Source organism: Anser brachyrhynchus (genome assembly GCF_964034855.1).
Source record: "Anser brachyrhynchus genome assembly, chromosome: 5".
NCBI classification, from domain to species: domain Eukaryota; kingdom Metazoa; phylum Chordata; class Aves; order Anseriformes; family Anatidae; genus Anser; species Anser brachyrhynchus.
Window position 1 is genome coordinate 46,267,042 of NC_137699.1, and position 144,179 is coordinate 46,411,220.

General features: G+C 36.0%; 1 protein-coding gene and 4 long non-coding RNA genes across 7 annotated transcripts in view; 3 read left to right on the top strand and 2 right to left on the bottom strand.

The window, feature by feature from the left end:
* LOC308195746 (uncharacterized protein) overlaps positions 1-23,240 on the top strand; it is a 262,179-nt gene extending 238,939 nt beyond the window's left edge. Inside the window, exons 4-5 of the transcript XR_013951823.1 lie at positions 18,931-18,978; positions 21,456-23,240. The gene's annotated coding sequence lies outside the window, so the exon portion shown is untranslated. The remainder of the gene's footprint in view (positions 1-18,930; positions 18,979-21,455) is intronic.
* A 243-nt stretch (positions 23,241-23,483) lies between these two features.
* Positions 23,484-29,027, bottom strand: LOC308195751. Its single transcript, XR_013951832.1, has 3 exons — positions 28,849-29,027; positions 24,468-28,124; positions 23,484-23,943 (listed from the first exon to the last, which is right to left on the bottom strand). It is a non-coding gene; the product is annotated as an uncharacterized lncRNA (long non-coding RNA).
* A 14,335-nt stretch (positions 29,028-43,362) lies between these two features.
* On the top strand, positions 43,363-52,393 carry LOC308195752. 2 transcript variants are annotated; one of them, XR_013951833.1, is made up of 3 exons: positions 43,363-43,487; positions 49,134-49,423; positions 52,279-52,393. It is a non-coding gene; the product is annotated as an uncharacterized lncRNA (long non-coding RNA). The 2 variants fall into 2 exon arrangements; XR_013951834.1 differs by having other exon boundaries at positions 43,374-43,487; positions 49,308-49,423.
* Positions 52,394-69,247: 16,854 nt separating this feature from the next.
* Positions 69,248-79,128, bottom strand: LOC308195750. Of its 2 annotated transcripts, none has more exons than XR_013951830.1 (3): positions 78,348-79,128; positions 71,647-71,772; positions 69,248-71,130 (listed from the first exon to the last, which is right to left on the bottom strand). It is a non-coding gene; the product is annotated as an uncharacterized lncRNA (long non-coding RNA). The 2 variants fall into 2 exon arrangements; XR_013951831.1 differs by having other exon boundaries at positions 78,343-79,128.
* On the top strand, positions 74,204-100,302 carry LOC308195749. The gene is made up of 3 exons (XR_013951829.1): positions 74,204-74,480; positions 82,613-83,079; positions 99,248-100,302. It is a non-coding gene; the product is annotated as an uncharacterized lncRNA (long non-coding RNA).
* Positions 100,303-144,179: the final 43,877 nt, after the last annotated feature.

The window sequence follows — 144,179 nt, forward strand, 5'->3', positions numbered from 1 at the left end:
TTGCCCAAACTGATCCAGTATTTACCACCAGTATTTAATAAGATTTATAAATAAATGAATAAACAAATAAATAATCTTAGCGAGCTGTTCACCACTTCATATAAAGTCCAAGATAAGCATCTCAGGATCCTGAGGGAACTAGCTGATGTAGTTGTCAAGCCACTACTCTCCATCATATTTGAAAAGTCATCATAGTCAGACCAAGTGGCCAGCAGGACAGGGGAGGTGAGTGTCCCCTTCTACTCTGCTCTTGTGATGCCCCACTTGGAGTATTGCATCCAGCTCTGGGGTCCTCAGCATAAGAAAGATATGAACTTGTTAGAGTGGGTCCATAAGAGGGCCACAAAGATGATTAGAGGACTAGAGCACCTCTCCTATGAAGACAGGCTGAGAGAGCTGTGAATGTTCAGCATGAAGAAGAGAAGGCTCTGAGGAGACCTCATTGTGGTCTTTCAATACTTAAAGGGGTCTTATAAAAAAGATGGAGAACAACTTTTTACACGGGCAGGTAGTCATATTACATTAGGGAACGGTTTTAAACTAAAAGAGAGGAGATTTAGATTAGATGTTAGGAGGAAATTCTTTACTCAGAGGGAGGTAAGGCACAGGAACATGTTTCCCAGAGATGTTGTGGATGCCCCATCCCTGGAATTGTTCAAGAATAGATTGGATGAGGCCCTAGGCAAGCTGATCTAGTGGGTAGCATCCTTGCCCATCACAGGGGGGTTGGAACTAGATGGTCTTTAAGATCCCTTCCAACACAAGCCATTCTATGATTTTATGAAAAGATCTGTACCTTCAACCTTGCAAGCATAAAGTGAGAATGAGAAGGACCATAAAACATTTAAGTATTTGATTTATGGAAGCATTTAGAGGACTAGAAAGCTCATGGACAGTCATGACTATCCTGTTGAAAACTCCAAACATGAGTAGATCACATGCTTGTGTCCCATATGCAGGGAAATGTTAGGGGGATTGGAAATTGAGCCCTATGTAGCATAACTTGTAACTATACATAAAAGAAAACAAACAAACAAGCACACAAACAAAAAAAATGAAAGTGTGTTCAAAAACCTACTTTCCATGTTTTTAATTTATCCAGCTAAGGAGGTATATAGCAACATTACACTTCCATTGCTTTATCTTCATCCCCAACTAGTCAACATAACTTAACCTGGACAGAGGTAGATTCACCAAAGTCTGTTATTTCATCAGAACTATCAGATTTCATTGAAACTCATGGTTTTCACGTAAATTTTCAGTTGGAAATAGTATGAAATTTATTATGTCACACTGAATGGAATAATTTTTGAACGGAAGCAGTGAAAAAAGAGAATAAATGTAAATTTAAGGTGCAATCATTATTTTATTTGCTGCTGAAGTAAGTGAGAATCTTTCTCTTGGCCACAGTAGATTTAGGATTAGGAACTATGAGTGTGACAGACACAGGTACCTCAGTGAATGACCTTATAGTACCCATGATGCATTTCACAGCAAAGAACCAAGTAAGGAAAATTACAGTTTTTGGCAGTCTCTGTTTCATTCTTCCTTGACTTATAGGTGTTCCCTTGCTTTCAGATTCTTGTGGTCTGGGCATAGTTTCAGGGTGGATGAAATTAAGGTTTTTCTGCTATTGAGACAAATAAATAATAATAGTGAAAGTAATTAACATTCCTTTTTTTTTTTTTTTTTTTTTTTACAACGCAATGGATAAGAAAAAGTGTATGCTATTGTTAGGATTTTCTCTCTTTTTAAAGGTGTGAAATTTTAAATCTGAATTGTTTTAAAATTAAATGCTGATAGGTTTTTTCATCTTTTGATAGTGCTAAACAATATATATATTCTTAATATTTTTAAGGTTACATTTTTTTTTCCACTTTTATGCAGTTATTCTTACATTTTTGTTTTTTAAGATCTTAAGAACACTGTTTAAAAAGTAAAAGCCAGAATAGTTGTATTTCTTTAGGACAAATAGGGGGAAAATCCATTTGCTTCTACGCATTCCTCGCATGTTTGATTGTGCATGGTACTGGAAAGCACGTATATACAACATTGCCTCTAGAGTACTCATATCTTTTCTTCAGTGTGCTGTCAAAAATTTATGCCAGTTCTACTGACATTAATCCGAAAAGGTCAAGCTCAAACATAGAAATAGTATATCTCTTTAGCTCTATCTGAGAACAGATGGCAAATCATACTTAGAAAAAAGCATTTATTTATCTATTTATTTATTTTCAGAGAGACATTCCTAAAAGTTTCTTCAAGTCTGACTGGAAGAAAGTGATATATAAACTACTGTTGTGGTATTCCTAGACCATGAGAAGATACTTGTCTTGTTAAGTGTCACTACATAAAGGGTCATCAGTTATAACAACCTAAGACTAGATTTGAAAAAAAAATTAAGAGATGCAAATAATTAATTTATATATTTCCTTTCTTTTTTTTTTTCTGCTTAAATATTGTCTTGTAACAAGTTGGATTTTAAAAACTTATTAGAAGTCATTCCATCAATGTTTCATCTGAACTTAAGACTCAAAGAAAGAAGTCTATTAATACATATGTAGCTCACATAACACATTTATGAAATCTGTGTGTGTAAGTTGTAAATGAAGAATTAAAATTATTTTCCCATAGATATTATATTCCCTACTGTTTATTTCAATTTTTTGTCGATTTACTTCTTCTGTATGTACCTATATTTTTCCTATATAATGTTCTTTATTTACGAGCTTAACTCCCCCACCCTTCTTTCTTTTTAAGATTTGGTAAAGCTTTTTATCTTTTCGAGACACCAAAAGAGGGAGATTATGGTTTAGGGATAAATGAACATTGCAATCTTATGGAAGTTAATATTCCTTAAGTAAATGTTTTTATTAGCAAAAATATGAAAACAACAGAAGTGATCCATAGTGTCTCTATTCTCAGAAACTTCTGTTTATAATTGAGTGTTTTTCCTTTACTTATTCTGTATGCCTACAAAAAGTCTTAAGGAAAGTATGTATGCTTTTGAAATTTTGAGTCCTTAAACAGGGTGGTATAATTTAACAAGTTGCTACATCTACCTACATTTCTGATTTAGGTATGGAAATGTTTTAGGCTCATCTGTTGTCCCCATGTCACCAAAAAAAAAAAAATACTTCCCACTTATAGAGCAGTTTTTTATCCATTTCTCACAGACCACATAAGCAGAAAGAGCTAAAGGAGAGCAAATGACAATGCCATGCTCAGGTGATCATGCAGTGGCAGAGCCATATTTGTAATTCTGGTCTTAAGACAAAATGGGAACAGCTATAAGAGAAATAAAGGCCTGGAAAAAGGTCTTGCTTAAAACTGTAATCATAAATGGTGTGTGATAGGCATTAGCTATTGTCTGATAAGACAGTGGCAAGGATGGACGTCAATAATAGAAAGGGAAGGCATCAGCAGTGTGTTATTACAACCTTTGTACTGAAGCTGATTTTATAGTTTTTCTATGACTCTCACTAGTTGTCCGTATTTGCTGTCTCTTCAGTTCATCTTCCAGAACGTAAAGGATGGACTGTGTTCTCCAAAGCAGTTGTCATCAGTCATCAGTCTAAAGCACAAAATCTCAACTGTCGAGATTCAATATAAGAATGACAGGAATGACAGAAAAAGCAACAACCATGAAAGAGGAGGCAGTGTTTATAGGGCACCATAGATTATAAAATCTTTGAAAACAAACAAACAAAACATCAACAACAAAAAATAAAAAATAAAAAACACATAAAACCACCAGGTTTTAAATAATTATATTCTTTGGGATTTAGTATACACTTATTTTACAGTGTAAAGAAAGGATGGTTTTGTAGGTAGATTGTCTAGGTCATAGGAAGCCAAGTTACAAATGCAAGTCCTCTCTGATTAATGAAGGTATACCAGTTGTTACAACAGAATTTGAGAATGGCATTTACTATTTTAGATATCTAGAAGAAGATAAACCTGGACCTATGTCACAAAACTTTCAGTTGACATTAGGATAGGAACTGAATGGCCTAGATTTGGTAATATAAGTTTCAAATTTGTGAGAAAAGTTGGTAAACCCAAATATGGGAAAAAGAATATTCTATACTTAACAGCTGTAGAAACACTCTAGAAACAGGTAGTTCTGCTGTTCTGTGTCTCTGAATTCCAAGACATGTTAGAGCAAAGAGGAGTGAAGGATATACCTATCCAAACCCTTCTCCCATATTCCCTATTTGCTGGTTTGCATTTGTCATCTTTTAGCACTCTGACTTCTACATTTCCACCACTTTGTCTATCCACTTAATGTATAGAGAAATGTACTGATTAATTGATGACTGTGTATTATATTCATAGATAACTGTAAAGAAAGTGGGCATTGATATTGCAAAATTGGCATACTTAAATCCTTTGTGGTCCTAACTTTCTCTTGCCTTAGTTCCTTTTGTCTAAAATGTATGCAATAATACTTTCCTACATAATGAGAATAATGGAAAGGAAAAGACATTAAATACTTGGGACTTAGCTAAACCATGTTAAAAAAGAACACTTAAGTACCTAAATCAAACATGGTAAACATTACACCAGACTTCAAGCTGCCAAAAGAGCATCTCCACGACTTTTAATGTTTTGCCAAAGAAAAGTCATCATGCTAAATGAAAGCATACTTTGGTTTTTTAATATGACTTGAGTGAATATAAAGTTTCTTCAATGTATTTCATCTTCCTTTTCCTGCCAGGTGTCAATATCGGTGCTACAGAGTGTTGGTGATAGAATTAGCAAGTTAGGATAACAAAAGAAATCTCTGGGAAAAGGCTCAGGTATTTCCTTGTAAAATAAGGATGTAATGTTCAAAGGAAGTGATCAAAGTGGTGGTATTACATGGTTGAACTTTCACTTAGATGGTAGCATTACATGTCCCTTGTCAGATGTGCTGCCTCAGCATTTCAAACTACAAAGGGAATGTTACAACTCCAATGCAAGTTACTGTGAAATACTTTGGTTTATATAGTGAGCCATCTGATATACTGCATTAACAATATATAAGAACTAAGAATAAAACAAGAAACAAACTAAGAATAAAACACAAATTCAGATGTGAAGATTAGGGTTTTATTTATTTGTTTATTTTTAATTCACTAATCCATTTTTCATTAAATTTTAAAATATATACTATGTTAATAGAGTTAATATTTTTAGTACTGAAAAGGAGGAAATAACTGTTTTCCCAGGATTTATTTGTGTGTTATATTCTAAAGGTTAAAAAGAATAAAAAAGTTATTTTTATTTTATTTTTTTTCCTTAAGGAATATACAAATGACTCTATTCTGAAAATTTCTATATATACTTATTTAATGTGGTTATTAAAGATCCTGTAGCAATTTTCTCCAGAGTCATGGCTGATAATCCTATTTTCCTGACCCAGTTTCAATTTCCATAGTTACTATATCAAAACCCCTTTGTTCAGATTCCCCAAAGTTGTGTGAAGGGGCTGGTTTTCATCAAACGATGTCCTAAGAGGCATTTTTAATATGTGTGAGGGAAACATGGGACGTGTGAAAAAGGTTATAACCCTTTAGTTTGGATGTTCTCTGTCCTCAAGAGTTAAGGGAAGCAAAAATCAAGATGCCCTCAAACTATGATTTTGTTATGATTGTTCCGTCTTAAATGCAGGAATGGAACAACTCTGAAAAGAGCCTGAAATTTTTGCATACTGATGTAACTTTACTTAAGAACTGATAAGTTGTAGTATTAAATATATTTTGCAGCTGAGATGGTGGCACTGAAGTGATAATAAAGAAGGTGAACCAAATCAGTAATAAGACAGCTACATAACGCTGTGTAATAATGTGTGGGAAACCTGCAAAGAGACTACAGATCTTTCTAACTGACATATCTTGTCCAAATATACATTCATTATCTTTATTGCTCTGCCTTGTATTTTAGATGATGAACAATGACAGTGTCTAGGGTCCTCCTGTAAGATTATTCTTCAAAGGTGGTATAACAAAGATGAGGGAAGGGAGAGGCTGATGCGGTTTTTGGTCATTTACTCAGAAATACTGACACTGCATGTTAAAGTCAATGACAGCGTATTCTCCTGAGAACTGACTAAATACAATAGTGATAAACATAATTACTGAAAACTTTATTCTTAGACTATGTTCAAAAGTCACTAAAAAATAAATAAATAAATCTGCTGTTCTTTTAGTATGTATGTTGTTTGTTTAAAGCCAGGGTATTTAATAAAATAATGAACACATGTAGATCAGAGAACATTACAGATCCAGCTGGTCAATCACTTTGAATCATAAGAAATAATAAATATATTTTTAAACTGCAAATATAAATAATATATATCTATGCAACATTCTCATCATTGAACAGGTACTTTGGTTCAGATTCCTGCACTGTATGGCTTAGGGAGAACTTTTCCTTTGAGTACCTCCTTTACGCACTTTCTTTTCTCTCACTCCTTTATTTTGTTGTTTTGTTTTGTTGATTTTTTGCCCTTCTTGCTGTCCACCTCAGACTTTTTGTCACCTTACTTCTCACTTATCTTTCATGATCCTCTCTTTCAGTGTTCCATCTCTTTCAATAGATGTAACCATCTGTTTGAATCACAATTTGAGAGACATACAGTGTGTCTGTATTAATATCATCAGGAGTGCACTTGCAAAGTGAATCTCAGCTGTCCCCACTTGTCTTTGGTTCACATAGTGGAGTGATCCCAGAGTGAAAGAACTGGGTTCCTGGCAGATGTGATCTCAAGATTCTCCTATTTCATTCCTGCTTCAAAGGTGGATTTGGTTTATGGGACCAAACAAAAACAAATCTGAAGTAATCTGATTCACACCAAAAAAATGGTTTAAAAGATGTGAGCTTGTCAACACTGTCTTTGAAGTCTGTGCTCTTTCTTAATTGTGCTGCTTGCTAAGGTGCACATATACATAATTTTATTCAGTCACAGTCTGATATATTTTTTTTTTCCTTTAAATTGTACATTTGAGAAAAGAATTTCAGAGACATGCTCAGACTCCATTGTTTACAGTATTATCTATTTTCCTTAGTATAGAAAATGTTTTTTGTAGAAAAGGTGTGTGTGTGTGTGTGTGTGTGTTTTTTTTTTTGTTGTTGTTGTTGTTTTTCCATGGATTGTCAGCGCTCCTAGCACCAGGCTTTTATGTAATTCTTTGGGTATTTCTGATTCTTCTTCAACAAATATAAATCACATAAATATACTTTAAGAAATCTGATTAAAGGAAAATATATAGAAGCTTGGTTCCTCCAATAAATGATCAATGGTGGGGTTTCTTGTTTTGTCATCTGAAAAAAATTATAGATAGTGCTTTTCTGTTTTTGTTACTAGTTCTAATGTGTGACCTCTCGAGCCTTCAGGCTCTTCAGGGAACAGCATAAGACTTAAAATGACTGAGAAACCTCTTTCACTTCTGCTCTCAGGACATACAGATTTTTTGACTGTATGGTAAAGTTTTCTTGAAATGAGATACCTTAGCGATGAAAGTTTCTGCTCTGTTTCTGTCCATAGATTGTAAATCTGTGAACACCAAGAAGTCTTAGCTGCACAGAGAATTTTGAAAAGTCCAGTTTTACTAATCATCATTATTCCATAAAAATGTCAACTTCTCCTCCAGCTCCAATCCCATATGCTCTTGATCACGATCTTCTGCCTTTCATCAAATGAGGCCCTAAATGAACTCAGTTCAGTCTTTTTACCCTAGAGCAGTTCACCTAAGTTCAAGGGTAAGTCATAAGTGGTCAAGGAAGGAAATCTGCATTTTATCTTTATCTTTCCAAAACTTAAAATGGCATCCAGGTTGATGGATTAAAAATTGTTCACGATTTTGTAATATATATATATTTAGAAATAGAAATGTGCCTTAATTTTGTGTTCAGGTTTTCTTCTCACTATTCATTTTCAAGAAAACAAATTTATTTACATTTTACACTGAACACATTTTGTCTTACTAGACTCTAGGGTAGTTCTTTGGAATTCTGCATCTGAAAGAGGATCATCATACCCTCAGAACATCTGGTTACTCAGTTATTAAAAGCAGTTCAAAACCAATATGGTGAAGGAAATAAATTAAGTGTTATTATTGCTAAGAGAAAAGTAAAATTCTGTCCTGAAATCTGAAAGAACTTCAGTTGTGGGTCTTAACCTTCTCATCCTGTTGTCAGTGGCTAAACATGACATTGTGTGTGTCTGATATTAAGAAAGAATTTTTTTCTCATGCAAAAATTCAGAAGTCTCTTCTGGGGGGTTTCATTGGACAAAGTGATTTGTGTATTGTGATTCTTCCCAGAGAAGCTTAAAAATTCGTAAACTAATGTGAAAAATGTTGAAGGACAGCCACAACTGTTGTAAAAGGGATCCAAATAATATATGAATATGTGTGATCCTTGGTGTGTGATTTTCCCATAAACCTATGCAAACTTAACAGTCATTTTGTCAATGCTACCAGTATGATCTGGCAAAAACAAATTCATTTTATATTGGTTAGCAACTGATATGCAACAAAAGCAGAGTTAGCTGCCAATAACAGACAATGTTTATCTTGACGTTGTAACTAAATGTCGTATCCAAATCAACTTTCAAATATGTCTCTTTCTTGGAAGCTTTCCATGAACTTTTCCTTTAAAATCTCCAATTGTATATTATTTGTTTAGTTACGTTTACATCATGTTAGGTCATCTGGAGATCACATCTATCTTATATTTTGCTCCCCAAATTATATGACAAAATTAGCGTATTGGTTAATAAAATTTGCAATTGAGGCTACTCATTAAAAACACTTTGTAGGAAAGGGAAATACTTTCCCTCTCCACTTCTGTCTACATTTCAGAATTGCTCATGAAACTTATTTCCACGTTCTGTTTATTCCATATCAATAAAATCCCTAGAAAAAAAAAACACTATTTATTTATTTATTTATGACCTTACCCACTCACAGTTTTGTGACACTGCATGAATCTTAATAATGACTATGTAGTTATGATTTCGTTCTATGTTCTTAATTTGGGAAAACAGTCATTCATCTACATGTCCTGAATTACGTAACAGCATTTGCAAATTATTTGTATCTGAATATATTGCATAGGATGTTGGGTAAAAGGCAAACTCATTGATGTGCTCGAAGAAGGTCAAATGTAGTTGAGAGAGTGGACACTAAAGTGGCCCTGGTTATAAAAACAGAATTGCTGGGGAGGAGGGAAGAACAAAGAAAAAGTTGTGTTTATCCATATTGCATTTGACAGTCATTGTTTTGGATCTTTACACTGTGATAATTACTGAAGTATGCCATATATCATTTCCAAATTCTCCTTGGTTCCAGCATGCATTTGGCATAAACTCATTTCAACTGGCTCATTACACTGCTTTTGGACCCAGAAAACCTTGCCAGGCTGGTAATGTCAGGATGGAGCAAAGTCCTCTATTGAATCATTCTGAAATCGCAAAATGACCTTCAAATGATCTTAGATCTAGCTTTTAGTGTAACATATATTCCCGTAGTAGTTCAATTTTAACTATATACATTTATATTTGTCATTATTTTATAGAAAACTGAAAAGATAGATATAGCTAACGGAGTTTATTAAGTCTATGTATTGGGCCACTGTGCTTTTATCCTTGCCAGATATTACAAATTTCTTCACCAGATTTGCTTATTTATGGCTCTTGTTAGCTATGCTAAACTGTATGTAAGTTTTATAAAATTATGATCAATAATTTGGCTTTTCAAGTCTTACTTATATTTGGGGATTCCATTTTGTTTTTTATTTATTTATTTATTTATTTTTATTTTTTGTGGTGTAAATCATAATAGCAACACTGGTTTATACCAGCTGATATCTACTGCACAGTAATTTTACTCTCTTTCTTTCATATGCTGTCTGTATATCTTCTGTGCTGGTGAGTTAGTTTAACTAACATCTATGGGGACTTTCTATTTTTTCAATTATGAGAGAGGTCATTAAGGGTACAGTTTTGAGAAAATACAGAAAGCAGTGTAGGAAAAGGTCTTAAGCTCATAAATGTTCTTAATTATATATTGTGTCCTTAGTGTAAAGAATTACTTTCAGGTCATTCTGTCTCTTTTATCAGAATAAATCACCATCATCATCTGTTCTTTTGTGCATTCAATTCATGACATAATAGTGTCAGAGGTGGCACAGAATATATACATATATGCTCAAATTCCAACACAGTGACCCAAATTGTGTCTACAGCTGCCAAGCAGACTGCCACAGACATTTAACAGAAAGGGCTTGTTTTAGAGAAGTATTTGGTTCTACTGAAGGGAGGTAAATGGAGCGATGACTTAGTGAATCAGACGAAGGAACTAGATTCAAAGCCCATTTACCACATGACTGAAAATGAGTTTGACTACCTGATCCTAATCCCTGGTTCATATTTGAAAAAAAAAAAACAAAAACTACAGCGTCTGTAATAATTGGCAATTTTTGCTTCAAATAGAAGGAGGACCAGAAAAGAAAGGTGTGCTAAATTTCAGAACTGAAGTGCATCAGAAAGATTGCACCAGTATACTTTCATGGTGGAAAACAGCACATTAAAAAAATTACATGGTATAAGCTTACCTGACATTTTTTCATACTGTAAGGAAAAAAATAATAATTCTCCAAACACTGAAGTTTAAGCTCAATTTTTCTCTATATGCAGCACTTCTAAGAAAAAATAATTCAGTTCTGTTCTTAGCAGAAGACTAGTTCCTGAGATTATAGACTGAAGTGATAGTCAGGAGATTAAGTTCAACTCCTGGATTTTAAGAAGAATTTCTGAAGAATTTCTATGTAGTCGCAAGTCCATGCCATATCACAAAACAGAGGGATTCTGCATTTGCACAGTGCAGGTTTACCGTTATCCTGGGAACAACTCTGGTATATCTGATTTCACAGTACATGTAACATAAAGTCATTCTACAGGTGCAGAATATATTTCAGGTGTCGGATTTGCCATATACCTGCAAATATATGTACATCCAGCACATACTTAGTGATACTTAACTCAGCAGTCATCTCTGGATATAAAGTGAAAAATGTAAGGTGTTCTTGAGAAAATATATCTGCTATCACACTGATGTCAATATCACTTTGAGCTTTATTCTCCACTTATACTTTATATGAATATATAAGGATGTAGTGCCTCCAGACCCAGGACTTGGGAAACACAGGTCGTAAGATGTATTCCCAGAAAAAGACACCTTTAGGAACAAGCTGGTAATAGACCATGCATATTTACTGGAATAAACTTTTTTTTTTTTAAGAAATTTTGTTTATTTATTTATTTATTTATTTTCCAGACCTGATCCATAAGATCAGGAAGGAAAGAAAGAGTCCAACATCATTGTTTAATATTTTTTTTATTTGATATTGCTTGTGTAGCTCAGACCATTCTTTATTTTGCTGAATTCCAGCCTAATAGTGACCTTATATTGTTGATTATTTATTACAAATATAACTAAGGCATCACAATAAAGAATAGTAAGGAATAATTGCCAGTGTGGAAAATCTCACAACCTGAATAGCTGTCAGACTTCTAAACTTTCTTTAGCTTAATATAAAATAAGTAAATAAAATATTAGGAAAAATCACGTGCAGAACTCCCTACATTGCCAAACAAGTTTTATGCTGAAGGTCTTAACTAGATAAAATTCCGCTGCATAAAAATATATTTCATAGCACTGATTGTGTTGATTGGACAAAGTAAAAATATAGTGAAAGCACTTTTCTCTTTAATCTATTACAAGACTTAGAGTAGTAGATATCTCACAATTAAGCAGAAATGCAGATGGACATATAATGTAGATAAGTATACAGTGTTTAAGGTGTAAGTCTAAGCTTTTCTGAAATTGACCTACTGCTAATAATTAAATTATGAGTGAAATATTAAATGTAACAAGCAAACTGATACCTGACCTTTGTTTCTGAGTAACTACCCAGCCTGATAATTAATTCTGTTTACATTCATAGAGATGTAAAAAAAAGCTATTAATTTGTGAAAGAGAAAAATAATTCCTCCTAATTAGAAATAATTTGACTCAGAATTGACTAATCAAAATTAAGTTTATATATATATTTTAGATTCATTTTAAATAAGTCTTACTGCAAGACAGAAATTTACATTGGGCTTCTTTTCTTAGTAAATGATACAAAACCTAACAATATCAACAGGAGTTTTTGCATTTGCTTCTTGCATTAGGATATCATCTGCCCAGAAGCAATGAGCCATGGCAACACCTGATACCTGCACTTTCAACTCACTTTGAAGTTTCCTAAATTTCTGTCAATGTCATGAATCTGAACTGTAACCTCAATACAACTGAGTGAGCTTGTGTAAGAGAGTATTGTAATAGATGTTTCTTATTTCTAACTGTTTCTTCTCGATAATAGGAATGTAAAGAAAATTAAGGCGTTTTAGCTCTTCTTACTTTGACATTCTATTGCTTGTTTTATAGGATTTGTTCTTTGAGAAGTGGTGTTTCAATCTTGGACACTGCAGAAAGGAAGTCTTATTTTATTAAAGCTTGTACATAAAAGTAACACAGTAACATGTTATATTACTCCTTGCTTCACAGAATGTCTTACTAGTGCATTATTGGCACATGCAGAAACTTATGATGATTACGTACTTCAGAGTTCCTGAAGCAGTAGCTAAGTATGGATTCTTATGCAGCATGTTGCTAATACAACTGAGTCTGGATCCAAAATGTAATGAAAACTCAGTTTTAGTAGGATGTTCAGTGATGCACTATTCTAAAATAAAGGCCATAACACCTACCAACACACCATTTTCCTAAATCTCAACATCCTTCATATGTTTGGAAGGCTAGCATCAGATCCATGAATGCCAGATACTATCTATAACCTGATATGAGACATGGTAGAATTAACAACTCCCTTGATCAGGCATAAGGTATAAGAATATAAATCTAGGAAACAATATACTGAACACTAAATATGACTATAAAACATTCCTTCTGAAAAGAAAAAGAATCACATATAGAATGTCAACCAAGATGCCAATTTACAGTCTAAAGAAATTCAAAGTACCGAAGACATAAACCTGTGTTCCATTAAATGTTGTTTTTAATGCTCAGGAAGTATGTGACTAGGATAAGACTTTAGCTAAAATTGTTCAGTTTTATAAAACGCTTGTATAAAGCTCTTAAAATCCTTTGGTACATTCGGCAAAGCTACGATTGGAAATATTACAACCTTAGAAATATTATCTGATGCCCTTGTGATTTTTGACATCAGACTTCTCTAGGGCTAGTACATTTTGAAACATAATCAAACTCTGATTCCAAAGGCTTGATAGGCTGTGGAGAGGCTATATTGTCCTAGAGTTTTTGTGAGTTATTATTAACTTTGTGTGTTGATGTCATATCTTCAGTGGACACTGCAACTCACATCATGAGATTTGGTTGATGGGCACAAAAGGGAAGCTTCATCTTCTACGTATTCTGATTCACGTGTTCCCTTGAGGTGTTCCCAAAATCACTGATTCATGTATTATCTACATGCTGAAATGTAATCAAAAGTTTTTCAGACTTTCCAGATCCAGTTCACTGCTACAGCCCAGTCCTTTTTCACTAATCACACCAACCACACACTAGAAATCACCCCAGTAAGGAACAAGATGCATTTTTTTTTTTTTTAAATTTTCTGAAGGAGAGAACAACATACAAGACTACTTCTTGAAAGAAGTAAATGTAAATCATGGATTGGAGCTGGCGTTACTTTGCCTGTGTTTGTTGCTCTTGTGTGGGAAGAAATAATTGTTTTGGTTTTCTTAAGAATAGTTTACTGGTTTTGCACTATTTCCTTCATATTATTGCCATCATCATCATCATCTGGTTCTTGTAATGAGAAAGTGCCTATGAGCCACAGAGACTGGAGACTGTTGTGCAACTCACCCAAATCACTGAAGATAGATGTTTTCTGTCTTGAATGGCTTACTGTCTTTAAAAATTGCTATGAATCCATGATCAGTTCTGCCACAGTGTCAAATGGAAGGATTGTATCTGAAAGCCTTTTCCCACACTGCTTGTCACTTGACTTGAGCACATGCAGTACCAAGTGGTGCCAGTTCAGTTCTGCTGGCATCCTGTTAACCCATCCCTTTTCACATGTATGTGCACGAAGTACACCTAGTTTTCTGATAAAGGTAAATACAATTCTGTTCTTGACCAGTTATATTCCTTAATCTGTCAGATACGTTGTGGTAAAGTAGTTTATATTTAGAAAAAGAAATGTATGTTCTTACACTACTATAATTCATATCACAGATGTAATTCGTGTTATACAAGGTACTAGCTAGTATTCCTGGGTCTGGGAATAAATACTAGCATAAGCAAAATTCCATTTGACTTATATTTTGGTAGAAAGTGTAAATTCATACCACTTGTTCTGCCATCCAAGTAGTCACAGTATAAGGCACTGTGTCTCATAATACTGTGGATACAAAGTGTGTAGGTGTAACCCACTGCCAGCAACAGCAGAACTTTAATCTCTGAAGAAGTTTTCATGATCATATAATATCCCACTATGTTCAGAAGACATAGTGGATTGCACCTTTTTCAGTCTAGGGGTTCATTTACTACTTTAAAACTGTAGCGATATTTTAGGTAAGCCAAAATATTTAGATATCCCACCATACCAAGGCTAATACATTGAGATGACAGTTTGAAATAAATAAAGGCAGAAAAAGAAGTCTTGAACTTTCATGTGAAATTCTATTTCTAGTTTTGCTTCATTCTGTTTATTTTACAAGAGCTACAGTAGTACAAAGATTTTTTACTATGCTACTGATGTACTGTGAAGTCTTGGGTAAGTAACTTAATTTTACAGATTTTTAGTTTGTCCATTATAAAGTAAAATAATATCTTAATAGAAAACATACTAGTGTTTTTAATGCTCTGTGAAATCTCAGAAGAAAATATCACGTAACTGCAATTATATGATTTTATTATTGCTTTAACACCTTGTGTGTTCTATTCAGCAGCAAAATTTCTGTAATCTTTATTTTTCAAACTAACAAGCCATCTATGACATAATGACAGACACTGTCAGAGAAATCCAAGGTAGATAAACGGACACAAGAGACAGTTTAAAAGCACCATCAATGCTGTACAATGCTTTTGCTGAGGATTTCAATTCTGTGTGGGACCTTACATGAGAAACAACAATAAGAACAATAACAAGAACAAAAAGAAAATAAAGCCTGCTTAAAAAGTGAGATACTGATTCACAGAACCTTTGGCTCTACAATTTTAAGTATCCAAACATGTCTAAACCAAAACTAACACAAGTTAGTTTTAGGATTACATAGCACATAATGATAAAATCCGTCTTAACGTTGCAAGTGAAAACCATACCTAGTATAAAAATCATTGTCTTCAACAGAGCCTATAACAGATGTGAATGTGGCCCTGGATGTTAAAAACTGGTGCAGTAGAAAATGAAAGTCTTTCTAAAAGAAAGCAATTTTATTTGTGTGCAGAAGGATGGGTAACAGACATCTGGTTTAACAGGAGTGAGCAGAAGCAGTGGCAGCATGAGAAGCAAATGTTTTTATTATTAGCAATTCAAATGCAGGTGTTGTATTGGAATCATTCATCAGGGTTTGCTCCAAAGCTAAAACTTTATTTCTGAAAGTTCTATAATTTTTCAGTCAAAACACTTTTCCTTTTCCCCATAGGGTGAAATAGAGATGAAAAACAAAAACAACACCACCACCACCAACAACAAAAAACATATACACACACAAAGGAAAAAAGAAAAAAGAAAAAAAGAAAGAAAAACAAACCAAAGGAGATTTTCCAAGAGTATTAAGATTTTTTGATGTTTAAACCATAATTGAAGCTTCATTTACAATCTAAAAATTCAGTGCACATACAAGCCTAATAGAAATATGTTTATCTCAGACATTTCTCTGATTTCTATGCACATATGAAACTTACAACAATTTGCATGCTTGGAAGAATCACCATCTTTTCATCTCTGTTATTAACACTCCAGCCACACTCCCATTAGAAACACTTATTCTGTGATTACAGTCCTCAGACTTACTCCAAATGCCTCTTTCTGGTTATGTAATGATCTTTCAATACTGAATCCTACTAAGACAGTCAATTATTAGCCATTCTCCCCCGAAAGAGCAATAAAACATTTATGTACTTGAGATACTCATGTCTGGAGCTTTAGTTTTAAATCTAAGAGCTCCTCTCACCTTCTGAAATTCCTTGCTTTATCAAGAGATTTTGTTATATAAAGCCATTAGTGAAGGAAAGACTCTTTCATTATTCAACACTTGCTAACACCAAAACTCTTGAAAGTATAGTAGAAAACAGTCTCTGTTTCAGCTTTCAACAAGGTACATAAACCATTATCTCAGTACATAGGGAGAGATGTAGCCAGAATTTATCCCATTTTCAGCATCCATGAATGCCTGCATGTGTGAGAGAAATTTGGGGCCAGATGTGGGTAGGTAGCCAAATAAACTGTCTCTCTGAAAACACGGTATGGCATGCAGTTGAAATGGCTAGGAAGCTTGTTAAATTTTGGTACCACATTTCCAACACATCAGTTCCTTTAACTTAGGTGGCATAAAAGGAGTAAGTCATATGCCCGCCTGAATCTGTAATAGTTTACTTCACTTCAGCTGAACAAATTGGGAAATACAAATATTCGATCTGTTTTTCAGTATTTTGATAACATGAAACACCTTTTTTATGTCTCTCCCCGCCCCCCCCCCCCCCCCAAGGTTCTTTCAAAAGTATCTACAGAGACCAAAACCTATGCCCACCGACTTCAATAGTTGAGGGTTATGACCAGAGTTAATTACTACAAATTGTGACACAAGATGAAAGAAAAATGCCAATATTTGTCCCCATTTTAAGTTTCTGATCTTTATTGAATTTCTGGAATTGAAAATAAATGCCATAAGGTAATTAGAGATCTAAATAATTGGTTTATATTTGATTTACATTTATAGTTCTATGATTTTTGTTAACTAAGGAATGAGAAATTGAATTGGGAAAAGGAGAGGAAGAAAAGAGGAGGAGAAACCTCTGATCTTGGGGAAAAAAAAAAAAAAAGAAAAAGAAAAAAAAAGCAGGAAACCAAAACTGAAATTTTAAAATAATCTACTTCTTTCTTATTTTTTTTATATTTTTTTTGATTGCATGACTCTATAGGCATATTTTATGTAGACTCTGTCTTTAACAGAGAAATAAAACAGAACCTGAGCTATTTATTTACTGACAGTTACATCTGTTCCCAATCTAAACCAAAATATTCTTGATTTAATTCAGCTTCCTGCATCTCAGCTGCTTTTGCATTCTACTCCACCTCCAGGTACCAATACTTATTATGAGGCTTTTCATACGTCAGCTCCATTCATGCATAACATAGTGTTACAACGAACAAGAAATATCTGCTTTGTAGTCACTGTATATTTACCATGTGTGGGCTATTCAATACACTTTCATTGTGACACAATTTACTAAATTGTTGAATTTCACTTATCTGTAGAAAATACTTGAGTAACTCACATATCTGTGATCCTCTCAGTGCTATCGTGTCAGAAAACTGCATTTTGCCATCTGTCAGGCTTGCTTATTGGTGATTACTGGTTTTTGTTGTTGTTTCACATAAACTATTTCCATATTTTAAAAGATAAATGTGTAGTGTCCTCAAGTTCAGAAAATATCTAGACATACTTTACACAATTGTGTTCTGTGAGGGGTTCATACAGAAAACAAATATATGCTGAAAAAAAAAGTTATTATAGTGATTTTATCTTTAGAATGATATATTTGGTCAAGAAGCAAATGAATATGGGTCTGGAAGCTTGGATCCTCACTCTGCTTGCCTCATGTCTTCCTCAAGGAAGAACTGCCTAAACTAAATATGTTCAAAAAGATTAACAGTCTCTGCTCAAAAGAGGCTATGAATACTGAGATAACACAGGGGTGTTGCAGCTCAGGAATGAGGCAAATTGACAGCTAGCAAATAAATTCATATTGCTATACAGGTTGGCATATATTCAAAAAATGAATTTGATCACCTTTTTTGTAGTGCATCATGTAGTACAATAAAATGAGAATGGAGATAAGCAGAGAATCCACTTGGGATTTGTAGCTCTTTAGTTGCTTATTCAGCATATCAACTGCTATTGCCATATTTTTTGATTGTCGTTTTTATTCTATTTTTAAATGGAAGAAATCAAAGTGCTCTTTTGATTTATCTCCCTTCCAACAAGAGCTTTAGTTTCATTTCTAATCTCCCGACACTCATTTTTCTTAAGTTGCAGTTTCTTATTTGTACTCCATAGGCTGCACACAATAAGTACCTGTATGGAATGGGCTCTGGGAATTTTGCCATAACCAAATGAGTGAGGACAGAGCTGCTATCTCATCCTTACAGTCACCATATTCAATTTCTTCTTTAAAATGTGTTACTAATACCTCATAGTTCATAAAAAAGAATCAGTTCTAGAAAGTGGTTTACTTTGAAATGACTGAAAATAAAATTAAAAAAAAAAAAGGAATAAAAATATTACATTTTCTTTAACTGTGGGCTTCCAAGCTACTTCTTGAAAGGCATATGACGGTATCTCTATGGAGCATGCAGTAATTAGATTAATTGCCAAGTCATTTGGTCATTTCCTTTCAGAAGTGAGAAACTCTAATTTTTTACCCAAATCTCAAGTTACGAATAACCTGAATCTTTGAAACAGTAGATTCAAAAATGTTGATTAACTAAAAAAATGACTGTGAAATTATCATCATATGATTCATTCTAACAGGGAGCAAATAACGACAATCAGGACTTCTAGGAGAAATATAGATATGTCAGCAGGATTGCACTGCACTTAAAAAATGTCTGTGCTTATGTTACTAGTCCCATGCCAACAGAAGGAAATGGCAACACAAATGGTTTTAGAAACCGGTAAGAAAAAAAAAAAAAGAGAGGGGAGGGGAGGGGAGGGGAGGGGAGGGGAGGGGGAGGGGAGGGGAGAGGAGAGGAGAGGAGAGGAGAGGAGAGGAGAGGAGAGGAGAGGAGAGGAGAGGAGAGGAGAGGAGAGGAGAGGAGAGGAGAGGAGAGGAGAGGAGAGGAGAGGAGAGGAGAGGAGAGGAGAGGAGAGGAGAGGAGAGGAGAGGAGAGGAGAGGAGAGGAGAGGAGAGGAGAGGAGAGGAGAGAGGAGAAGAGAAGAGAAGAGAAGAGAAGAGAAGAGAAGAGAAGAGAAGAGAAGAGAAGAGAAGAGAAGAGAAGAGAAGAGAAGAGAAGAGAAGAGAAGAGAAGAGAAGAGAAGAGAAGAGAAGAGAGAAGAGAGAAGAGAAAGAGAAGAGAAGAGAAGAGAAGAGAAGAGAAGAGAAGAGAAGAGAAGAGAAGAGAAGAGAAGAGAAGAGAAGAGAAGAGAAGAGAAGAGAAGAGAAGAGAAGAGAAGAGAAGAGAAGAGAGAAGAACAAAGAAAAGAACAAAGAAAAGAAAAGAAATGAATGTAGGAATTAGCAAAGATTTTAACAGTTGGGGGAATTTCCCACCCCTTTCAATATCATCCATGGTATGGGAAAATTGCAGTTTCTGTGCCCTTCAGTCTGACAAGCACAAAAAGTGTTGGTTTTAAACTACTGCTTGGAAAATTTGCATGACTGAGATTATAACTGCCTCTGAAACACAGTGAAGTACTTCAAAAATTGCTTTAGGAGTAGGCACAAGAGAAAACTGCAGGTTAAAAAAAAAAAAAAAAGAAAAAGAAAAAGAAAAAAAGGAGAGACAATGTGTTCCAGGCTCCTCTTTCTACACTTTTTTCTCTGCTCAAAAATTTGTTCTTTCATTATCAAATATATAACATTTCTGACTTGTTAGGTTTCACAAATACAGCCAACCAAATAGGCAGTTTACACAGAATTACAGAAACTGCATTTACCAAACAATCATAACACAGAGGGCAGGAAGAAATCTTTGGCATTTTCCTAAGGTAAATGCTGCTTAATTGAAAACATTTTAGTGTTAAAAAATATAAAGACTCTCACTCTTATCTCTTGTGTTGATTGTAATCTCTTGTCTTAATCTTTGTGTTGATTACAGTAAGCAGAAGTTTAGGTCAGATTTAGCTAACATGAATTAACTGAAAGGAAAGGAAACTAATTTTCCTAAATGACTAGAGAATAATACCTTTTACAGGTCAGATTTCTAGGAAAGAGGAGCACCAGTCACTACAATGCTTCCCGCATGTGGCTTCTGAACAATTTCAAAGTGATGCTGATGCTGGGATGCAGCAGATTTTTCAGAAATGGGAACAGCAGTGGTTTGAAATCTGGCTTGTGTGCTGTTCTACACCAGGGATGGCCTTAGGCACAGCAAGAACTTGCCTAGGGCAGCATTGTGATGGAATTTTGATTTGAAAATTTGAAGAAATGGCAGAGGAACTTCCACAGACAGCAGCCTCTCAGGAACTGCAGTGTTCTCAGGCCACGGAAACTCAGCCTCAGCAGTCCTTCACCATGGCTCCTATTTCTGCACATTCAACCTTTTTCTGCTAAAGCACACTTGCTAGGAAGAAAATCTATTCAAACTACAGGCTATCCCTGAAGGGGGATACAGGACAGGAGTGAGGCACAGGGTTTAGAGTATGGCTCCCTATCATACTCCGTATCTTCTTCCTCGAAAACAGAGGCTCTATTGTACCTCAGTAAAGTGTAAAAGCTCGGGATGCTGGTAGGGAGTCTGTGGTTGTTCACTGCAGGGACTACAGAACGTAACTGCCTAAGTGTCATGGTTTTGGCTGGGACAGAGATTTTCTTCACTGAGGCTCACACAATGCTGTGTTTTGTATTTTTGATGAAAGCAGTGGTGATAACACACTAATGTTTTAGTTGTGGCAGAGCAGTTCTTACACAGAGCCAAGGACATTTCTGCTTTTCATGCTGCCCTGCCAGCGAGGAGGCTGGGGGGTGCACCAGGAGCAGGGAGGGGATGCAGCCAGGACAGCTGACCCAGACTGACCAGAGGGATAATCCATACCATATGGCCCCATGATCAGCAACAAAAGCTGAGATAAAGAAGGAGGAAAGGGGATATGTTGGGAGTGATGGCATTTGTCTTCCCAATAAACCATTCTGTGTGATAAGCCTTGCTTTCCTGGGAGTGGTTGAACATCGGCCTGCCAAGGGGAAGTAGAGAATGAATTATTTGGTTAGCTTTGTTTGCATGTGTTTTTTGCTTTAGCTAGTAAGCTGTCTTTATCTCAAGTATTCTTGTACTTCTGCCTTTTCAATTCTCTCTCCCATCCCATCTGGGGAGAGTGAGTTAGCTTCTGTGTGGGGCTGAGCTACCTGCTGGGGTTAAACCATAGCACTATGGACACTGAATTGTTTGGGGAAAATGGTTCCTAAACCAACTATTTTGCTTTCACTGTGCAGTTTTCCACATCCAGTGGGGATGGAATTGTCTTGTCATCACCTTTGTGGTAGCAGACTTCAAGTCACCAGTCTGATGGGGATCTCCATTGGCTGAAGAGGTGGAAACAGAAGATTGTGATGTCAGTGAGGTGTGGCTATGGCTTGAAAAATGAATATGTCCACCACAGGGGCAGATGAACCTGGCCCTCCTGTTCGCTGCACAAGCTATTTGAGCTGTCACACAAAGGGGTCTCATTCACTCAATTCAAAATGTTTGGACATCGAAGAGAGGGCTTCAAGCTGTAGATTCCAATTGAGATGGAAGCTAATTATCAGAGGAGGTCTTAGGCACTTAAATCCTTTATTAGATAGTGTAAAAAAAATGAAATAAAATGAAATAAAATTAAATTAAAATTAAAAAATAAAGTACTTTTGACATGATTACAGAGTGTTAGCCCCAGATCCTTCATTAAAATAATTCATTGAAAAACATAGAGTATACTTTCAACTCTGAAAAAAAATAGGCATCAGCACCTCCAAACATGTCCAGATCTGCCACTAAAGATATTTGTCCAAAACTACTGTCTTGAAAATGATTTCAGTAATGTCTTATTTCCTCACTGTATTGCTGGGAAGTTATGGTTCAAATGTTTAGTTAATTTAACCTATTAAGTAAATTTTACCAAGCTGTAGTTCCAAACTATTACCAATAGATGGCAATAGTAGTTTATGGATGTCTTTTTTATAATGCCTAGCTCTACCTATTTTTTCTTTAATTTTGTGGTTTGAAAAAAAAATTATAATTGGTATACATATCTGTGCTTTTTAAGTTAACCAAAATGGGGATGGAAAAATTCAAATTTTTGCATTTATTTTGAGAAAATAACCAGTTGTTGCCAATGAAGAATGCATCAAAATTTCTGAGCTGCACCTGGCCTCACATGCATTTTAGACCTGTTTCAGTTCTACAGTAAGATTGTGCAAGAATGGTATAATACAATGGGTTTTACATAGGCTGATTGAAGAGAACTTAATTTGTTTATGAGTGATCTAGAACATTAAAATCCATGTTTGCATGGAAGTCATATCTTATTTTGAATTGGGAAGTTCTCTGTAAAAGTAAATCTATAACAGGCATAAAGCTCATGTTTCAACAAAAAGAAAAACTTTGTGAACGTTGGTTTGAATCTTCTCAGCATTGCGCCCTTTTCTAACCAATGTTACCTATATAGATTGAGTTCTAAGCCTATATATTTTCCACGGTTGGAATTTGGGTTTATATGGCAATAATGTTGCTCTCCATTGCCTCTCTGTTTACAAAAGGACAAGCAATCTCGTCCTATGTGGTGGTGGATTTTTGGTAACTAGAAGACACATTTTCATCGACTTAGGTGTAGGTTTATTTTGGTGCAAGTATTCATTCTCTCCTTATCACTACAAATGTTCTTTCTTGTAATTATTGTTGTCTAAAACTTCAGGATCCATTACATCAGGACTTTGTGAGAGTCCTATGATCTATTTTTTACAGATTACAGATTACTGTAAATCCTAGTGTCCTAATTAAGTGCTCTGTTAAATAAAGGAATAGAATAGAATAGAATAGAATAGAATAGAATAGAATAGAATAGAATAGAATAGAATAGAATAGAATAGAATAGAATAGAATAGAATAGAATAGAATAGAATAGAATAGAATAGAATAGAATAGAATAGAATAGAATAGAATAGAATAGAATAGAATAGAATTAGAACAGAAAGAATAATTTTCTCACACTTTACATGAAACCTCACATTTTGATAATATTTTCCTAGGCTGCTTTTTGCATATGATGTAAAATATAAGAAAAAAATGTGGATAGATGTAATTTAAATGAATTTAATTGTGGTTTTAATCTCCAGACTGTGGGCAGCAATTGAGCTTTTAGGTTAGCTATATGGAGTTCAACAGGAAGCTTTGATGGAGATACTTTGAACTTTATGAAGCTCAGGCACTCTTTTGTGTTTATAAATCTTTCACTACAGCATTTATTTTGTTGTTAAATCCCAGGAGTTTTCATTTCCATCAGTGCTTTTACATGTGACACGTGGTGTTTGAGTTAACAATTAGGAAGTGCTGTGCTGGAAATCTGGTAAATGGTGGACAAACAAAGAAGAAAGAATGGAATTTTAGGACATTTTTAGCCAGTCTTTCTATACTGATTGTAGACTTGATTACAGAATATGGCAAACAGACAAAATCCAAGTTAAAAGATGTACATTTAAAAATACGCATAAAATTAAACAACCTTAGCTTGAAGCATGTTTTCCAGTATCAAATTCCTATGCTTTCATTGAGTTTGATAGTTTATAAGTGTCCATTTCTATTAGGATATAGGTAAAAACTTAATTCACTAATGATTCAGGGTGTAGTCTTGCAAGATGCAGAGGTCTGCAGCATAATGACCAGGTTTCTGTACTCAGAAAAAGCAGTTCACTTTCTTGTCCTGTTAAGTTGTTCTTGTATGCTCTCCTAGTGTGAGGAACATTAAATACTTCAAAGTTAACAAAAACCAACAACAACAACAACAAAAAAAGTGTTTATATAGTCAAAATTTACTTTTGATTTTAATTTTCTTTTGGATAATACATAGCAGTTTTGTATTGATACTAATTAAAAGATAAATTTTGGCATTTTAAATCATACATATTATAAAACCATGAAATAGGTATCTGAAAACCAGACCACTTAAAGATCATGCCTTTTTCAAAATAAACTTCCAGCTCTTTGTTTTATGAAACAATGAGATCTATATAATTATTTTATAATTGAGGTACAATGTGTTTGGCTGAAATCTAACCACTTTGCTGACAGCAGAATTTTTACACTGAAGGTTGTTCAGTTCCTTCTACTGGTGTCAACAAACTCACCTTCTTGGGGGAGTACAGCTTATATTTTCTGTGTTTTGGTGAGATTCAGAAAGCGTACTTTGTCAGTACTGAGTCTGATGATACAAACACAGTAAATTCCAATACCCTCACAAATTCTGGTCTTACCTGGGAGAGGAAAGGGAAACTTATTTGACCACTTTCCTTCCTCTTCCCTTCCATTTGCCTTCCTCTGGGAAAGAAACACTAAATCAGTTCTGCCATAGGAAAGCTGTTCTGTATTTTAATCTGTTTTTTCCATTACTTATTCCTCCTCAGCGCAGTACCTCCTCATGAAGAGGTAGGAGGACCCTGCAGCTTCACTCCCCAGGCATTAAGAAAATGCTGAAGCATACCAGAAGGAGAAGAACAGGAAAGTAAAATTAAATGAGGAGGAGGATCTGCTTTGTGAATTTGATGTGAAAGTAGAGGGCTGGGACAGAACTGCATCATCTGGCAGGATATGATTGATTTGAATTTTGGGTGGGTAGAAGTAATCTCTGAGTAAGAAATCGGCATTTCTGTGAGCGAGAACTATGACAGAGCCAGAGTTATCTTAATCAAATGAGCCCGGGAAAATGGCAACATCAGTTTTCACACCAACACGTTGGGCATGACTGGGGGACATTCAAAAATCTAGAATATAATCATTGGAGGAAAAACAAAACAAAACAAAACACAACAACCAGCTAAGCTCTCATTATTTATGCTATTTTTTACTTTTGGGGTAAAAAAATAACAAATATATATGCACTTATTGTTGACTGGAGCATTTCTGGAAAAAGTTCTTTTATTAAAGGATCAGTTCATTTTTATGTGTGTGAGCTCTTTCATGAGGTAATCTGGAATCTTGTATAGGAGTCAGTGATTATATAATTAAATAGATTGTTCATCTATAAAATTATTTCTTCTTAGCTATTTTTAGTTGTTGTGATTGAGTATGTGATCTAACTTTCAGGAAACAAGATGAAATAAATCTAAAGCTGTAGAACCAATCTTTCTGAACCACTTTGATACCCAATTGCTGTGGTTTATCATATAAAACTTCTATGTGTTCAATGCATTATTCTGCAGAGACTGATGACTAGTAAAACATGTTGTCCCCTTTGCAGAAAGGAGGTGATAACAAAAGGGAAATAGAATAAGAAAAGAACATCAATCAGTAAAAGTTCATTAACCTAAAGTTTTTCATCAATCATGATTTCCCTAAAGGACAGTAAGAAAATTGTTCAAGTAATTTTTCTGGTATGAGAGAATCAGTTTCATTTAGGCTAAATAACATCATTTTAAAAATTTCTTTTATAATCTGAAAATGTATATATATATATATATATTAAATAACATGAAAGAGATAATCTTTCAGGTAATACAACTTTTGCCATTTGATTTATTTGCCTAAATAGTTTTGTAGGTTAGATCTCACACTGCCGGTAACTGATCATAATTAAAAAAATATGATTTACCAGTCAGCAGTGAAATAAAGTGAATTAATTGTTCTGTGACCTATGTAAAGGGCAACATATCACAGGAGGGGCTACACAAAAGAATTATAACTACAGGGAGAGGAAGTGCCGTACTATACATATACCAATATCACCTTGGGTCCATCTTGATGTGTCCATGCATGCCCATGCACTTTTCTCTGCTTATCTTGCGAAAATAGAAATAGGGAAATTAACTGTACCTCTGTCAAGACAAAGAGCTAATTTCATGACTAACCCTGTGACTGTTCATGTATTGTTCTTTTTCATAATCTTACCAAAAGGCAGCAACCTTGAATGGATGTCTTATAGTGCACAGTGGCCAACAAATTCAAACCTGTGGGTAATATGTCCAGCGAAAAAGATATATTTATGCAACCAGAAGATGAATGATGCACTGATATCCAGTTTTCTATGGACTGGTAAAGTACATGGACCCTCTAAAAAGTCAGGAAAATGGCTAGATAAAATATGCTGTAAATGTATCGTTATACAGAAAACATTAAAAGAACATTACAGCTGTTTCAGGAAATTCACAGTTCAGGGTGAAATGCACCATATGGCCTTCAATACCTAGACACAACAGGGTGCATTAAAAAAGCTATTTAGGTGGTTCCCCATTGTGCCAAGGCTCTTGAGGACATATGGCACCTTTCACCCTTGACTAACCTTTTCTTTCATTCATTGTTTTCCATAGCCACCTTAAAGATTCTTTGAATGTCATTTTTGTTTCCAGTTATATGTGTGAATGAACATGTATATGAGAAAGAAAGGGAGACTGAAAGGGTTTCCTCTTAGAAGATATAATTTTCTTAGAGGCTGATTCTGAGCGCAATTTGGCAATCCTCATTGCTTCAGAGACTGGAAACAAGTGAATTTCTGATGATGTATTCAAGATGTAAAAAAGAATAAAGAGAAGTCTTAGCATCAAATGGGAAAATGAAAATAATACAATAATACCCTGGTTCATAACTGGACTCCAAGATGTAATGATAATATGAATAATTGTAATAGTAATTGCAATAACAATAATAATAGCGATAACAATAACAATAGAGATAACAGTAACACTACATAAACCATGAGTATTTTAGCAATGGACTGTAATGATTTAGCTATATAAACTCACAAGAAAATAAATAATTTTCTCTTTAGAAAGTGCATACTAGAGACTTGATTTATTTCCTTATTTGAAGAATTCTTGATGCTAAAAGCCCCACTGAGGGGAACCCACCTCTCTATTTTTGTGTTCCCTTTTAGTTTCAATAAATTGATAAACTGAATATGTGCTAGATGCCTTCTGGATATGTAATCAAATAAGTCCTCTGTGGAAGCTGCCAAGATTGTCTTCTGTCTTAATATTGTCTTCATGAGTAAATCTGGTACATCTATGCTTACATAGTAATACACTGGTAATACTATGCTTATATGCTGCCTAAGACATCAGGACACCTTGCAATCTTTTCCATATTTATTCTGATTCATGTTTGTTTCTGAAAAGTAGGAAAAACTATTCTCTCTGAATGAAGTCACGGAGAGTCTCAGAACTAGGTTCAGAAAAGAGCAAAGTATTGTAAGATTGATTGTTGCAGCAACCAGTCTCCGGTCTCTTTAATTCCTAGCATCTCTTTGCCTGAGTGAAGTGCTTACTCCTTTACTTCACGCCTATGAGGAACTAAGCATCTAAGAGATGGAAACAGCCAGCCTATTGAGGCAGTGAAACGCCAACAAGAGTCAACAGGATAATGTCAGAAGAGGATGCATTAAGATCAACTTTGAAGACTATGGTACCTTACTCAGTGCTGTAAGGATGTTCTTATCTCCCAAATGGGATTCACAGATATCCCTCTTCTCAGGTTACGTGCCAGAAGGAGATGTGGTATCCACTAGTTATTATTTCATTGATTCCCAGGGTGTGAAAAATTGTTCTGTCGGAGAGGATTTGACTTCACTTCCATGGGAAAATATTAAATGTGATGTAATTTGGTATAATGAGGATTTTTCAGTTTCCCTTGATGTATTTAATTCTGCTTTCAAGATATGACCAAGCATTTTGGCTGGAGAGAAGAAAAGAATGAGCATTCATTATTCATTAATTTGACTTTTAGAGCAGTTACCTAGAGGAAAGGTTTGAGTTCTTACTTCCAGAAAAATACTACAATAAAAGACTTAAAGATCAAGAGTGAATAACAACCTAAATAATTACATATTATTTGTAGAGATATGTTCCGTGTAATTTCTTCTATCCGGTTCCTGCCATGAATTCTGTTCCTTCTGAGGTCTTACTTCTAGGGCTCTTTTATAGCTAGAAAAAGCGGAAGATAATACACCACTCATCACTCAAACTTGTTTACAAAGTGAATTGGCTTCCCTCAGAGCTTCAGAGACAGGAATTATAAAATCAGCCTGGGAATACACTGAGTGAAAAAATTTCAGTCTTTTGATTTGACAATCTAAGGGAAAACCAATTAATCGCTTACCAGGGAAAAGGTACAATAAGACTCAAGAAGACAATCACAAATATAAATAGTCTAGAACAAAATACAATCCTGTAAATGAAATTCAAAAGCAGTAAGATTTACATAAATATATATATAAATATACATATATATATTTGTGGAATCTTTTACAAATCAAGCATCCAAAAAATAACAGAGAATGATAAAGAAGAAACCATATTTATTCATCATACATTATAGAACAGTTGTGCTGACAAGATTTGCTGTTCTACCTCAGCTGTATGTAACTATCTTGTGCTTAGTTTGGCCCATCATAAGTTAAACAAAATTTACTGCATATTAGAATATTTACTCAATTCTGAATTAGCAAATTAATAACTAATGCTAAAAGAGTAGACAGCTGGGGCTAATATCTTTTATATCCTTTGCTGTTGCCATAAGTTGAGCAATGATTTGAAAGCATACTAGGAAAAATGTCTTGCATCTAACTACCATTTGGATGTACTAGGAAAAGTGGCTGAAATAAAGTTGGCAAACAATGTTAGGAAATGAGCCATTAATGAGCCGTACCTAAGATACAGAAAAACAAGCCTCCTCTGCATATGAGTGATTAAGTCACCCAGGGAAAATTGTATTAATGAGCAAAAAAAAAAAAAAGGCACATTGTCAAATAAACTAGTATAGTGATTTATGATAACTCACGTAAATTGTTATTTCTCAACATAGCTTTTTCTCCCCTCTCTTTTATCCCTTCCCCTCCCCTCCCCTCCCCTCCCCTCCCCTCCCCTCCCCTCCCCTCCCCTCCCCTCCCCTCCCCTCCCCTCCCCTCCCCTTCCCTTCCCTTCCCTTACCTTCCCTTCCCTTCCCTTCCCTTCCCTTCCCTGCCCTTCCCTTCCCTTCCCTTCCCTTCCCTTCCCTTCCCTTCCCTTCCCTTCCCTTCCCTTCCCTTCCCTTCCCTTCCCTTCCCTTCCCTTCCCTTCCCTTCCCTTCCCTTCCCTTCCCTTCCCTTCCCTTCCCTTCCCTTCCCTTCCCTTCCCTTCCTTCCCTTCCCTTCCCTTCCCTTCCCTTCCCTTCCCTTCCCTTCCCTTCCCTTCCCTTCCCTTCCCTTCCCTTCCCTTCCCTTCCCTTCCCTTCCCTTCCCTTCCCTTCCCTTCCCTTCCCTTCCCCCTTCCCTTCCCTTCCCTTCCCTTCCCTTCCCTTCCCTTCCCTTCCCTTCCCTTCCCTTCCCTTCCCTTCCCTTCCCTTCCCTTCCCTTCCCTTCCCTTCCCTTCCCTTCCCTTCCCTTCCCTTCCCTTCCCTTCCCTTCCCTTCCCTTCCCTTCCCTTCCCTTCCCTTCCCTTCCCTTCCCTTCCCTTCCCTTCCCTTCCCTTCCCTTCCCTTCCCTTCCCCCTTCCCTTCCCTTCCCTTCCCTTCCCTTCCCTTCCCTTCCCTTCCCTTCCCTTCCCTTCCCTTCCCTTCCCTTCCCTTCCCTTCCCTTCCCTTCCCTTCCCTTCCCTTCCCTTCCCTTCCCTTCCCTTCCCTTCCCTTCCCTTCCCTTCCCTTCCCTTCCCTTCCCTTCCCTTCCCTTCCCTTCCCTTCCCTTCCCTTCCCCCTTCCCTTCCCTTCCCCCTTCCCTTCCCTTCCCTTCCCTTCCCTTCCCTTCCCTTCCCTTCCCTTCCCTTCCCTTCCCTTCCCTTCCCTTCCCTTCCCTTCCCTTCCCTTCCCTTCCCTTCCCTTCCCTTCCCTTCCCTTCCCTGCCCTGCCCTGCCCTGCCCTGCCCTGCCCTGCCCTGCCCTGCCCTGCCCTGCCCCGCCCCGCCCCGCCCCGCCCCTCCCCTCCCCTCCCCTCCCCTTCCCAATTTTCCCAAGATTTAGTTCACTGGAACAGAGAAAGAAGTATAATGTAGTTAAGCTTCTGCTTCATTATATGAGATTCATACTCAAGGTTTTGATTTTTATCAGGGTAATTAGGGGCTAAGATCTAGGTTCCCCACCACATGATTTTTTTTAACTATCTTAATATTCTGAGGAGTGGACAAAGACATGATATATCAAGTGTTATCTTGGATTTGTGAAAACTTTTCTCAAAAAACATTCCATTGGAACTTTGGCTTTCAGCTTCCTTTGGGAAGGAAAAAAAAATGTTTACCTCTAATTCCAAGCAACTCCATTAATTCAGATAGTTTGGATTTATAACAGTATAACTAAGAGCAGGAATTGTCCCTACCAACACCTGAAAGGAGATCAAAATAAATAAATATCATTAACAAAAAAACATCAACAAATTGAATAAAAACGTCTTCTGAGGTTTCCTTTCCTAACTCCAGATACCTTGGTAATTTTGTTTGGTTTTGCATTTTTAATGATTTGACTATTTAAAAGAACAGGATTTCTGAAAGTCTCTGAAGCATCATCAAACACAGGGAACACGGATTTCTTTGATTCATTGGTACCTCCACCCGACTGCCTTTAACAAGAAAAAACATGCAACTGCCCCAGTTATCATGTGTGTATATGCACATTAATATATTCAGATAAAAAAAGTCATTTACCACATATGTGCATCAGAATTGACCACGCTGCGAAAGAAGAGACTTTACAGGCCTTTTAAAAACAATCACTTTAAAAAGGCAGGTATGTGTGCTTAAAGAGAGGTGAGGGGCACCCTCAGAACTTCTCACATTGTACATTGTCAGGGTACAAAACATCACACACTTTGACAATTAGAACAAGAATACAATGATTCCCAGAGATGTCAAAGTCACCATGGAGAAAAGTAGACTACATCTAAATCTGAAAAATAAATTTTGGGCAGGAAATTAATTAATTAATTAACGTAATAAAAACTGTCAATACAATCATCTCCATAATAATCTGCTTCTATTTATTAAATTATTTATTATAAATAAATCATGTCAAATAGGGAGAAGTTACTGTAAATGAAAGAGGCAAGGAGAATTTGTTCTTCAAAATATGTGAATAAATTGATTTAAACAATTCATCAGGATTTCAAAATTGTCAGGCATTAAGATATGTAATATGAGCAGTGGATCAGAAATTGACTTTGTTTTTTAAATATTTTTTTGGAATCGAGTACTGCAAAAAATTATTTCAAAAATTTCCCCGTCTTATAATATTGACCTTATTTTCTTGCATAAGCCAAGTGGAGAAGGTTCTTCTCCCTTCCCTCTCCTACCAACATATGTAGGAATAAAAGAACAGATGAGGGACAAAGCAAAAAAGCATGAGTAAATGATGCCCTAAGGACATTGTGACTTTCACTAGTTTTCTAGGGGAAGATCTTCAAAAGACACCAAGGCCACTAACACCAAGGCCATAATATTAAAAGTCATTGAGGTTTGAGTACATTCAGGCTTCTTTGAAAATGACTCTCATTTTTTTTATTTTGGTGCTGAGATACAAGGAAAACTAAAGTAACTTACATTTCAGTGCATAGAACTTGTGTTTGAAGAGCTACTACTCTCCACCAAGTGCAAATTCCCAGGAGCAATTCTTCAGCCTGCATGCTTTATTGTAGTTAAAATACAATCTTTTCCCTTCATTTTAATTAAAATCAAAGATGAATCATATAAATTACCATAGCCTGCAGGGAAAAAAATATATCAACAACAACACCAAAAAAAAAAAACCAACCAAACAACAACAAAAACAACAACAACAACAAAACAACTCTTATAATCCTAAGTAATACATTGGCTTGCTTCCTATAGTTGCTGTGCTTCTAGCTCTTTCTTTTATATATATATATTTCTGGACTACTTGCTACAAGAAACCTGTGTTTTTCCATCTCTGAATTTTATTAATCCCCTCTATTTTCTTATTTCCTTGTTCTCTTTGTCTTAGGGGTTGGCTCTTAGTATCACTACTCAGAGGAATAATAAGTAGCAGCAATAAGAATGCAGGTGTCTTTCTCAGTAGTAGACATGTCTGTTTAATGGTGCAAGTTCACACTAATTCCCTTGCCTGGGATTTTATCTGCCCTTTGGGGGTAACAATTCTGGAGGCTTAACTGCCTGGGCTGCCGAAAGTTGAATCAAACTGCTGGTGGCTTTGGCTGTGTTTTCTTCACTCACAGTCAAGCCTTTGGAATTAAACCACAGCCTCACTTGACGAAAGCAACATGTTCCAAAAAGAGCTGTTGATTTGAGGGAAACAGTGGGATTTGGGAGGTAGTTGCTCTGTTTATTTTCTATATGTGGACTCGACTGATTCCTTCCTGTAGGGACAGAAATAGGGCAATAAAGAGCAAAGCTTGGACAAGGCACTGAAGGACATCAATAAATTTCTGCTAACAGCTTTGCCCTTTGTAGACATTTGTCTATATTGACTTTTGCCTTTTTAACCTGCAGTTAAACTATGTTAGATTGCCCATCTGTTGTGGTAGTCCCACTATTGCCTTCAAAGGAAAAATATTTCTTGTATCCCCACAAAACATGGGTGTATTGTAAAAAGTAGCTAGGAATTCATTTATTGTCCTTTATGTGAATACTCCTACAGTACAGACTGACTTACTGATCTCAGGGTGCTTCTGACTATCTGATCCATATATGCACTCTAGGCATATTGCAACTCCACTGCGAAGCCTGAGTATACACCTGCCATTCCAGACACCTTGGACTATTAGGAAGGAAATCTCTATATAAAGGCTGTTGACAGTCATTGTGCACTGGTCATTGTGCATGTGAGATCTCTTCATGTTCCTGACCACAGACTAGTAGACTGATACTCCAGTGTTCACTTCAGATAAACTGAATGTTGTAGGTGAGACTGAATATACCTTACAGAAATTGCCAGTATCTTATCAGATCTTTGGGAAATCAACACAGCTCCCTTACTCCAGTTTACTTCATTAGCAATGTTACTCCTATTTGTGTGCTGTCCTGGAAGATTTCTGTTACAGATCTCAATAGAAAACTATCCCTTGCTTTACTGGAGCAGGGTGCATAAGGGCCACAGAATGCATTGTGTAGAAAGGAAATGGATGGTGTTAATGAAATGAAGATCTGTGTAATGAGTTTTCTCAAAGATAAAAGCATTATATTCTCTGTATCTTTAAAAAGTCATTAAATTAAGACTACATAACTGTATGGAAGATATAGGAATTTTTTCTCAAGTCATTACTTTTTCTCTAGAAGTTGTTTACTTTAATCAAAAAAAGAGAAATTCATAAAGGAACCAAGTATTTCTTCCATGCTTTGGTGTTCACTTACAAGCAATGCATACAAAATTTTCTGTGGCAAAGGTAAAAACAGCAAAACTACTTTCTTTATTCCCTTTCACACATCACACAAAACCTTTCACAACTGTTTATCAGTCAGTCATGCTGCAAGAGTGTTCCTGTCTCTATTTGCTGGCTTTTGTTCATTATTTGGATATTTCTGTGAACTTTTATTTCTTTTTTTTTCTTTTTTAATTTAATTTTCACAGAATCACAGAATGATAGGGATTGAAAGGGACCTTGAAAGATCATCTAGTCCAATCTCCCTGCCAGAGCAGGAACACCTAGATCACGTCACACAGGAATGCGTCCAGGCACATTTTGAATGTCTCCAGAGAAGGAGACTCCACAATCCCCCTGGACAGCCTGTTCCAATGTTCTGTCACTCTCACCATAAAAAAGTTTCATCTCATATTTAAGTGGATACTCCTATGTTTCAGCTTGCTCCCATTGCCTCCTTGTCCTACTATTAGATGTCACCTAGAAGAGCCCGGTTCTGTCCTCCTTACATTCACCCTTTACGTATTTATAAACATTACTAAGGTCACCCCTCAGTCTCCTCTCCTCCAAGCTAAAGAGACCCAGCTCCCTTAGCCTTTCCTCGTAAAGGGAGATGCTCTGCTCGCTTAATCATTCTTGTGGCTCTGCATTGGATTCTCTCAAACAGTTTGGTGTCCTTCTTGAACTGAGGGGCCCGAAATGGATGCAATATTCCAGATGTAGTCTCACCAGGGCAGAGCGGGGAGGGGGGGGGGGGGGGGGGGGCAGGGGGGGAATGGGGAGAACCTCTCTCCCTCTCTCGACCTACTAACCACACCCCCTCTCATACACACCAGGATGCTGTTGGCCTTCTTGGCCACAAAGGCACAGTGCTAGCTTATAGTCATCCCACTATCCACCAGGACCCCAGATCCCTCTCCCCTTCAATGCTCTTCAGCACGGCAGTCCCCAACTTATACTGGTGTCTGGGGTCGTTCTTGCCCAGATGCAGGACTCTACACTTGCCCTTGTTATATTTCATTAAATTTTTCCCTGCCCAATTCTCCAACCTGTTGAGGTCCTGCTGCATGGCACCAAGGCCTTCCAGCATGTCAGCCACTCCTCCCAGTTTAGTTTCGTCAGCAAACTTGCTGACAGAGCACTCCATTCCCTCATCCAAGTCACTGATGAATATATTGAACAATAGTAGTCCCAGTACCAACCCTTGAGAGACTCCATTAGATACAGGACTCCAACTTGACTCTGTCCCATTGACCACAACCCTCTGGCTTCTTCCCTTAGGCCAGTTCACAGTCCACCCCACTACATGATCGTCCAGACCACACTTCCTCAGTTTAGCTGTGAGAATGCTGTGGGAAATGGTGTCAAAGGCTTTACTGAAATCAAGATAGACCCTGTCCACTACCTTTCCATCATCTATCCGCCTGGTTATATCCTCATAAAAGGCTATCAGGTTGATCAAGCACGACACCCCTTGGTGAAGCCATGTTGACTGCCCCTAATGACCCTTTTATCCTTGATATGACTAGAGACAACGCCAAGAATAAGTTGTTCCACCACCTTACCATGGATGGAGGTGAGGCTGACCAGTCTATAGTTACCCGGGTCCTCCTTCTTGCCCTTTCTGAAGACCACAGTGACATTGCTTTCCTCCAGTCCTCAGGCATCTCTCCTGATGCCCATGACTTACCAAAGATGATGGAGAGTTGCCTAGCAATTACTTCCACCAGCTCCCTCAGCACTCGTGGATGCATCCCATCAGTACCCATGGACTTGTGGATGTTCAGCTTGCTTAATCGGTCCTTAACCCAGCCCTCATCAACCAAGGCAGATTCCTCCTTTATTCTGACTTCCTCTGGGGCCTCAGGGGTACAGGGCTCCTCAGGACAGCCTTCAGCATTATAGATAGAGACAAAGAAGGCATTCAGTAACTCCACCTTCTCTTTATCTTCTGTCACCAGGGCACCCACCTCATTCATTAGTGGGCCTACATTGCCTCTAGTGTTAGTTTTATCCACAATGTATTTGAAGAAGCCCTTTCTGTTGTCCTTGACCCCTCTCGCAAGGTTTAATACTAAGGAGGCCTTAGCTTTCCTAGTTGCTTCCCTACATCCTCTGACAACAGCCTTATATTCCTCCCAAGTGGCCAGCTCCTCCTTCCATGATCTGTATACTCTCCTCTTCCACTTGAGTTTGCCCAGTAGTTCTCTGTTTAACCATGCAGGTCTCCTGGCTCTCTTTCATGTCTTCCTACCTGTTGGGATGCTCTGCTCTTGAGCTCGGAAGAAGCAGTCCTTGAACGCTAACCAGATATCTTGGGCTCCTCTTCCTTCAAGTACCTTGTCCTATGGGATTTCCCTTAGCAAATACTTGAAAAGGCCAAAGTCGGCCCTACTGAAGTCCAGGGTTGTGATTCTGCTCAGTACTCTGTTCCTGCCACGAGATCCTAAACCCCACCATCTCATGGTCGCTGCAACCTTCACCGCTTAAACCGGCCCCTTCTTGTTAGTGAGGACAAGATCACAGAATCACAGAATCATCTAGGTTGGAAGAGACCTCCAAGATCACCTAGTCCAACCTCTGACCTAACACTAACAAGTCCTCCACTAAACCATAGCAGTAAGCTCTACATCTAGACTTCTTTTAAAGACCTCCAGGGATGGTGACTCAACCACTTCCCTGGGCAGCCCATTCCAATGCCTAACAACCCTTTTGGTAAAGAAGTTCTTCCTAGTAAGATCCACCAGCACTCCTCTCCTAGTTGGCACATCCACCATTTGCATCAGGAAGTTATCATCAATACAATGAAGGAACCTCCTGGACTGCAGATGGTTGGCTGAGTTGGTTGGCTTCCAGCAAATGTCAGGGTAGTTGAAATCCCCTACAATAACCAGGGCCTGTGATTGTGAGGCTGCTATCAACTGCCTGCAGAAGGCCTTGTCAACTTCCTCATCCTGATCTGGTGGCCTGTAATAGACACCCCCAACAGTATCCCCCATGCCAGCCTGTCCCTTAATTCTCACCCACAGACTCTCTCCTCATCCACCCCTGGACAGTACTCAGCAACTGTAGACAGCAACTACAATGTAGTTGCTCTCTCACATAAAGAGCAAATCCGCCACCTCACCTTGCTGGCCTGTCTTTCCTGAGAAGGACATACCCATCCATGACAACATTCCAGTCATGTGAGCTGCCCCACCATATCTCTGTATTTGCCACTAGATCATAATCTCCTGACCGAACACAGATTTCTAACTCCTCCTGCTTATTTCCCATACTATGTGCATTGGTATACAGGCACTTCAGGGAGTGAGCTGAGCATGCCGATTTCACCCTAGAGGGGTGAGAAGTCTCCCAGTCTTCATCATTGCTAGAGTGTTGCCCCACCAATGCAAGCCCAGCTACAACCCCATCCCCCTTCAGATCTAGTTTAAAGCTTTCCAAATGAGCCCTGCTAATTCTTGTCCCAGAACCCTTTTGCCCCTGTGAGATAAACCATTCCCACACATTACTGTCAGGCCTGGTGTCTTATAAAACCAGCCATTATCAAAGAACCCAACGCCCTGCCTGTAGCAACAGTCACATAGCCAATCATTTACGGACTGGATCCTTCTATTCCATCCCACATCATCACCCCGTAATGGAAGGAAGGAAGAGAAAATGAGTTGTGCCCCAGACTCTTTCACCAACCATCCCAAGGCCTTGAAATCTTTCTTCATTCCCCTCAGACTATGGAATGCAGCTTCCTCCCCACCTATCTGGAAGATGAGTAGCGGGTAGTAGTCTGTCGAGCACACAAGGCTGGAGAGCGTCCTGGTGATATCTCTGATCCAGTCTCCAGATAGACTACAGACTTCCCTTCGATGAGGGTCAACTCTGCATATCCGGCCCTCTGTTCCTCTCAGAAGGGAATGTCCTACTACAACTACCCTTCTTTCTTTCTTTTCGGAGGCAGTCTTGAGGTGTAGTGTTAACTGCCTCTTCCCGTCTGACCTCATAGGTGGGCCTTCCACCACATTCTGAGCTACCTCTCCTTCAAGATCCAGGGCCTCAAGCCTATTACGGAGGGGCACCTTGGGGGGGGGGGGGGGGTGGGGAATTGCATGTGGCGCCGAACTGGGACTTGCTTCCAACCCTCCTCATCTTTTTGGTCCCCTCCCTTTGCCCGACAGTGATGGGTAAGGGGCTCCACCAACGTCTGGGGGACATCCTCCTGGAGCCCTTCTCTCTGGCACACCAGGGAGTTACTCCACCAGTTAGTCCCCTGCTCACACGCCCTGATGCTCTTTAGTCCCTCCATCTCCTCCTTAAGCTCAGCCACCACGGTGAGCAGACCTTCCACCTGAGAACAGGCGGTCTCCCCACTGCCCTCCCCTGGCAGCAGCAGGCTCAGGCACTCCCTGATGGCCACGTCTCTGTCTGGGTTGCCATAGGCTTTCTGAAGTGAGCTCTCTGCCTAGCGGACACCATGGTAGGTGTGCGATCTCACAGACTGCCAAGAGCTGGTGCAGAGCTCTCGCACCCTGCCACACCAACCGCACACCGGTGCACGTGTGCTGCTGGCCCCTCCCTGCTCGTGATGGGCACCACGTGTCGCTGCCCTCCCAGAGGCTTTCTCTAGGCAGAGGGCGTGGGTGTAGTTGCTGTTGCCCTGTCAATGCCCACTCCATGTCAGCCTCTTGAGGCCTGCTCATGCTGCTGTCCCGGGCCACCTCTGGTGAATCAAGGGCCCGAGATCCCCCTGTAACTCATGATCGGGTACTGTGGCTTCAGCTGCTCTGGCTCCGAGGTAGCTGACCTCAACTACTGAGCAATTTTAACAGACAGTGTAAGCATTCAATATCAGATTTCATCAAAAATCTTAGACCATATGGTGCAACTACAACTTGAGAATTCTTACTTGCCTAGGCTTTGGTTAATGGTGCCTACAGTTTTAGCTATGTGATTATGTAAAGGAGCTAAATCATTCCTTACACGTACCTCAAATTGAAGACAGTGGCTATGACTGTTGAGTTCAGTTATGTTTTTCACATCTTCTAAGCACAGTTAAAGCATATGTTGTAGTCAGACACCATTTATTAGGATCCAAGCAGAGCAAACTATATGGAGAATGCATGGATGAAATTCTATGGTCTGTATTATACAGGAGATTTGACTAGAAGACTTTTATTCTGCTTTTGATCCTATAATGTGTTGATTAGAAAGAATAACTCTCAAAGTAGTGAAAAACCTCTTTTTTTATCCAAGGCTTCATGGTCTGTTGTGAAAAAGTGTTCCATAATGATCAAATAGTTAAAATAAAATAAAATAAAACATTATAACCTAAGTATTATTTGCAATTATATTTCTGAAAATGTAAAATCAGTGAATCGTGTGTGGGCAGCAATGTTTTGGTAGCAGCTGGAGTGAGTGCTGCAGAGGTGGTCTCTGTGGGAAGAAGTCAGTGTCTGATGCTGCAGGACACAGCTGAGCCTGTTAGCAAATCTGGTGTTATCTCTGGGAAGATGTATTTTAGAAAGGGCAGAAAACACTGGACAGCCAGTAGAGGAGGGAGCAAAAATAGTGAAAAACAACAGAGGTAACACCAAATTCAGAGGAGCAGGAGAAGGTGATCCATAGTGGAGCAGATATCCACTGTGGCCTGTGGAGGATCCACTACGGAACAAGTAGATATTCCTGAAAGAACTGTGACCCAGGGAGAGCCCATGCCACAGTAGAAGAAAAGGGTGAGGAGGAAGGAGAGGCAGAGAGGAACTGTTATGTACTGACTGTAACATCCCCACACACATCCCCACTGCACTGCTCAGGGTAGTGAGAGTATTTTGGAGTGAAGGGATAAACTTGAACTGGGGAAGAGTGGGAAGAAAGGTGTGGATTTAATGTTTATCTTCTTGTTTCTCATGGCCCAAATATATTTTAATTGTTAGTAAAATAAATTTGTTTTTCCAAAGTTGATTCTGCTTTGCACACAACATTAATTGGCAAGCAATCTCCCTGTTTTTATCTCAACCCACAAACTTTCTCATCCTATTTTCTCTCCCTTTCCCAAAGAGGAAGGACAGAGAGCGAGTAGCTGGGTGATTAGCTGTTAGGCAAAGCTAACCCACCACACCTATGAATGACACATAAAATCTCAAAAAGAAGGATTTCAGCTCTTAGAATATCAGAGGATTGAATCTATATCAGTAAAATTATGGATGTAGGTAGAGACAAAGTAATGGAGTAAGAGTCACATAGTGGTGTTAATGAGTTTGACAAGATTACTAAATGGACTTTCAAGGATCTTACTTTGTCCTGACTGAGAACAACACTGGCATAGCGTTAACCCTATGCAAGAGCTATATACAGGAAGAACCAAATGAGAGTGGAAATGGGATGAAATTAAATAATACAAAAGAAAAGTTCAATTAGCAACCAAGAGCTTGAAGAACTCTCTAGAGATTATCAAGTGGAACCTCTGTAGTTCCAGGTAAGTGCACCATGCAGCCGTAAGGATCAAGGAGCTTCTTTATCAGGAAGAAAATAAGTCTGTATGAGGTGCATGAATTCTAGCTCACCACAAAAGTAAGTGAAAAATGTTCCTAACTTGCCTTTGAATTAGGAGAGTAGTTTTTTAGGCTTATTTGACAAGAGGAGAACTAAGATTCTAGGGCATGACTACAAAAAATATTTGCATAGGTATGTTCCCACATTACACTGGTAAGATGCTGTCCAGCCGTGTTAGAGAAGAGTTATTGCCAAGGAAATAAGATCAGCTGAAATGGTGAATATAACTATCTTGGGTGTTATGTTTACGTATGCCCCTAATTGGTTGGAGCTTGCTTATAAAATTGGGTCAAAGCATAGTAAGTTGAAACCTGGCTTATGCACAACCATACAGACATGCATATACACACAGGTAACCATACATTTTTGAGCAAAGACTCAGACAAATAATTTAAGAACAGTCACGAATTTTAGACCTCCTCCACATTACTCTTCCATCCTTGTACATATGTTGTACATATTTATGTGCAATATGTTGTACATAAAATCTGGTGTCCTTAGCACTAGTGGGAAAAAGCATAGGCCTAATGTTTAATGTTATAGTTCTTTTTAAAAGGAATGGGCCAGCAGTTAATGTATGCTTGTTTAAAAATGTGTGAATGATTAGATAGCTGTATGGGGAGAAAAATTATAAGATTAAAACCTTTTTATTTATTTTTCTAGCCGGATTTGTCAACTTACATTCCTTGCAAAGAGTTAAATTCAAATTTTCTACTTTTCTCTTAAAATTATTAGCTTTGTTTCAGAAGTATGTATATGCACACAAGATGCATAAATAAGGGGGGGGGCAGGATTTTAATTCTGCATCCACATGGTGTCAATGGTGTATTTATACTGTCAACAGTGTCAATGGTGGATCTATACACCAGCACTGTCTGAGAAGATCCTTCCCTATGTAGGTTTCGCTATATCAACCCAGTATGATAAACCACATGATGGCCCTTCTCTCTCTTCCTGTTAGATTTAAGAATTTGCCTGACTTTCCCTGTTTGTTGTTGTAGGGTTTTTTTGTTTGGTTGGTTGGTTTTTTTTGCGTGTGTGGTTTTTTTTGTTGTTGTTGTTTGCTTGTTTTTAATATTGGTAAGCAGCGCTGTCACCTTTATTTTGGTAAAAGAAAGTCTACCCTGTTTAAATCTACTCTAATCACAGTAACTATTCATACTTTCTCTTGCTCTACGCCTGTCTGAATATTTGTATGCATAAAGCATACCAGATAAATCTCAGTGAGTGTCAATGTATGCCCACTAAAATGCCTTGGGAACTGCTGGCTTTCATGTAACCTTGTTTATGGCAATACCTTCAAAGGTATACTTTCCTGAATCTCTTTGATTCAGTAATCAGTTCAAGCTGAAAGTAGAATTTATATTTTCTGAAAAATTTATGTTTCTCCATTCTGACAGCATTGTATATTGTAGGAGAACATTTTTCTCATGACTTTTGCATCAGTGTTATTTTAAACCCAGCCAAATAGATTGAGATGAAGACGAAATACCTTAAAATATATTGGAATACTTTTCTCCACCTTATGTATCTGCTTTACCTGAAAAAATACACACAACAGAAAAGCATGTAACTTCCCATAAATGTCCCATTTATATCTTAAAAAATGGAAACAACATTTAATCTTTTTTTTTTTTTTCTTTTTTCTGCCTTTGACCTTGCTCTACTGCACTCTGTCTAATAATCGCAGCTGGATCCCATTTAATAAGATTCCCAGCTTGCTATTATTTTTCTCATGTCATCATTGCTTCATTAAAATACATCCACCCATGCCATTTTTCTTTTCTCTTATTGTCCCTCCACCCTTACAAATGGATACATAAAAAAGAAGAATTGAAAACTACATTTTTGCTATTTCATCCTTGGCTACTGACAATTTCAAGGTCAGTACAACATTCCAAAAAGTAAACACTGACATGCAAAAAAAGAGAGAGATAAAGTGATTTAATGGTGAAGAAATTTTACTGTTTCAAATATTCACTGTTTGTCACGGAAATAAATCCACCTACTTATTGTGCTGTTGAAATTTTCAGTGGCACATTTTCTAAAATAGCAAAAGATTTTAAAAAGTGAAAAATAAACTTTATATTTCTTGTAAATAATACAATTCAGCATAGTTATGTATATATGTATATATAAATACATGTAAGTATATGTAAATATATGTATATGAACACACACACAGTTTCACATGCAAACACTCACACATACTTACAGAGATATAATTGCAATGATGGACCTATGTATGACAATAAGACAATAAACCTCTCTAAAGAGATATATCAAGCTTCCCATAGAGTAAAGAATTGTCTCAATAAGAGTGAAGTTAGATTTTTCTGCTTTTTATACCAGGACTCCTAAATTTATTACTCCCATATAGGAAATAATGAATTAAGGTAATTTAATTTAGAAGATTTTTTTACCCCCCCCTCCAAAAATATATATATTTATATAATATATATATATTTTTTATATATATATTTCTTGTTTCTTATAAGAAAGAATTCTGATGCATGTGAAATGGTACTGGATTACTTGGAGACAAATTTTCCAGACATAGCTTTATTCATCTGTCCAAATAAGGTCATGTTTTTGTGCAGTTTAGATTGAATGGCCATTCTATGTTCTCACTATGCTATTTTACTGACCTCAGGAGAATCTGTAAATAGATATCAGTGTCACTCTTGGTAATCTAATTACCTTAATATTAAATGTTTCAGATTCTGTGTTATGCAGTAATGCAGCTGGTCTTCAGTGTACTTAAATTAAAGTAGATATCCATTTACTAGGCCACTTATCATAGGTCTGTGCAATGTACAAATTAGGATACTAGTTATAAGCAATTGCTTGTTTCTGTTCCCTCAAGTTTGCTTGCAAGCTGCTGAGAATTACCTTGCAAATGTTTTAATTTACTGTTTACTTTATAGTAATGACACTACATTGTCCCTAAGAACTTGCTTATAACAAGTACACAAATGTCTTTATTTTTTTTAATTTATGCAATTGGTGCAAACCTTCCTAGAGTCCATAGTGGTTATGCTTGGAATCTGTTTAAGTTTTCTGGGTTAAAGCTGTTTTTATCAAGAAAACAATTTAGAAATTATATATGAAAGTTCCCTTCCTTCCTTCCTTCCTTCCTTCCTTCCTTCCTTCCTTCCTTCCTTCCTTCCTTCCTTCCTTCCTTCCTTCCTTCCTTCCTTCCTATTTATATATATTACTTTCCAAGCTCACACAAATGAAACTTTTATGATGTGATAAACACACAATGAAGGTTTTAATTTTAATATGTTTCTCATTTTTATTTATTTATTTATTTTTAAGTATAAGAGATACCTATCTTTTGGAGAAATTAAACAATCCTTGAGGAAGTGAACTGAATGTATGTTCCAGAGTCTAAATAAAATGTAATTGAAGGAAAAAATCTCCATCTAAACTCCAACTAGATGGTAAGTGAAATATTACCTTTCACTAATACTGTTCTTAAATGTTTTACAAATATTAATGTCTAACCAATATTTTCAAAGACCTAATGGATTGTATAGTTCCTAGTTTTTCACCTGTTCTAAAGTTCTGTGGGAAGAAAGTAGCAATTTTGAAAGAAATGAAGTATCTTCCGGCCTCTACATTTGAAGCTCTGACAGTCTTCTTACCGTCTTGTCTTAGAACAATTCTCTCTCTATATAACAAGATGAAAAGACTCAGGGACACAGTGGTTTCCTAGTCATAAGAAGACTCAGAAACACTCAGAGACACTGTAGTGCCCTAGCCATCAAATAGCCACAAAATCAGAATATGTCACAGCCTGCAGGCAGAACTTGGAAGGACAGAAATAAACATTATGTTTAGTCCCGATGTTCTGAACCATCAAACACATATGGGCAGATTTTCTTAATTTCTCAAATGCCTCTTCATCTCTAGTTCAGGTACAAGCTTATTGTTATCCCTTTTTTATTGCTTCCTTAGTTCTTATTTCAAATAATCATTGTGAAAAAGCAAAGGATTAAGAAGAAAAAAAGAATAATTCGCAATATTGTAGGACAAAATATAGCTGGCATATCCACATACAATGATCCATTATGCATCAAAGCTTGTTAAATTTTACATCCAGATTATAAAGAGCTGGTTTAACAAAATGAATTATCAGCCAATGTTTCTCAAATCCACCCAATACACAGAGTCAATGCAGCTGTGAGATATATGTATATCAATCAGCTGGTGACTGTGCTGAATGCTATACTATTACCTATTTATAAGTAGCAGATACAGGCATGTTTGCAAGCACCTCTAGACTAAAAAGGGCTTTGCAGTAATAAAGCAATGATAAAATTTTGTTTCTAAGGCCAAAATTTAGAGTACATGCTAACACATTCAGGAAGTCTGTCTGGCAAATGTGCTCAACGAGAGCACAGATTTGAACACCAGACCTGTTATCCCACACCAAGCTTTCTTGATTGTGAATTCAATGGTCATGACCAACCCCCAGGCTACTTCTCTAGACCTTGGCCATATATCTGTTTGAGTTCAAATGGGCAGAAGGTGTCCAAAAAGTCCTCCTAGCTCTTAGATGGTGAGCTCGCTTGTCTGTTAAGCAGTCCATCTTGTCAGGACAACACAACATATTTGTATCGCTAATGAGATAAAAATATAATAAGATTATTGTTAAAAATAAGGTCAATATGCTATGTTGTAACACAGGGAAATGATGTGGCATGAAAATTAATGAACTGAATTATTTTACCAGTGCTTTTCAGTAGACTTTTTTTGGTTTGATTTTTCGCTTCTAAGCAAGTAAGAAGGATAAGGTACAAACAGGCTTATCACAGATGGCAGGAGAAAGCATCTGTTTTCAGAAATTTCATTTCAACCACATTACAAAGCATATTATCTGCATATATATAAGGAATTTAAATTGTAAAGTAATTATGGAACTTAATGTTAATTTGTACCTTTTTTATGACGTTGATTGTGGCTTTGTGGTTTCCTTGATTCTTTTGCACAAGTCTTGTCTTACATTTAAAAGCTGCCTATGTGCTAGTTACACATTTCAGATTCACTTTTCCCTGTGCTCTACCTATAAAAAGATACAAGACAATCATTAACAAATTCTAAAATGATTACTTCACTGAAATGAGCAGTCAGTAAAAATAATTGTCTAATATGAAACTGTTACCTAGACTTGTAAAATGCTTTTTCAGTTGCTGAGATAGCAGATAATAAGGATGGATCAGGGAAATACTGTGAACACAGACAATCCCAACAAAACAGATTGCAGGTTTAAAGAGCTGACCCAAATGAAAAGTCTAGTTTAAATTTAAAAACTGCTTAAATAAATGAATGGAGCAATAGTTATAAGGTCCAAAAAATGATAAAATACATAAATTATTTTTGAAGCTCTTACTTCAAGTTCTCAAAGAGACTACAGTAGTATATTAAATTGCATAGAATCCCCTTATTTCATGGTGAGTATTAGCTGCTCCATGAATTGCTGAAAAGACATTGATCACTGAGGTCAGTTCCTTACCACCACAGGCAAGATGTGTGGTCTTTTAAACTTCTTGAACTCCATCTAAGTCAGGTCACTGACCGGAATTAGGCTAATGCTTTAGTCTCTTTTTTTTTTTTTTTTTGAAAATGTACTTTAAATAGGCACAATAACATCTAATGGAAATAAGTTAGGATTACACCTACTCTGTATTTGGCTGTATGAAAAACAACAACAACAACAAAACCAAACAGAATAACTACATGGCCTGCGCCTACATCACCTCACTTGAAATAGGTAAAGTGCATAATGAAGTCTTTCCCCTCTCTAGAATTCCTGTACGAACAATTGATCTTTAGACAACATTGCAACTCCAAATCTGTTGCTTTGTTTTGTTTACTTCTTTCTTTAGGTTTTCTCAAATTCTTAGCACTTACTGACCAAAATTCATGTGAGGCAGCTTGATCAGTGCCAGATTTCAGTGGCTGACATAGAAATATCTAGTTGTTCTCTCCCTGAGCTGAAAGCAAGTGGTCCCGTGAAATATTATCTTTATCATCAGGTGGTTGTGCTAGCAATATTTTGTCAAAGAATAAGCAATTTTTGCACTGTGACCTACACATGGATGACATTAGTTGTTCTTTCACTCTGGAACCCCACTCTAATATAGCCAGTTTAATACGTACAACTCATTCATGAGCTTTGGGCACAGTTTACAAAGCACACATGCAAAGATATATGAAAGTACAAATATATCAGATTAAAATTCATTCAGGAAAATCCCTCCATCTAATTTCTAATTATTTTTCTTTATTCTACCTATATTTGAATATATTTTTCAGATTGAACAAGATAAAATTATGATACCATTTCAGCATTTTACTTCCCAAATAGAGGAGATGATTCTGTGGAATCTGCAGTTACTAATTTGTGTAATTTTAGAGAGTTTTAATGGATGATAAGAAGATGAGTCCTGAAATTTACATAAAGTAAAACAAAGAATTTTGGGAAACATATTAAAAATAAAAATCATTCCATATGCTAACATTTTGCAGATAATTTCAATCTGCTTGTACTGTATAAGATTTGGGACATAGCTAAAAACAACAACAAAAAAAAACAGCGTCAGAGAAAACTTTACTTTTGCTTAATGACTTATCAGAAATCCTTGTGGCTGCTTGGACGGATGTGTTTCATGTTAGTCTTCACATTTAAATATGTTCTTAAAAGCTCTTAAACAGCTTAGTGAACTGTGAATGTTCTCTGACTTCTGCATCTGTTTCTGAGGGCAAAACATTTTTTAAAAAAATCTGCATTGATATCCAAAGCATTTATCACAATTCTGTCCTTGATAAAGTAATTATATGAGCAGTATAATCATACTGACCTTAATATGGCTTAATATGGATGGAAAGAACAGGCCACAGTGGAATATCATCAAATTGATTCAAGTTCTGTTATGTCGTTCTAATGGCTTTCTCACTACATTAAGGATTTCTTGTTTTCAGGACTGATAAACACAGACAAAATCCAATTTCCATCCATGTGTTAAGGAAAGCCTAATTAAAAGTGGTTATTGCTGATATAATTTTCATGTTGAAAGTATCTAGTACTTACTAAATTGTGAACAGATCTTGAGGTTCTGGTAGGGTGCTAGTATGACACTGTTCAGGCTGTTAATCACTATATGTTACAAATATAAATTAAGTATCTTAGTATAGTATTAGTGCTACAGCCAAGTATTTTCTTGTGTGATTTTTACTACATTTAGTTAGTTAACTCCTCACTGAGCAAAGGAATGCTCCAGCTGTTCTGTAAGCGTACTGGAGTCTTGCAAAGAGTACATACATATGTAGCTAAAAGGAAACCTTCCGTTCCTTCAGGAGAATGATTGCCAAGGATGCAGTGTTTTGTACAAGGACTTACTACATTGCTTGGGTGGTTCTGTTTGTTTGATTTTGAGCTGTTTACACTCATGACAGTGAGAGCTGTTGATGCTCATCATTTACGAAAAACAGGTCAGGCATATTCAAATCTTTAAATGTGAATTTCAGTGTCTAATACTGACTGTTAAATAACTGTTTAAAAATGTATTTACTTTTGAAATTTCCTGCCTGATTGTTTAAAATTTCAAAAGTCCTAAGAGCAGAAAACAAAACAAAACAACAAAACAAACAAACAAAAAACCACTTTTTTTTTGGTAGCTCAGTAAAGGAACATGGGAAGTTTATCAGTAACATATAACATTACTGAAAGCTTGTTAATACCCATTTTTAATTCCTTGACACTGCAGAAGGACCTGACCTGGCGGTAGTTATATTTTCTGTTTGTACCCTATCTTTGTCATAGATTAAAGCAAACCACCTGTGCTCTGAACTTTGAGATCTTCACATTCCAGATGCATGTGAAGAATCTGTAACTTATCTATATATCTCAGACAAATGCCGTTAATGTCAATTAAAGCAGAAAAGTTTCAGTTGGTTTCACTGGAAGAGGGCTAGGTCCTTTAACACTTTGTAAACAATGTGCTAAGTTGAAAAACACCTTTTTCTTTACTCTGCCCTTAGAGCAAAAAATGTGTTGAGTTCATGAACAAATCCATATTCATTCAGAACAAGGAAATGGGGAATGAGCACTTCATCTGTGATCTCATTGACTGAAAATGGAAGAGCCAGATGGGTTAGCAAAGTAATTGATTGCAACACTGCAAGTGTACACTTTGTTATGTAGGTCAGTAAAGACAGGAGTGCTATCACTCATTTTGTTTGCTTAGGCATAGTATACCCTCTTAAGTGGCATCAAGTAGTGAAAAGATTTTGTAGCACTCACACTCATTTATGGAGTCTATTCTTGTCCATGAGAACAGTAGCTTCAATTGTCATCCTGCCCAAACCACTACTATTAATTAATAAAGAGAGCATTGCTTTTGGGTATTTTGTCTTCCCTTGCCTATTGGGTTTAAATACAATATCCTTAGGACCTAATAGGTCTTTTCATTGTGGATTTTTATATTCGGCTTTTGCACTGTGTCATTGCTACTCTGCAAAGAAAATAAAAATAGCCAAGTTAGCATTAAACAAAACCCAAAACAATGCTGCTGACTCTACTAAGATATGGATCAATGTACCACAGATTGAAACCTTTTCACTTTAGAGTTTTGAAAGCAGTTTGGTAACTCTCTACTTAAGAACACTCCTTGAATTACTGGAAGATACACATGACCTTGGATTCTAGCCAGTATTTGTTTGCTGTTATACATCAAGGAGACTGTGTTACAAAATGGAGAAAGGCTGTCCCCACTCTCTGTCCAATGGTTTGGCCATTTAAAGCATGTGCTAACATTTATTATCCACCCCCATCTCAAGAAAAAATCTAGTTTACACCAGTTCCCATTGTGTTATTAACTTTAGATTTAGCAGTCTAAACACAAAGTTTACTCCTTCTCTATCAAGCTTTTTAATGTTAATATAGCTGTTCCTGTATTAAAGAGATATAATTATGAAGTACTGACACTACATTCTTATTAATTACATGATAAAATATAACACCCTACTTGGGGTTTTGCTTTTACTTGGTTTTGAAAGGGCCCTTGTGCTCCACTGTCATCTAGATCAGGCAGGATTTTGTTGGTGTCATTCTTGATGGCTAAGCTGGACTCTTCAGAGGAGAAAGAAAGAGGTAAAGTGTCTAGTGCTTTTCAGAGCTTACTCTATTAAATATAGTTTCCTGAAATTATCACGCTTATTTTAAAAATATAAATATAATAATGTTGAATATGTCACAGGTGTTGAGAAACACTTACCTGAGGAAAAAGAAGTGATAGGTCACCTCATCGAAAAGGCAACTGCAAAAGCAAAAGAAGAAAGCACAGGAGATGAAGAATTCTTTAAAATCAAGGAGGTAGGATTCTAGGGGGGGCGTGGGGGGGTCTCTTAACACACTCCATTGAGCTGATAAATCAGTACATCCCTTTCAGTGACTCATCTTTCAGTGACTCACTTAATGCCAGTTCTACTAAATTTGTTAAATTCACTGCTGTTACATTAGTCACGTGAATACAGAAGGGGCACTGGTGTGCAATGTACTATGGTAGTTTTTTTACCCAATGAATTGTTTAGTAAAGTCCAGGTGGTAGAATACTATCCCCTCTTGCAAGTTTGCCCCAGCTTTCTACCATCTATGATCTATAGTTAATTCACCAATATCTATACAATGGTGAATATCAGCTTTATTTATTATCTTAGGCTATCTTTATTATCTTAAATATCTACGATATTAAACAAAGGTTTGTATGCACCATAAGCTAAAGAAAACTAGCAAAAAATAAAAAATAATTAAAAAAGAATCACCAGGTTAAAGTGAATGGAGGGGTAGGTTACTACATACAATCAAGACAGAACGGCACATGATCCTACTTTCTAAACCATGTAAGAGGCTTAGTTTTTATGCAAGTTTTCCCTTGCATTGCTTTCTGATTGAAACTCCCACTCAAAAGACTGACTATCTCAAACTGAGGCCAGCTACTGGCTCTCCAGTCATATTCAGTTCATAAACAATTTGAATGCAGATTCTCTTCTAGGCCTACATTCCTGGGTGTGGGAGTAAACAAGATTGCTGATGACAGGCTTTGGTAGTTTTTCTGAAATTTAGCCAAAAGCCAGCCCTGGAGTCTCAGGATCCCTGCAAAACCATCAACTCCAGTCTCCCCTGTAATATAACACCCTTGTCTCTCCAAGGAATGCAATGTGTATCTCTCAATTATGTAACAGTTTTGATATGCAAGTACAGGAGTGAGGGAAGTTGGCAGCTTCTGCTATACAGACTTTCTATTTGCTTCACTTGGTGTTGTTTCTTAAGTGGAGCAGACTATTCTTAGCCTGGGTGATTAAATGAAAGCATTTTACTAAATGGAGCACTGCAGTCTTCTTTCTTTCTAATGTACAATTCTAACAGCTCTATATTGGTTAGAAAATCTCACTACACGCTTTGAACTCTGTACAAAGATAAGATTTTTGTCTTACTGTCTTCTTGTTTCCAACAGAAATTCTCTCAATCTCTGTCATCTCTCCTCTTTCCCCTCTTGTCCCCACCTCTCTTTCCTTTCCACTCCTTCTTCATTCTCCCCCTGCCCCCCCAGTAGAAATAAATGAGCTGATATTTTTGCAAGTACGGAGATTAAACAAAGCTTTGATGAGTCAATTTTTCATTATCATTAAGACAAGCCTTTGATCTTAGCCAACGTGTGATCTCTCAGAGCAGCTGCTTGTATTCCACAGATACACTCCACCCTTTTTTAAAGGATCTTCTTTATCTCCAACGTGAAGCTAGTTTTAATATGGCCAGTGTCTGAAATTACTGACTGGATATAAGTAGGTGGCTCACTAGGTTATTGAAGTAGTGAGATATGATTAAGTAATAGCACAGTTTAACAGTCATGTAAATGATTGTAAAACGTAGGTCTCAAGCAGTGCTTAATCGGTAAGAGAGAAAACATGCTAATACCATTATGTTAACAGATAGTGCCAGGAACCTTCTGAGTCACCAAGTCCAGTCCCCTTTTAGCAAAAAAAAGAAAAAAAAAAAAAAACTAGTTTGTGAAATCCCTTCTGTCAATCTCAGATAAAAAATGCTTTTGAAATAAGCATAATGAATGTAATCCATAGGAGAAATGAGCCTAATCCAAGCAATATACAATTTACTGTTACTCTAAATCATTTGTTTGTACACTAGGTTTTGGAGACAGACTAGTGAAAAGAGATTATAGAAAGTATGCATTAAAAAGTAGCTTTATAAACTATGTATAGTACAGCTTTGCATGAAACACTTTCAAACCTTTATATGATATATCCCCTCAGGGAGAAAGATTGTCAAAGTCAGATGTGAGTTTTAAAGTTGCATAAGTACTACTGAATTTGATGAGAGAGGAGATATGGTGCACGCACTTTTCGAAAATACACCTGTTTAAATTACTTGTATGTGTTTCTGTGATCTGCACTTCTATTTATTTTAATCTTCATATCAGATATCATGCTCATAAGCATTAGTTTTCATTGGTTAGTACAAAGACCATCTTTTTCAGTCAGTTATCATAAGGATTATGTTTTTCCAGAATTTGTATTTTAGAATGATCTTCCTTTTCTAGTTTTGGTATTACTGTGTACCATTTCTTTACAATTCAAATAATTATAAAAAGTAAAAGAGATCAAACAAGCTTCTTCTTCAAAACAGCAACAACAACAACAAAAAACCACCTTTCTGACTCAATGACCAATAAGCAAAAACAAAATCTTAAGATTGTGTTGCCTCCATTTCATTCTGTCCTCCATGCTGCACCAAGCATAGCACAACTGAGTAAGGGACCTGAGAGATCAGAAGGACACAGCATCATAATTTTTAGAAAATCTTAGCATTACATTTTAATTTACTTTCTTTTATTTTTTTTAACTATTATTTTCTTAATGAGAACCTGTTGGTATTCATTTCAAGATACAGATATCCCATACCTGTAATCCCATCTTTGTAAATAATCTTTTAGCCAAATACTGCTGATGTAAGCATTATTTTACTTCTGCTTTTGGATAGTGCTGGGAGTGAAGTACAGAAATGTTTGTTTGTAAACACCCACATTATAGACATTCAGAACTGGTTGAGAAAAACTTGATTATTAGTATTGTGGTTGGGGGGTTCTCCTCAATTTGTTTTCTTGTTGCTATGAAATAATGTAAATTACTATTCAAACACTGTGTCTATTTCAGCTTGTCTGAACACCTGAACACATTGAGGATGCCAGAAATGAAAAATAGAAAATGTATTTGATCACAGAGTACACAAGACCCAGAAAGGTTTGTTTCTCTCTTCCACTGTGCAGAGAAATCCTATGTGCTATTTCACAGAAAGAGTAAGTGATTTACAATCTGATCAAACAGGAACAACTGTTTTTAAGTACATATTATTCAGATTGTATATCCAATTATGAAGTTTAGCACAAAGTTACAGTACATTATAGAAAGAAGGCCTCTGTTCTGAATTGCTGGATTTGGGGAGGCGTTTAAACCCTGTTACTGCCAAAGGGACAGCCTAATAATGTTAGTGGCAAGCTTCTGAAAACTCTACTTCTAATAGTACTGCTGTTTAGGATACTGAATAGCAACTGGTAAACCTAAGGAAATTATAAGGTAAAGGAAAGTAAGGTAAAATTATAATTGTGGAGGTAAAAATGCTATCTATTTTTTTCTAATTCCACAAGTTACTTTCAGTTTTATTGTATCAAGTCAGTATTACACTTTAAAAATAATTGAATATTTCTTATCTATAAACTATTCTCTATATATTTGCATTTTTACCATCAATAATTATTCAATGTAATTCACGTCGTATTTATGATTCTATTTTCTTCCTTCCTCTTGCAAATTTCTCCTCAACACAGTGAGTTTTACTCATGTCCTCTGATTTACACAGGACTAATATTCACAGCTTGTAGGAAGACTGGTAGCTTTCATACAGACTGGGATTTTATTAGCATGCAATATAGCTCCAGTCTTACACTATGGTTCTTGAGTTCTATAACACAAAGCCAAAACTTTTGCCACTTGAGCTTATAGCGTGTATTTTGTATTATACAAACAGTTGCAATATTTGGACACCCAGTCATAAGCCAGACATTGAAACTTTATTTTTAAAAAAGGCCAGCAAATAAAGATGACTAAGCCTGAGGAGAAGCAAGGTGAAGATATGGACAGACATATCTAACTACGGTACAACCATTAGTATTATTAGTAAGGAGCTAATATATATGTATTTTTGTTTTCATACTTGCATATTTATTTGACTAAAGACAAACAAACAAAATAATTATGACTTTCACAACCCTATGTTTTTCTATTGTGTTTCATAAAAATGAAGAAAGCTATACAACTGGTCTGTATGGATAATTTTTGTTGATTTTTAAAAATCTACAATCAACAGTTTAAAACAACTGGTCTGGAAAAGAGATCAGTCTGTATGTCTGGCGTGTCCACAGTAATTAGTTCCCAAGTAGTGTAAAATGTTTAACTCCAACAGAAGAATTTTAATTTCATTTCAACCATTCTTTTCAAGGGTAACATGTCAAAGCTTAGCACTTTCCCCTGGATTCAGTTCAGCTGGCTCACAGCCAGCTAAAGTCCAGCTTTCCAATCAGTTGTGATCTAATGCATGAGAATGAGTTATTTTGTTCAAGATGAAATAAAATCTATAACTCTACCACTAGTCAGAACTTTGATTTAGTGGAATGTGTTGAAATATATTATCCCAAGCTGTGTAAGCAACAAAACAACCCAGGTTTCCCAGTTATAAAACGCAAGCTGGATTGTTTCAAATACTTTTTATTCATTTATGTGATCAAATTGTTTCAGACATCTGTGCATGACAATTTGCTATAAAATTCAACTCATAGTAATATCTGGGAATTAAAAGAACAACAGTTATATATTTCAGATCAGAACATTTTTTTTATGCTTCATGATCTGTGAATGTGCAAAGGCTTTGCTTATTATAAACACCCCAAAAATGATACACAGATGAAGGCATATTCATATCTGAAAAGGTGCACTGTTGTACAGTAACTGTATTTGTGACTGAATTTTAGGTTAAAAAGTCAATATGACGTCTGAGGCAATCCATGTCAGAAGTATTTTTATAGTTCATATTTTTAAAGTGAATCAGCATTTGAAGAAACTTTGTGGAGCAAAATTTCCCTTTCGTGGAGAGTCAGAATACAGAGAAATCTATATCTATGAAAATATGATCAATGAAACAAAGATTTAAGTTCATAGGCAGACAGCAATTATAACATTTCATAGTGGAAATTAGACAGCAAGTGCTTCGTTTTCTTTCTGTATCACAGCTTAATTTTAAAATGCTGAAGATAGTTTCTTCCCAGTTAGTTTTTAAAGAAAATATTTTACCCCTATTGTTTAGGAAATTGAGATTTACTGTGAATTTGTCGAAGTCTCAAAATTTGCATTATTGGGAAATATAAATTTAAATAATGTAACAAATATTTGTTCACAGCACATTTCCTTGAAAAGTATTGCCTAGAAGAGAAGAGAAACAGGAGAAATAAGAAAACAAAACAAGATTATGTTGCTTTTCTTGGTCTATCACTTTTACCATACCACTGACTAGCTGTTTTTGTCCTGACTGTTCTCATGTAAATATTCCTACTGTTTAAGAGGAAAATCTAAGTTGTTCTCCTCCCTATACAAAGAGAATCCTCATTGCTAGAGGACCAGTGTACAAAAATAATTGCACGGACAACTATAACTCAGCTAATTACCTTGTCCTTTCTTTTCATTGCTGATTGTAATAGCAACAAACAAACAAAATCAAACCAATGAGAAATAGTCTGCAGTTATGCGACAATAGTTCTGACTGTGCTGCCATGTCACACCATATATGTGTCAAATACTGGACTCTGCTCTTTCCTCTGCTAAAATTCATCTGCAATTTTCCTAGAATCTAAGGTTTCAGTGCCTAACCAACACAGCTATGCAGGCCACCTGTTGCAATTAAACAGAAGAAAGGTCTGTATGGGGGCACTAAAAACCGTGTCCAAGCAGGTCGTCTAGACATGGACTGGGAGCTGAAAACCTTAAGAAGTCCGGAGACTTTTATACATCTGGACAGCTACTTGAAAAGCCACCTGAAAGGATCTAAAACTTCTAAACTTAAAAATTTGGAGAGAAATGTCAAAGCAAAAGATATAGTGACAAGCAAAATTTGTAACAAAACAAGCAAAATAATGTATATTACTCGCTTTGATTTGGGTTGCATTCACATCAGGTCATTGGTTATTTTTCATTTTAAAACAGAAAGTAGGTTACCTCTTAGCATTTGTGGTCATTTCCATTCTTTTTAACACTTTGAAATTTCAAGCAGAAGAAGTTTTGCTCAACGCAGACTTAATATTTGGGAAGGATTTCCTTGAAGAGATCTGAGAGAATCAATTAACACTTTTGCACTAAGTATGCTAATTTATTCCAGTATACTACACTCATATCTAGATATACACATATTTAAGGGTTAAAGTTTCATTTAACTTTTCTTTTAAATGATATATTTCAGGATTGTATTTAAAAATACTATTTCATTGAAGATACGTATCCAAAATTCTTTTCCAAGGGTAAAATATCCTCCAAGAGTGAAACAATATTCATATATTCATTTTTAAATTACTAGAAAACTGTGGAAAAATAGATACCAGGCTGATTAATAATTATATAAAAATGTTTATATTCATGCATTTTACCAATGAAATAAAGCATTCAAAAGCTATATTATTTTCTTTTCCTAATGCGATTATACCATACGAGTTATTTTGCAGTCCTTCAATAATGGAATTTTAATGATAGTGCTTGAATTATTCCATATACTGGGAAATATCTATGGAACAGTGCACTCTTCTCTACTATTTTTCAGTATTTCCTTATATTTCAGGATTTCTGTATTTCCAAACATTGTGTTTACATCCATATCAGCTCTACAGTTAAGGCATTGCTTATTCTGTGTGTGCAGTGCATTCATTTTTTTCCAGAATATCTGGGTACATAGAATTCACTAATCACCAATTCTACCGCCCCCAAGATATTGAGCATGCTGTTAGTACATTGCCACCAGCCACCTCATCTCTTGGATATCTATAGAGAATGCCAGCAGAATCCATTAATTTCTCTCCCAAACGTTCATTAGAAACAACTCACCATAAGACCACAATAAAGAGGGAACATAATAAGAATTTTGAAGGAATGAGGTAATTCAGCTTAACTTCATCACAGACATTAGTGTTCAGAGTGGCAAGACAACCCTAAGGTCAATGGAGTTAAAAGCTTTTTGTTTGCTGAAGAATTCTCAATTTTTATTCTAACGGCTGTGGCAAAGGTGTGATGATCTGAATTGTTCTACAAGTTGAGCTGCACCGTGTTCTACCACCATCTTCTTGTCTGAACATTTGCAAATTTTCTCAGAACCAGACTTCTCTCATGCAATATCAAGATTAATTTAGCTCATCTTACAAACAGATATAATAGAAGAATGCCATATCCCATAGCAAACATAGCTGAGCACATGTTGTGTGACTATGTGTTTAAGCAAATTCACTGTGGCTCTGTGGCCAATGCTTTAAATACAAATTATTCTAGACAGTTGTAATTAGGTCGTGGATGAGAAGCTGTATTTTAAATTTTCCCTTTCATTTCCTCCATGTCTGATAAAGCAGCTCTAACCAGTGGACCTTGCTTTCTTGCACTATACTTAACTGTGCTGCTCTCATCAAATATTTAAGTCTTATTTGCTTCTTCAACTCTCTTCTCTCAGTATTTACCTACGGACTTTTCAAGAAACTATATCTTCATTTAAGAATCTTCCAGAGATTCCTATACTTTCACATACGAAGTATTAGTCTTTTAAGCATTCAAAATTTTAGTAACTTTGAGGAGCAAGGGTTCATTGATGGGTAACATTGCAAGGAATCATAAATGGGTAATAGCAAAAACAGATGTTATATAGTGTTCAAAGTAACAACTATGTAGACAACAGCATGCTTGGAAGGTATTTTGAAAATTGAAACATTTCTGCAAGTGTCACTACCAGACTTTAAAATTAGTTATGTTGATGGTTGATTGATTGATTGATTGATTGATGATGATTATGAGAAAAGTTCCCTGAAACTTATCTTAAAGATGCTACTGCATAGAACATCAGATACACTCTAGATGCTTGTTTGTTCCCTTTCACATGGAATATAAGAAAATAAGCTCTTAGGACGGATACTTAGTTCTGCTCTTTGATTTATTGTTCTTCACTGTATTTCTTTTTTTTTCTTTTTTTTTTCTTTTCTTTTTTTTCCCCAAACTACTAACACTTGCCTGTCTGAAGGATATGATATAAGACAGTAGTGATCATTCATTATGTGAAGCAACACCTGGAGTTGTATTAAAGTTAATTATATAAATAAAGTGCATTACAAAAATATTTCTATTCTAATATGTTGTGGAAACTGAAATGTGAAGTTCTGTAACAATCCTCCTACTGGTTCACTTTTCCTTTCCAAATGAAATGATGTATTTCAGACCAGACATATGTCCCAGCTTCACCCTGGCTTTGGATATTCCAAAATCTCAAAGCAAGCAATACATAAATTGTCCGCTCAATGGGATCTATTATTGACTTATTTAGGTAGTTTTGCATATATCAGTCTCACACTTCTTATAAAGATTAAGGATATAAACCATGAAGTTTAACTCTGCCAGATACAACTGCAAAATATTTCCCATATTTTTTTCACAAGTTGAAAAATGAACAAAAGAATGGGAACAGCAGAATATGCTGAAATTGGCAGGATCAAGTAGCCAAGCCTCAGCTGGGCTTCTTCTGCCTTGTATGGAACCAAAAAAGGAACATATTATATTACAAAAATGTTAGTTCTGTGTTTTCAGATGTGTCTACTTTCCACAGCTTTTTTACTGAGTGCACCTAATACTTAAGGTGCAACAGAGTTCAGATGTCTCCTCCATGAGTTAACATTAAATGCCATATAGCTTTCCATTTACACTTGAATTGGTATGAAAGTATACTTAAAAATACTGTGCACTGAAGAAGTTCCTTCTTCACAGAGGTCTGAACATATTTTCCTCCCACTTTTACTGTGTCTTTCCAGCACCTTGTGGAGCTTCTTACTGGAACAATGGGAAGATCTGATTGAGCATGAACACTGCAGAAGCTTTACATTGGTCTCAGCATGCATTGTGTGCAGATACAAATAATTTTCCAGGGAACTTACATGTTCTTTTATGAAGAAAATTGGAACATTGTTTCAAAAATACCATTTTTCATAGCTTCCCCATGTCTATGACCCTCTGTCCTGTGGAGGGAACAGGACAGAGAATGAAGTGGAAGGATGTATTTAAGGGGTAGAGAAGTATACATCTGATTAAAAGTTTTCAACACTTCACAGGTTCATATAGTTTCTACTAGCAGGTTTCTGTCATGAAAATCCTTTCAGTCAAGAGTTCTATGAAAGGCTCTGGCTTCATAGGGCTACGAAGATGGTGAAAGGCCTGGAGGGGAAGACGTACGAGGAACGGCTGAGGTCACTGGGCCTGTTCAGCCTGGAGAAGAGGAGGCTGAGGGGAGACCTCATCACAGTCTACAACTTCCTTGTAAGGGGGTGTCGAGAGGCAGGAGACCTTTTCTCCATTAACACCAGTGACAGGACCCGCGGGAACGGGGTTAAGCTGAGGCAGGGGAAATTTAGGCTCGACATCAGGAGGGGGTTCTTCACAGAGAGGGTGGTTGCACACTGGAACAGGCTCCCCAGGGAAGTGGTCACTGCACCGAGCCTGTCTGAATTTAAGAAGAGATTGGACTGTGCACTTAGTCACATGGTCTGAACTTTTGGGTAGACCTGTGCGGTATCAAGAGTTGGACTTGATGATCCTTAAGGGTCCCTTCCAACTCAGGATATTCTATGATTCTATGATTTACACTCCCTATTCAGATGGCTGTTTTTATTTCTGTGATATCTTTGGAAACAATTAAAAGTTGCATTGGAAATTAATGCATCCAACAGTGGGACATCAAATATTTCTCCTCCTAAGTAGCTTTTTCTGGGACACAGAAAAAATGTTGAAAGGAATTTTCTGACTTTCCAGAAAAATAAATAAATTAAAAAATAAAATAAAGTTCATCGACAACATAATTGGATTAATATTTAATTTGTATAACTTGAATCTGACAGCTAAAAATTAGAAAAACAATCTGTCTGTTGTGCCTTGCACATTCTTTTTGGTCACTATTTTTGTATATTTCAGATGCAAAGTAGCCATTGAAAATGGGGAAAGCATTTACCCTCTAACAAAACAATGAGCTTGAACTGCTGAGAATGAAGACTTGATTAGCTTCTCTTGAGATTAGGTGAATCAGAAAGTGTCTAATACCTGTAATTCTATGTAGCGGTCATTATTATTATTTTCAAGAGTATAACCATCAGAAAGAATTGGATTGTATGTCTCACTTTTGCCACAAGGTCAGTGTCTGACTCCTGGTTGGTGATGTCTGAAATTGAAAACATTGTAATTTCAAGTGTTGAAATTACCCAAATTAAATGAACCTGAAATGTTTGACTGGAAAAGCTGTTTCACGAGACCTTGAAGAAAGAAAATCTTAATCTTTTCCTGTGTTCTTAAATATATGCATATTTCTTCTTATTGTCTTAATAAATACCAAAAGAAATCTAGGACAATGTTAAAATAAATAAACAAATAAATCTAGTTTTAACTTTCAGTTTCTTGATATAAACCATTACATTTTTAATATGGAAAGTAATTAATATATTTTCAAGAAGGTCTTATTTTCCATCATATCATTCTTATTACCTATATTATTCTCATTTTTGAGGATTTATTATTATTATTATTATTATTACATGCCCCTTTTTAAAAACAATATTCTTATATCTTTCCATAGCTTTATATTAGAATCTTTTATGTTCAGGAATCTTCTACAGACTTTTATCAAAACAACAACCTACCTTATAAGAGATTTTCCTTTAGTTAACATGTCATGTTTGTACATGCAAACATGGTTGCATAAAGTATTTTTATGAAGTTTGCACTATGTAGCCTAATCTTAATAGGGGCTGTGATGTAAGAAAAATATACTTAATTTTGCAGTATAGTTAAGCAGTTTGATAATATGGCCATTGGTATCTAGCTCAAATAAATTAGACTTTGCAACTTGAAAAGATAGAAATTATTATTAGGTTCATAGAGTAGTGGTTGACACACTGAATATTAAAAGTAACTTACATGTAGTAAATTCTGAGTTACTTATAAGAAGATACTAAAATGTTAGTAAGGAATCAGGAGTTAAACTCATAAAAGGCAAGGCAAGGCAGAAAAGAAAACTAGCCAAGGTTAAGATAGGCATCTAGATGATAGGTATGAGCCAAAGGAAGCTGGTTCACAGCCCGAAAGGGAACATAGATCTACTTGTAAATTCATTAGCAAAAAGCAAGTTAGCCAGCCTACCATTTTAAAGCAGTCTTATTGCCAGTAATTATTGATTATTACGCAGTAATATTATATCCCCAAACTGACATATTTCTCATAAAAACAAGTAATAAAATGTGTAAGTTAAAAATCAGCTAAAATCTTACATCTAACGTGAGGTAAGTGTTTATACCTGACTTCCCTTTTTGCTTTATCAAAATAGAGAAAAAGAGCACATGCTTGTATTTATAGCAAAGAGTTTATCTATCAAAAGAACAGCTGTCTATTTTTTAATGAGTAAAATTCCAGCTTCATTTATATCAAGTCTCTGTTTTGTTCTGTAATGCTTCTATCTGATTAATTAAATGTATGTAGAATGATTAATTGATTAATCAATTATTTGGTTATTCCAGTCTCTCTCCGGATATTTATTTTTATACTTATCTCTATGGAATAATCACTTGCTTCAAATTCCAATGCATTCATTAGTGATGAAAATTAATTGAATCTTTTAAAGTAATTTTACTTTCTCTCTCTACCCTGAGTTCACCAAGACACATTTTCAGATGTAATTATAAGTAGAAAGGATGATTTCTTAGTTAAAAATAAATAAAAATCGTTAAAAGTATTGCTGTATATGTCAGTATCTTAACATTATAACAAAGCTATGTAAAGATTCAGACACATGCCCAAGGCTATCACTAAAGAGCACAAACATTGCACTTTAGGTGAAAAATGCTTCTGGACATGCAGATGGCAAGAAAGATAGGATCATCAATATGTTGGTAGCATCTTCTGCCTTCTCAAGGAGTTTACATGGATAAGAGCACACTGACTCATACTAATACCTAGGACTCTTTCTGATAAGAGTTTGAGGATGTTGCTTTGCACCTTCTCAGATTTCATTTCTACCATTCTTTGAATGGCAAACTGAATATGGCGCAAAGCTACTTACATTGCAATTTTATCCCCTGTCTGTCCAAATCAGCAGCCAGAAGAAAGTGTCTGAAGGTTTAAAATTCACAGAAGTTATCAAACTTCTCCAGTACTGAATACCATAATTTTTTATTAAATTAATCAGTTTAAGAGACTGATGAAGCAGCATTTATTATTTTTTTCTACGCAAAATTGAATTTAAAAATATGCAAATATAGTCTGGTATGGAGGTGAATGATCACATGAAGACACAGACCAGCTGAATGCCCAATTAGTAAAGAACTAGTAAAGTAGTTTTACCTGTATAATGTGTTACTTCAACCACCATTAAAAGTACATGACTATCGAACACTTTTTAAAAAGGCTCCAGGTCTCATTATTAAAAAAAGTTTACATCAAGGATGGAGGAATAAGTCCAAGCAAAGTCAAGATGATACTTTGATAAAATACTAATATTATTTATAATAACAATAACAACAACAGCAACAACAATAACAATAATAATAATCTTTAACCATGTTGGATATTCCCAATGAGGTTTTTATTGTAAAGAGCAGAGGTGTTTGGACCAGTCAATTGCCTACTGCTATTTTCTATGTAAAAAATCCAAATCAGCCAGCTGTGTTTATCTGTAAGAGATGAGAAAAGAGAAAGGACATTTTTCTTTGTGATACACATCCACAGAAAGAAGCAGTATAAGGGCAAATTTAGTAAGCAGCAAGTTCACTCAACTCCAGAGATTCTCTTCAGAGCATATTTGAAATAAGAAGGTGTCTGTCACTCGTTCCCCTCTCCCTTCCTCTTGATTTCCTAGGTCAGAAACACTAGATGAGTGATTCAAGTACTGTAACAATATCGCATGGTTGCTCAGCTGTGGAAGAAGACTATACTGTGGTAGTTCAATTGCATCTGTGTATGTGTGCAAAAAAAATAAAAATTGCAAGATGACAAACGCTTTTCTCTAACTCTTATTGGCCTCTCTGCAATAGATTAAAATTAATAGAGCTAGGAAGAAGACACTGTGCAGAAGGGCTAACTGGCATTATCTCCCCTGCTTGAACTTTCAGCAAAGTGCTTTCTGGCACTACTGCAAAACGACAACTACAAAACACTAATTTATTCTGAAGCCAGGTTCTTCAGTATTTCACACTGCTCCTCAGCTAACAGTTAAGCTTTGCTGCAGGCTAAACATTTATTTACATATCACTCTTGCTTCATTTGAAAGGAGTGTCAGTATATAAAACATTGAGTTCTACAACGAGGTATTGTGAAATACTGTGGACTGCAAGACTGCTTGGTATGGCAATGCATAAAAACCTAAGAAAATGGAATCACATGAATGAAATGACTGTGTCACTTTCCCTGTTTGCTTTTCTAAGCAATATTTTATTTTATTTTATTTTATTTTATTTATTTTATTTTATTTTATTTTATTTTATTTTATTTTATTTTATTTTATTTTATTTTATTTTATTATTTTATTTTATTTTATTTTATTTTATTTTATTTTATTTTATTTTATTTTATTATTTTATTTTATTTTATTTTATTTTATTTTATTTTTTTCTGAAGAAAAGGAATCAGTGACAGATGTCTCCTGAATACAGTCAGCTGTTACAATTCAGCTTAACTTTGCTGGTGCTTGGTTACCGCTGATCATTTATTGATCCACTTCTTTTTTATCAGCCTCTTTTTCTCATAAATACCAAAAATATAGCTATAAGCAATAGAAAAAATAAATCAACTTCCAAACTAAGAGTCAGAGCTTTATCACAGTAATAGTAAATAGTAAACTAATAGTAAAATGCTTCTAACAGTAAAATAATCAATCAAATCATTGTTTCTTTGTTTTAGAAAATAGCACTTTATAGGAGGGAATTTCTTAAATTACTGTTAGTTTATCTGTTGCCATTGAGGTTACCGACAAGGATGTTGCAGACTTCATCAGAAACTTCACCAACACTGAGTCCTTTTGAAAACCCATTCATATGTCACATAGGAAGAGGAAAGGAAAAAAGAAATAAGTTGCACAGGAATATAAAATCTTCATAGATTAAAATTATTTTATAGTATAAAAAAAGAAAGAATTGCTAGGTTTGCCCATCTGATATTCATATTGAATTTTAAGCCCTAGATATGTCATTACTGAAGCCAGCGAGGACTGGTTGACCTCAAAAAGAATTTGGAAGATCCTGGTTTTCATACTATCAGACAGATTTTGTTTCTGATCAAATTGAGTGATGTTTTTATTAGTTATTTGAATTTTGTTATAGCCTTCTCCAAGGCAGGAATTTTACCGTTAAAAAAATAAGGGCATTGAATATCAGAGAAGTAAATTTATTTCAAAAGTAGCATTTTCTAGTGGTCCAAAGAAAGGAAGAGAGGAGAAAGCTATTACAATATTAATTTCTACTTTATTCAGTGGAATCCCTCACTGAGAATGGTGTTAACAGAGACAATGTTACCACTTTGTCTCTGACCACTACATTTTTAGAATAGCTATCCCTATGTATCTGTATCTATATAGAGATAGTCAAATTACAATTCAATTACCAGAAGGATTAACAAGTTAAATTTCATAAAAGATTTTTTTTTCTTTTTTTTTTCATGGTGTGATAACAAAAAGCCTTATATGATTCCTACCAAGACCAAAGGAACCATTGCCTATGACATTCATAAAATTTACATAATGACTGGTGTTCTCAACAACTTCTTCACAAAATGCGAAGATACAGAGTCATAGAACCATTAGGGTTGGAAAAGACCTCCAAGATCATCTGGTCCAGCCATCACCCTACTACCAATGTCACCCATTAAACCATGTCCCTAAGCACCAAGTCCAACTTTTCCTTGAACACCCCCAGGGACAGTGAATCCACCACTTCCCTGGGCAACCCGTTCCAATGCCTGACTACTCTTTCTGAGAATAAATGTCTCCTAATTTCCAGCCTAAATCTCCCCTGTCACAACTTGAGGCCATTCCCTCTAGTCCTATCACTAGTTATCTGAGAGAAGAAGCTGACCTCCAGCTCCCCAATACTTCCTTTCAGGTAGTTGTAGAGAGCAATAAGGTCTCCCCTGAGCCTCCTCTTTTCCAGATTAAACAACCCCAGGTCACTCAGCTGCTCCTCATAGGACTTGTGTTCCAGGCCCTTCACCAGCTTCGTAGCCCTTCTTCGGACAAGTTCCATGGCCTCGATGTCCTTCTTGTAGGGAGGGGCCCAAAACTGAACGCAGTACTCAAGGTGCAGCCTGACCAGAGCTGAGTACAGGGGGATGATTACCTCTGGTCCTGCTGGCTGCAATATTCCTGATACAAGCCAGGATGCTATTGGCTTTCTTGGCCACCTGAGCACACTGCTGGCCCATGTTCAGGTGAGCATCAATTAACACCCCCAGATTCTTTTCCTCTGCACAATTTTCGAGCCACTCTGCCCCAAGCCTGAAGTGTTGCAGGGGGTTGTTGTGGCCAAAGTGCAAAACCCGACTCAGCCATGCTGAACCTCACCCCTTTGGCCTCTGCCCATCAACCAATCCTGTCCAGGTCCCTCTGCAGGGCCTTCCTACCCTCTGGCAGACTGACACTTCCCGTAATCAGAATAATCTATTAAGATTAGGTAACCTATTAAGCTTTCAAGAAAAGCTCAGTAACAACAGAAATTCAACTAGAAATGTAACTCACCATACTTTGCAAATCCATACACTTCCAGGGGTGACTTACCAGTTGTAAGGATCAGAGGGCGAAGAGTTGACAGCTTTGTACTGCCTTGTGATGCTGAAACTCACGCTGAAGACCATTCTCAGACTAAATCCTTCCTACTCCACAATGCCACACCTGACTATATTTTTCTTTAATTTTTTTACTTATTATTTTACATATTTTTATGTATTACTTAAAAGAGAAGTAGAATCAGGACCAGACAACATCCATAATGAAATAAAAGCCTGTGGCTTCACTAAACTTCAAGTATAAATGCTTTTGCCATACAAAACGTCACTGAATAGCTTGAGAGACATTGCCAACAGAGCTAAATCATACCAGTTTAAACCCTGAGTAAACTAAATCTTGTCATGTTTTTCTATCTTTTCACATCATAATGCTGAAATTAAGACACAGCTAATGAAGTACTTCTACAGGGTGACAAAGATGGCTCTTTCTCTTAGGCATCCTAACCTTTCTTTTTACTACAGATGATACAGCAAAGACAGTTAAGAGTGAAAAGCAGAAGAATGTCATGTGGCAAAAAGCTGTTGAAAAAACTCTAATCGCAGTTGAAAGGATCTTGTGGAAGTTGACTTCTCCAAGTCTCCACGTCTCCAAAGACTGTTTCAATAAAATTCTTAATAGTTGGCAATTGATAGTGACCAAAACTTTCTATCACATTTCTGGTCTCACATAAACTGTAGGTTGTTGCATAACAACATATTAAAATGCAATGTGGGGACTGAATTTCATAAATTGTGCCTGCAGGGCTCTGATTCACAATGTGAGTCATCCAAATATTAGTTTGTGTTAATAGTATTAACTGCATATAGCCATCTGGGACAAAAAGAAGAGCAAAAAGATATATATGTATCTTTTTTTATATATATTTATATAAAAGACTTTTTTTTTTCCTCAGAGTGCACACATGTAATCATTTTATAATGGCTGTACAATACTGTAATAGTCAAATGCCTGTATATTATTGAGAGCTAGAAGGCTTTTCCATGTGTGTCTATTTGGAAGATCAATTTGACAGCACATTTCTTATAAATGAAACAGAAAAAAAACATAGTATCCTGTATTTCAGTGAAAAACAAAATGATGTCTTTGTCAGGTTTAAACATATGTATCATGTGTAAGGGTGTGGGATAAGCACAGACTGAGGAAATGTCAGAAAACATACATAGTATAAACAGCATATTTTAATGACTCAACAGCACAATGATGAGAATTCTACCTGGTGTACAAAATTCAAAAATATTTAGAAATTTAATTCTGCCAACACACATACTAAGTCATACTTTTGTTCACATGGCTATAGTTTTTTTTAGTAATACAGAGCTCCTGGTTTGTATTAATATAGATTTATATAAATATTATGACAGTTATGCATGGGCTATTACATATAAAGCTACAAAATTAAGATAGCTGTATGTAGACACATATGCATAAACAGAAAAAGTCTTTCAAGTTTCACTGTTGGGTTCCCCCGCCCCCCCCCCCCCCTTTTTTTTTTGGCCATAAACATTTATGGTCAATCTCTATATTATTCATCCCTTTCTTCTCTTTCCCATCAAGAATGCCAAGGCTGAAAAATTTTTCCATTTCAAATTCAATCTATGCAGATTTACTTGCCATTATTATTATCCTACAGACAATAATTCTGTGAGAATTTAGTTTATCACATCACTTAGTACAGACACCTGAAACATCACTGCCAAATTTTTTATGTACATCAAATGAACAGATTTCATTAGGAAAAAAAAAAAAAAGCATTTAAAACCCAGCAAAACAGAGCCTAACAGAGCACTATAAATCTATGAAAGTTTGTAGTAGTGATTAGGAAGCACATATGTTCAGAACAGAAGAAGTGCAAAGTGGTTTACTTTGGTTTACTATCTTGAAATCAATATTTCTGTTTTACATGAAGGACTGGTGATTAGACCTTGGGGGCAGGGTGGGGGTGGGGATGGGGATAGATGGTGCATAGCAGCTTGCTGACTGACATGTCTGTGGTTAATCACAATAAGAAAAGCAAGGTAATTTTTAAAAGGTAAAACAACAACAACAACAACAACAAAACTAGAAGTCAGAATTACCAAGTCCTTTGATTCCAGAAATACTGCAAATTCATCTCTATATCATTTGAGAACTAAGTGGCAAGGTAAGAAGGAATTTTGTGGGAAGGCTACCATAGACACACTATTTGCAAACATTACACAGGCTGTTTGCTGAAGATATGCATTACATTTACTATTCTGTAATCCCCATTGCCTTGACTTTTCCCTTACAGAAAAGAGTTTCAGGATTCTACTGTATTTATTTTTCTCAGCAGGGTATGTTTTCTCAAATGTTTTATTTAATCACTATGAGATGGGAGATGGCCTACATAATGAAAAGACTATAAACTAGCATCTCTAATCATATATATTCTGTACTGTCCATTTTTTTAAGTCTCCTCCCTAAAACACAAACTTTAGAGTGAGAATACTTTAATACTTTAGACCATATGATAGAACTAAGTGGTTATACTATTTTTTTTTTCAGAAAACAAAACAAAGCAAAACAAACAAACAAAAAACATTAAAGGAGTGGATTTGGGGTTGACTCATGAACTCATGTAGAAATCATCAAATTTACAAAAAAAAAAAAAAAGCAAGATAACCTGTTGAAGTCCATCCAAATTCCTTGTTTTATGAATTCTAGTAGTGTTTTCAATTGAGGGGGGAAAAAATGCAAAAATTTCAAGTTGTTGGTAAGACTTTTCTTGATTATCTTATTTTTGCATTTTAAAAATACACTTTAATTTATTAAAATGAAAAAAAAAATAAAGAAAATCTAGATTGTGATACAGATTTTGCTGGATAGGAAAATATTTCTTCTTTTCAATCAGCATGAAAGAAAATTAAGATAAAAGAATGATCTACCTGTAAATATTCTTTTGTATTTTTTCTTTCTTTCTTTTTCTTCCTTCCTTCCTTTCTTCCTTCCTTCCTTCCTTCCTTCCTTCCTTCCTTCCTTCCTTCCTTCCTTCCTTCCTTCCTTCCTTCCTTCCTTCCTTCCTTCCTTCCTTCCTTCCTTCCTTCCTTCCTTCCTTCCTTTCTTCCTTTCTTCCTTTCTTCCTTTCTTCCTTTCTTCCTTTCTTTCTTTCTTTCTTTCTTTCTTTCTTTCTTTCTTTCTTTCTTTCTTTCTTTCTTTCTTTCCTTCTTTCCTTCTTTCCTTCTTTCTTTCCTTCTTTCTTTCCTTCTTTCTTTCTTTCTTTCTTTCCTTTTTCTTCATTACACGTATCTTTTAAAAATAGCAGTTTAAGATCATGAGGCTGAACATGACCTTCACCATGTTTCTGCACTATTCATATATATGTGATTTCACAGTGTTCTCCCATTCAACTCTCTCTTGATTTATTTATCATATCATTTAAAGATGTATCTGGCTATTGGAACTAGTTCACCATCCATTGAAACAAAGAGGTATCAGCTCTGAGTACCCCTGAGAATTGCTTTGGTCTCCTCTGCCTTCTGCAACACCCTCCCTCCACCCTCACACCCCCAAATTCTTATTACTTATTAACATTACATGGGACTTTTCTTATCTCTATTTTTTTTTTTTACATATTTCTATCTTATTATTGCAAAAGTTGCAGAGATGATTTTGAATTTCATTCTGAATAGTATCTTCTGCATCAAGTTGTTTAAAAAAATATGATGGGAGCATTTGTAAAATAAGATTCTGATCAACTGGATAAAAATATCAGCATTTAATCCAAAAATATTTACCTTATGATTTAATAAAGTTGATGTTTCTGTAATGAGATTTCTTGGTATTTTATTCTGTGGCTAGTGAGACTGGAATGACCATCAATCTCTAAATATACTTAGCTACTTTTGTCATAATATCTGTCTTATTTCACACACACACACACAAGCTTTTGCCAATTATAAAATCTGAAAACCAACAAAATTGTTTCTTGATATAATGCAAACAAATGCAAAACAAGATGCACCATGAATAGAAATGGATTGCTGTAAAAGATACTATGTTTTTTTTTTTCTGCCATGAGAACATTTGGGTCCATATAGATAACTCCTCATTATGACATAATAAAATTTAATTAGTATAACTCTTTTTTCTAAATTGCTTGGACTGTATCTAGGGAATCTCTCCAAGAAAGAAATAAAAACCAAATAGACAAAAGCAATCATCAAAATTTGCTTCAGTATTCCAATGCATAAACTACTTTATTCTTAACTGAAGAATTTAGAAGATACATTAGAGACTTCAGCTTGCGCTACAGGCATACAAAGGCAAAAGATCCAAGTTTCTGAGGGAAGATGAGTAAGTGCTTACTTAGTTTTGAATCAATTTTCTATCTGTTTATCAAGAGGAAAGAAAATGAACACAGGTGGATAAACAGTTTTTATTCCAAGTTGGTTCTGTTTTTGTTTGTTTGTTTGTTTTCCTTTTTTTTTTTTTTTCTTTTTGAAGCTTAATTTATATTATTTACTATTTATCAGGCTGTGGTAATTTCAAGGAGAAAATAGAAAGCAAATGTTAATGTAGTATGAGATCTGCTGGAGCAGCAAAGATTTTGTGAAGAAATAAAAATCAAAAATAAGTATATATATTACAGTCATGTTCTTTCTCATGCATTGACTTTAAAGTGACTTTTTCATAAATAAAGAAAGAAATAATATTTTCATCTCCTAAGATTTGGTCCAGCATTGCTTCACATCTTACTAGTGAGCTAATTCATTACTAATGTGTAAGGTAAATAACAATATTTTAATGACATCTTACAGAAGAAGCTTACAGGAGAAGCTTATTCTACATATTTCTAAAAAACTTGAAGCAATCTTTGCATTGTCCTGATTCTTGGCTTGTAGGGAGAAAGAGAGTTTTCAGTCTCTACAAGATGATCAGACCTTCAAGCTATAAGCAACTTTTTCCAGCTGTTCTGTAAATGTAAATGTCAACAAGCTTTTGAATCTAATTCTGCTGCCAGTGAACTCTTATTTCTCTAAGTGAACTTAATTTTCTACACACTTGTGTGTCTGAGAACATTCTCAGCTCTCTGAGCTCTGTACCATGCAGCTGGAGATGGGTCTTCCAGTCTCTCTCCCAGTCTTCGGCCTCGGTGTGAATACATGGAAAAGGAAAGTTTTGTATCAGTAACTTAAAAGATTGGTAAGGATGAAAAGATGGTAAACTACTACCAGCAGTGGTATGAACAAGTAAAAATTTCTCTTTGTCTTATACTTGAACTATACAGCTGTCAGTGTCAAGTCTTCAACTGAGACAGTACAAGACCTCACAAGATCGGATCTAATTTGGAGAAACGTTAGGTCTCGTTCTTAAAGACTCATAGTGCTTTTACGAAAGGCTTATGAGTAAGTAAATTTTGCAGATTTCCCTGCAAAACCAGTGTCAGGTTACTCTTCCAAGTTGTCCATAGGATCTTCATCACTCCAATCAGAAGGTTTTGGGACTTATATTGTGGAGCTCAACAGGAACTGTTGAGACAGAAAGATCAGCAAAAACAAAAATCTCCATGATGGGTCTAGATGCCTGGTTACACTTCCTTCTGTTTCTTTAGTTTGTTTCTGTACTGTTTAGTTTTTCTTGAATATGGGGTATTATGTCAATTAGTATGGAATCTCCTCTCATTGCCTATACTCTAGCTCCACTAATAATTTCAAGCTATGTTACAAATTGTTCAAGTTTCTGCATTTTGTTTCTTTCAATTACTTCAACAAGCATAAATCCCAATGTGTTCGTAGCAACAGATAAGCCAACAAAGAAAGTCATGAAGCATTACCAGAGAAAGCATTTTGTTTTGTTGGTTTATTTCTTACTCTCATACTTTGGTTAATAAAGATAGCCTCTCCAAACATCTCTGGAATTTGGGATATACTCAGGAATCCAGCAGGAAGCCCATTTATCTGTAGAAAAAAGAAAAAATTATATATATATATATATACACACATCTTCAGAGTCCTAAGAGTTTCAGTGACATGTCACGATAGTAAAGAGTGAAAGAAACAGAGAAAAAAGAAGAAAGGCAAGGAACAACCAGCAAGACAGAGCATGTAAAGCTTTAGGTAATACTATTTTACTAGTTTTTACTTCAATCATCTAACGCAACCTGTTTATTCAGTGAATTGCATTGCATCTGCAAACATATTTATTTGTTTGCTTTTAATAACGTTTTATTAGAAAAATATTCTTTGTATTGACATGGGCTAAGGTGTGGCACATGAACCAATTTTCTGTTGTACAGACTATGGGAAATACATATATTATTTTCAGCCCTTACGTTATTGTCACCAGTATCATATTCTTATTGATAGCAAATAAGCACTATGCTTGTATTTGTTGGATTCCCTCTGTATCCTGGTCTTAATCTATCTGAACTATATAAAAGCTATAAAAGGATTTGTCATATTGGGAATTATTACCAGTTTACTGCCAATTATGTATTAGACAGTCCTCAGGTGAGAAGGAAATTCCATCAGGCAGTGTGGCAAGTTGCTGGACTCTTCCTTTTCTAGTAGATGGTGCTTTTGATTTCTTTTGTATTGCCCCTAAAGAAAGTGAAAACAATGACTCTGTAGACAAGAAAAGATATATTATATTGCTGGAATAATTCTTATTCCCTGTGAAATCATTTTCCCAGTCTGCTTAAGTTTGTGTCTCTACTATGCATATGGACAGAAAGGAAGCCTTGAAACAAATCACCAATTCTAGCACTTTTTCTCTGAGCTTATCAAAGGATGCAGATTTGACTTTTGGTGCTCCTGAGTAGTTTATTTTACTCATTGAAAAGTCACAGAATAGATGGAGCTGTAGTACTTGTTAACAGCTTAGGAATAAAGCAGTTTAGAGGAAAGGTGATGCCATTCTGAACACCTGAAGAAAGTTTGTCTCAGACTGCTAGCTATACCCAAAATCACACCAGAGACTCATGGAGCCAGCCTAACCTCCCCAAGCGTTTCAGTGAAATTTTCACATCCAACCCATTTCAAGTGCTACAGCAGTGCAGAGAACATGAATACACTTAAGGATGGAGCATGACCAGACAAATACAGATGTCATTACTCATATTTTGGCATTTGTCACTATGGTGTTTTTGTTGTTGTCGTTGTTGTTGTTGTTGTTTTTCCTAGGCCAGTGGTTTGTTGCTGTTTGTTGTCATCTACCTTGATAGATAGCAACAAGAGCTTGGCTGAAATTAAAGGTCACTACAAAAGGCCCTGGCTCAAAGCTCTGACAAAATCCTTAACTTGGGGAAATGATAAAAAAAATTCAGTCTTCTGGTGAACTCATTTTCCCTTCCCTCAAGTAGTCTCATAGTGGTTCATTAACCAATGTTGGTTTAAGAGGGAGAAAAAAGCTCTAACCAGAAAGCTTAATAGAGAAGAAAAATAATCTTCTGCAACTGAACTATGTCAATAGCCTCTTTCTCTGTGGACTACACTGCTAGGCCTACTGGTTTCCTTTCTCCTCTTGCAATAGCCTTCTTTCACTAATGTTTTTAAGTCTTACAGGTGCTAAGGTCTGAATTCAGTTGTGATATGATGCTATGACTTACATGTTACCTGTTCCTTACTCCATTGACCTGTGCCTACTATCATTGTAAAAAAATCCCACATATCAGAGTGTTTGCTATGTCAGCTCTTGAAAAAGAGTGCATTGCATAGTAAACTGAACAATTTTTCAGCTCAAAAGAGATTAAAATTCTTCGTATGTCCTTACTCACAGGAGACTCTTGCACTGTTTTTTAATATTGTCTTATTTGGGACTTGAATTTAACATAATACTGAAAGCTACTAATTAGGATTAAGGAAACCACTCACCCCAGGAACATTTATGCGGTGTGAGTCTAGATTTCTGTATGTGCTCAAAACTGCAAACTTATCTTTACTCAAAGGTTTAATTGCCTATTTAATAGAAATACGTCTGAAACATGCATAACACATGCAAATATGTTCCCATCCTGCCCTTCTGTCATACCAAATATCAACAGATTTCCCCTCTGAGCTGGTATTTTTGGAGAGTTCTAGAGTTTTTCTTTTGCTGTAGGTGTCAGATACCATGGTTACGTGCTACTTCAGAATATTTAAGCCTAAAATCTTCATGCCAGTATGTGCAAGTATGACAGATCTGTTATCATCAAACTACAAACATATCATAAAAACTGTGGTATTCCTATTTTATTGTGTCTTTGAAGGACTTTTTTTTGCCAGAAGATCACACAGTAAATCTGAGGTGAATCAGTGTGCTGAATCCCAGTTTGTAACACAATAGAAAGTCACTGCAACCACTAAGACATTTGTTTCTCATCTCCCAAGGTAAGGTAAAGAAATTCCTGATTGTTTTTAGAGAATGTAACAAATTAATATGAAAAGAGGCAAAGGCAGATTTTATATAATTTACCTTAGTTTTAAAAAGGGTATAGTTTTCTGAATCTCTGCATATTTGGCATACTGGAGTGGAAAATTTCACTACTGTTGACTCGTTGACTCGCTGTCACATTAATTGCATGGTTGTTCATTTTTGGGTTTAGGCAAGATTATATTACTCACAAGGTTTACTTCAGTTTTGCATATGCCCCTGTAATGAATCAATCCAGTAGCACCAATTTATTCTGTTCAGATATCTGTATCTGTTGAGCTTATCATTTTGATTTGCTCTTTCTGAAAACTCGTAAACTGGTACCTTAGATGCTAGCCTAAGCTCGTGACCACCTTCTAGCTTTCATCACTTTCCCACCATCAGTTGTGTATGTGGCACTGAATCTCTCTACCATCTGAGTGTTTGGTGCCTTTGTAGTATATTTCATTCTTATGCTCTAATTCTTTTATAGAGTTATACCAGAAGTTGAATAATCTCTTTCATTTGTCATAGCGCACACTGGATCATCACTGTATTGTTTGCTCCCATACCTATATAAAATATGTACCTTTATATTTTCCTTTAGATATTGAAAGCTATGGAGCTTTATAAGGTCCTCAACCTGGAGGTTGGGTATGATCCCTTAAGATCAAGAGAGTCAAGAATACAGTCCGTCTGTCAAGTCAGACAACATTGATTTGTGATTGGATCCTCTTTATCTGATCCCCTTAGCTACCTATTTTCTTGAGGATTGTGTTTGTTTTTATTAGTTCATTCCCTATCGATTTTATACATGTGTAACTTTTCTGCAGTCCTTTTCAGCATCAAAGATTCAACAGTTTAAGCAGATGTTTGCGCTAGTAAGACCTTTTCTGGTCCTCAGATGCCATATTGCAAGGTAGGTGAAAGAGAGGTTAGATCTCAGTATCCTTTTCATCTGTCTCCCATCTAATTATCTTGTTTATTTTCCTTTTGTTGTTGTTGTTGTTTCTTTGTTGTTGTTTTTTGTTTTCTCCTAATTTCAACTTCCTAAAGAACGTATTTAACAAAGTTTAAAAAAGAATAAAAATTAAATAAGAATTTTGCTTATTGTTGTTATAGAGCATATTCAAGCAAATGATCCTCACACTCTATGACATTATTTATCATTGTGGTATTTGTATCTATCTCCTTATACATTGCATTCACTTTAAGCACCTTTTTACTGAATATTTTTTAAATATTTTAAATATTTAATATTGAATATTTTTTATTTTTTTAATATTGAAGTCTATTTTAAAACCTATATTAACAGTAATTTATTCCAAATGTCAATGATTATTTTTATTATTGCCAGAAAATTGACACTGGCTAGGAAATTCCTGGGATTTGAAGACACACATCAGTGCAGAATTCTTTAGTGTTGTATCCCATTGTTTATTTTACACCAGTGACATCTGGCCATCATTTATCTAAGAGAATCAAGACATGTCTAAAGTCTACATGGATTCCTGAAGAGTCAATATATTGTGTGGGATGTATGAGCCTGTAGCTGGAGAACCATTTGGAGTAGTCCACAGGGACATGTTAGAGTCTGTAGCAGACGTAAGGCCATCTGCACACCACTGAGTGTTGCATTTTAGAATTCTAAGCTGTTACAGCACTTACTTGCTCTTCTAAATTTGAGAAGTATAATGATGAGCAAAAGTCTTGGTTTAGTTCCTATTTCATTTTATCAAAATGATCTTTTATGATCCTCTATGGAGTCAGTGTCATGCCTGCGTATGTTCCAGCCACTGACCATATTACCATTTAAACTCAAAATACATTCACATCACTTTCTCATTTACTTCATATTAACATATCCATGCCAAATGAGTCTCTGTGCCTTTCTTTATCTGCTCTCAGACACTACTATTTTAGTTAGCTTACATGTAGTGAAGAAACATTTGAAAGCCATAAGCATTTTAAATTCTGTTTTCTAACAATTGAAGTAATTAATTATAATTATAATTCAGACAATTTTTTTCTCCACATTTTTTCACTAAAACCAAACACAGTATTTATTACCTTAGAGAGTTTTTATTTGGAAAATATGTATTACACACGTGTTATGCATGAACATATACTGTGTCAATACACTGCACGCTATCAAGAATATTTAAATTTACTTAATATTTTCTTGTATGTAATAAAGGTCTCCAGTGAAATTAGACCACAGCTAGGCTGGGTACTCTTCTAGTCATGAGGGACAGACTTCATGTTAGAGTCCACAGTTCTATATGAACAAAAAACTGGCAGAAAAATATCCTTCAAAGAAGCTTAATGCTAGCTTTGAATTTGACTGGCATGGGTGGGAAGACTAAACCCATGTGGTCAACAGCTTTCTAAAGCCACTGTGGAATATTGGCTCATCAATACACAAACTGTTCATTGTACACAAACTGTAACAACTCCTGGGCCTTTTATTCTGTTGTTCTATTGATTGTTTTAAAAACAGAGCTTGAGGGAAATGGAAGGGAAAAAACATTTGTTTTTGCAGACAATAAAAATACTTATGTGGATAAAAGAAAACTTCTTCAAAATATTTTCTATTTCTGCTCTGAGATAAAAACAAGATACTTAAAGGATTGTATGAAAATTATGTCTTGGGAAAGGCCAGAGATAAAAGATAACCTGCTTATGACACAAGATAATCAGGTCCAAATCCATTGTGAGTCAAGAGCAGGGGAGCTTGAACCTCAGGTTTCCTATGTTCTTAACATTGGGCTTTTCTGTGAGACTATTTAATTTTTAAGTTTGGTCAGGAACTTCTCTTTTATGTTTATGCATTTTTGTCCACAATTTGAGTTTTGAATAAGAGTCTTTCTCAACAGAAGTCTTATAACCAAAAACAAACAAAACAAAGTAAAATAAACAAACAAAAAAAAAGGCAAGTAAAACAAAAAACAGCTACAAAAAAAAATCAGAATTTATTTAAAGGAGAGCAATAAAGATGGTGATGGATCTAGAGGGCATGAATTTTGAGGAGTAGTTGAGGTACCTGGCTTGATCAGCTTACAGGAAACTGAGGGGTGCCGAGGTGAAAAAAGGTAAAAACTGAAGTGAAACTGTAAGTGAAACTGAAAAGATATTCTATGATTCTGTGATTGGTGATATGAGGAATTTAGAGTATCCTCTATTTCTATTTTTTATCTGGAAAGTTAAACTGAAACACAAAGTAGCTGCATATTGCAACCTGTCTGCCCACTGTTTTTCTTTCTGAAAAATTCTCATCTCTTTGGTCATACAGCAAATTACATGCAGAATATTCCACGTAGCGAAAGTACAGTTAGCATTAACATTATTTCTACTGTGTTTATCAATGCAATAATTACGTAGGTCAGGAAATGTTTATTAATTCAAGAAAATACTATTATGAAAAAAAAATCATTAACGTCACTATAAAAAGGCTTTTTATTTCAGTAAACTGAGGCATGCATAAATCAGGTGCTATTTTGTAATAAAGGCGAGAGAAACAACTGCCAGGACAGCAATGCATTGCCCACTAACCTACACTAAATCTTGAGCCTGAAGAGCCAACTTGGCAAACCTGTTCCCAGTTATACTAAGCATACAATGAGAGGATAACTTTCAGAGTATTCAGCAGTGGAAAAGTATTTCTCAATATTCACCAAAGGAAATAGACCATTTTGAAGCAGGGAATTTGATTTATCAAACATAGCAAAGATGATATAGACAGGATATTTTAGACACCTAATTGTGCAATAATGAATTTCCTTACATAGTGACAGTGAGCTTGGTTGCCCTTACAGAGTTACTCTGAATCATCACATTGATCAGCTCAGAGGGAGCTGCTGGAATATGTATTTGCAAACAGATTTTGTGACGGTGTGACAAAAATTTTCCTGGCCTGTGTGAAAGTTCTTTTGGATTTTGAAACAATGCAGGCATTTTCTGAGTAAAAATCAGTGTTCAAAAGGTTTGATTTTGGTGAAATGCCAGTTCCATACTGATCTTTCAGCAGCAAGCAGGGAAGTGAGTTTAAAAGTGAGCATTTGAGCAAAATCTAGTCAGCTTTTAAACTGGACAGATTTCTTCCTTTCAGTGGCCACCTGGTCATTGCTGTTACACCAAATTAGGGCTATTGTTTGGCTGGATGCTGATTAATATTTTGAATGATTAAATAATCAACATTCTAAATGATCAGTTAATCACAAAAGGATGAAAATAAATGGCATACTTAAACTATACTTTATCACAGCTTGGAGACCCAGCCTGTCCTCAGAGTTCCTATAACAGAAAAGTGACTACTAGAATTAAATCAATGCCATAAGTCATTGGTCAACACTTGCCCTTTACAGGAGAGAGATTTTTCTTGAAGAAAATAGAGATATTCTTGAGACTCCTCCAGTAGACAAACCAGATTAATAATAAATGTATTCTCAAATAAGCAGATGTTCAAATATCAGATTACTTTCAGTAAAAAAAAAAAAAAATCACATATTTTTACCTGTCTTGATGTTTCTACAAGCCTCCAAAAAATTAATGAGAACATAACATGTGATATATATCATATACAGACTACTGTGGAAAATTTGGATACAGGGAGAGAGATAATGAGCTATAAATGGGTCATGCATATGAAAATATATATATTCAGTATGCAATAAATACAGTCTGACTACATACATAAGATAAATCAAAACTCAATCTAAAGAACATGCACAAATTTCAAATTTGATTTTAAAGAACAAGTTGCAAGCCTTATCAGAAGTCACCTTACTGTAACATAGATCTGAGATGTGGAAGGTCCTCATTTTGTGATCTCTTCCCAAACTCATCTCACTTTTTCCCTCTGGATTTCAGACAGAAAACTGTGATCCCATCTACTACTTGACCACCTCTTTATAACTTCGAACCCTTTTTTTTTTTTTTTTTTTTTGTAGCCGGTGTAGCCACATCACTCATGAACAATTTGACATCAAATAGAAACAATGCATTAATTCAGTAATACAAGAGCTACTTTAAACTTTCATCTTTTCTCCTTAATGGTGATCTCTTGAGGAATGTAGGACGAATTTTCTACTTCAAAGATGACAGTCATGAAAGAAGGGGATAGATCTTCCTTAGAAATAAAGATAAGCCCTTGTAACTCATATACAGTTGGAGATATGGTTAAAAATGGTTAAAAAAAGAGCCAAAATCTTCTAAACAATTGAAAAGACACATTTCTTTCAAGTAGAGCTTCTAAAAGATATATTTTCCAGTTTTAAATAAAATTAAATAACTAAAAAGGAAAGATACTGAGAAGAACAAAAATAAGCAAATACAGTAAGAAATGGAAAATTAAGCAAATAAAAGTTGATCTGTTAAATCCCAGGACCTTGGTATGGAACATTGTATATTTATTTTTAGTTCCTGTGAGGCATTCTGGTGCCACAGAAACATGATTCATTTAAATGTGAATATATAGCTAAATAGGAAAAACACTTCGCGGATGAAATCACAGGAAACAATCTTTAGTGATAAATCCTCCCTCCTCAATAAAATTTTTCTGCAGTCAAATGAAAGAACCTGGCAAGGTGAACTTCAATGAGATAGTATGTGCATACAGAACAATTAGACTATAAGAAATACTATCCAGGGGAACCAACTAGAATTATAGGTGCACACTGGTGGCAAGACAACAAAGAGAGAGATATCACCAACAGTAAGTATGAATAAAAATAAAATAATTTGGGACAAATATGGACCTGATGCAACAAAAAGAAACAATTCAGATAATACCACTATCAAGTAACATTTGGCTGAATTTACGCCATCTATGATTCTGTCACAAAAGCACGAACCCTCAGTTTGATGGATTTGGTTATACTAGAATAAGGTTTGCTACAGTATTATTTGTTAAGAAAATAATATATTGAATCATAGGGAACTGTGAATCAGCGATGTTGGTCAGTTTTGCTTTATTAAATCATTAAAGATCCCTTCTTATTCTCCTTTTGCTTTTCTTAACACATTTTTTAATAGTATGTCTTAGTTGATATTCACCTTTCCTATTGTCTTCTGTTTGGTATTAAGGTCAAGTTCCATTTCTAATTGGTTGTACAGCTGCATTCAATTCATTATATTTTCCAAAAGAGTCCTTGGGCCCTTTTTCCCGTGCTGACTCTTCTACATAGGAAGAAGTCACTGTGTATTTCTGCAAATCTATCTGATTCCAACACTAAGATCTTTATTCTGCCTTTTTTTTTTTTTTTTTTTTTTTTTGTCCCGGTGCTTTGACAATGAAAACAAAAAGATAGTATTTCAACTGTTATGGCACCTGTCTTCCACACTGTTATATCACATAGATTTGGCCATGTCTTTCTTTTCATATACACACAGATATTTTCTTGCTTCCTAGATTGTAAACTGAACAGGGCAGAAATATCTTCTTATTCAGTGTATTGTAAACTATCTGCCACAGTGGAGATGTGATTAGGATACTTGTGCTAGTAAAACAACTTATGTTGTTGAAAAGATCAGTATTAGTTTTTTTATTATTTTTTTGCTATCTGTCATTGATTATCAGAATCATAGTTAGTCACTGAAGTACAATAAGAAAAGAAATTTAACTATGTATGTCTATAGGATTTCAGCTATTTAAAATCATGTTCAGGAGGACTATCGTAATTCTCTCTCTCTCTCATTTTTTTTTTTCTTTTTTTTATGACTTTGGCAGTATTTACATCCTAAGATCTGTTTCTACAAGTAAAATTTCCATATTGTAGGAATCCTCATGCACCTGCCTTTATAGAAACCTTAAATTTAGCATAACGTAGGACCAAATTAACTACATCAATGTAACTGAGCCACCAGACGGCTAAGGATTAGAAATGATTTAATGTGATGGAAGCATGGACATCCACATCCCATGCTTTCCTGAGAAAGTATCTCAAGTCCAATTCAGACTATTTTTTTTTTCAAATCAAGTTATTTCTTGTTCTGTATATCAGCTTCTAGTTTAGATTTCTTTGTTAGTTTGGATTTTATTTGAACATTTCTTGTCTTTTTTTTGTTCTGCATTGTCCTCCAACTACAAGGCCATCTGTTCCATTGGCAGATGCATTTAAATTCTGTAATTGTCATTCTTAGCATAGTGCAAACCATACACAATTCAAAGGACAAGGCATGCTATATTTGTAAGTTGGCCAAATTGCTTGACAAAACATTAACAGCAACAATATTTGATTTTCTGACTATTTAGGATGTGCATCTGTGTCACAAGGATTATAAAAGAGGATTTTTATGGAACTGCTAACTGCTGTGTCCCTCTGACATATATTTGCCAATTGTTCATGAGATGAGATGAGTTACTTCTGTCTTTTGTAATCTTAGGGTTACATTTTGGATTATTCTGGAGTAAGGGCAAGTTGTTATCAGTCAAACGTGACAGAATATTTACTTATAAATCTAAACCCTTGTACATATGCACAATCAAAGGCAATGTAAATTTTATCTTTTTGTCCATTTGTCCATAACTCAGCTAAAGGATGCAAGCTCTTCCCTGTAAAAAGAAAAAAAAAAAAAAAAAGCATACAAGTTACCCTGAAAAGAAAGGCAAGAAAATTATACAGTGAAAAGACTGAATCCTTTCTCTTCATTTTAATTCTATGGAAAAGCTAAAACCTGGAGGTGGTAGTAAAATAGAGGCTCACACAAAGTATAGATCTGACAATAGTAGAGCATTAGACTTCTTTGAGGATTCCCTTCTTAACAGGATGACCCTTGGGTACAGAGATGTCTACTACCTTTTCAGTGTCTTTTTCTTCATATTTAAAAAATGAAAGTTCTATTAAGCAGAAAATCTGCCTACAATGGAGATTTTACATCTTCTTTTGAGGGAAAATCACCCAGATTTTTGGTACTTACAAGAGCCTCTCACTACGTTGCAATCACTGCAATTTCTGAGACAACTAAGTATATCTCTGGAATACAGACAAAAATGATATAACAATATATTTGGCAAATCTCAGTTACATTGTGGAGCTTCATAAGATATAAGCAGCAGTATGCTCTCATTTTATCCTGTAACTCCTTTTCCTCATATATCTTGATTTTTCATTTCTTGCATTTTAATAAGTGAGTGAATTTAAAATACATAAAGATGTTAAGAAGATATAACATTCTGGTGGCTGAAATTAGTACTTATAATCTCTTGGGAAGTACATTTGCACCTTAGATATGGGATGGGATGATGGGATTACTGCTAAACTGGAGAGCTTTTCAAAACCCTGATGCAAAACCTAATACTGTTAATAGAAGAAATCTTAGTGATTTCAACGATCTTTGTTTCAGTTCCTCAGAGAATACCTGTTTGCTTTCATATGAGACCCTTGGGGACCTAGAAGCTGTTTCATGTCAATTACCTGTATTTCCAGATGCTGATTTGCTGGTCTAACTAACAAATAAATTATTTTTATTATTTATATTATTTTTTATTTTTTTATTTTTATTATTATTATAATAAAAATTTTCATTTTTACCATCCTGATCGCCATCACATGAAATGTGTAAATTGTTACAAATAATGGTTTTATAGAATGTTCTTCTCCACAGTTTAAGCATATAAAGCATGAATGTTACAAGGGTGACATTTAGTAAGCTCCGTTCAACTATGTCAGTTTTATCTGTCTGCAAACTGAATGAAGGATTGGGTGCTCACCTCACAGCTAGTCCGAAGGTCAACAATTCTTCTAAAGGCTGGCTAGCTCATGCTATTCCAAAGCAACCAATTTTAAAGTTATTATGAAATATTTCTTGCTTTTTAATTCTTCTGCGTTTTAAACCCTAGCCAGTATAAATCTTCAGGCTGATGTACATTAAATGGGAAAGACGATGGTAGTGAATACAGGGGTAACTCTTTCAGAAGCTGCTGTCATTTCTTTGTTTGTTCACACCTTCCAATAATAGTAAGACATTGCCATACTGCAACATTTACAGGACAGCAAGACCACAGCAATTATTTAAAGGCACGTCAGTTATAACTCTTTCTTCTTTCTGTAGTGATAACAGGAGTTTGAGAATGTATAAACACCTTTGAGCAAGGATACTCAAGTCATCAAATAAGAATATGCACCTTTGGTGGAGAAATATAATAAAAGAGGAGAAGACAGACAGTAAATTACTGTCTTTGGGAATCCATTCAGGGAAGCTTTCAGAAAATAACACTGTAAATGAACTCAGCTGTTGCTGCAAACATCAATCTCTGCGAAAGCTTTGTAGAAGAATGTTAACAACCACCTGGTGCCACCCTGCTGGTTAAACAAACAGAGCATTGGGGGAAAAAAGCACAAAATCTAGTGGTGCTTGTTTAACTTCCATTTCTTTTTCCCATTGACATTGAAGCCTCCCTGCAGTCAACTTTGCTTTTAGCAGACAGATTACACCATTGTCCTTGATTCCAGGTCAGCGTGTGCCGATTTATCTGAGTACCTCATCTGTGAGAAGAACCATTATTAAAAGCTTCTGGGGTAGGAACAGATCATTTCTCCTATTAAAAGTTTTGTTTGTTCCAAAGTTTGAATGAAATGTTTTCATGAGTTTTGCTTGAGGACACATCTTACTCGCTGAAGCTGCTGGGAGTTGTTTCTTCTGCGTATGCATCTCCAAGTAAGTGACAGACAGCTTATAATATCACCTCCACTACAAAGACATGGTTGGAAACAAAAATAAGCTTATTATGCCAGATGAAATCAATTCCTCCGTTCTTGTCATTGCCTGACGATATACAGTCCACATTAAAATCAGAGTGGTAAGAGCAAAAATGGTTTCTGATACGGATAAATAGCAGATTGGTCACCTGGGAAATGGTGATCAGCAGACCTGCAACATTTCACAGAGTCAGTGGTGAGCCTGACTGAGGCATAGTAAATCCATCTGACAAAAAAAATTGTTCAAGACTTCAGACTAGTCAGCAACTTTTGGGTAGTTTTTGCTGCCTTTCAGTTAGTCATAAATTAAGATAAGAAAAGCACCTAAAAGGCTGAGCACATATCTTAAGTTTTTTAAAAATTATTTTCTTAAATACTTCTTAGATTTCTGGATTTGGACAGTAGAAGTTTTTTGGGGGTGTAACATTTTGTACCAAAATATCTTCAAATTATAATTATGACATGAGTAGGTGGATACCCATAATTCTATGAAGATAAAAAAAAAAAACAAAAAAAAAACATTGCTCCAGAACCTTTGTTTGAAAGAGTATCAGATTCATACTGCAATATTTTTGTCTTTTACAACATTACGAGAAGTGTAATGTTAACTCACTATTGACAGAAGCAAACAAAGGTAATGACAGTATAGTGTATTACTATGTAAGGAAACCAACACAATAATAATATCAACAAAATATATTTTTTAAACATAATGGATCACAAAGAACAATTTATCTGTGCATTTTGTAAAGTATAATTTAATTTTCACAACTAATATTCACATTGCAAGGAGTGATGAAGGTTATTATTAAAAAAAAAACCTTAGTGGTGGACTATGTCACCGTTGTTTCTGCCCTAAGTACTTCTTTTGAAAGAGGCTATTCATTTTATGTACACAAGTTACAAAATGTATGGATTAGTAAAATAAAAAAATAATATTATTTTGCTGTATACGCTTTTTAGAACGTTCAGCTCTTTTCCCTAAATGAGCTAATAATTAATCTGTATTGATCATAAAACCAAGTTCAGTTAATGTATTAACAGGCTTTGTAATGGTGATTTTGCCATCAAAGTGCATTAGGTGAAACATTACTGTCAGTAATGGAAGTAGGTATTAAGATAACCAGTGCCTTTTACAATGTAAAATTGTAGTTTGATTCGTCACTAACTGTTACGTAGAGACTTTAGTTGTCAGTGGTATGGAATGGAATGTGAAGAATTTGAGTTATATCTGCTAGTAATGAGTCCAAAATCTGCCTAGAAACTGAGGCAAGAGACCTCTGGTCAAGGTTCATGGCCTTCTTGAACGAATAGACAAACATGAAAAAACATAAGATGAGGGTGAGTTCTCCCATAATTCACTGAGTAGAAAACATCAGTCTGTCTGAATGGCTATGACTGCACTAAACTATCCATGGAAGAGACTACACAGGCAATAATACAGCATGTGGGCTTTCAGTTCTGTGGGGCTTAGTATGAGACTGGTTTATGTCAAGAACAGAACCTCATGGCTTTAATTAATTGCCAGGTGTTCACAGCACTACCATGTACTGTCGTGCAGTTCCATTAAAGGAAAACTTTAAAGCATCTGCAGAGCCATGGAGAGAAAAGTGCACAGCACCTGCCCACACTTGTTCTTTTCAGAATGACACAAAACCTACATTGAACTCATGAAAAGCTATAAAAGGCATGTTTATAGGGATTGCATGTTGCTTCAGAAATCTGTAACAGTATTGAGACACAAAACTCATTCTCTGTTGCCTTATGTGTTTTGTGTCTCTGTGCCTAGAAGAAGAAAGCAAAGGTATGCGTTGCTGTTCGTTTTCAAATTAGTGACTGAAATCTATATTACCAGAGAAGTTAGAAAGCTTTAATAAAAGCTATAGTTCTCTATTGTAGTCTGTTCAGTCTTGATGCCTCAAAAGACCCACTGAATTAATTGTTGGAGACAAGCATATATAATAAGAAATACAAACCATATTGTTATGTTTTTGATTGTTTCAATTTGAATAGGAGTAGACAATAATATAAGTAATGATAGCATTAGTAGTGGTAGAGAAATAAATGACAAAACAGTTAGAAAGAGTAGCTGGCTGTAACCTGCAATTGTTCACACTTGGTGACAAAATTTCAAAGTTGGGCGTTTAACCTTGTGGTAAGAAAAAAAGAAAAAAAAATTCAAAAAGAATTCAAAAGCAAATTTCCCAAACCCCCAAATCCGTAGATCTGTGAGGGACATTTCTGGAAGCCAAGAAAAGAAAAATCAAACAATAACACAGTGTTGTGGACACTGCATAGTTTTATGAATGATCCTAAATTGCACAGCTTTTGTAGAGATCTTGGAACGTGAACAAAGATATGAGCTGAATTGTAATGGAAAAACCCTCATGACCTATATGAAAAAGGGTGGTGCAATACTGTTAGCTTCTGCTGTGAATTCAGAATACTTTGGAAATATCATCTGGGCTATTTTGGCCCTGCACATGTTACTAAGAACAGAATCTGTTTGCTCAGATACAGCTTTTGGATTTCGAAAGCTTTAAGACCTAAAAGCAGTGTTTAAAAATCCCATTGTTGAAATGAGTTTGAACTTTTCTGCTTTATGAGAAAATTTGAAGTTAGTAGAAATCACAGAATAGAATAAAATCAAACTTTCACTCCATCCTTAATAGATATAAGGGTCATACAATCATCTGGGCTAAGGATAAGTCTACATAACATAAAGTTAAGGTTTCCCTCTGAAGTACCAGGAGTGCTAGCACAGGGGTTAAACTGGTTCTAGATCATAGACAGCCACACTGTCCTATCAATGCCCATTGACCTTCCTTGAGGCGAGTGCAGTAAGAGAATTCTGTCTCACGAGACAAACACAAAATATAAATATCTTCCTGTTCTATAGTGACTAGGGATTTTACCAATCTTTCTTTGCATCTTCAGCTCTACAACTACCAACTGTTTTCCTCTGAAGTCATCTAATAAACTGACATATGTAACCATAAATAAATTGCTCTTGATTTATAGATATTTTGCAGCTTGCTACTCTTATTTCAGGCTTTAGGAAGGACTTGTATTCTTAAAAGTTTATCTGCTTTTTCCAATTATATGTAGATGTTCTACTGCTTTTCCTTGCAAACCTTTCCAGAACTACTCACATAATCTGATACTCCAAGGGGCTAGCAGAGAAGGATCAATGACAGAAGTGATAGGGTGGGGAAGGCTGTCAGGCAGAAGATCCTCATTACATTTGGTAATGTAGAGAGGAAATAAATTGATGAAGTTTTCTTAAGAGGGACAGTGGACAAAGTAGTTAACATTTGCAAATATTTTTGGGGATAGCACACTTAAGGAATGAAACTATGCAATAAATCAGGCTGCTGTTATTGAACTTGGATCTTGCTTATTACAGATATGAAAAACAGTATATGATAACATTAATAAAAATAAAAGTTTTCAAAACAGCAAGGGAATTCCTGTTTCTAACAGAGAGTGCCTATGTCAAGCTAGGCAAATGATCCAGTTTTTAAACCAAAACTTCTGAGGGAGGGTCCCTAACTATATACTTGTTGTTTTTAGGTTTTACTTGTTCCTTTTTCATGCTAATAAAATTAGCCTGATCTGCCTTTTGAAAATACCTGCTAATAAGTATACTCAAAAAAGGGAAAAATGACATCACATGTATGCCAGGTAGCATTTGAAATTGGTCTGTCCCTCAATTACTCTGAATAATGAGTGTGTTGTAAAGGAAAATTAATTTCTGCAAAGTATTTACATATTGTAGAAAATAAATAATCCTGTCTTCTGAGTGTGCTGAATAATCATGCAGAATAAAAGCATCATTCATTTTGAACACTAAGAACAAAACAATATAGTCAATGGCTGTTAAGAAGCATCATCTCTTCTGTGCACTGAGACAGGAAGCTTTCTCACTTTTACAGCTCACCATACAATTCTGTATGGAATGCATGTATAAAAGTCATATTAAAGATGGCAGAAGCAATCTTATTTGTGGAGCATGACAGATTTTGTATTCCATATTTTTAGTTTTCTTTTAATTAATTCTATGCCTAATTTTACAAGTTCTAAAGGATTTGTTTTACGCTTTTTTCCATTCAGAGTTGCTGTTTTGTGTTGTGGTTTAACTCTGGCATGCAGATCGCTCACTCTCACCAGGTAGGAAGGGGGATGGAATCAGAAAGTTAAAAGTGAGAGAACTCATGGGCTGAGATGAGGCCATTTTATTAGGTAAAGCAAAAGCTGTGTGAACAAACAAAGCACACCAAGGAATTATTTCACCGCTTCCTGTCAATAGGCAGGTGCTCAGACACTCCCAGGAAAGCAGGGCTCATCACACTAATTGCTTCTTGGGAAGACAAATGCCCTCAACCTATTTATTCCATTCAAAAAGGATAACTCAGATACTGAACCCATTAAAAGACCATTTTAACAACACTTCCCATTGGTCATAATGTTTAAATAGCAATTAAAATCTAAGACCTGAAAAATTTTTATTTTTTTATATATATATTTTTTCACCAATGATTATACAGATAAATACAAAGATTTTTGTCTCTAGATCATGTTTTAGCTGGATACTTGTATAATCTCAGCTAGTGTATCTGTAGGCATGAGGACAGGAGTGTGTAATACATTAGGTATAGATCTTCTACATTTTCTTTAATAAAGACAGAATGTCACTGTTTAATAATATTTAGTGCTGCTAATATTTAAACACTGTATATATATAAATAGAAGCTCTCACATATTTTGTAAGCTTTTAGTTTCTTGTGAGGAAAAATGCGTTGCTGAGGGCAGGGCTTAGGAACCAGAAACAAATATGCAATAGCTTGTCCTACAAAAATCGTGTGCTCTCTAGCATTAAAGACTGACATAGTCAGTAAATATTAAAGACAACATTAGCTGGCTTTTTTATTTGTGTTAAATATATTTGATTACATCTTTGAGACTACAACAAGACAAATCATAAATCTACAACTATGTGGAAAGGAAAGGAAAGGAAATATAAACAGCTACATTCTACAGACAGAATTATGGCCATCTAGACAGCACATAGTTGAATGGTAAAGTTATGTATAGGTTGATTGTTTTTACTGGAGAGAAAAAGTTACCTTTATTTGGGCCATTCATAAACCTTCCTTTCAGATCAGGAATGAGTAGTGTATATATTCCTCACCTACTTTTCATCTCTATAGTTATCACAGACATAAACTGGGACACTATTCACTATACTGAAAAGAAAGCAGGCAAAAACAACAACAAAAACTAGGAAGCATTACAGTTCATTACAGTCTGACACTGTGTCAGAATTTAACTGTCTGTGGTCTACCACAGTTTGCTTTCAGTTGTCAGAAGACAGAACAGTGGAGCTAACTTTTTCCAAACAAAATGTCAATGCATAGATAAAATAGACATAACATATGCCAGTTGCAAGAAAAATTAGGCTGAGGGTTTCCAATACTAGAAGAGGAGAAAAAAATCCAGATAAAGTGGCATAAAGAGCCACCTAGCTATAAATGAAGCTTCAGGCATTCCTCTTTTCTTCCTTTACTCATATTTCTTCCTTTTTGATCACATTGCTGTAGATTTTGTCAGCAAAGCTCTCTTTTGGATTCATTTCCATTCTCTTTGATCTTCTTAATCAATGGTTTACACAGATTATGTTTACCTATTGCCACACTGAATCCAAATGAACTAGTTCAGCTGAAGATCTTTTCTCAATCAATAGGAATGTCCATGGCCATATACCACAGTCATGGGAAGACAGAAAACTGTATAAGACTGTAAAGATCTGCCAGAGCCCCAAGAATCACCTTTTAATAGCTAGAAATGGTGAACTGGGGCTAAATGGCTTCTGTGAACAAATATTCAGCATTTTCTAAAACAGCAAAAGTTATTTATGAATGTAAATTATCGTTGTTATTTATAATAATATTTTAAATTCTGAAAACAGATTCTTATTAGTTGGAGCTTTAATAAAGTTATGAACCTTCTATACAATGCTGATGAGAAGACAGAACCATTCCACTTACTGTACAAGCTGTTGAAGCACACTTAAATCTTTAACTGCTTAACTGTTGCTTAACTCTCATTCTTCTCAAGTTATAAGAGTGTTTAATCATTCTTTTATGCAGTCTTTTGCTTTATGAAGCATTGGGCATCTGAGGGGAAATTGTGATTTTAGTAAAAAGAAAACGACTGAGCAAGAACTACTTTCATAGATCAGCTAACAGGAGGGCAGGGAAAGAAAAAAAAAAGTGACTTTTTTGCAGTGATAAAATTCAAGTAGCATTGCTAGTGTTTCCATTCAAAATATATCTATTTATTCTGAATTTAAACAGCAGACTTGAAGGAAAATTTTCTACGTGTTTGACCGTCTCCTTCACTTTCAAATTCACTTTGAATTTTGATACATACTTTAGAAACTTAGTAAAGCAGCTGCACCATAAGCATGCCCATGTAAACACTGGAGGCTTCCTTATGAGCACTGCCAACAGGAAGGAGATGTTATCTTAAAAGAACAGATGTCAGGGGACAAAATCACTCAGCTTTAGAAACTGCTACTTCATTGCTGACTTAACCAACAGTCTTAAATGCAATGAATTTGGTCTCAGGAGTCAAGATGGAAATCACATTCTGGAGCAGAAGACAGTACTTCCTTCTGTCATCTTCAGATTAAACTGTAGATAGAATGTTTAGAGTGTCTGAGCTCGTATAATGTGACTACACAGACAGAGTATTTTTAAAAATACGGAAGCCAATGTAACCTACAGATTTAGGTAGACATAATGCTATGTAGTTAAGAAACTTCATTAAACATGGGTGTCTTAATGTACTTTCATAGCAGATATGATAAGAATGGCAGAACATTAGTTTGGATCATGCATCAAGAGCTAGAAAACTTGGGAACAGATTCTAAGTCAGTATAAAGACACTTAGTTCTAAAGTAAATGTGAAGGAAATTATCTTAGGCAATTTACACCACCTCAGAATTTGAATCTTGAACTATTAGTACCATCATTCCAAAACAGGAGTGCAATTCTGAGACAGACTAAGCACAATGTCATTGCTAGCCTGGAGGAGTATTGAGTACAGTACAGCATGGAGACAGAGCTTCAAGGTGGCATTTTGTCCTCACCTTCTCTTTTCTGTTATGATATAAGCAGGATATAAGCTCATCATTTCACAAAGAGTATGAATACTCCACATGTCTTCAGAAAATTATAGCACATAATTGTCTCATGAATGCAATGCAATCTTGCATATGAAAAGAGAATAAAGGGTGCTCAGACTCAACCACTCCGGTTATGAGCAATTTTGTCAGGAACAACAAATGACACTGGCAGTTCACAGCCCTAAAATCTGTCTATACCATGACTTTGCACTTGCTTTTCAAACATAAATACTGGAGGTGGTCTGTGGTTCAAGATATGTTTACAGGCCCACGTTCAAGAGATACCAGGTTGATTAAGAAAATCTTTTGACAGTTTGTGGTTTTAAAAGTGTTTCTCTGCTACACTTATTTCTTGATAGAGATAACAACATTAGATCATTTCATACTGCTAGATGCTGATTGGAGCATGATTTCCAAGCCTTCTATTTTTCTACTGATACTTCAGCAGTTACAGTTTTATGGCTTTTAACTCTTATTCACCTCCCAATACTGCAAATTGTCTGATCATTTTGATAGAGTATTTTTGGCCTTTGTATAGATCAAAATAATGATATGCTTATGCTAATACCTAAAGGTGCTTAGTCTCTCGAGTGACTTGAATGATGAGCAGGTCATCTCTTCAACCTAATAATCTCTGAATCTATATCTCTTCCATATTAGATGCTGGAAAATGTTTTCTAGCTCTGTGCTGTGTTTTTATTCATGTTTTCCTCAGAACATGAGGCTGTCCTTATGTTATCTGTATGCTTTTGACATCCCATTCCTAGTTGTCCCTTTCTAAAGGCTCTGCAATATCCCTACATCTTATTACCTGAAATACGTACATCATGCTGTCCCTTACCATATAGTAGTAGCATATTGCTTACACTATGTATGAATGGTTCGAGTCTATGCCATGAGGTATCAGATCATAAAAACTTCATTATGTCTATAGAAAGCAGTTTAACTTGTCCTGGATAAAAGGTCTGTCTCCATGACATGTGACATATACATTTTTGTTGAATACTGGTAGAATTTCAGTTATATATATATATATACATATATATATATATATAGCTCTGTATATATATGTATAGAGCTCCATCATCTAACAGACAGAAAACATGACTTGGATTTTCATTACATTTTTGTAACCGTTGTTGATACTTCTCCCATTTAACAAGTCTAGCACAGTTTTTAGATCATCATCATTCCTCTTCTCTGAGTTTATCTGTATTCCATGTCACCACGCAAATTCAATGCAAAACCAAATGTTAGATGAGTCTTCAAAAGTTTCCCTTTAAAATGGGGAGAAGTATACCTTTGATGATTTATTAACACACACATTTATAGATTGCGTCTGTGTTACAGTTTGTTCATTATGTTCTGTGTTAAGGATTCTGTGCCAGTACCTATGTCCTGTCGGCAAAATGAATTTTGTAGATGGGATGCAATTGCCATCCTTGCTACATTTGTCTCCATGCTGAGATAAAACCTCAAGGAAATGACTAGGGAAATTCTTGCACATAACACTGTGGTAGTTTAAATTCTCTTCTGCTAAATCAAAATCCTTGAATTGAAAGATGGCTGTCATCCAAAACAAGCTATTGATAAAATCTGACTCTCTGGGGTGATAACTAAACAGTAAATTGCTTAATAAGGGATTTTAATCATTTGACCATTTAAAGGTAACATGATAATTTAAAAGAAAATATTTTTCTTTTCATTCCAAAAGGGCAGGAACCAGACTCAAAGCATGTCAGGAATATTCTCTGAGTTGTAAAACTTAGTGATTTAAGAAAGAAATCAGAAAGTGCTAGGGAGAAGCTTTAAATAAAAATGAATATTCTGACTTGGTCCCAGACAACTTCTGTATAGTGAGGGAACAGAAACAGAAGAAATCATGCAAGAGCATATTATTTCATCTATATTATATCATCTACACAATTACCTTCCAGGGTGCTTTATCATGCAAGGGTAATAGTGCAAGTCCACTGCTCCAGCCTACCCAAAACAAGATCAGAGGGAACCTGGGGAATCTTCATTGTTTGGTTTTGTGTAACAGTATCTGGTAAGAACCTGCTTTTCCATTCTGCAATGGCTGTACCAAGGCTGTTGAAATTCTGTCAAAATGAATAGAGACTACCTTGAAAAAGGTAAAATTATGTAGTGAAAGAAATACCTTCCTCCAAGAGTCTGAAAGCTTGCAAGAGCTGTTTCTACCTTTGTTTCTACCTTTGCAGTCAAACTGTAATCCCCAGATGAGGAACAGGGAAGAAATATGGGAAGGAAAGAATGAGACAGGGAACTAATGTGAAATAGCTTCATCTGTATGTGGACTGGTGTCCACCCTGTCTCCTGTCTCCATGAACAGGTGAAAACTTCTGTTCCAAGACATGGAGATACCCAGCCAATAAAAAGAACTAATCAATTACCAACTATATCCTTATGACAGGTAGAAGTTTGACTCTAATATAATTTTTCATACCAGTGGGGAAATTAACTTGGAGCATATATATTACTGTAGTGTTTAGTAAGAAATACTATTCTGTCAACAGTTACATATAGAGGTGTTGGTCAGGAATCAAGGTCTGACTAAACTTAAAGAAAATATTTAACCCAAATAACATAACAATTGCATATATATAATGAAGTAGCAATATAGGTCTAAAAAAAATAAAATAAAAAAATGTAGAACAGGAAAAAATAAAGTGTGGAATTGCTAGCTAGTCAGACAGTTTGCTTAAAAAGCAAGAACAAAATTTCAAACTTCTAGTCAAATCTCATGAGTTTTCTTCTTAAGTAATTGTCTTTGTTTTAGAGTGAGTTGTTCCTGATTTATATCAGTGTATCTGAATCAAACTCGGAATTCAAAAGGTTTTTACCTGGACATCCTTTATAACCATCTTCTTCTCAGATTATACTGGAAAACCTGAACTTTAATTCATTCTTCTTTTGTTTCTGCCAGGTACCCAAATGATTTTCCGTAAGTGACATGCTTCCTGTGAAATAACTACACTAATATTGCTGTGCAAAAATAAAATGGATATAGGAAAGGGGAAAATACTATTCTTCTGCATATTTGACTTGAAAAGTAGATTAGATAAATAGCTTTATTGGAACTTTTCAAAACTATAATATCTAAGCAGACAATAGGAAATAATTATGCATGTATACAAAACATTGTGAAATTACACATTTTCCAAGCCATTGCCAGTAACTATATGAATAGCTTAATTATCTTTCCACTTATATAAAAGTTTTATAGAATAGGCTCTCAAAGAAATAAAAGTGAAAATCCAGTTGCAATTATTGAGCTTTATCTTCATCGCTACAAATTGTAGACTATTCCCAAACTGTATTCCCTCTCACAAGTACATAAACTCATCATCACATGCATATTTTGCAAAAGAATTGTACATACACAAACCAACTATTTATGCATCTGCCACGCATCATGAATCATTTAAAATAAAATAAAATGACTTTTATTTTAATTTTAGTTCTATATTCACAAAATTTCACTGAAGTTTCACAATAAAGAGAACAGAGGAAAACTTAAAATTTAGGTAATTTACATATATATTTTCAGTGATTCTTTCATAATCTATGCAATGTAATTATCAGTGAAGTGCTATAGATAATTTCCCCATAATTTTCTTCCTTCTACATTAGGCATTATAATTGCTTTCTTCCTCTATACCATGTGTGTTTGTGTCTTGCTCCCCCTCCATCCTGTATGGAGGGAGAGAGAGAGAGAGTATTAAATCAAGTACAGAGCTGGTTTTCATTTTGGCAGGTAAAGCTTTTTATTGCAAATGAAACATTTTCAAATGTGAATTTAAAGTTCTTGAAGTGATTTAGTCTCCTCAGCTTTGGCTCAGATTCTAACTCCAAGCCAAAATCCACTGCTTTGCACCTACCCAGCCTCACTAGGGCCATTATTAAATGTTTGGTTGGAGCTGGAGGGGGGTGTAACAAAGACATATTTTGATTTCTGTCCTGCTCCTCTCATGCATCTCTTGAGAAGAAGACAAAAGAATATGCATAGAATCAAATCTTACTTTTTTAAGGTTTGTTCCAACTCCTCCTGTTGTTTCTGTCTGCTGCTCCCACACTTGATTTCCAAATTCCTTACTTCCCAGGAAGTAGCTGATTTTGTGCATTGTATTTACCCTTATTTGTGGAACATTCCGCATTGGTCATGTTTGTTGGGAGCCTTTATACCTGCCTTCATCCATGAAGATGACCAAGGGACTGGAGCACTTCTCCTATGAAGACAGGCTGAGGGAGCTGGAGTTGTTCAGCCTGGAGAAGAGAAGCCTCCGGGGAGACCTTATAGTGACTTTCCAATACCTAAAGGAGGCTTACAGAAAAGCTGAAGACGAACACTTTGTCAGGGGGTGTAGTGATAGGACAATGGGGAATGGCTATAAACTAAGAAAGGGTAGATTTAGATTAGACATTAGAAAGAAGTTCTTTACTCTGAGGGTGATGAGGCACTGGATCAGGTTGTCCAGAGAAGCTGTGGCCTATCCCTGGAATTGTTCCAGGCCAGGTTGGATGAGCCTTTGAGCAACCTGGTCTAGAGAAAAGTGTTCCTGCCCATGGCAGGGGGTTAGAACTAGATGATCTTTAAGGTCCCTTCCAACTCAAAGCATTCTGTGATTCTACAATTTGTATTACTGTAAAGGAAATGATGTTTTAATAGTGTTAACAGACTTACCTGTTGGGTACCCAATCTACACTTTGGATATATTCCTTACAGAATTATCGTATTTTTGATCTGATTGCTTGTATAATTTATTTCCTACAGTTTCAGTAATCAAGGTATTGCATTGAGCACAAACATTTAATACATTTACTTAACATATTGTATGCTGGGCATTTTTCCTTCTCTATCTTCTACCTCCAAGCCTGCAGATAATCAGTTCTGGCAGCAGTTCCTTCTGTCGGTGGAAGCAGTCTTTAATAGAGAAAACCAAATGTGTTTGCTTGAGACCCTTTTAAGACACAGTACTCAATATATCCCATGTATTCATCACTGTCATCCAAGAAGTAAAGCCACGATCAGAAGTTTTAGATAGTGGTTTGTGTGTATTTCATTGTAATACTGTCAGACGTGATGTGAAGCACAGCAAGCTGCATAAGTAGCTATAGTTTTACACAAGCCAATGAAGCTACAGAAAAGATGCCTAAAAACCAGAGCATTACAGTTTATTATATTTGATTTTTTTCCCAGCTCTCTAGTGACTTGCTCATTGGGAAAACCCAGTATGTATACAGTTGGAGAGGAAATAATTATTGCTATAAGATCCATATATACTGTGGCCCACACTCAAGTGGACTTCTTGTCATCATTTTCTACTAAATTACAGCAACTGAACAGGTGATATGGGGGACTAGAACCAGTACTCAGTTTTTACTGTGCATACTTTTCAGCAGTTTTATGTCATATTATATTTATAACACCATCACCAATTGCCAGTCACGTCATTGACTGAATGGCAATTGACACAGAGCAGTGATAACTCCAAACTGTGTGCACGTGGGAATTTGCATCCTTCTTCAAACACAGACAGGGAAAATTCTGAGCACTTCTTTTAGTGATGCTGGACCTGAGTAACTCAGAACATTTCTGGATTCTCATATTCTCGTATTGTCTGCTCCAATACTGACAGCAGATTCTGACAAAGCTTGCCTCCTTGGTAAAGCTCATCTTGGAAGAATTTGGAGTCAACTCTGTTTTAACCAGATTAGAAAGTGAGAAAATATGAAAACCTGTTATCTTGAGCAGACCTTGTGATAGGTGTTTCCTATAGGTTGGTTCCTATATAGGTTCCTATAGGTTGCCCCCCAATGGACACCAAAGCTGACTTGGAGGTATGATGAACAGGCTTAAGTAGTTGTCACTCCATTTTTAGTACCGATGAACAATCCACGACAATATAATGATCAAAGAGTGCTTCAGTTTTTACAACTATATTTACCTTGAATTCTTGAAGTGACAAAGTCTCATCACACTGGGAGACAATAATAAATATATTGGAAAAACTTCAAAATTTCAGGACAGAGCAACATGTTCTTAAAGAATATTCACCTGTCATACTATAACTAATGTTTATGGTGAAAACCACAAATACACACTGCACGAACTGACAGCATGTGTATACATCCACATTCCAAGCACTGCCGCCTTTTTGACTGCATCAACATATAAAAGTTGATATTGACAACATCAGAAATAGCCAAACCACCCAAATAAGCAGTATAGTCAGAGCCTAATGAAATGTCTTTTGTAAGAAACCGCCACTGTCATATCTTACAGCAAATCAAGCTCACTAAAAGACTAAATTTCAAATTACTTAAAAATGCCTGAGAAATAGAAGTGACTGGAGACCAAGTTCACTTCTCTCATAGTTCAGATACAAAACCAAATCAAAAGGTGTTATATAAGAGTAGGAAAGATTCGTAGGTGTTCATGAGATGTCTCACAAGAGACTTTGCCTTTGTCAGAAGATATCATTAAAATTACTTTGATAGAAAGAGATGTCTGTCAAATCTGTATTAACTGGTATGCATGTATTAGAAATATCTTAAACAAAAACAAACAAAAAAGAAACAAAAACAAAAACAAAACAAAAAAGAAACAAAAACAAAAACAAACAAACAAAAACCTGTAAAGAAGAAAGCTTATCTTACAGCCAAAGAGGAAACAAGAAAAGTTTCATGTCAAGAATGATAAACGGTGTGTAGAAGAGTTGGGAAATGTTTCATCAAGCTGTAGATCCAGGAAAACTTCACACATTTCAACAGCATTCAAACAGTCTGTTGTCCTAAAATCAGTGGCATTTTCTTCTCTTTAGTGAAGATGTCGAGGTTCTATTAAGAACAGATATGAAATAGGACAACACTGATGCATATCTATTCTTTGTCCTGCTATTTTTATGTTAACTTTACAGAAACTTTTGATAAAATTCCACTGCTCCCCTTAGGAGTCAGCTAGCAAACCTGTATCTACTTGCAGTATAGTTAGAAGGCTATACAGTTGTTGCTGATCAAGGCTGTGAGGTCTGTTGTTATTCTTACCAACCTATAGCAGCCAGCACCCCAAGAGGAGATTAAATAAGGAGATAACAGTTTGGGAGTTCAAGTTTGCTGGCATTATTGAACTCTCCAAACAAAAAGGTCACCTCTCATGCTGTGATAAATGCTGGACTAGCTTGCTTCTTTCTGCTTCCTGGAAAAATCTTTCCAGAAAAATAGGCATTAGAGTTGCTAGTGGAGTTACTGAAAAAATCTTCTACTGGTCAATGCAGCTTAAATTATAAATTAAATTTAGCTTAATATGATCTCTGCAGCTGAATAGATGTAAGAAGGTATTGAAGAATGGAGTAAAAATCTTTATGTAAACACAGATGACTTGACCACAGCTTCTCATCCTGTCATCCATAAAGATCTTTTGAGACTTCTGTGAGACTTTGGCTATACACAAAAGCCTGGGAATATTGGTTGCTTATCTTTTGATAGCATGGTGAGGTGAAGAGGATCGTTAGTCTAGAAAGACTGATAGATTCTCTTATCATAAAAAATGGCACTAAGCAAAGCTGTGCTGTCTCTCTCTGCTTGTATATAAGTACTTTTCTCTAATGCTTTTAGGGACAAGGATAAAATCTTTATTCAACTCTCTCTAGAAGGCAGAAGCTTTGTGCTACTCCAATGCTGCTAGTCAGTATTCTGGGCACTATTAATAATGGCAACTTGCTGGTGAACACTCTTGTATATATTCAGCACATTTTTGTCTGTTTTGATCAAGTTGCCAACTGGTCAAGTTTGACAATTAGCATAAGAAAGCCAGCAGTCTGTTCCAGCCTTCTCCCTGCTGAAAGAGATGTTGAGACCTTTAAGAACACTGAAATAACAGGGAAAAAAAAATCTGCTACCTCTGCAGCTTGCTGCTTGAAGGACCTTGTCACATTGAGGACAGCAAGAACTGAAGCAGTCTCTGGAAGACAAAAACTAGTTCTAAACTAAAGGAGATAGCCTACAAACAAATGTGACCTACCACATAATGGTTGTTATTACTCTGCCATGTGGCTGCAAAACTGAAACATATTACTGTTATTGTTTCAAGGGATTAAGTCAGTGAACTATGCTGTCTTTATGCATTTTCTGGAATAAAATGACAAGGTTCAATATGAAATGGTTAAGTCATAGACTTGTCAAACACTCTCACTGAGGCAATGTAGCTTTATTCTTCGCTTGATGGTGCATCAGAAACCACATTACCCAAAAACCATTTAGTACAACCATTTAAAATACAAAGAATGGATGAGAAGGAGGCTAATTACCCTTGACAAAGACATGTTCAGAACAAATCTTGAACATCAGTTCAGTGACATCATTACTACAGAGCTGGAGGGGTATGAATAAGGACCATCTGCTGCATTGGGGAGTATATACTTTTTGTGTTTAAATTCCTGAAAAGAAAAAAAAAAGTCAGAATAGTGGTATGCAACTCAAAGATATGAGAGAAGTATATGTGAGTATAAAGACCACAGGAAATAACCACATGAGTGTAGCAAAAAAATGGACTGCTTATATGATAAAAGTCACATGTTGAATTCTCACACAGAAATGCAGAAAAGCTTCTTTACAAATTATTGGTACATATTACAACATGTACAGACTATTGGTGATTCAGTGTCATGGTTTCAGCTGGGAGAGAGAAAATTTTCCTTCTAGTAGCAGGTATGGTGCTATGTTTTAGATTGAGAATGAGAATAATGTTGATAACACACTGATGTTTTATTGTTGCAGAGCCATTCATACAATAAGCCACGGATTTTTTAACTTCTCACACCACCCTGCCTGCAAGGAGGCTGGGAGTGCACAAGAAGATGGGAGGGGACAGAACCAGGACAGCTGACCCAAACTGGCCAAAGGGATATTCCATGTCATATGGCATCAAGCTGAACAATTAATATGGGGCAACTGGCTGGGGTGGGGGGAACCACTGCTTGGGGATGGGATGGGCATCGGTCAGTGGGTGGTGAGCAATTACATTGTGCATCACTTGCTTTGTATATTCTATTATTATTATCATCATCATCATCATTATTATTTCTCTTCCTTTTCTGTCCTATTAAACTGCCTGTATCTGTGCCCACGAGCTTTTACTTTTTTTTTTTTTCCTTTTGTTTTGTCGTGGTGTTGGGTGTGTGTGTGTGTGTGAGTGAATGGCTGTGTGGTGCTTAGCTGCTTTCTGGGTTAAACTACATCATTCAGAAAAGGTCTTCCTTTTATTTAGAAAATGTTGCACTTTAACATGTCTCTGAAAGAACAGAAAAGACAGAACCAATCCTGAATCACTTTTAGATTTTTATTGTTCAAACCAGTATTAATCATTAAGCTTAAGAACAATTTCTTTGCTGTGGGAAATTGTATTGTTTTTTTTTCCTGATGAGGAAATAGTCCCTGCATATAATTTTGGTATTTCACAAGCTTGGGCTTCAAATTCACAGAAAGAGCTTTTTTAGACATTTTAAAGTGTTATTAATATAATACATACCTCTTTCAGGTTCTTGTAATAAATAAAGCACCTGGCTTCACAGGTGTAGGATACAGACATGGTTTCTATAATTTATTTTTTCAAAAAACTCGTTTAAAACACATTTATAAAATAGCTCCCTTTTTCTACTGTAATATATGTGGCACGTTCAGATTGCTTGTAGTATGGGGTGGTAATATAACTCTGTTAATGCCCTGCTCGGACAACATGTATAATTCACTCATGGTTTTGCCATTTAGGAGTAATGCAGTGATCTCAAATGCATACTTAGAAAACTCTTCCCACAACTCAGTGTCTTTCCTATGATTCATTTATATATTTACAGATGACACCAACAGCTGCAAACTGCATCATGGTACAAGCATGAACATACTTCTATTTCTAGCTAAAGGGCCAAGTTTTATTTCACTTCTTGTCCAGGTTCCTAGGCTGAACAGACAATAGCATTGTAAGAAAACACACAGAGATGTAACAAAAAGAGTGGGGACAGAGATAAGCAGGACAAACCCCATGAAGTGCTACAAGCTTGGAGAAGAGTGGCTGGAAAGCTGCCTGTTGGAAAAGGACCTTGGAATATTCTCTGACAGTTGGCTGAACGTGAGATGGCAGTGTGCTCAGGTGGTCAAGAAGGCCAACAGCATACTGGCTTGTATCAGAAATAGTCTGGCAAGCAGTACTAGAGAAGTGATTGTCCCCCTGTACTTGGCTCTGGTGAGGCCCCATCTCAAATACTGTGTTCAGTTCTTTGCCCCTCACTACAGAAGGACATTGAGGTGTTGGAGTGTGTCCAAAGAAGGACAATAAAGTTGGTGAAGAGTCTAGAGAACAAGTCTTAAGAGGAGCAACTGAGGGAGCTGGGGTTGTTTAGCGTGGAGAAAAGGAGGCTCAGGAGAGACCTTATCACTCTCTACAACTACCTGAAAGGAAGTTGTGGTGAGGTGGGGAATGGTCTCTTCTCCCAAGTACTAAGTGATAAGAAAAGAGGAAAGGGCCTCAGATGGCACCAGGGGAGGCTTAGGTTAGATATTTGGAAAAAAAATTATTCATTGAAAGAGTTGTGAAGTTTTGGAACAGGCTTCCCAGGGAAGTAACTGAGTCACCATCCATGGAGGTATTCAAAAGTTGTGTAGATGTGCTTAAGGACATAGTTCAGTGGTAGACTTGGCAGTGATAGCTTAACAACTGGACTTGATGGTCTTAGAGATCTTTTCCAATCTAAATGATTCTATAATTCCAAAAAAAAGTAGAGAGAAAATGATTTTTTAAAAGCTGTCCAGTGCAACTGGCAGCTACATTGTTAAGTTTTGACACCTTAAAATGTTCAGTTCAGTTCAGTTTAGCACTGGCTTTAACAGAAAAATGAGAATCTTGGAAATGTTATGTTTCAAAGGTTGAACTGCAGCTTAAAAAACATCAAGTGAATCAACAATGTATGTGGTTGACTTTATTATTATGACTGAGGAGAAATTTTGTTTGATTTGGATTGGGCATTTCTGGTGACTCACTCTTTCTCTCTCTGTCGTGTACACAGAAAAATTACCAAGATATCCATTAAATGCATTCCTTACTTTAGAGCTGTATCAATACCTGCTCTTCACAATTTTTATTTTATTACTGCAAGCTATTTAGATTGGAAAGGGTGCCTCCCAAACAGAGACGTGATAATTAATCTTATTCTTGTGCTGAACAATAACTCCTCACCAAATTTTCTATTATCATTTTATGGTGTATTATCGTAGAAAATTCATTGCGTTGGAAACATATTGGAAACTTTTGCTGCATTGATGGAGCCACCATCCCTGGGAGTGTTTAAGGAAAGGTTGGATGTGGTACTTATGGACATGGTTTAGCGGGCAATATTGGTGGTAGGGGGATGGTTGGACCGGATGATCTTGGAGGTCTTTTCCAACCTTAATGATTCTATGAAATTCTATGAAATTATTTGGGCACCCGCAAATAAATGAACATATGCTGAGGCTGGAAAAAAGCGGAATAGTGAAGAGACTATTAATTTCAGCAGATATGGCACATTTTTATGTTTCTGCCTGCCTGACAGATCAGTAATTGAGGACAGCTACCAGTGTAACAAAGCTTAACAGAACCACTGAAATTCCATGATGGACTTAGGAGGATTTCTCAAAGCAAAATGATGTAAGGTGAGAACTATGCAAGAGGAGGACAGGAAGCAATGTTGCATGCTAAGGGTCAGTCACTTCTTTAGAGCTGAAATTAAACTCTTTCTCTAATGTCTTCTGAAAAACTTCATCTCTCTGTGTCTGTGAGATGTCTATCTAGCCCTGCAGTGGAGAATACTACCACTGCCTAGTTGTGTAGCAAGACTAGGGCAAATGACGATGAGTTTATGGAAGAGACTACATGTACAAAAACAGCGTTGAACTTAGCATTACCTGGTGCTCCTGGGCCCTTATTTTACATTGGAAAAAGGAAAGTACTAACAAGTTTGTATCTTCCAAAGCTTTCTGTGTAAAGAAGACAATGTTGGAAATCAAGATAAGCAAGTTTCCCAAGCTTAATCATTATTTTTATGGGTGTTAAGACGTTGAGTTGGTTTATCAGAGTTTTGGCTGGGACATAGAAGCCCTGGCATTCACATCTAACCTTACAACTGTGTGTTTCACTTTGCTTCTCCACGCCTCTGCTTTCCTGTGTTTAAATGGAACCATCCTATATAAAACATCTTGAAGTCTACAGATAAATAGGCTTTTTAACCTATTTGTTAGTGAGATGCCTGGTATGCAGAAATAATTTCATCTCAAAGAGCTGTGAGCATGAAATATGTGGAAACAATTTTGTGTCAATGTTAATGAAACCATTAGGGCTCAGGCTGCACTCTAAAGTACGACTTTGTTAGATCTTTGGCTCAGAAAGACAACTGAACAGCAGCATGCTGTGGGGAGGCAGGGACTGCTGGAACACCTATCACATCAGAATCTGCATTAGGCAGTCCAAATAATTTCTGTGGAAATTTCTTGTGGAAAAATAAGCAATTACCTGCAAGATATAAGGAGGAAAAGGAACTGTGACATATTCTAGAACAAAATTAGAATAATTTTAAAGACAGCTAGAACCTGGGCCCAAATGAGGTAGATATTCTCCCAGTAATGAGATAAAATGGGTAGCTGGAGGAAGAAAGAAAATCTTTTAAAGCATAAATCTTTATTAATAATTGTTGACTCTCAGTTTTGGATGGAAACTCAGTGGAAATGCCTGTGTGATCATTCTAATACCTTCAGCAAAAACATCTCACTGGTTCCAGTTCCCACCCCTGGAGCAGAGGGGATACAGAGAAGCACAGGTGGCTTTTTATGGCTTTGGTCCGTTAGGCCCAAGATGTTTCTTTTTGTTTATGTGAACATAACAATTTTGAATCAAGGCTAAATTGGCTTAAAAAATGTTGCATACATTGCCCAACTTCTGGAACACATAAAATCAGCAGTTGGAGATGAAGCTGGATAATATTTTAACCAAGTTCCAGACAACTGCACTGTCACATCAAGTTCCATTTCCCCTTCTGGAAATGACTTCAATGCTCCTCTTTACATTTTCACTTCTTTCATCCCAGAACACCCACAAAGAAGTATATATGGCTGGTACAACCACACAACATGTTTATATTTTATTTTGCCATATTAAAAGGGCAATCATTTGCAGTTTAGAAAAAAGCATTTCATTCATTGAAGAATAGTTACCACTGATAGTGAATGTTGAGCTAACATAAAATATTAGATCTTCAAAGCTGGTGGCAAAGCAAAAAAATGATAGAACAGGTATAATTATAGAAAATAAGAAATTTACTTGTATACAAAATACTGTGGTATTTTGTTATGGTACCCAAATACCATAACATTTCTCCTTCTTTAAAGTGAGAAAATTAAAATGGTGTTTTCAGTAGAACTTTCGGTGTAAGTAACAAAAATTCATTTTACTAGTAAGTTTATTTACTAATAAAGTTATATGTTTAGTCTCATTCACTCATTCCTTTTATTTTTAACACAAGCTATACAGAGAGTAGAGTGGAAAGAGCCCTTGCAGAATTGTGTATATGCAAATATATATTTTATATATATATAAACTTACATGTATGTAAACTTACATGTAAACTTATCTATGTATCTTAAACTTATCTTAATATACATCAGAATTCCACATTTGAGAATGTTCATTTGAAAGGAAATTTTCATAATGGTTTTGGTAAGGCATAAGCAGAATTTTTTTCCACTATTATTTCACCTATAATGAGGAAAAAGAACTTTAAGATTCATAAGATAATGCAACATCCAGAAATACCTTTCTACTCATTTTCTTTTTAGCATTAATTTTTTTGTGGAACAGTATCTTCTGCCTGTTGTGCAGTGATGAGTGTTACATAAAGGATAATAAAGCTCTAAACAGCTTAGTTTATAACAGGTTTCTGCAATCTCCCCTCCATATCACTGCTACAGGAATAGACTTCATAATGTTATGGGGCACTATCAGGTCTGTCAGCACATTATTAAAAAAAAAAAAAAGTTAAAGATTTAGGTTTGCATGGTATTTTTCATGAAGTATATGGAAAGTTAATACCAAGATAAGCAACAGAAAGAATAACTATATAAAGTTTCTTTTCTGAATGGTCTTATGCTCTAAACACCTACACACATGCTTTTCTAATCCATCTGCTTTTGTGAATTTAATAAAACATCTATTTTACAACTGTAAAGTTCAAATATCTCTTACTAGGAGGGAAAAAGAAACAAACAAACAAGAAGATATAGACGACTATAGAATATTTCAGTTGGATTGAAGCTGTGATCTTCAAATCAAGGATTCTGTCCAATCTGTCAGAGCTTTACTTACTTGCATACCCTAGGAAACTCTTCTGTTTCATGTGTACATATGAAAATGGGTATTCCCCTGTTCTACCTACTTAAATAATATTCCTGATCTCTTCTGGTAATAATAATAATAATATTCCTTCATCTTCTGGTAATCCTTTTCAGATGCTAATGAACATTAACATTTAAAAGGCTTAACATTAAGTCTGCAAGCTCTACTAAAACCCAGTGTTCATCTCTTCTTATTCTTCTCTAAGATTTTTAAGTTTTTATCGTACACCTCCTGCTTCCTCTTCTGAATGTCTATTTGCTTTGTTTTCTAGCAACCTACTAGTGAAATGAGCTGTTCTTTTGAATTGCTCACCAGGATTTCCCTCCCACCCAACCTTCATTAACCTTCCAACCAACTCAGTGAGGTTGTCATGTCACATAGGCACAGAGAGAGAAATGTGCTGAGTTACTTAATTACCTCCAGGGAAAAAAAAAGATAAATCAAAAAATAATAATTTTCCTGTTTTAAAAAATATAAATCTGTAAAGTTGTTTGTTTTTCTTCATACAAATTGCCAACTCTGACTTTCTATCTTTACGTAAATTTCCAGCTCTGACTTTTAATTTAAAATGATTCAAATTTTAGATTATGAAAAAAAAAAGGAAGAAGGAACAAGAATAAAAGTTTCAGGTAAGAATATAAGCCTTTTCCTCTTTTGTCCAAACATTTTAAAAGTCTGCTAAATGATATGTTGCATCTACTAATAAGTTTCCCAGAAAGTCAGGTATACATATACATGCATACAGTCCATATACATAGAAAAAAATAATAGTCTAGTAAGTACACATACAATTCAGAGTTGTTGCCCCAGAATTTATGATTCTTGATGATGGTTACAGAACAGGAAAAAGTTTATATGACTGCACTATACTGCACATCCTTCCATATCCTATGTCTCCATCCTATTATTATCAGAATCCATTGTAATATATATATTAAAAAAAAAAAAAGTTTGCTTCAAGTGTCATAAAAAAATCCTGCCCTGACTTCCAGTTTAATTACAAACAGGAACAGTAAAGGTGAATGAAAAACAAGCTGGTGAGTTTTAGTGTGTTTATTGAACAATTAATAAAAGCACAATTTTATGCCTGTAATGCTAAGACTGGGATGAAGAAGGAACTGCATATTGCTGTGAAATTCAATCAGCAGAACTCTTGTTTCTTATTTTAGTCTAGTTGGTATCAGGTGCTTAATCAGATTTGGGTCACTGTTTACCCATTTGAATAGAAGGTATGGAAAGTGCATTGGGACTTCAACTGTATTTCATGGCCATTTTATGAATTATGGATATGAATTACTGAGTTGTACATAGCACATTGTTGCTGCTGGATGTCTTGGAACACTATAAAGACAGTTCTGCATCAGCTGGGAAGAGCAGCTGAAACTTCCCGTATTTTGATATTTTGATACCTGAGGTTTTTTTCAGCAGAACAATCTCATTTTGTTTGGAAATTTCTCATTTTGCCTTTAAAAACAAAGCAAAGCAAAAGAAAACTAAACTAAACAAAGACAAACAAAACAAGCAAAAACGAACAAACAAACAAACAAAAAATCAGCTTTGCAGCAAATGTAGTTTAACCAGGATATGCAATACTGGAAATACTCGCCAGCAGACATATTCTACATAGATACTTTTGGCATGCTCTGTAAGACAGATGGTGTTTGCTCAGCAGCACAGCCGGAGCACTCTACCTGAAGCTGCATAGAGGGTTCAGAAGCAACCAAGTCTAATTAAGATCAAGTCTAAATAAGTCTAGAAATACCTACTTCTTCTGAAAAGTTTCTTTCCAACTTGTTCTTCTATTTTAAAATAAATAGACTGTCAGAGCCAGGCTAGACCAGATACTAGTTTTCAGGAAATTTGAAGCCGGACAGAGAAAGAAGCAAACTAGGGAGATTCAGAAGAAATTATAAAAATCCATTCCAACTTGACTGAAAATTGCTTTTTTTTTTTTTTTTAATTTAATTTTGGAGATAGAACAAGAAGATAGAAGAATAAGTTTATAGGCATAATAAAAGATTTTGCAACTATGAAAGTACAAAATTAATTTTATAGAGTTAACTAATTTTTGTGTCATAAGAATCCAAAAGTTTGATGCAAGCTTTCTGACATGTAGCAATCCTATTCAGTCAAAATATTCTTGCTTTTCTTATTTTTCTTGTGGTGTGTTTTATTTCCCCCTTACAAAAGCACCTGTCTGAATTTGGAGCATTGAAAATTTTTTTAGAAGTAACTGTTAATCTAGGATCCCAAAGACTTGCCTAGAACGGCTCTTCTGCAGACACTTTATTTTAAAACAGAAATAACTGTATTCCAGAACAATTGTTCTGCTCGTGATGAGGCCTTAATAATAAAATTACTATGCAATCCACTGTTTGTGTTATATATATATATATATAAACATTTGTTAAATTCTCACCTACTTGCCCATTACACTACCTCTAAAATTCATTTCATATTTTTCTTTATTTTTTCAAGAAGAATAATAACAATGGAGAACTTTGTGTCCTCTACTTTTGTGAATCCTACCTTTATAATCAACCCTGATTTAAACCCTAAATTCAGCTAAGAAATTTTCAACTGTACAGGATCTGTAGTTAAGTTTCTTATTAATTTTCACTTTCAGTCCTTAAAAGTTAAAGATAAAAATGTCTTTCTCATGGTGTTTCAGCAAATCTGCTTGGAATCCCCATTCAAATCTACATTTTTTTAATTAATTTTTTGCTTTGAAATTTGATATAGCATTTAGGACAAGCATAAACAGAGTCAAAAGGATCAAAAATTTTTAAAAATTCTGATTGAAAAAATTAAAGAATCCCCTTGTCCCTCAAGAAACATAAATTAAGAGAGACTTTTTTAGTAGCAGTTAACAGTAAAATAAATCTACATTTGAACAAATAGCTTTCTTACTATGTTTATTCTCTTTATTTCTTCATAAATACCATCATCCAAACAGGACTTAAACAATCAGAAGAGCTGAGCTGATGAAATAGCACCCTGGCATCACTGTACTAACACAGCAAGTTTATTAGGTTTGTCAGACTCACCTTTAGCTTACGAGAAAGCAAAATAAAGTTGCAAACCCTGTGTCATGAGCAATTGTTCTGTCTGCAAGGAGCTTCAGTGACAAAAAAGTGAAGGCCAAATATTTCTGCTAGGACATGCAGAAAGGCACATAGTTTTGGGTGCATTTGTGGTTATGCCTTTTTAGTCTAAGGCTGAATCAAAGCAAGCTCATTAGCTTCAGAGCTGGAAACAGTCATTTTTAACGGAGCTGTTTAACATGTTGTAAATACATGCAGATGAGGATGAATGCAGGAGAAGGGAAGGAAGTGGCACTCTGAAATGAAGGAGCGTGGCTTTGACTTTGGAAGACCGAAAAGGTATTGTACAAATGGGAACACAAACCATGACAAAAGAAGTGGCTGCCTTTATTCAGTGGCTTTCATTAAATCAAACACTAAGTGGCAATTACTGAGATTCAATGGGTACATTCAAACTTTGACAACCTTCCTCCCCCTCCAAACATGGCTTTATATTTCATTTGTCTTGAAACACCTGATGGCTTTGTGACGTGAAACAACTATTACCCCATATTAAGTAACACAGTATGGGAAAATCAAGTACTCCATGAATGGTTCTTTTATTTGTTGGGAATTTGAGACATTTTTATTTATATTGATGATTGTGTGGAAATGTATATGTGAATGCATGTGGAATTGTATTTAGAGGTTAACCTCTTACATCTTCATCCCTAGCTACTGTCATCTAATATGAGTGTATTTTTAACACAAAATTAGTTGTCATTTTTGTTTTCTTTTTTTTTACCCCATTTTGTCTATATCTGAAATATGGCAGCCACTCAAAGCCACTCAAGAAAAAGTTCATGAGAACAAAGTAGTAAAGATATTTTTAAATCTTATGATTGATACAGACAGAATGCAAATAAAGTAAAATATAGAATCATGTAATGGCTTGGGATGGAAGGGAACTTAAAGACCATCTAACTCCAAACCCTCTGCCATAGGAAGGGATGCCACCCACTAGATCACGTTGGCCAATATAAATTAACAAATCTATTCAGGCCACTCATAGTAACACATGTGCTTATTTAGTTGCTAAAAAGGATAGTCAGATTTAAATAAAACAGCATTTAAAAAATGTGTTTATCACAAGATAATAACTCATTTATTTTTTTCAATCTCAACGTGTACTTTTTATGTGTGCCTCAGTGGTTCATAGGACATTCATTTAAATGTGTGTTTAGCCCTATTCTAGAGCAAAGAATCAAGATTAAATAAAAGTGAAAATTCTTAGATCAACAAGAATATGTCAAGATTTTTTACACACATGCACACACACACACACACACACACACACAAAAAGATCATAGAAGATATTGTGAATGGTAAATGAATCATTTTATTTCTAAATGAGCTTTTCCCCTCCACTGTTTTGAAGCAAGATAAAGTCAAGAAAATGAAAACATCAACCCTATCAAAGCATTTAACAAAACAATTAGCTTTTGGCCTTTAGCCTTAAGCTAAAGGTTTGTCGGTTTCATCAGTCTGTTGGTAAGGCCCTACTTTTTTGTTTTGTATTATATTGTATTAACCTAACTCTGAGCAGTGAGTGTTCTTGCTATGACTGCAAATCATAAATAAATAAAAATAAGCAATGGATGATTTAGTTTGAACAAATAACATTGATTTGATAAGATGTTAGAGAATTAAAATCCTTATAACAGTTACAAGAAAATAGTCATCATGTCAGGTTTCATGTGTATTAGGAAAGAAAAATATCAGTGTTTGCCAAATGAAAAAAAAAAAATACATCAGGAAAGAAAAAACTTTTTCAAACTTGCAACTGAATCTTAGGATAAAAATGGTTAAGCACAAATGAAAAAGTTGGCATTGTTGCTTTAACCAAAAGCAAAAGATCCAGATAATGTATATTTGAAAAGAACTATACTTCATGCTGAAGTGTGAAGTGTTTTTTTTTTTTGTTTTGTTTTGTTTTGTTTTTTAATAGGGTGTGTTTTAAATTGCATAACAGCAGAAATTTCTGCTGAACAATCCATCAGTGCCTCTTGACATCAGGGCTTCAGAGATACATTTTAAAGGGACAGTAAAACAGAAACCATTATGTAGTCATGGACAATAATTAGGAAAAAAAAAATCATACATGCATTGCTCAGACTGGTTAGCATTTAGTTGCTTACTGTTTTCCCTTTGTGCAATAGGTATACATTTTATGCATATGGACTATATTATTTTTGAAATGCATTACTCTGAATGAAAGAGAGACCTTCTGAGCCATCCTTCATACCAAATGAAATTGTCTCCTATTCACATTGATATACTCAAAACCAAGAAAATTTTACATACATGTCTTAAGAGAGAAAATGAAAAGCTGAAAGATCTACAACTCTCACTCATTTGTAAGTTTAATGAAATGATTATTTTCCTTGCTATTCTGGGATCCTTGGAGCTTCAAGTTAGAACTGATGAGAAGAACATATCTGAGAAGGTCTAGCAGGGGGAAAAATGAAACCTCCCATGAAAATATATTTTCAGAGCAAATGTGAAGTAGGTCATATTTGATTCAAGGTGTTAGAGGGGTACAAAGAATAGATTCTCCTATTCATTGTGCACTTGTGAAGGCACCAAGCATCACTTCACTGAGCCTGAAATTAGGTGACATTTTAAGACTAAGAAATATAAAAACACAGGTTCAAAAAACCACTTCCCCCCTCCAATAATCTATTTTCAGAATCCAAAGAGTATAACTGCAGCCATACTTCATATTTTTTCTAGACTTGCATGTCCATATGTGTTTTCCTCTACTGCAGTTAAAATGAAATATTGCCTCATATTGAATTATGGCTAGAAAAGTCTAGTGAAATATTCTGGCAGCTATACGCTTTCTAGAAAGGGTCAAAAAATTGCTCCTATGGGTGCTATGGGACGAGAAAACAAGACAGATGCTATGATATCCACAAACTGAGAGATTTCATAGAATTCATATTGTCAGTCTCTTTGGGACCAAATATTGACTCATAATCTGCATCCTTTTCAAATGCATGTTTGCAAACTGATGCAAATCACATTTTTCTTTAATAAATACCAACTATTAATATCTACTGTTATATTGGTACACTGATACTTAAAAAAGGAGTGACATATGAAGCCAACTTCTATCAAATTTTAGGGGGCTTGATTTCCAGATTCAAGTTTTCTCTGGACACATCCATCAAGAAATCTAGATATCACATTATTTCACACTCTTTTCACTGTTCCCTTCATTTCTCCTTCTCCCATGAAAATCAGGCACTGTTTGGGTGACTGCTGTCATGCGTCCTGAAAGACTCCTAGTCTCTAAGACTAGAGGAACTATGCCTCAGCATAAATACACAAATACAGAATCACAGAATCACAGAATTATAGGGGTTGGAAGGGACCTCAAGAGATCATCGTGTCCACCCTCCCTGCCAAAGCAGGTTCCCTAGAGCAGGTTTCCCGGGTAGGCATCCAGACAGGCCTTAAATATCTCCAGAGAAGGAGACTCCACAACCTCCCTGGGCAGCCTGTTCCAGTGCTCCATCACCACATGAAGTCTCCACTCACATAAAGTCTCAGATCCTCTGGATTATTTTGGCTCTAGTTCTGTCTTTCCAAGTTTAGTTCCATTTCTCTAGTAGTGTTCAGTGTCAGACCAGCTTCCTTATGGCTGTGCAGGAGAATATGAATTTTGAGACAGTTGTCCCATGTATCTGCCAAACTTTTATAATATCAGAGCACTTCAGACTATCTTGAGCCTGATAAACCCAGATCAATTCTGTTAAAATTTTGAAAACTTATATACCTACCCAACACAAACAACAAGTAACATAAACAGTATTCAAGGCCAAATGTGAAAATTTGTAAGCATCTTTGTTGAAGTATTTGACCTCTAGAATTCATAAATCTTCCATTACAAATTCAGAAACCACCATAATTTGGCCTGGAGTTTTATTATTGGATCTTCTGCCCAGATTCATCATGAGGTTTTTCTAACCTTTGAATGAAAGCCACATCCAGACTGGAATGAATCTCGGGAGAATTTGTGGTTCTGTGTCAAAATCAGGTCAGACTCAACTGTTCTGTCTAGATTTTTCTTTTTAATTTTTGTGTTTGATAGATCATGAGACTTTAAAAAGGGAGCTGGACAGATGAAGGAACACATCCTTGTGAAATGTTTTTAAGAAAGCTGGCCCAACCCCATAGGCTTCTCCAGCCTTCTGCTTAAATCAAGAAAGGGTACAATCTTTTTAAAAAAATATCCAAACTTTCCCACTAACAGCTGGGTATCTCTGATGGTTCACTTTGGTTTATTGCATGTGAATTTTGTTTATATTCTCTCATTCCAGCTTTGCTTTGCCTAATCATGCTAAAAATTATTTAACCCTTAAAGCTAAGATGCTCTCTGTTTAATGCCCTCAGGTGATAAACTTAGATTGTACAAGTATCAAAGAGACATCCTGTATCCACAAAGAGAAAACAGCATAAAGGCTTCTTGTGAACTATACCTTACATGAGTTTTCAGTCAGGTAGTTGGTCTCAATATTGTATCTTAGTTACTAAATTTCTCATAGATGTTTTACCAACAGAAAGTACTCAATGAGTTAAGGCTCTTTTATTTTGTAAGTACATTAGATTCAAAGCTCACAGCCATTTGTAGCTTCCCATGCTCACACAGACTCCCTGACCTCACCCTCCTTGGGTAGGATGTTTGGAGCCAAATACAGCAGCTGGTTAATCCAAGTTTTAAATGAAGCTCACTGCAAACATTTGCAGCAGTAAACTCGTCAGGTTTGATCAATGAGAGCCTTTTCCTGCATAATTTTAAGTATTCTGGACAAGTGCTATGAATATTTCTGGCTCCGGGTATGGTTTCACTCAGGAATTTGGGAGGGGTGGGGTAGGCTCAGATGGGCAAAGTGAGGCGTGATGAATGGTTTCAATAGAGAAAAGAATTAAAGGTTCAGTAACAGAAAGATAGGGAGCTGAAAACTGTATGTCAGAATTACTTCTTAAGGGTATATCTTTGGGGAATGCACTTAATTTATTATTTCAGAAAGTTTTCCATCTTCTGAGAGGAATACAAACACACCCAAAAACAGTTCTGAGAATTTATGCAAATGAAATTTCCTCCTTGCCTCCAAGGCATTCAGTCATCTTGTTTACTTTGTAAAGTCTGGAAGACAATAACAAACACTTTTCTTGATTAGGGCTTGGTGAAGGTTTCAGGGGCCATAATTGGTTCACAGCTGTCAAGGCTTTTCTTACTACTGCAGGGAACAGCTGATTATTCTCTTCACTGTCTGAGTAGTACATGACTTTACACATGCGTATAAGGCTGTGGGGTTTTGCTCATTTTATTTTCTTATTATTTTTCCTTCAATTTATTTCTCTCTTTAACTAGCCACATAATCATGTATAGTATTACCAAATAGTAAAATTTCACATTCTGATATGTTACATCATTAAGAAAGAAGTTTTACAGACTATAATTCCAAATTTCTTGATGACTATTTCAAACTCTCAAAATTCTTTACCAGCTAATTCAATCTGGAATTTGTAAGAAAACCAAACTACCAGAAAATATTATACAGTAGCTTCTGGTTCCAAGTAATGTATAAGGCCTAAATAACCTGCTGGGAAATTAATTAATTTACCTTCAACTTCTGGGAGATAAAATAATAACAATAATAATAATGTCACCTTAAAATGAACAGGGTATATAGGTACTCCTGATATGACATTATTTATAAGTGCCTGTTTACTTATTTGTCTTATTCTAGTGCCAGTGTGTCAGACTAGCATCTAAATATCTTCTATGTTCATCTTAGATGGCTGTCTTGACCCCTTGTTTTCCGTTCCCATTACTACAAGAATGCTAGCAGAGGTTTCTATAACCTTATATGCCTTTACCCTTATATGCCTATAACCTTATATGCCTCTATAACCTTTCTATAACCTTATAGTTGATGGAAATCAGGAACTTTTTCATTAGGAATTCAGATGGGATTTACCTCATCAAATTTTAGATGTTCACAAAAGAACCCCAGGTGCTTCAACAGAATATTCCATTTTACCTTAAAACAGCCATTATATTTTATATGGGATCTTTTTTAAACAATTTGTGTCCTACAAATACCTTTTTCATTGACATAATGTAGTTGCCCTGACAGATGTCTCAAATGCCCATCACTAGTTACATGGAAGCAATTGAACCAAATGCCTAACACAGAGGTCTACACTACAAATGTCAAGTTGATCTCTCCTGAAGTGAGTGGCAAGAACAGCTTAAAAAGTGGAGAGGTGAAGTATTTGACAGTTAAAAAGGGTCCTACTCATTTCATTGATATTGTCTCAGTAACAGGAACTATTTGGGTTCAGTCTGGTTTTAATTTAGATCAAAATCACAGAGTAGTAATTGTTTTAGCTGACAATGTTCAGCCTTTCTTTTAAAACCTACTCTAAATGTTCAATATATGAACCTTATTGCTAATTCTTATTTAAGTTTTCAAAACTGATTTGAGAAATAAGTTTATTGCAGGGTTTTTTTTTTTTTCCCTCTCCTCTTAGGTCCAACAACATAATTTAATGGGGAATTATGCTCATTATGTGGCAGATATTGAAGGCATTACAATACAAAAATAAAAGACACACTTTGATGGCTGAGTTGATAACACTGCATTGTCTCCATTTTTGGTGTATGTGAAAAATTTCTGGCTAAATTCTGGGAAAGGCTTAAAGATATTTAAACAACATCTAGAATTATTAAAATGTAAGCATGCAGATCTGCTGACATACTTTTTTTGTATTGCTAAACTCAAACTTGACTTTTGTTTAAAGAATATTTTTTTGGAAGCCTAGAGTAATAATAACCTATATGGCTTTTAATATTTTAAATGACTGATAATTTATGGTGGGGTCAGTAGGTATTTATTCACAAAGATGTTTATCCATTTCACTTGAGTACTAAAAATTCATACATAAAACATGCTTGTCCAAAATACTTGAGTTAAAAAAAAAAATTGCTTTAGAAAATTAACTTATAAATTTGAAATTAAAACACCATGTTAGCTTGGAATACTTTTCCTCAATTTTATGGAATATTCAGGAAGAAAAATGGACTCATCTTGGATATGCTTTATACATGGCCTTACTTTTAAGACTTTTAAAAGCAAAGAAAGGCATCACAGCCTAAATCCACATTAAAATTATGTTTATTGCTGAATTCTTGAAAATGGTCTGATACTGCACTATGGGATTCACTTTTAGGTACTATGTCTTTGTACATAATTCAGAACATAAACCTGAAAATGGGTAATAAAAGATTATCTATACTGTAGGAAGTATCTATGTTTCCTATATATTTTATCTGCTAAGATAATGAGGGAAAGGTATTTTCTTAAAGACAACTTTCTCCATGACTATGGTGACTTACTTTTCATTTAACAACATACATATCTCTGATGGATAGTGTTTTCATATGTACTTTCATTATTAGCTGTCTTGATTACAGTATGTTGTCAGTGATTCTTCTTATTTCTTAGATCTCTTTAATACCTTTATCAATGATCTGGATGAGGGGATCGAGTGCACCCTCAGTAAGTTTGCAGACGACACCAAGTTAGGTGCATGTGTCAATCTGCTCGAGGGTAGGAAGGCTCTGCAGGAGCAACTGGATAGGCTGGACCACTGGGCTGAGGCCAACTGTATGAGGTTCTACAAGGCCAAGTGCTGGGTTCTGTACATGGGGCACAACAACCCCAAGCAGCGCTAAAGGCTGGGAGATGAGTGGTTAGAAAGCTGCCTGGAAGAGAAGGACCTGGGAGTATTGGTTGATAGTCAGCTGAATATGAGCCAGCAGTGTGCTCAGGTGGCCAAGAAGGCCAACAGCATCCTGGCCTGTATAAGAAGCAGTGTGGCCAGCAGGACTAGGGAAGTGATTGTCCCCCTGTACTCGGCTCTGGTGAGGCCGCACCTCGAGTACTGTGTTCATTTTTGGGCCCCTTGCTACAAGAAGGACATGGAGGTGCTGGAGCGAGCCCAGAGAAGGGCAATGAAGCTGGTGAGGGGTTTGGAGAACAAGTCTTACGAGGAGCGGCTGAGGGAGCGGGGATTGTTTAGTCTGGAAAAGAGGAGGCTCAGGGGCAACCTTATCGCACTCTATAGGTACCTTAAAGGAGACTGTAGTGAGCTGGGGATTGGTCTATTCTCCCACGTGCCTGGTGACAGGATGAGGGGGAATGGGCTAAAGTTGCGCCAGGGGAGGTTTAGGTTGGATATTAGGAAGAACTTCTTTACCGAAAGCGTTGTTAGGCATTGGAATAGACTGCCCAGGGAAGTGGTTCAGTCACCATCCCTGGAGGTCTTTAAAAGACGTTTAGATGTAGAGCTTAGTGCTATGGTTTAGTGGAGGACCTGTTAGTGTTAGGTCAGAGGTTGGACTCGGTGATCTTGGAGGTCTCTTCCAACCTAGATGATTCTGTGATTCTGTGATTCTATAATTCTGTACAAAAAAAAAAAAAAAATACGTGTCTCCAAGTACCTACAGGCCAACATGTGAGTGAGAGTGAGCTGACAGACCTGCCACTATGTTTAACAGAGAGTTAGTCAGTATCATTGGTCTAGACACACAGATTTATTCTGCTGACCATACCATAGTTGTCAGGTTTAGGATAAGCTGAACGGCCAACTAAGCTGCTTTGGCATTCTTCATTAGATATTGGTAAACTAGAATGACAACACAGATTTTAGTTTGCATTAGATGCCTATGTGTCTTAACCTGGAGTTCAATCACGTACAAGGGATAAATAGCTTCACCAACTTATTTTCTTTCCAGAGAGAAGAAGTTCTTTATACACATTGGAACAGGTTCAAGGAACACTGCAATTAGGAAAGGAAAACCTCTGTATTTATATCAATGGAAATAATTAATGTTAGATTTTCAGGTGACATATGACATTTTTCTTTCCATATAACACTGAAGGAACACAGCAATAGTTTCCTGGATATATTGACCCAGCTTTGTTCAATCAGCTGAGGTTCTCTGTGCATGCAGAATGGGAAACAAGCAGGAGGAGTTGGAAACCATGGTGCAATCAGACAAACATGATCCGATTACTATCACAGAAATGTGATGGGATGGATCACACAACTGAAATACTGAAATAGAGGGCTACAAGCTCTTCGGAAGAGATAGGCAGGAATGGAGGGGAGGGTGTGTTGCCCTCTATGTTAGGGAAGGGGCTGATTGCGAAGAGATGTCTGAAAAACAGCCATGGGCAGGTTGAGAGCTTGTGGGTGAAAGTTAAAGACCATAGGACATCTTGTGGCTGAAGTCTACTACAGACCACCTGATCAAGGGGAGCCTGTGGATGACGCCTTCCTAGTTCAGCTACAAGAAGTGTCACACTCACACACCCTCATCTTGATGGGGGACTTCAACCACACAGATGTCTGCTGAAAAAGCTACACAGCAGGCTGTAAGCAAACCACAAGATTCCTAGAGTGCACTGAGGATAACATCCTGGCTCAGGTATTAGACAAACCAACCAGAGTAGAAGCGTTACTGGACCTGGTGCTCACCAATGCAGATAAACTCATTAAAGAGTTGGAGGCAGTCTGGGCTGCAGTGACCACGCCCTGGTTGAGTTGGTGATCTTGAGAAATATAGGTCTGAAGAAGAGCAAAGTCAGGACCCTGAATTTCCAAAGAGCAAACTTCAAGCTATTAAAAGACCAAGTGGATGAGATCCCCTGGAACACTGTCCTCAGGGACAAAGGAGCTGAACAGAGCTGGCAACTGTTTAAGGATGTTTTCCTTAGAGCACAAAAACTCTCCATCCCCCTGCGTAAGAAAGCGGGTAGGGCAGAAAACTGGGATTGCTGAGCAAGGACCTGTTGGTCAAACTGAGGCACAAGAAGGAAATGCACAGGCAGTGGAAACAAGGGCATGTGGCCTGAGAATAGTGAAGGGATGTTGTTCAGATATGTAGGGATGGGATCAGGAAAGCCAAGGAATGAATGGAACTGAGCCTGGCAAGGGATGCAAAGAATAACAAGAAGGGATGCTATCGGTACGTTGGTCTGAAAAGAAAGCCCAAGGAAAGTCTACCCCCTCTGCTGGATGAGAAGAGTGAACTGGTAACAATGGGCATGGAAAAGGCTGAGGTTTTGCTTCAGTCTTCAATGACAGTTGGGCTTACCATGTCTCAGGAGAGACACCTAACAGGTTTCCCTGAACCAGTAGATGAAGTCTGGGGGAGCAAAGTCCCTCCCACTGTAAGTGAAAAGCAGGCCATCCCACTGTAAATGAAAAGCAGATTCAAGACTACCTGATGAAACTGAACAAGTACAAGTCTATGGGGCCTGATAACTTGCATCCCAGGGTCTTGAAGGAATTGGCTGATGTAGTTGCCAAGCCTCTCTCCATCCTATTTGAAAAGCCCCAGCAGTCAGGTGAAGTCCCTGGTGACTGTAAAATGGAAACATCATTCCCATTTTTAAAGAGGGTAGAAAGGAGGACCCAGTGAACTACAGACCAGTGAGTCTCACCTCTGTGACTGGGAAGATCATGGAAAAGATCTTCCAGGAAGCAATGCCAAGGCACATGTAAGACAAAGAAGTGATCCTAGACAGCCAAATGGCTTCACCAAGTGCAAATAATGCCTGACCAATCTGGTGGCCTTGTATGATGGAGTGACTGCATCAGTTGTCAGGGGAAGACTGATTGATGTCATCTACCTGGAATTCTGTAAGGCCTTTGACACAGTTCCACATGATATCCTGATCTCCAAAATGGAGAGAGATGGACTTGATGGGTGGACCATTCAGTGGATAAGGAATTGGCTTGAAGGTCACATCCAGAGAATGGTGGTTGATGGATCTACGTCCAGGTGGAGGCCAGTGACGAGTTGTGTCCCTCAGGGGTCTGTCCTGGGACCAGTACTGTTTAATATCTTTATCAATGACATAGACAGTGGGATCAAGCGCACCCTCAGCAAGTTTGCAGATGTCATCAAGCTGAGTGGTGCAGTTGATATAACAGAAGGAAGGGATGCCATCCAAAGGGACCTGGACAAGCTTAAGAAGTGGCCCCATGTTACCCTAATGAGGTTTAACAAGTCAAAGTGCGAGGTGCTGCAGCTGGGACATGAGTACAAACTGGGAGAAGAACTCATTGAGAGTAGCCCTGCAGAGAAAGACTTGGGAGTTCTAGTGGACAAAAAGCTTGACATGAGCCAACAGTGTGAGCTTGCAGCCCAGAAGGCAAACGGCATCCTGGGCTGCATCAAAAGAGGGGTGGCCAGCAGGTCAAGGGATGTCATCATCCCCTTTACTCTGCCTTTGTGAGGCCCCACTTGGAGTGCTGAGTCCAGGTCTGGGGCCCCCAGCACAACAGTGATATTGATCTGGTAGAACGGGTCCAGAGGAGGGCTGCAAAGACAATCAGAGGGCTGGAGCAACTCTCCTATGAAGAAAGGCTGAGAGAGCTAGGGTTGTTCAGCCTGAAGGCGAGAAGGCTCCAGAGTGACCTTATTGCAGCTTTTCAATACTTGAAGGGGGCTTACAAAAAAATGGAGAGCAACTTCTTGCTCAGGTAGACAATGACAGGACAAGGGGGGATGGCTTTAAACTAAATGAGGGGAGATTAGATTGGATGTTAGGAGGAAATTTTCGCCTCAGAGGGTGGTGAAGCACTGGAACAGGTTGCCCAAAGAGGTCATGGATGCCCCATCCCTGGACGTTTTCAAGACCAGTTTGGATGAGCCTGTCTTTACAAGAGAGGTGCTCTGATCATCTTTGTGGCCTTCCTCTGGACTCGTTCTAATAGATGTCCTTGTCCTTGGGTCCTTCTTGTCCTTGTCCTCCTTGGGTCCTGGGGGCCCCAGGGCTGAACACAGTACTCCAGGTGGGGTCTCACAATGGCAGAGTAGAGGGGGACAGTCACCTAGATGTGGTAGCCACACTTCTTCTGTTGCAGCCCAGGATACTGTTGGCTTTCTGGTCTAAAAGCACACATTGCTGGGTCACAATGACCTTCTCATCAATCAACATCCACACATCTTTCTCCTCAGGGATGTTCTCAATCCATTGAGATATATGAATAAAATCTGATTTTGCTCAGGATACACCAGACAACTTTGAAAAAGTTGTTCATCTACCTACACATATAAAGTTAATAGGATGTATAACTGAAATACATCAGATGGTATGAGACATAAATAGAGTTCTTAATAAAGGAAAAAAGATTAACTTGTTTACTCAAAGATGAGAGGGTTGCTGGTGTGCAGTCAACACCATATCTAAAAGGGGTTAAAAAATTGTGGCAGAAGTTTACTCAGTGACATTTCTGTCTATTATTTGTTAAGAAAAAATATCTCTCTGAAACTGCTGATACAAACTGCACAGATACTTTTATATAAAATTTATGCTTTTTTATTTTTAAGATTATTGAATGTGAATATCATGAAGGGATCTGAACTGAAACTGAATGACTTGAAGTCAAAGTTTCTAGCTTTACTTTCTTTCATGTCTGTGCTATAACCACTGTGCACTTCCTCCACACTTTCTCTCAATGTATTTCACACTTAACTCAAAAGAACAAGAATCAAAAGCAATGACAGTTACCATTGAAGACTACATTTACCCTATCCTAATATATCAGTAGGTAACACGAAGGACATTTTGATGATAAGGCAATGAGTATTTTTGTTTGTTTGCTCCTCCTCCTCCCCCTCCTCCCCCTCCTCCCCCTCCTCCCCCCTCCTCCTCCTCTTCCTCCTCCTTGTCCTCCTCCTTGTCCTCCTCCTTGTCCTCCTCCTCGTCCTCCTCCTTCTTCTTCTTCTTCTTCTTCTTCTTCTTCTTCTTCTTCTTTTTCTTCTTCTTCTTCTTCTTCTTCTCCTTCTTCCTCTCCTTCTCCTTCTCCTTCTCCTTCTCCTTCTCCTTCTCCTTCTCCTTCTCCTTCTCCTTCTCCTTCTCCTTCTCCTTCTCCTTCTCCTTCTCCTTCTCCTTCTCCTTCTCCTTCTCCTTCTCCTTCTCCTTCTCCTTCTCCTTCTCCTTCTCCTTCTCCTTCTCCTTCTCCTTCTCCTTCTCCTTCTCCTTCTCCTTCTCCTTCTCCTTCTCCTTCTCCTTCTTCGTTTGTTGGTTTTGGCCCAAGACCTATGCAGCTACCTTCTTACATGCAATAAATGGTATCAGCAGTGTCTGTGCCATTCCACAAGTGAGTACCAATAGTACTATTAATAATATTATTGCTATCTATTAGTAGAGAAGTATATCCAAAAAGGGAACCTATTGCCTGAAATCTCCAAGAGAGAAATGAAACATGTTGTGATCTTAGATTAGGGAATTGAGAAGACCTCTTAGAAGTGCAATTGTGTTGAAACTACAAATCCCTCCACTCCAAACACACTCTCACTGTTTTAGTGCTTGTCCAATGTTTCACCAGTAGATGGGTTTGTGAGAGTTCCGTGTCATACCAGTCAAGTACTACTACAATTATTGATCCTGTATGAAGTTTTGAGGGCTATGTTTGTCATATGCAGACTCACAGTCACAGAATCACAGAATCACAGAATCATCTAGGTTGGAAGAGACCTCCAAGATCACCGAGTCCAACCTCTGACCTAACACTAACAGGTCCTCCACTAAACCATAGCACTAAGCTCTACATCTAAACGTCTTTTAAAGACCTCCAGGGATGGTGACTGAACCACTTCCCTGGGCAGTCTATTCCAATGCCTAACAACGCTTTCGGTAAAGAAGTTCTTCCTAATATCCAACCTAAACCTCCCCTGGCGCAACTTTAGCCCATTCCCCTCATCCTGTCACCAGGCACGTGGGAGAATAGACCAACCCCTACCTTGCTACAGCCTCCTTTAATGTACCTATGGACAGCGATGAGGTTGCCCCTGAGCCTCCTCTTTTCCAGACTAAACAATCCCAGCTCCCTCAGCCACTGCTCGTAAGACTTGTTCTCCAGTCCATCAGATGGAGACACTAGATGATCTCTATAGAGTCTGTTAGTCTGATTTTGACATTTGAATATGGGAAAGGGCTTTTTGTGGTTCAGTTTGTTTTATTTTTATCTGTGACTGACTGCTTGTGTAGATATTCACGGGTCATACAACACTTATTTTACAACTTATAGGAGGAAATAATTAGACCTTTTCAGAGAAAGGACAGAATTAGGCATTTGTGTATAACAAACTGGTCTGGGTGGGAAGGGCATCAAACAGTGTGCACTGTTAGGCTTTCTAGGAGTATCAATGTTTCCCATAGTCTTTTATTAAAATCATTACTTGTTGTAAAATAAACTGTTGCTGTTCAACAAAAGGCAATGGTTTTGTATGGGTAATACAATAAATAATGTTTTAAAGTTCATTATCAATCACAGTGCCTCCTGTAATAATATAGATATATATTTATACTCAGTAGCATATTCAGAACATAGAAGACTGTTGAAAAGCCAAGATGTGAGTTTGCCAATCAACATGAAAGGCAACTTTTCTTCTGATGACATATGTGCCTGTTATTAAAATCACTTTTTTTTTTCTTTTTCTTGTACAAACATAATCAGCCTCAACTGAAATAACTTGCAAGAATTTTCAGCTAAAGTGTATTTCACACGTAACCAGTTTGACACTCTTTGTAGGTGAACAGAGACGTTGAAATCAGCAACAGATCACAAAGGCAAGCAAAAGATAACTTCACTTCAGTGGCAATTAAATGAAAGATGGGAAGAATGAGAACAGTGTTGAGAGTAATATCTGTATCTGGCAGACAAGATCTAAATAGACACTAAAGAGAAAGACATCCATAAAATCTGTCTCCAAAGACCTCAAGGAACTGTTAAGTCTACAGCTGCCTGCATTCATGTTTTCTTGAAACTAGTGTTTAGCAGCACTGTCAGAAATAATGGTAAGCAAGACACAAAGGGAAAAAGAAAAAAGAAAGAAAAAAAGAGGAATTAAAAAAGAAAAAAAAAAAAGAAGAAAAAGAAGAAGAAGAAAATAAATAAAAAAAAAAGTAGAAGAAAAAAAATAGAGAGAAGACATTTCCAGTGTTTGGATTTTAGGTTTTCAATTTTTCTGTACTCGCTGAAGAAGAACATGTGTTCTACCCTCTTTAAGAAACATTATAAGAAACATAGATTTATATTTAAATCACCTCTTTTTTCTTCCCCATGAAAGTTTAGGAAGTCAAGAATCACTGAAGATAAAGAAAGGTTCAATTCTATTGATATTTCTGGCTGATAAACTAGGCGAATTTAAACAGTAAACTTAGGTGTATTCAGTCAGATATTAGACGGGAAGGGATTCTCCTGCCAGCTATGGAAATTTTAGATATATCTAGCTTGTCTGTATGCCATAATAATGGAATGGTAGAAAATGAGGTAAAAATCGTCAAGTAGTGTAATACCTTCTGTTACTTTACAATATTAAAAAGAAGAGAATGAAAATCACTATAATAATAAAACGTAAAAGTAACCAAACATCCCCATCTCTGGGGAAGGTCTGAGTCTGCTATAGGTGGTCAAGCTCTGAGCTTGTGATGAAATGGAAGAAATTAAGGAACAGCTGTCATCGAATGGAGTTACTCTCATCCATACTGAAATCATATCCTTATTTTCTGTCTCAAAAGAGTATCTTCTTGTTACTTTCACAAAAAGAAATGAATTTTAAAATGCGTTGAGATAGAAAATAAAAGGAAACATAATTTATATTTTGTTTTACAGAAGTGGGATACATGAAAGCTAAATCAGCTACTGCTTTTACACTGCTTTTAGAAAACAGGATTGCTGAGCTTCCTGCACACAATAGAAAGTCCCTTGAGGGTTTTCTAGTTTGTACAGTAATTGCAGATTGTGCAAGAACTATTCATAAGCAACTAGATGTAATTGCTAGCATTAGTGACTACAGAGAATACATCTGTTTTGATCCATATTTTGATAATTTCATGATAAACAGTATTTCAGTGCTCTTCAGGCCATTTTTAGATCAATGTCTTCATGTGTGGGGGCTTTTTTTTACTTATAAATGCTTTGATGCTTAACCGAGTTTTTCCCACTTTCCTGACTCTCCTACAGAAAAGAATGTAATTTAATTAGGTTGACTGAACTTTTTTTTTTTTTTTCTGATGAATACCTCTAAAATGTTTATCACATTAACTAAGATACATTTTTATTCCAGAGTATTCCCTATGCAGATTTTTGTTTTGTTTTGTTTTGTTTTATTGAACTAGAATTTTGCTAAACCAAATTATTGAGTATTCATTTCTACTGCAGTTGAATATTCCTTGGATAAGAGTTAGACCACTCAATTAGAAGTTAGATCATCTGCTTTCAATTTTTACTGTGCAATTACAGACATCTGTCAGTGGTACTTTTCTCCTACAGAAGTAAAATACTTCAGGGTTAGGATGTTAACAAGAGACACCCATGTGGGTTTCAGTTCTTTGCCAGTCCTTCAAGTTCTTATATGAACTTGAATATTTATCCTCTTTGCACTGCAGCTACATTAATTTGTTTAACTACTACAGAAATGAGTTCATCTAAGACACATAGCTCCTCAGATTACCATCCCTGTAAAATGGTGTATACTTTTTTCCCTTTCTTTCATGTGCTGTTTGACTAAACCCAGTTTTCAAAAACTTGTGAAACCTTATGTAGTTTGATGATCATAAAATGAAAAAAAAAAATTAACAACACCAAATTCCCAGTATTCTAAGGCCACAAAATGTAGGTCTTAATTAATAAATAACCAATTAATAAATTGGTGTTTAATTAGTCCAAATAACCATTATCCTTTTATGTGTTTTCTTCCTTTAATTTTAAATCTAATTTGCCAGATTTATTTCTGTAATATTCACTTCATTGGCTCATATGTCACAGATGGTTAAGGTCACTTATGACTATTCTTTGGTGTTACATAAGCACAATAATAAGGATATTATTCTTTGTATCCAGGCTTTCATGGAAGGGTTACTTGGATTCATCTTCATTTCATTTCCCAGTTAACTTATGTATAAATATCAGGTCTAAAATCAGCATGAGAAAAGAAAAAATATATATATTCAGGGAAAAAAAAAAAAGAAAAAGTAGTCTGATTCTTCTTTCTCTTTAGAATTTTATTACTTACAGTACTCTCGTTTGGTGACAGCACCTATCTGTGTTGGACTTTGCTGTCTTGGTACACAAATTCAAGATAATCAGTTCATTAAGGATTAATCACAGTGAGCTCTGGTATTGGCAACTTATTCATTATTAATTGCAAACATTTCTTCAGCACCAGTCTGAAGAAAAGGAAGAGACAAATACATGAAATGTGGTAAAAGTTTCTGTCAAGAAGGTAAAAACTTGTATCATCACCGTTAATAGTCCTGTTTGCAGGAACCATGACAAACTGAAGGCCTCACTAATTGCTGTTAGGTATATTACAGACAAAATGAGAAAGAGCTAGGTAGCTAGAGAAGGAGAAAAACATGATAGTTATAGATATATTATGAGACAATGCATACTTGTAGATAATTATTTAAAAAGCCAAAAGAAAAAAAAAAATTCTTCTTTTTATAGATCCCAGATGATCTAAGAATGCTACACCTCCAGCCCCATAAAAATTTCTGTGGCTGATTATAGTAGCTTCTTTAAAAATGCTGTTTAGTAGCAGTGGACAGAAAAGGTGTAACAACTGTGTAGATATTCAATCCCAGAGACGATGGTAGATTGGAGCATCTCACAAAGGCAACATATGAAGAACTTCAACTTTTTCATATGTGTGTGAACATTCTGGGTCCAAAATAAATTTAAGATTTTGTGCTCAAACATAAGTAAGTAAATATATGAACAAATAAAAATTCTTTGTGAGCACTATTTTCATGTGTGCACATGCATATATGTAATATTCACACCTACTGAATGTTAAAAGAGAAGATGAAAGTAGGTGTAAGGGTTTCCCAAGTCTTCGCTGAAAAGTTGGTAACAAATTTATAGTGGAAGAGGCTTACTCTCTTAGCTTTGGTCTCCTAGCTTTTCACATTTCTGTCTTTTCTACCTCTTTTCTGACTGTGTGAGAATGCTGCATATAAACTTTTTCCAGTTTAGAGGCATGCATTTCCACACTGACAGTTTGTATTTATGGACTCGTAACAATCTTTCCAATAACGAAGTTTAGAAAATGACTTGGCAGGCTTGGATGTACAGTGCTGTCTTCAGAGACTGTGCTACTCTGTAGCTGCTGTGCTACAGTTTATTTATCCCCCAACATCTGCCTTTCTGCTATAAGGTCTATTAATTCTTTGCTATTATGAAGCATGGTAGAAGGTGTTTTTGTTTTGCTTACTTTTTAATCAGGAGGCTGATTGATGCAGGAGATCAAACACGAGACCTGGATCATGTCATATATAAGTCGGTGCAGGTCTGGAATAGATACAAATAGCTGCCCTGGCAGTATGAAATAAATTAGAAGACCCAAGTCAGATTCTAATGACCTAAGATTAAGAATGAAATATTTCTGTATATCTGTAGCACTCATATCCCAGTGCTCGAGTACTGACTGAGATGCTGTAACAGTAAATTTAAAAAAAAATTAAAAAATCACTGACAGCAACGACAATTGCTGGCAGAAGTTGGTTGTCCACTGCATCATAATCACAGAGTGATTACACTTTTCTACACAAAGATAGAATAGCAGTAGCATCAGCTGCCCACATTGCCCTTTGAGTTGCTAGACTGAATGATTTAATTCTCTTTTGTTACTCTAACATTCATGTAACTTCATATTAAAAACTAAGCAAGTCCACCTATAGAGGATTCTGGTTTCTACCCAATTTACTTCAGCTTATTCATGGTTCGCTCTGCCGTTCCATTTGGTTACAGTAGCTTTCACTAAAAGTTGTGTGCAATTATTATTTATGCTTATAAAGAGATAGGAAATTACTGCTTCTTTCCATGCTAGTGGCAATGTAAATAAAGTCATTCTTACTGCTGTTTATTGTTATTATAATTTGTGCATGTTATGACAGACATAAGTGTGCTAGGTTAAGGTTTTAAAAAATAATACTCATAATTCCTCCCCCAAAGAAACTGTGCTCAGATAGATGAGAGAAACTTCTGGCTTTACACTTATATTGTTCTGAGATAAAATAAAATATGCATCACAGAAGAGTGAGAGAAATAGTGAGAGAGAAAGTCACCATAGCAGAGACCATTCCTTTTGCCTTGCATTAGGTACAGTACTGTGTCTAGCTCTAGCTCTGTGATTGACCCTCTTCTAGGTGGTTTTAAATAAATCACTTGACATATCTGGGCCTCTGATTCTTGATTTGTCATTTCTATATATCATAACTATTGCATATGCTCCTAGGAAAGATGCTACTAGGACAGTCTTATGGGATGTGATGAGACTAGAAAGTAGTTCAGTATTGTAAAAAAGTTGGAGGTGCAGTTACAGGGAAAGAGACAAGTATGAGATGTCCCTCTTGAAGCAGTAATTAGTTCTTATATTTGCATACATGCCTATGAAAATGAAGCCTAACTGAAGCCTGAAGTCAAGGTATTATTTTTTCCAACATGCAAAAAAGGTCTTCCCTGCACATGTCACACAGGGCTGAGGATCAAAGAGGAAGCTCATGAGGGTGATGTAAATGGTGTGGCTATATTTGCTTACCTTTCTGAGAAGTCAGACTCAGGCCTCAGAACTTTTGACAAAATCAAAGCACCTTAGCACTCACTAGGATGTAAAATAGTTTGTGATATGTTCATGAATTAATTGATCTGATATGAACAAGCATCCTGCTGTATGAGTATGTCCTTTGCTTCAGTTCCAAGAAGAGAATGTTTTTGAGAGCTGTCATTCTTAGCTGCTTTAAAACACACTACAGAGAAAACAAAGGAAATATCACGGCTGTATGGAAATACAGTAGCCTTGGCAAGTGAGTCTTACAAGATCAAATGAACTCTGTATCAGAGGATATGGTCTGTCACTACAGACATGCTTTCCCTGTAAGATTTAATGAGTTTCCTCTTAATATCCTAAGCTAAACAAAAAGGTCTGTACAATGTATGTACCTTTAGAAAGCTGTGCATTCTCTCCACTGCGCTGCACAAAAATGAGGAGAGCAATGAAAAATCCACCCCTGTAGGCAGAGCTGTCAGAGGAAGCAATGTGGAGCACTGACAGCATTAACAAAGCATGCTTCAGGAAACTGCAGCTGGGCACTGCAACCCCGGGACAATGTGCCAACACAGGGAAATGGAAAGTCATGAAGGAGTTACACCATGCAATCTGTCTGGAGAATATTGACAGCCTAGCACACACATACTTTAGTTTAGAAGAATTAGCACTCTGAACTCTACCATTTCTTAGAGGAAAGAAAATCACAGGAGGTAGGGCTGAGTTATACAGTATGAGTAGAAGACCACATAGGGATGGGTACAAAGCAAACGGGCTTTCATGAATCCTCTGATTCTTGAGCATGAAATGTAATTATCTAAACTTCAGATCTTGGACCAGATCTTTCCCAAAAGCATACAGTTATGATGAGAGAGATTTCTCTACCATCCTTTACCATATCATGGAAAGTTACACTGAAGGTAACAGGTCTGAGAGATGTGGTTGGTGGGTCTTTGGTGGGTCTTTAGCACAGAACAATTGAAAACCCTTCAGGGAAGAATGAAAGTGCTGTGGTTACCAGCATGTTTTCAGAATTAATAGGATGAATAGTTTCCACTCTGACTTACATGGTACAGTAGTTTTAAACTGGATTTGTGAAGAGATCTAGGAACTAATATTTACCTTCTTAATATTAATTGCACATACTTGTGAAATTACATATTTATATATTTATAAATCATTCCTATATCTGATGGTGTTTACAAACATATACAGAGACATATCTACCTGTATATTTACTTAATGCAGATATATTGTTTGGGAGTGCTGTTTGCAAGACATCCTTATAACTGTTCTGATAATACATGATGATGTTTCAGCATCTGAAAGCATTCCTTCCTAACAATTAATTGAATAGGCTAAACATACAATGACACAGTCAAGGGCTTCCCTATTATTTCCCTGTCTCTGGCTCCCTCTATACAGAAGGGACACTCCTGGACCCTCAGTATTGGTAGAGGTGCTCAAGCACCTTTCTGGGCATCCTCAATCCCACAGTTAAAATCAGAGGATCTTTGAATCTGTAACAAAAGGATTTCTTACAGAAGCAATATAGTTGCATCAGATATGGTTCAGCCGGTCCTTTTTTAAGGGACTTAAACTTGTGCCTTAATAGAAAAGTAAAAGTTTGCTCCAACGTTGTTTTAGTAGATTCTCAGTTCTACATTACTCAATATGGATAATGACTTTCAAACACAAACTGGAGTGGAACCTGAAACAGAGAAAGCAGGGGCATTGTCTCAAGATAATGCTTTGGATCACTTTTATGGAAGTTAAACCTGAGCGCGTTCTCCAGTTTTGTGATATTAAACAGTGTTTTACATCATTTTTCAAACTTTATTTAAGCCCTAAATTCACCAGTGTCCTGTTTATTTTTTATACTTTTTTATATCTGAATAATTACCGTTGTGATTCTTCAATATTTATGCTCCATTTTGAGGGGCTCATTAAAAATAAACAGTACAGGGAAAGGCAATTATCATTAGCAAACATCAGCACAAAAACACAAATAAAAATCCATTAAAATTTGAAAAATAATTACCCCTACTGTTCTTCCTGCCTTATTGTCACCTAAGTGTATTAATATTGCCTGATTTAGTTTAAGTTACTCACCTTTGTTAGTGTCCCTTCTCCTGCTAAATGTTTAACTTCTTTATCTGTAACTGTGAAGAGGAATTGGAGGCTTCAAATATATTTTTAAAAATTCTGCCAAAATCTTAAGACCTTCTCACCAAAAGGCTAGTTTTATTTATCTTTCTTCAAGGCTTTTACATTATCTAAGAGCACCTACAGAGCTCTAAGAGATTACACGTTGGTCTGCTTCAGGGAGGAAAAAGGATATTAATCCCCTATTGCAGATATGTTTGGCATTATAAACACTGATATCATATTCCCCACTACCACCTCCTCCCTTGTCTAGAAAAAGCAAGAAAGATTAGAAAATTAATTTTTCTTTTCAGTTAATGAATGTTTGGAAAAGGTTTTTCAAACCAGCTAGTTGTGTTTTCTTTTATTTCTGTCTTAATTGGTAAAAAACAGTGCTGCTTTCTGCTACACTGGGAGAAATCTTGGGTTACAATGAAAAGACAGAAAATTAAGTGCAAAGAACATCAAAATAAATGAGAACAGAGTTTCCTCTGAAAATCTCACAGTTGCTATTTGTATGCAACTGAAAGAAAAAAGAAACCCCAGACTGTGATCACTTGTATCTACCCGAAAATGCAATTAATGCTTAGATAAGCATTCTCCTTCTTTGCCATTCATCAAAGTACTTAAATACATGCTTAAGTTTAGGCCCATTAAATGAACTTCAGTAAAAGTAAAGTACAAATATTATGATACGCTCTGCAAATTAAGTGCAGATATTATATAGGTGATTAAAATTCAAACCTTTTTTCTAAAAGATCTTGCTTTTAGAATAAGCAGCATAATAATTAATTTTAATACATTAAAATTATTTATGTGTATAATATAATATAATATACATAATAGGTAATTTAAGTAATAATTAGATGATAACATATTCGTACAATAATTTCTGTGGCAACAACAGTGAAGTTTTCACCAACAAGGTTGATCAGTAAGAGGAATTTTCTGTTCAAGTTTTCTCTCCTCTCTGTGAGAAATTTTTTCTCCAAGTTTAACAAGCCTGTCTCTAAACACATCCCAAGGACAAAGTCAGATGCAGAAGAGCTTACTTTATTTTAGACACTAATAGAAGTTTACTGATTTAAGTACCTTGCCTTGGAACAGCTACTTAAAAGTTTTAGATGCTCGGATGGAGTGAATGAACCACCCCATTTTATGAAATGTTCTGTATTTGCAACCTGCCAATTACGATTAAATATAAACAAATAAATAAATAATAATAATAATAATAAATAATAGAAAGAAATTAAAGGAATCCCAGGGAAAAAAGTGGCAGTTTGAAGCTGGATTCTTATTTTTTCATTAGTGCCAGTAAAAATTAAGACTACCTACTTAAATCAATGGAATTATAATACAAATCTTCTTTGAGGAAAGCACGTTTTGATCAAAACTATCACCTGACCTTCTCTGGGATGATTCTGTATTGTGCTTACATAGCAAGGTTTTTGTGGGGATAGGGGAATGGGGTGGAGGCTGCAGAGGCGGTTTCTGTGTGAAGAGACCAAGAATCATACCATGTCAGACATAACAGGTCACAGTCAGCCCACCAATGGACACAACAAAGGACACAGCTGAGCTGGTGATGTCTCTGTGAAAACATATTTAAGAATGGGTAGAAAACACCACAGAGGTTGACAAAAAAATGTGAGAGAAACAATGCTGCAGACACCAAGGTCAATGATGAAGGAGGAGGAGGAGGAGGTGCTGTAGGCACCAGAGCAGAATTCCTCTACAGCCTGTGGAGAAGATCCAGCCTGTGGAGAAGCCAGAGTAGGCTACCAGCAGGAACATGGAGAGGAGCCTATGCAGGATCAGGTTTTGTGGCAGGAACTGTGGCTTCTGGAGGACCAATGGTGAACCAGTTAATTCATGAAGGACCATACTCCATAGGAAGGACCTATGCTGGAGCACAGGAAGTGAGCCTCAGAAGAGCTGGGACATGCATGCGTTTTGTTTTGTCTTTGTTTCTCACCATCCAACTTTATTTTAAATTGGCAATAAATTAAATTGATTTTCCCCAAGTTGAGTCTGTTCTGCCTATGATGGCAATTGGTATGAGATCTCCCGGTCTTTATCTTGACCCTCAAGCTTTTCCATCTTATTTTTCTCCCCCTGTCCCACTGAGAAGGGGGAGTGAGAAAGCGCCTGAGTGGGTGGCTGGCAGCCAGCCAAAGTCAACCTACCAGTTTCCAATGAAACCACAGAAAGAATGAAATTGTGTAGATTTATACAGCTCCAGTATTGGAACCTTCTTTAAAATGAAAATATTTGTATGTACAAAATTAGCAAGCACTGTACAATTCTGAATGTTGCCATAGATAAACATGTTTACATGGCAAGAAAAAGGGGCAAGAAAATCCCACTATCAATATTAATCCTTAGCAAAACATTTGAGAAACTGTTGCCATACTTATAGACTGATTCCAATATGTTTTACATGAGGGGAATTCTATGTTCTTGTCTAATTACTACTCCATTTAACTTAACTTATATTCTGCTCCTTGGTGTTGAGAAGTGATCCTCTTGGGTCTGCAAATCTAGACCAGTTCATTGTGTTAACAGCTTTTCCACTACATTAATTTTGGTACTGTATTATATCCTTGGACAAACCATACGACACTTTCATTTATAATCAGGAAACACACATCTTCCAGATGAATAAATAGTGATTTGATTAGAAAACAGTATTTTAAATTCCATCAGATATTCAGGTTCAGTTCTCCCCAAATCTTAAATGTAAACTCGTCTATCCCAAATGATTGGCAAATATTTAACTGTTGAAAATAATTTTTTCCATCTACCAAATTAAAGAAGATGACACAGGATCAAGATGAATAACTTTAATATTAGTAGTATGTAAGTAAATAAAGTCTTTTCAGAGAATAAACTTCTAACTCAGAGAAATCTCCATCTTTGAAACAGGAAATATGAGCTGGTAAATCAGTTTCGCTGAGATCATACTGAAATCAGTGTGTGGACAAGAAAGAAAAAATGCTCTGGAATCACTTCAAGGCAGAATAAAATAGGTTATTTCACCTGATATTAAAAAAAAAAAAGAGAGAGACAAAAAAGCAAAACCAAGAAAAACTTAAAACTAACAATCCACAACAACAACAACAACAAAAACTCAAACCAGACGCTTGGTAACTATTTAAAGGATTTTTTTTTCCATTCACATCCTATTTATGTCTTGCATGTAGATGACTTGACAAAGACAAAATGGGTATTCACACAGAGTATTAACATTTCATGTCTTTCATCTGTTTACATTGCAAAGCTAATTTAGTTCATCTGAGTGGGACCTTTTGCACAGGAGAGACAAAACAAAAAGATAATATGAACACTCCTGGCATTACTGAAGTGTTATATCCATCTCTTCCTGTGTAGTATTAAAGGAAAAAAAATATTTGTGAAATTAATATTAAAACTTCCTTACAATGTTATTATTAAAGGAGAGTATTACTTCATCTCTGGAAAAATTATTGAAGCAAAGACACACCTCAGGAAATAAACATGCAGAGGCCCGAAAGAACATAAGACCCTACAACTCCTTTCAATGTTTCAAAATTGTTTACTGAAGATCTTTATAAATAATAATATACATAAAAATAATGATAATTAAATTGGGAAAATAAACTTTTTCATCATATAATTCTTGAGAATGGAAAACTGAATTATGCAATGTAGAAATAGCTGTTCTGCTTGACAAAGCCCTATGAATTTCTTTACGGATGAGATTTTATTTTCTTTTTTAGAAAAATAAAATCCTTTAAAAATGTATATAAGAGGGGAGTGATGTTGTTCTGAGAAAAACAGCTGGAGCTTATTTAATCAAGACTAATATAGGTAGTGGAATGTTTCTTAAAAGTTTGAGGAAAAAAAATGTGTTCTTTATTCTCCATTGCAATGTGATTTTCTTGCCCTCTTTCCTTTTTCTCTTTTTTTTTTTCTCCCACCTAAATAAATAAACATCCTAGCATTTATGAAGTTTATTACTGTGTTAATTTCTTTGCTTTGACATCATTTATTTTTGTCTCAGCACAAGGAAAATTATGTGTATTTCACTGGACAAAACCAGTCTGGCATTGTTTTCAAATATTCTCTGTTTTTACATTCCATTTTGTATGTGTACTGATATGAAGCAATACAAAGAAATCCTCAGGAAATATAATAATAAAAATTAAAATGAAAAATTATATTTGCAAAACAACTGTGTGTTTGTGATGTGCTGCTAATAATATGAAAAGGAACTCTGAAATTATTCAACCCAAATTAGAAACAAAACTGGAAATCCTTTGATAAACATTTTTTCCATTCCTCCTCTGTAATAAATGCCATACTTTAGAAATAAATCCCAGAGTTCATAACTTATTGTAGTTGTTTTTGAATATAAAATAGGAGGCCTTCATTTTATCATAAGGCTTGGGACAGAGTGGCTTGAAAGCTGTGCAGAGGAAAAGGATCTGGGGGTGTTGGTCGATGGTCACCTGAACATGAGCCAGCAGTGTACCCAAGTGGCCAAGAAGGCCAACTAGCTTGTATCAGGAAGCCAGCAGGATCAGGGAGGTGATCATCCCCCTGTACTCTGCTCTGGTGAGGCCGCACCTTGAGTTCTGTGTTCAGTTTTGGGCCCCTCAGTACTTTGAGGCCCCGGGGCATGTCCAGAGAAGGGCTATGAAGCTGGTGAAGGGCCTGGCACACAAGTCCTGTGAGGAGTGACTGAGTGAACTGGGGCTGCTTAGTCTGGAGAAGAGGAGGCTCAGGGGAGACCACATTGCTCTCTACAACTACCTGAAATGAAGAGGTGGGGAGCTGGGGGTCAGCCTCTTCTCACAGATAACTAGTGATAGGACTAGAAGGAATGGCCTCAAGTTTCACCAGGGGAGATTCAGGTTGGAAATTAGGAGACATTTCTTCTCAGAAAGAGTAGTCAGGCATTGGAACGGGATGCCCAGGTAGGTGGTGGAATCATCGTACCTGGGGGTGTTTAAGGAAAGGTTGGATGTGGTGCATAGGGACATGGTTTGGTTGGTGATATTTATGGTAGGGGGATGGTTGGACCAGATGATCTTGGAGGTATTTTCCAACCTTAATGATTCTATGACTCTATGATTCATAAGCTACTGTAGAAGAAAAAAAGAAAGAACTTAATTATTGAGAACAATAAAGACTGGAGATGGGACAAAACCTACATGACCGGCTGAGGTCTTTTCCTGTTCATTTTTCTGTCGCACTTGTACAGAACTGACTCATTCTCATGGAGTGTTTGTGTATGAGAAGTATGAAGACTTAAGGTTCCCCACAGCTTCCAGCTGCTGAAGAGTTCAGCTGCTTGATTTAGGCTTGGTTTATATTGGCTTTTGCTTGTTTACTTTTCCAGAGCCCTTCCTCCTCCCTTCCTGCTAAGAATGTTTAGATTCCTTCCTTCCTTCCTTCCTTCCTTCCTTCCTTCCTTCCTTCCTTCCTTCCTTCCTTCCTTCCTTCCTTCCTTCCTTCTTTGCTTCCTCCCTCCCTCTCTCTTCTCTTTCTCTTTCTCTTTCTCTTTCTCTTTCTTTCTCTTTCTCTTTCTCTTTCTCTTTCTCTTTCTCTTTCTCTTTCTCTTTCTCTTTCTCTTTCTCTTTCTCTTTCTCTTTCTCTTTCTCTTTCTCTTTCTCTTTCTCTTTCTCTTTCTCTTTCTCTTTCTTTCTCTTTCTCTTTCTCTTTCTCTTTCTCTTTCTCTTTCTCTTTCTCTTTTCTCTTTTCTCTTTCTCTCTTTCTCTTTCTCTCTCTTTCTTTCTTTCTTTCTTTCTTTCTTTCTTTCTTTCTTCCTCTTTCTCTTTCTTTCTTTCTTTCTTTCTTTCTTTCTTTCTTTCTTTCTTTCTTTCTTTCTTTCTTTCTTTCTTTCTTTCTTTCTTTCTTTCTTTCTTTCTTTCTTTCTTTCTTTCTTTCTTTCAATGAATGTTGAACTTGTTGCACTAATACAAGGGAGACAATGAGATCTATCCTGCTCAAATAGCCTAATTTCCTGACATTGCTGTATGAAGTATTTGCAAAGCCTTGTGCTTTTCAGCAATCACATGCACTGGGGAGCACATAAGAAAGCAGGAACACGATTTCATAGATGGAGATGATTAAAACTGAGAAACCTCCCCAGTATTCTGCACCAAAATTTCTGCAGAGCTTCAATGCAAATGTCAGATACTTAAAGTGGGTATATCTTAATTTTTTTTCTGATGACTTGGCTTAAGTGTTTAATGCAGGTCTGGCCATTGCAGGACCTCACAGTGGCTCCTGGCTCTCACCTGAGTAACCAGAGAACTTGTTTGGGAATTTGCAAGGCTGATTCAATTGAATATTACTTTATATATTTTGATACAATTTATACTTAATAAAGTTTTGATAAAGATTTATTTTGTTTAACATCCCTGAAAAAGGATGGAAATAGAGTGATTGTGGTTTCTCCTATTCCCTCCCTCTGCCTGAGCGTTTAGGGAACTCACCTGGAAGAAGGGGAAAGCCTGCACCAGTGGAAATGGGATATTTCGTACAAAATGAAAGATTTTCATTGGTGGGAACCAAGAGACCACTATGGATAGTTAGTTTGAAGCTAGTCTGAATTAGTTCCTATTATTGAAGTTGCTCCATTTAAAATATCTTAATGTAGGCAGGGTAGGTACTGAAATGAAATTCTCCCAGTTTTCATTTCAATATGATGTTAACTATTGATCTATGCGTAGAAGTGAAGGTGTTCAAAATCCACTAGCTCAAGCTGGGTTTTGGAAAGACTAATAGCTGTATGGTTTTTAAAGAATCATTTTGGTGGCTAAGTTGAAAAAAGGAAATCAGGATTAGGTATCTTCAGAGAGTCCCAGGGGCATGCCTACACCATACAGTATGGCATCATTCACAACCTGGAGCACTGCAGCTGTGTAAACTGAGGTGCAGGGCTAATTAACTGACATGTTTGTACTGCTTCCCAGATCCAAATGATTATCTTTCAGTGGCACATCACTTTACTGTGTAAAACAAACTGGCTCACTCAGAGCACATTCAGTGATCCCTAGCAAAACCCTGCATTGCACTGCAGAGACATGTCTCATGTCCCTGAGACAGGCAGGAAGTAAGCCAGCATGCCTTGCCACACCACTACTTTCTGCAGTGCCTCACTTACTCTGCTGGCTTTTGTGACTCGCTTTTCCCATATACATGGTGCAGAAGAGGTAGGATCCCTTACTTGCTACCACCAGTTCATATTCCAGTTTCACAAGATCTGGCACTTGAAAAGGAAGCCTACAAGGATTTGATGTCCTTGTGTATCTAAGTTAGAAATAACCCTTGAGACTACTAGGGCTGCTGTTTTCAGAAGACAAAGGGAATGATAAAATATTTGCATATTTAGCATTTACTGCTGAATTGCTTTAAGATGGTAAAATAATGCATTAGCATACTTAAATATTATATCATTATCTCTCTCAATTTTAAATTTGATTTAGGTAAATTCACCCTGTGACTGTAATACATGAAACCATGGGCTGTCAGATTCAAACATGTTTCTTTTTGAATAATTAATTGCAGCTTCTCAATGCATAGCAAAATATTATAAGTATTTCTGATACTGGGGGCTTTTGGCCTCTTGCCATTGTTTTCTTCAATTATTTTCCAGCCAATATTCCTGTAATGGAATGGATATGGATCACCTTCTCAATGAAGACATATGCCTTTCAATACATAAATAAATACATCTGCTCAGTTGTTCAATTTGTCATTTTCATTTAAGATACCACAATATTTCCAAAGGTATATACATGTTTATATAAATGCCCTAGGAAAAAAGGGAATGTAAGCAGTAAATCACAGTTTTGTCAATTATAGTGAACAAACTTTCAATTCAGCTAAACTTAGATAGTATATTATTGGTAGGCAACAAACATCAAACGATCCCCTTTCTTTGTTCAATGTGAAACACTCACCAGAATAAAAGTTAGTAAGTCAGCCTGTAGGGAAGAAATCATTCCTAAGGAATGTACACACATGTACAGTGATCCAAAGGGACAACTTCAAATCAGTGGAAAATTGGCATCTAAATTCTCTGTGTATATGGATAATGTTTTGCTCATTTAATGAGCTAGAGATGGAAACATAATATATTTAATAATCTAGTCCTTACATTTTATATTCATTTTCTTCACCAACAAAAATGAATTCAATAACATTTATCTAACCCAATGCTTTAGACTTGTGCTATAGAATTTTATAAGTAATGTTAAGTTGTCCAAATAGAAATTATTACATAAGGATGAAGTGTTATTTCTAGCACATTTAATTATGGCCTCTCTTGGAAAATACTTATTTAATTAATTTATTGGGTGAATTTATTTAATTAATGCCTTTGAGCAGGACTGAATCTGAATTGAATTTTTTTTTTTTTCTTACAGCCTTCACTGAACACAATGTTTAAAAAGTATATGCAAGCAAAATTAAATAGTTGAATGTAAATAACAGATAATATCAAAAGACTCATCTATAAAAAACACACATAAATTGAAATATGGAATGCATACTTCCACAACTTCCACAAAGAAAGCAGTACCATAAACAATAATTGAGGCTATTGAAATTAGATAGTTAGACACACAATAACAGCATAATGAGTGGTAAAGAAAGAGAACACATCTGCTTACAAGAAACAACACTAACCAAATTTGTAAGAACTCTCAGAGACAGTACAATTTAAGATCAAATAAAACAATTAATTTATTTTTAGTCAAAAACAGTTTTCAAGGATTTACGTGGAAATATGAAAGATCTTTTCAATTACTATTCAAATGTTGTTTTAAAGAAAGGAATTCAAAATGTGATTGCAAACAATGGAAGGGATCACCTAAAAAGAGGTGTGCATTCTGTCCTTATGCTTGTGTCTTGTGTCAGCCTTAATAGTAACTTGTGTCAGACTTAATAGTAACCGCGTACACAGAAGAGATAAAAATGCATTTCCTTTTTTTCACATTGATTTATTCCAGCACAGATCTAGAGGATACAGAGAAGCAGTGGAAGCCTTAAAGACTTTTCATTAACCTTCACTGGGAGTAAATCTGTTTCTTTACACATACAGCTGAGGAAAGTTAGTATTCAGAATATGATTTCTTAATCAGAAAATGCATTATCTTCATGATATTTAGTTTTAGAAACAGTCCCCTTTGTAACCAGGACCTCATTTTTTTTCAGAGGACATATTTCATTTTCGTAGTTAGGTGTAATGATGAGAGGGAATATGTAACAAATCAGATAGCTCAAGAATGGACAGTCAGATGGAATGATTATATTTACTCCAGTTTCCAATGGGTGACTGAAAGAATTGGAAGCTGCTTACAGCACTCAATGAACTGAGCTTAATTTTCAGTTTAGGAGCAAATAATAATATTATTATTTATTTTTGCATAATTTCTTAAATGGATCAAATTAGTATGGAAGCAAAATCTTGATGGGATAACCAGATTGAGTTTGAGCTGAAACACTTTATAGTCAATTAAAATTATAATTTACTTTGATGACTTTTGGTCTTCCTAAGCAAAAATGAGCTAAACAATTCTTTAGAGAAGAGACAGTTCTATCCAATTTTTGGAGAGTTTGTCAATATGATTTTTTTTTTTTTAATTATTACATATTTAGATAAGCTTATACAAATTATCTGTGACCAGGTGACAGTCAGAATGATGCTAGAAATAGCAATACATACCTCAAAGGCCCCATTCTAAAGGGACAGTCTTTAAGTCAAATAGGCAATATAAATATGACTGACTTGAAATAAATTCTAATTTTTATAACTTAAATCATTGGACTTTGAGTTTTTTATCTGCTAGCTTTACCATGGGTGTAGAAATAAATATGGAAAGAGCTCCATTTTCAATTCCCCAGGTGAATATTATGCCTTCAACATATACAGTTGATGAACATATTTGTTGGCTAAGTATGCTTATATCCATCTGCCAAATGGCCTCATGCCTGCCAACATATTGGTCAGACACATGTCTTTGAGTGTGAGTGCCAGGAAAATTTCTAACACTTGCATGCAGTATCTTCTAAAGGAAGTAGCACGGAGACTTTACCACTACATATGCTTTTTCCTTTTATCTTTGCCATATGTATTAAGATGAATTCCCCAACCAGAAAAGAAGCACAAAGAAAAGGAAAGTGAGGAGTAGCTGGTGCCGGTGGCTGTTTTTTACATATGTAGTAAGTTCTTTGGGACTTTCAACATCAACATATTCAATTACACTGCTGGGTCAGTGGTGATATTGGAGCTCTCAAAGCAAGCAACTTCAACTTGGACACTTCTAAGATTGAGCTTGGTGGTGGGCTGGAAAGAGCTATTTTCAGTAGGTGGCAGTATTCCTTCTCCGTGCCCTGTGCTTCTCAAACTCAACTCCTCAGCCTTTCCTCCACAAAAGGAAAGTAGTCTGCTGAGATGGCAGAATGCTAATAAGACAGAAAGAGTGTGTTTTACTGTTTTATGTTGAGTGAAAAACAAACACGCATACAAGCACACCTGTGAAATGTAAGTTACTGCAAATGATTAAAATCATGGCCAATGGCGAAAGAAAGTAATTAAACATGCTACATGAGTCTTTCAAACACATTCTTATATGATATGAAACCCATCTTTATGTCTAGAGCATAGAATTTCTTAGAATTTTACAGCAGAAATACATTCACATTATGAGATCACATAAGACTTCAATTTCTGAGGCATATATAGAGAATTTAAATATTTTGTGTTCGTTGTAGTAATTTTTAATTATTATTATTAGAAAGTATTTGTGTAAATATATACTTTTAACAACAAAGTTATAGATTCCAAATTTTAAGAAATATCTTTTGGATTTTCTCAACTTCATATATTATTAATAAATGTAATCATTATGAATACTTACTGGCATATTACATTTTTTAAAAGTAATAATTTATTCTAATAAAAAACAAATGTGTTTAGTACCCCAAACTGATTTTTGAATCAATTGCCTAGGAAATAAATAAAACAGCATTTGAATCAAAATGTTTCCTGGAAATAAAGAAAAACAAACTTTTTTTTTTTTTAATGGAATTAAAAGTGAATAAAAAGTAAAGTAAGACTTTACAACATTTTTTTGGCTAGGAATAGATTCAGAAATACGAAAAATCTCAGGAGAAAGCATTTTTCTTCTGACACTGACAAACTGCCAGACTACTTTTTGGTTTGGAATAGCTGATAATTGGGTAAGGGAAAAAAAAAAAAAAAGGCTTTGAAAATTTCACTAACATGAACTGATCTTAATCAGAGTACTACCTGAGGTGTAAAAAGGAGTTATGTGTCAATACATATTTATCTGAAATTGGGAAAGAAGACCTGTTTCAACATATAAAGGTAGATCTGGACACAAAAAAAAATGTGGCTAGAGGTACTTAGATGACAAAATAATGACATGATACATTTGCTATAATATTTCTATATAAACAAATGACATAAAATACAGAATTTTATGTTGGCTGTAACATGTCAAAATATCCCATCTGAACAAACACCAAAAGCCCTAGCATCCTGTAGCTGAAACTAAATAACATGACATAATATAAAACTGAGAAATTGGGTGAAGAGAGAATACGTGAAGTTTTTGCACAATGATATTCAGAACAGATCCTAGAGAGCAGAGTTGTCTAAACTCCTGATGAATGAAAATAGTTAGAAAACAGAGGCTGAGAACCGTTTACTACCACCCCAATCCACGTTGCCCCAGAGATGAAAGAATTTCAGTTTTGTCTTCTGAAAAGTCCTTTGGTTAAATTTATCTATGGAAATGTCTGAGTATAATGAGGTGCTTGTCTTATGTAATATATATGTATGGACAAAGCAAAGGGGCCTTTGTAGCCCAAAGAAGAATTTATCGTTTCATTGTGAAAGTTGGTTTGAAGGTTTGTGGCATTATCTATCTACTTACTAATTCCATTTGTGCAATAGCATAAGATAGAAACATACCAGTAATTAGCTGATTAGAGCACATGGTCTGTGGGCTTGTTGAGAAGGCAGCAATATTATCTAGAGGACAGCAACTAATGACATTGCATGACTCTCTATTGTAAGCTAATTGCCTATGCGTGGCAGCAAAGGATTCTCCCCCTCACCCACCTGTGTTTAGTATAACTGGTTAGACATCATATGGTTTTGATTTCCTTTTGTTTTCTCCCCCTCCCAAAATATAAAGCACCAGAGAAGTGAAAAGCTTTGCTAAAGGACAACAATCTCAGACTCTGTTTAATTTCTTACAATAAAATCCACAACAAAAAGGGGAGGTGGTCGGTAATATAGATCCAGATACATTTTGATGTGGTTGAAGGACATATGCTGAGCAACTCCTGCTTAATGGGATCTAGAGGGCAAAGAGATGGAAAGCTGTCTGGATCCTCTCTGGTAAATCCAACTCTGTAAGCAAAGTGCTTGTGGCTGCTTTCAGGTAACTGCTAAATCTGGAAGAATATGAAACAAAAAGAAAAAAAGAGAGGGGGGCAGATGGATATGAACTAATGACACTAACTTAACTGTGAGAAAAAAATTATCAAGACTTAGACTTTTCCATTTCCAGTTCTGGTATCCAGTTCCACAGAAATTGCTCACATTTTAAAACTATAGGCATGTTAAATTAGCAAATATTCTTATTTAAATGATATTTCAATGCTTAGGTAATTGCATAAATATGTCAAAGAAAAGTAGCAATTATTAAGTTTTTTTTTAATTCCATTTTCTGAAAAGAGTAAGTTATGACATCTACTTCCCCCCACCAAGCCTGTAGCTCTGGGAGCAATGAACTAGTACAGCAAACTAGTTTATATTGATCAATTAATAGAAATATCTGTAAAGTACACCTTCCCGAATAAAGAAACTAAAAACTTATGTAAGAGAAAATGAATTTGTTCCAGAATCTCGCCATCTACTGAGTTTTTTAATTTTTTTATTAAGGTATAACCTTATTAAGTCCTGCAGTAATACAGTATCAACTACATTTTAATTTATTCTGTTAAATTCTGTCTATCATTCAGTGATAGGCTGAGTGCTTTAAAGTCTGTGAGAGTCAAGATTAGCAGTCTGGTGATCATGTTAATAACGATGATGACGATGATAATAATAATATAGTTCTTATTATCTTTTTTCTTCCTTTATACTTTGAGTTTAAACTACTTCTCTGATTTCACTGAAGCTGGTATATCATGTTTTTGTTTGCTTCCAGCCTATGTTTGATATTCACTGATCTTTCAGGGAAGCAATATTTTAAAAGCTGTGGTCATCTATACAGACTATTAATAATAGCTTATTTCAAAGGAATTGGTTAAAAAAAAAAAAAAGAAATTCATACATTAGTTCTGTTTTTTTTTCCTGCTTTTCAAAGATATAGTCTTCTATGAAAAAAATTATATATGTATATATTTCAGGTACAGGTACGTATACCATCTCTGTCAAAAAACACCTTTGCAACTGGTGAGGTAAAGTTGGTTAACCTTAGTATTGATCAAAGTTCTTGAATGGGAAAATCTTCTTATAGTACATAGCACAAAGCGCTGCTATGAGGCTGTTATGAGGAATTAAGCAGTTACCTGAACACTTCTTGAAAGGCGTGTATAGATTGGCTAAGTAGTTACTATAAGTAGTTACTACGCTCTGAGAAGAGTTTCTTTGGGATGCGAAGATCTTAGTGTGTGAACTTAATAAGAGCAATGTCTCAACTCTTTCAAAACTATTACTAAAAACAGTGTGCTATCATTAACAGAAAAAAAAAATAAAATAAAATAACAGGCCCAGGCAGAGTCATTGTGTATAAACAAACATTTCAGTAATAATTATAGTAATACAAATAATGTTAATAATAATAATAGTAAAAACTTACACACACCTGCTAGTTGTCAGAAGTGTAGGAAGGGGAAGAATATGGGAGCGGTTGAAAATAGAAACAGAAACATGTTTTCAAAAATAATCTTTAAGCAAACTGAAATCTTCTATGTTTCTTCCTTTAGACAGCCACTTTATAATTAAACACACCTCCTTGCAAATATTCTTGACATTGAATATTCTTCCTGCTGAACTACTCTGTATATCTTATTCATCAGCTTCTCTGGATGAAAGGCACCACAATATTTCCAATTTACTTCTCTTTTCAGTCTTATTTACTGGTTTACATTTTTCTTGGTCTTGCTTGAGTATTTTGTGTGTTTTTATTTGCATGTACCTATCCAAATGCTTTGGATTTTTACAACCCTAAATAGATTCTTATGCCCAATTTAGATTTATGATATTGCCCTTTTCGAGGCTAGACTAAACATGCCTCTGGATGTAAGTACAGAATATAGAAGAATATAAATCCCTTTGCAGGATCAACATTTCAGGAGCTATTTGTTAGTTTTCTGGTTCAACTAAAA